This window comes from Talpa occidentalis, unplaced genomic scaffold (assembly GCF_014898055.3).
Source record: "Talpa occidentalis isolate TD23 unplaced genomic scaffold, MPIMG_talOcc4v2.1 talOcc4.6, whole genome shotgun sequence".
NCBI lineage: Eukaryota > Metazoa > Chordata > Mammalia > Eulipotyphla > Talpidae > Talpa > Talpa occidentalis.
In genome coordinates this window covers 96,801,637-96,945,815 of record NW_023604972.1, presented here as the reverse complement: position 1 = coordinate 96,945,815, position 144,179 = coordinate 96,801,637, and the positions used below count along the sequence as shown (strand labels likewise).

The following is a 144,179-nucleotide window of genomic DNA, read 5'->3' as shown; positions in this document are numbered from 1 at the left end:
TTAGCAGAGGCAGAAGAAGAGCTACAATGCAGGCCTAATAAAGAGCCTCAGCTGATGTGGTGGGAATTTTGAAAATTAAAACAACCCTTTGGAGTCTCCTTGTGCTGAAATGACAGAGTCTTTTTACATCAGTCAGTTATTGGATGAGGGTTGCACTGGATATGTGTCCTTGACCAAGGTGGCAACCTCTGTAGCACAGGCAGACCCAAGCCAGCTTCTGCCCACTACCAACAGACTTGCTTAAATGGGCATTGGGTGGTACATTTTCATGACAATCACCTATACCATGTGGTCTTAGGCAAACTGCACTGCTTTTTATACTTGTTGTACTTGGTAGACATAGAATGGACTACTAACTTGCCAGCCCTATAACAGCAGAACACATTCAGAATTCTCTAGTTAAGGGGAGTATTACCTTCTATGCAGTTCTTTTTATTCTTCTAGGCACCAAGTGGGTGAGTATCATCTATACTGTTTATTCTAGTGTGTGCCTTGGCTATATGGCATCAACCTGGAAATGCTCAGTCCTTTTCCACCTGTTACCATTCTAGAAAAAAAGACCATTTCTCTTTATTTAAACATACTGTTGACTTATACAGTATTTTTTTCCCAGTAGGAACTGCAAATTCTTTATTTGGTTACATACATATTGCTATATACACTACTGTGGTCACTTTTAGTTCAAGCATATTCTCATGCTATTTTTTTTTTTATTCCATGCACACTACACCAACATCTTTCTGCCGTAGTTTTTCACATAGATTTTTTTTAAGATTTATTTATTTATGCATACAAGAACTGAGGTTCAGACCAGAGGTGTGGGGGGGTGAGAGGATTCACCAAAGATAGAGTGGGGAATGGAACAGGCAAATTGGCTGAAATACACTGCTGAGAGGAACAGCAGGCAAGTCCGGTAAGGTCTGCCATGCCATGTGGGTATCTCCCTGGCCAGGGATCGAACTCGTGCTGCAGTGGTTGCAGATAGCTTCATAGGTTGCCTCTTAACTTACCCTTGTGCCACCAGGGAGGCCCACATGGATTTTTTTTAATGAATTGAGTCAAATGGACTGTGATAGGAAGGGAGAAACTTGAGTTCACTGGGCAGGGTCAGCTATTTTAGGTAGACTGTTTTTATTTCACTGGAAGGCCTATCAGAAGAATGTTGATAGGTTAAATTCCATTGAGGCCACTACACAAATAGAAGTATATTTCATAAGCTAATCCCAGAGACACAAATTTAATGTATATCAATAATCTAGTGGCAAAACTGGTATTTTAGGATAATTATTTCCCTCAGGAAAAGTTTAATGTTATTTATTATCCAACTTATGAGTCTGTTTATTTTAGCTCTGATTTATCTGGAGAGAGAGACTAGATTCCCTCTAATTCCTTTGATTGCCTCTCCAGGGCAGTGGCTGAGACTGAGATGCTAGGAAGAATCTTCAGCTATTTAGGAAATCAAGCACAGGAGTTCCCATATTTTGGTATTTACAAGACGAGAACATCTTGCCAAAAAATGGAATATCAGAATAAAGCCGCCAAATTTAAATATTGCCAGTAACAACTCTAAGCTTAAAATTTCTACCTATTAAGATAATTTCTTAAAATTAAAGGGCATTTTAATATAGCATAAGCTAAAAACAATTTCAAAGCACCCATGCTTTAAGATAAATATCTTTAGCTACAGAAACACTCACATGTTCTTAAGTTGTTGATTTCACTATAGATACAGGTAACTTTAGTCTTCTCCACTACTTAGCACAGAATAGTAGAGATCACACGTTTATATAAAGAGGAAAAAGTTTATATAGATTTCTAAAGTTTATATAGAGAGGAAAAGGACTCAGGCTAACCAGCGCAATTTTCAGGGGAAGAACAAAACTGGGGGATTGATATTATCCAACTAAGAATCACTAGAAAGAAACAGTAATCAAGACAGCTTGGCATTACGAAAGAATGTACAAATAGAGAAATGAAACAGAATAGAGAGTCTAGAAGTAGACATCCATAAATATAGTCAGCTGATATTTGACATAGGAAATAAGGTAATAGAATGAAGCATAGAAAGTCTTTTCAACCAACGGGGCTGAGACCACAGCATACTCACAAGCAAAAAAATGAATCTGGACACAGAACTAACATTCTTTATAAAAATTAACTCAAAATGGATCACAGACCCAAATATAAATGCAAAACTATGAAACTCCTAGTAAATAAGATAGGATAAAACCTATATAAGCTTGGTATGGTAATGCCTTTTTAGATACTGCATGAAACATATGAACAGTGGAAGAAATAATTGCTAAGCTGGACTTTAGTGTAATTTAAAACTTCTGCTCTGTGAAGGACAATGTTGAGAATAAGAAGACAAATCACACACTGAAGTAGACATAAGTTACACATCTGGTAAGGAACTTTCATTCAAAACAAAGAAATTAACAAAATAAGAAAACAAATTACCTGATTAAAATTGGGCAAAAGAACCTAACAGTCTCTTCCTACCAGGGAAGACACACAGGTGGCAAATAAGCCTATGAAATTAATGTAAGCATACATGCTTGATATTATATGTCATTATGGAAATTCCCATAAAACATCCATGACATATCACTATATATCAATTAGAGTGGCTAACATCTGGAATATGGACATCACTAAATGCTGGGTGTGAAGTATAGAAACTCTCATACAAAGCTGGTGGGAATGGAAAATGGTCCAGTCTATTCGGAAGACAGTTTGTTTGTTTCTTACAAATCTAAATTTACTTTTACCAATGATCAAGCAATCATGCTCCTCAGTGTTTACCCAAAGGAGTTGAAAGCTCATGTTTACACAAAAACCTATATATAAATGTTAATAGCAGTTTTATTCAATTACTGTCAAAACTTAGAAGCAACCAAGATGTCCTTCAATAAGTGAACAGAAAAATAAACTGTGATACATTCAGACAATGGAATATTATTCAGTGCTAAAATGAAATGAACTGTCAAGTCATGGAAAAATTTGGAGAAAACATAAAGCATATTGGTATGCGAAAGCAGTAATTCTTAAAATGCTGTGCACTATATGAATCCAACTGTATGACGTTTTGGAATAGGCAAAACAATGGTGACAAGAGAAAATAAGTGTTTGCCAAGGTGAAGGGAAGAGATGAATAGACTGATCATGAATTATTTTTAAGGGCAGTAAAAATACTCTGTATGATTACCTTACATCATTCAGGCAGCTGTAACAAAATACTACAAACTGGGTAGCTTATAAACAGCAGAAGTTTATTTCTCAGTTCTGGAGACTAGAAGTCACAGATCAGGGTATCAGTATCACAGGGTGAAATCCCCCTTCTGATTAGCTGACTTTTTGTCATATCCTGAGATGAAAAGGAGCTGGGGAACTCAATGGGTCTCTTATGAGAACACTAATCCTATTCATGAGGCTCTGCCTGAAGACCTAGTCACTTCCCACTGACCCCACCTACTAATACAATTGTCTTTGGGGTTAGGATTTCAACTCAATGTATGAATTTGGAAGGGACAGAAACATTCGGACCATAGCAATATCATAATGATAGATGTATTTTTTTTTTAAATAATAAATTTTATTTTTATATTCCCCCATACAATTGCAAAAGCCCCATTCTGACCCCAATCATTCCCTTCCCACCCCCCACCCCCCAAAAAGTGTCTCTGGTTCATAGTTTTTTGTTGATTTTGATTTTCACTTTCTTATATTCATTTTCCTGGTCCCTTATTTAAGTTTTCTAGATTCCTGCTATGAGTGAGACCATCCGGTATTTTTCTTTTTCTTTTTGGCTTATTTCACTGAGCATGATCCCTTCCAGCGCCATCCATGTTGCTGCAAACTGCATGTGTTTATCTTTTTTGAATGCTGAGTAATATTCCATGGTATATATGTACCACATCTTCTTGATCCAGTCATCTATTTTTGGGCATTTGGGTTGTTTCCAAAGCTTAGCTATTGTAAACAGTGCTGCTATAAACATAGGGGTGCAGGTGTTCTTTGGAATTGATGTTTCTGTGTCCTTTGGGTAAATACCTAGGAGTGGAATTGCTGGATCATATGGAAGCTCTATGTTTAGTAGGTCCAGAAATCTCCACACAGCTCTCCATAGTGGTTGGACCAGTTTGCACTCCCACCAACAGTGCAGAAGAGTTCCTTTTTCTCCACACCCTTGCCAACATTTGTTGTTGCTAGTTTTTTTAATATGTGCCATTCTCACTGGTGTGAGATGGTATCTCATGGTAGTTTTGATTTGCATTTCCCTGATGACAAGTGATGTTGAACATTTTTTCATATGTCTGTTGGCCATTTGCATTTCCTCTTCAGAGAAGTTTCTTTTTAGTTCTTCTGCCCATTTTTTGACTGGATTATTTTCTTTGTTGTTGCTGAGTCTCATCAGCTCTTTGCAGATTTTTGTGATCAGTCCTTTATCATTAGTGTTGGGTGCAAAACTGTTCTCCCAGTTGGTGGGGTTTCTCTTTGTTTTTGTTATTGTCTCTTTTGCTGTGCAGAAGCTCTTTAATTTGATGTAGTCCCAGCTGTTGATCTTTGCCTTCACTATCACTGCTTTGGGTGATGTGTCTGTAAAGATGTCTTTGATGTGCAAATCCCGTAGTGTTTCGCCTATATTTCCTTCTATGTATTTTATGGTTTCAGGTCTTATGTCTAGTTCTTTAATCCATTTTGAGTTGATTTTTGTGTATGGTGTGAGGTAGTGGTCAAGCTTCATTCTTTTGCATGTAGCGACCCAGTTTTCCCAGCACCATTGATAGATGTATTTCTTTACACAATCTGTCTAAATCCATACAATCAACACCAACAAAAATGAACCCTAAAATAAAATAGGGACTTTTGTTTTTAATGGTGTGCCAATGTAGGTTCATCCTGGTTTAAAAAAAAGTACCACTCTGGTGAATGATATTGATAATGGGCCGGGCCAACTGTGTGGGATGGCAAGGAGTATATGGGAAAAGCTGTGCCTTCCCCTCTATTTTGTTACAGACCTAAAACTGCTCTCAAAATATTGTTCTTTAAAGTTTTTAAAGTATTGGGCCTCCCCTGGTGGCGCAGGCAGTTGAGTGCAGCACTGTGAAGATGTCCGCAGCCTCTGCAGCACTGGTTCAATCCCGGCCGGCTGGCGAGGGTCCCACATGGCGAGGCAGACCTCTCCAGTCTCACCAGCTGCTCCCCTCAGCAGTGTATTTTGTCAGTCTGCCTGTTCTGTCCCCCGCTCTGTCTCTGGTGAATCCTCTCACTCTCCCGCGCATCTGGCCTGTACCCTGGCTCTTGTATAAATAAATTAATAAATCTTTTTAAAAAAGTTTTTAAAGTATTATAGTACATCACTGTATCCACTACAGGGAGAAACCACAGGGAGCAGGACAGAATCTTCCCCACGTGTGACATCTGGTGGCTCTGCCTCTGAATGACAACCTTTTGTTTAGTCAAAGAAGGAAAATCTGGCAAAGTCAACAGTGGCTCTGCTCTGCCCAGGGATTCACCAACTCTTGCAAAAACACTAACGCACACCTAACTTCCCAGAGGACTTCAATATTGTTCCAGTTTAAGATCGAAGTAGATTAAATGTAAACAGTTTATGCAGAGTATTTATGTAGACTTAGGAAATCACAGAAGCCAAAGTGCACCAAATGTGAAACTGATAACGATAGGGGAGAAATGAAACCTGTTCTCCACCCTCAGACTATTCCTACCTTAGCACAAGGAAGAAAAGGAGCCATTCATTTCTTGTAGCAGCAAATTTCATAGTGGGAAGCTACTTTCAGTCTTAAATAATTTCTGGGACAAGTTGACTTAGCTAGTTCATATGCCCTTGGTACATTGTTAAATGAAGACAAGTGGTTTGGCATATATTATCTTATTAAATTTAACCCCTACAACAATTCTGGAGGGAGATCTTTTAATTCTCCTATTTTGGTGACAGTACAAAGGTTTAAAGAGACTAAATATAATCTACCCTAGTTACAGCTAAAAAATAGCATCATTCTTGTTTCTTTGGTTTCAGTAGTACATCTTACTTCCACATCACACTTATTTGGATAGTAATTTTTTTTTAAAAATTATTTATGCATACAAGAACTGGGGCACAGGCCAGAGGTGTGGGGGCTGTTAGAGGATTCACACAGAGACAGAGCAGGGAGCAGAACAGGCAGATTGACTGAAATACATTGCTGAGGGGAGCAGCAGGCGAGTCAGGAGAGGTCTACTGCGCCATGTGGGTAGCTTCCTGGCCGGGTATCGAACTCGTGCTTCAGATAGCTTCATAGGTTGCATCTCAACCCCTTGTGCCACCAGGGAGGCCCTATTTGGATAGTAATTTTGACAAACTAATATTCTTTGTTTTCCACCAATATTTTCAACTTTTCTTATTCTTGGCCTCTGCAGAAAACCTATACTTGCCTTCACTGTCTCAAGGTAGAGAAATGACAAGACAGAAAGCTGAAAAACCAGAAAATATTTGGGATTTTTTTGTCCCAAAAGTCTAGGTTAGGAAATCAGAGGATTTAGAATGCACATAAAGAGTATGGGGAAAATACCAAGAAATGATACAGGGAGAACAAGATCTACTTGTTTTCAACCACTACAGATGTCAGGTAAAGATGAGAGAAGAGATATAGGTAAATCTTGGGAAAAAGACCTGAGGCTTCCACACCAGACCTAGTATAAAAAAGAAACTGTCAATGGGGGAAATGGTCGTGAGATCACAACTAGTGGACATGAATGTGAACTGCTTCTCTGGGAATCTCTTGCCTGGTTTTAGCCTAGAAGCTGTGCACACTGGCTCGTGACTTCAAGGACTCCCCCATCCTAGAGCTTTGCACTGATTACTCCATCAGCTTTGAAGACTATTTTCTATGACATCATCTAGCTAAGGACCTACTCTCCTTCCCATTTTTGACCAAATCTTGTTTCTTACATGAGACTGACACAGACACCACTGACACTGCATCCAACTTGCCTGCTCTCACGCCACTCTGATTATTTCCTCCAAGTTGCTATCACTTTCCACTTGGAAATATATTCTTTTATTATATCCATTTTGTTGTGATAAAATCACAATTGTGATAAAATCACAAATGCAAAGCTAGTGCAGTTCAGTCCCTACACTGTCAACCACATTTAACAGGATTCTAGGGAAGCAGGAACTGACTTCACAGGCAGTGTCCTCTAAGACACAGGTCTATGAGGACAGAAATTGTGGGAATTTGTTTTTCTGCACTGATGTTTCCAAAATGCCTGCAAGAGTGACTGCAACAGCTTCTGTACATCATATATTACATATTTCTTGAATGACTAAGTATACATGCACATTTTGTTCTAGTGGCCCAGAAATAATTTTAAGACAATTGAGACCTCAACTTCACTGAGAAAATCAACTTTCTTTTTTCATATCACAGTTCTCTCAGAGATTTCTAGTGAATGAGAGCTCCACAAGTCAAGTCTCCTAATGACTCATTAACCAAAATAATTTAACAAAATTTTTAATCCAGGTGAGTACCCACCTAAAAGATATCCTGATGTCATTCCACAAGGGTTAACCTAGTAGTGACGAACAGTAATTTTTTATATTCTTTTTTCATCTAAAACTCAAGTAATGTTATAAAAAATTCACTAGTTCATAATCCCCTTTTGTATTAGAACTGGTTATTCATTCTACATTAGTCCTCCCTTCTCCCAGGGTATCATTATGTTCTTCATGTCTTATTTCTATTAAGTATAATAAAGTATATTCTATTATGTATAATAAAAACACATTGAGTATTTTTACACAAATTCTTGGCTCCAGACCAGCCAAGAATGCAAAAATTGGCACCACATATCAGAATAATTACCAACAGCAAAGTCCTTTTCATAGTTCTTTATGTTTCCCTTTCATAACACAAAGGATTCAATAACAAAAAATTTTCCATGCTATTATAAAATCATCGATATTCAGCCTTTTAACTGATGGAAAGAAATGTTTTGTTCGAATGAAAATAGTATAGTGCTAATAGATGAATTCATATCTAATTTTACACTGCTCAGTTAGTAGGAAGACAATTCCAGTATATTTAATTTGAAATATTCTGCCTAGAAATCAGTGTAATAGAAGCCTGATTTTCTAAAGCAACTATTGCTTATTGTTTTGAACCATATTCTAAATTTCCAAGTATGGATTTGTTGACTGAATTTCCACATCTATTCAATTTTCTTATTTAAATATATTTCTGAAGTGTGGCATTTCAGCAAAACCTTGCATTAACTCTTAGAATAATTAAATTCTTGCAGAGATTAACTTAGTATGTTTCTTTTTCTAACATTCAGATTTCAAATAATCCATCTGGTTTATTGAAAAATAAGCAAAAATTATTCCAAAACACCACCTAGAGTTCAGTAACATCTTGTACTTTAAGTCTCTGGAATTTTCCCTTCAACCAATTAGATCTAATATAATTGAGTTGAGTCCTAAGAAAAGACCAAAGAAATACCATGTAGACCTCTCTAGACTTGTGTTCATATAACTTCTTTTTTGTTTTCAAGATTCATTTATTTATGCATACAAGAGCTGAGGTGTAGGCCAGGCCAGAGATATAGGGGGTGACAGGATTTACCAGAGACAGAGTGAGGAGCAGAACAGGCAGAGCCACTGAAATACACTGCTGAGGGGAGCAGCAGGCAGAACAGGAGAGGTCTGCTGTGCCATGTGGGTCACCTCAACTCATGCTTCAGTGGCTGCAAATAGCTTCATAGTGCTGCATCTTAACCCCTTGAGCCACCAGGGGTGCCCCTTCATATAACTTCTAATATTACCCATGGAATTGCAAGAAGGTAACATATTGGTTTAAGTATTAACGACTTATGAAACAATGAAGAAAGGACTCAATAATCTGTGTGCTTTGCCATTACATGACCCACTCTCCTTTGATAAGAAATCCATACAAAGTAAAAACAGCTGCTGGGAATCATAAAAAACTTACAGTTGGCATTACTTATTTGTACCAAAATAGAGAAATGAGGATAAGATTTATAATTTATTTGGGAAAAAACCCACAAAATATGTAAAACAATGGTTTTCAGATACAGAACAACAGGCAGCAGTTGACAGCAATTCTCCTGAAAGAGGAGAATGAAGATGCCTTTCATTCTCTATGCTGAAAAAGTGGAAATAATTCATAACTTCTAGGCAAGTATCTTCAATTTTTTAGAATATTTAAAAGTGTTCACTTATTCAACAAATATGTATTGAGTCCTACTATGTTATAGTTATAGGCATTCAGAGCTAGAAAGGAAGACAGGATAAATCAAAATAAAACAGTAAATTTTCATAGGAACAGAGGACCTGTTTAGATTTGAAAATCATGAAAACCGCTTTTTTAGAGGGTATTTGAGCAAAGACTGAAAAACATCTTGAGAGAATATTCCAAATATAAAAAACATTACATATAAAATCCATGAGATGAGAATGAGATTGAAACAGAAAAGCATAATGAGTGAATAGAATCTCGAAAATGAATGCAGAGGCTCAGGGGAGGGCCAGATCATAGAAGACTTTAAGAGTCATGGAAAAGTTTGATATTTTTTTTTTTTATAATTTTTTTTTTTTTAATAGAGGCATGTTTTTTATTTATTTATTTATTTATTTAGTTTTTGTTTGTTTGTTTATACAAGCACTGGGTATAGTCAGAAGCGCGGGAGGGTGAGAGAATTCACCAGAGCCAGAGCAGGGAGCAGAGCAGGCAGAAGGACCGAAGTACACTGCTGAGGGGAGCAGCGGGCGGCAGGAGAGGTCTGCGCGCCATGTGGGACCCTCCTCCGGTGGCCGGGGAGCAGCCGGGGATCAAACCGGCGCCGCAGAGGCCGCGGGCAGCTTCGCAACCCAGCACTCAACCGCTGCGCCACCAGGGAGGCCCAAGTTTGATATTTTATTCTAAGTGGATTTGCTTTTAATCTAGGAAGGTTTTGAACAGGTGAGTGACACAATTAAATTTAGTTAAAAATAATTTATTTTGACTTTTGTGTGGAGAATGGATTGCATTGGATTAAGAGTGAATAGAGGGGCCTCCCTGGCAGTGCAAGGGGTTAAGACGCAACCTATGAGGCTGACCGCAGCCACTGCAGCACAAGTTCGATCCCCGGCCAAGGAGCTACCCACTTGGCGCAGCAGACCCCACCTGACTCACCCGCTGCTCCCCTCAGCAGTATATTTCAGTCATTCTGCCTGTTTTGCTCCCCACTCTGTTTCTGGTGAATCCTCTCACCACCCCCACACACCTCTGGCCTGTGCCCCAGCTCTTGTATGCATAAATAAATAAATTAAAAAAAAAAAAAGAGTGAAGAGAGACCAAGTAGAAGGCAGTTTTAGAAGTAGGACATGAAATGATGGAGGGCCAGAATGCCTGCTTTAGACGTGCTGAGAAGTGAGTGGATCCAGAATACATGTTCAAATTTATTTCAAAATATAGATTATATTTCAATATTCACTTCAATGCTGTTCTAAATACTTTCATGCAAAGACTTATTTGATAACACATCCATATGAAGTAGGCACTTAGCTATGCCTATTTTACAGACGAGGCAAGTAAGTCATAAGGTAGTTAAGTAGCTTGCCAACTATTACAAGCCATTAAGAGGTGATGCCTAGGTTTGACCTTGGGAGTCTGGATATAGAGCTCCAAGTTCTTAATCATTACTTGATGCTACAGAACCCACCAAAATTGCTAAAGTCCTATTTTAACATCAACTTTTTTTAAAAAGAATATTTATTTTTTATTTATCCAAGAACTGGATACAACCCTAGGCCTATAGGCCAGAGTTGAGGGGGAGTGAGAGGATTCACCAGAGACAAGTGGGGAGCAGAATAGGTGGATCTGCTGAAATACACTGCTGAGGGGAGCTGTGGGTGAGACAGAAGAGATCTGCTGTGCCATGGGTCAGCTTCCTGGCTGGGGATAAAATTTGTGCTGCAGATAGCTTAATAGTGCTGAGACCCAAGTCCTTGCACCACCAGGGAGGCCCCACGTCAATTTTCTGTTGGTTTATCAAATACACCATGCTTTTTATTCCCTTAAGTCCTGCATATGGGAATTTTCTTCTTTCCCTGAATATCTCACTTCCCACCCCTAGTCTTTACAAATTTTGCTTTATTGATTCCTTCTTACCATTCACACCTCAGCTTCATATCACCTCTGAGGGGTGGCCTGCCTACCTTATCTAAAAGAAATCCCTTCCCCTTACTGTTATTTTTTTCTCCTAGCCCTCTACTTTTCATTCATAATATTTTGTCACAATTTATAATCTTAGATTAATTTGTGTTATTTTTCATCCAATGTCTTTTTCCAACAATCATATTACAAACTCCATGACAACAGACAAACAATGTTTACTTCATTACCACATTATTCATCACCTAGTCCAGGGTTTTTTATATAGCACTGACTAAGTATTTATTGAATGAGAAATAGAAAATTAATCAAAGCTTTTAGAATAGACAGACAGTGAGGAATAGGCAGTTCCAGATGGTTCTACAGCATTAAAAAGCCCACAATTTTGTAATAACACTTCACCCCTTACTCAAACATTAAAAAGTATCATGTAGGGAAAAAGTCATTCCACAAACATCTATAAGATGCCTGCTTATGGCTAGGTGCTCTCATGGCCTCTGGGTAAGGATGCAGTAAATAGTAAACAAATTCAACATAAATACCTCCCCTCATCAGATCAGCAGATAACAAAATCAATGAGCAAACAATATACTAAAAGATGAAAAATAAACTGAAAAAAGAAGGGCAAGAAGTGTTGAATAAGAAAGCTGGAGTTTTGAAGAGTCAGCGAAGGCTTCTCTGGCAGGGTGACATTTTAGTAAAGATCTAAAGCCAGTGAGGGAATAAGCAGGGAAGATATGTGGAGGGTGAGTGATCCACGCAGACAAGAATTCAAGGATGAAACATGGATGTGGGGGTGGGCTTGGCATGCTTACCCTAATGGGAACAAGGTAAGCAAGGGGGAAGCAGTAGAGGAAGGAATTAGTGCGGCTCTAAGGAACAAATTTGTATAGAGACCCGATACCATTGTGGTCTACTTGCATGGCTTTTACTCTGAGAGATTCCAAAAGCCATTGTAAAATATTCAACAGAGAAAGCTCTGATTTAAGGTTTAACAAGATCATTCCCTTTGTTCTGATAAGATTAAACTGAAGTGAACAAAGATGAACCCATGAGTCCTGAGAGTAGGTTGTTGCCCAATTCAAGCAACAGATAATGTTGATGTGGACCAGAGTGATAACAATGTAAGATGCTGAGATAGAGAACACAATGGACAGAGGAAGAAGGAGGGAAGAGAAAGAGTTTGTTTTCAGACAAGTTAAGTTTGAGGCGCCCAGTAACATTCAAATGGAGATGTAGGACAGGCAAATGATGATGAAATCGGGAGTTAAAGAGACATCCAGATGGAAATCTGTGTGTGTGCACATGCATGGCATTCACAGTGAAAAGATTGGATAAAATCAAGGAAGGCAGAGAGAGAGAGAGAATGAATTAGCAGAAATGAGATGGAGGAAAGAGCAAAGGAAATACCAAAGAAAAAAGAAAAAAAAATGGAAAATATGTTTACAGCAGTCAAACAACCTATTTACAGGAGGAGACTAAATGAATGAGCAACTAGGTCAAACTCATAAAACATAGCCATTGTGTCCTTCTTGGCTAGGAGACCTTTGAGAAGCTTCATCATTATCAATGTTTTCTTTAAAGAGTGAATTAGGTAGAGCATATATATATATATATATATAATATATATATATAGGGTTTTGTTTTTTGTTTTTGGTTTTGTGGGACCCCCGCCAGCGGCCAGGGAATAAACCGGCGCCGCAGAGGCTGCGGGCAGCCTCGCAGCCCAGCGTTCAACCACTGCGCCACCAAGGGAGGCCCTAGAGCATTTATATTTTTTATCTAGCCAAGAACTTTGAATGACCAACAATCTTTCAGGAGTTGGGGTCAGAAAAATTTGGAGTTTCTACTGATAATTATAGCTATAAATCTTTCACCTATGATAAGTTGGTCTTTAGTACAAAAACAACAGGCTTTACAGGTTGTTGTTCTTGAAGAAAACTAAATCCTGGGGCCTAGGGTTCTAAACCCCCCCCACAGGAACATGAATGTGCTAGAATTGGATATTCTGCCAATGCTGCAAGTTGTCAATAGGTGGCAGAGGAAGTTAGAGCTGTTATTTTCACTGCAGTATGACATAGCTGTACTGGAGAATTATTGAGACTCTGGAGTCTTTTCTGCAATACATAAAGGTATGTTTACCGGTAACTATTACTGTAACTATATTTTTATAAATATGTACTTTTTCTGCTCTTTTACAAGATGCATTATCATACATGAAGCTACCACATAATCCAAGGTGCCAATTTCAAGAACAAAAAAACAGAAAGTAATTGTAGAAATATAGATAAAAATATATATCATATATATTTAGGATATTTACCATAGTGTATATATATATAAAATCTTGGTGATATAAATCCCATTGTTGTAAAGAGACTTCTTTGCATTTTGAAAAAAATCAACTGTTCAAATTTTTGAAAAATATGATTCCATTTGAAACCAAAATCCAATTTAATATTCCTGTAAAAGAGTCACTATTTCCATTGAGACTTGCATTGACAATCTCAGAATATTAATTCAGTAAAGAAGATTAATACAAATGTGGGATGGCTCCTTTTCTTTCTTTCTTGTAGTTAGGACTTTGTTCTGCTCTTTATCCTAAGTACATGAGGTGAATGTAGATGAGTTAAGTCAAATTAGACATATCAGCATGTCATAATTAATACCAAATGACAAAAAATAAATTTTTCAGGACAACTTGAAATGAGCTTTTTTGAACCCTTGTTAAATATCTGTAGTTTCAATTTTGTTATTAACTATCAACTGCTGGAACTGACTTCAATTGGCTTCATTTGTGTTTTAAATAATTAGTGTTTAATAATGTATTATGCATTACACAGACATTCATAGAGAACCCAAGTTTCAATTACCTGTCACTTCAAATTACAGGCTCCCAATAATTAGCTTCCATAGCAGAACCCATAAAGGAATAGTTAATAGAAAGTGGGAGCAAAACTATATTGCCAGTTTGGCATAAGTAGGCTTCAAAATTAACCAATCTGTATACCTTTTAATATATTTCTCCACTGGAATTAGAAAGTCTTATCTGTTTAACCTTTCTTCGTCTCCCTCGTTTGTAATAAAAGATAATGAAGATAGTAAAAGGATTATTCATTCAGCTATCCAGATAAAAGGATATAGTGCAAGATATTGTCAGGATTTCATCAGTGATCTACTTTAAAACACCTTAATCCAGTCACGAATTACTTCTAAAATCTGGGACAACTAGTAATATCTCTAAAATAAAATTTGAAGTTCGATGTGACCCATAAGACCTTATATCAATAGTTCTCATATAGCACAAGATTCCCCAGGGGCTTTAGATCAAATTCTTAGAGCCAAATTGGGGGGTAGGTGTGGGAAACCAAGGAGATAGCTAGCCTGATTATACTTTACAAGCTTGCCCAGGTTTGCTACATCACCTGTTGATTTATTAGAAATTCAAGACCTATTCCTGAATCAGAAATTGAAAACAGGGCATAACAACCTGTATTTTAATAAGCTCTTTGAGAAATTTTGCTGCTTACCAAAGTGTGAGAATCAGTGCTCCAAAACTCTGCTATCCAAAATGTGTTTCACCTCCAGCCATATCGGCGTCATCTGAGAACTTGTTGGACATGCTGAACCTGACCCCATCCTAGAGATCCTGAAGCAGAATCTGCATTGCAGCTGATTCCCCATGTGATTGGTAATTACATTCAAGCTGGAGAAGCACTGCTCTAAGACACTGGCTGCAAATTGGAGGCACTTGGGGGAGATGTAAAAAATGCAAGTATCTAGTGAGCTGAGCAGGTAGCTCCTGGGGCTCCTCATGTCAAAATGGAAAAATCTATGTTTTTTAATTGAAATAACATTGTGTTATATAAGTTTCTGATGTGCATCATTATAGATCAATATCTGTGTATACTATATTAAGTTTTCCAGTAAAAATCCAGGTCCATCCTTCACTACAAAATTGATCTCTTTTAATTGATTTACCCATCCCACATCCCCTTTTCCTGCTGGTAACTACTAATTTGGTTTTATAATCTAAAAGTTTATTTATTTTTGCGAGCCTCCTTGGTGACACAGGGTTAAGTCTCAGCACTATGAGGCTATTGGCAGCCACTGCAACACTAGTTCTATCCCCTGCCAGGGAGTTAACACACCTGGTGCTGCAGACCTCTCCTATCTCAACCGCTGCTCCCCTCAGCAGTGTATTTCAGTCAATCTGCCTGTTCTGCTCCCCACTCTGTCTCTGGTGAATCCTCTCACTCCACCCCTGCACCTCTGGCCTACACCCCAGCTCTTGTATTCATAAATAAATATATCTTTAAAAAAATAAGTTTTCTTCTTTGTTGTATTTAGTTCATTCATTTGTCTTCTCTGTCTACCACACATAAGTGAAATGAAATGTTTGTCTTTCTCTGTCTGACTTATTTCACTAATAATACCCTCCAGGCCCATCCATGTTGTTGCAAATGGATGAATTTCATCGTTTTTATAGATGAGTAGTATTCCACTGTGTGTTTATGGCATGTTTTCTTTATCTATTCATCTGTCGATGGGCACTTCTGTTTCCAGTGCTTAGCTATTATAATAATGTTGCAATCAATATGGGAATGCATGTATCTCTTTTAATTAATATTCTTACATTTCCTAAATACCCAGATGTGGGTATTTCTGGACAGCTGAAAACTTTACTATTTCAGAAGAAACACTAAAAGTTGGAAGAACTTATTGTCCTATTGCTGTAACAATATAATTAAGTCTAATGATTTTAAGAAATTAAATAGAATAATTCCTGGAGTGTAGCTCCTGCTCAAAAGAATATTTGTTGAATGAATGAAAATATAGGTGCAAAGTGAATAAATTTGTGCTTTACATTTGTCGCTTAATCCTAAATAGATTTCCAAGGATTATGAAAACTTAGAGAACATTACTTCTATATTTTTCTGATACATTTTCCTTGAAAACAAAAATTGACTATTTTATTTAATTTCTATATTCACTTAGAAATTTGATGTATTCAGACACTTAGATAAACATTCTCAAGACGTGATAAATGAATGGTAGTGTCTACTATAAATGCTGTAATGTAAATTATATTTACAAACTGTATCCTATAATTTCTTGATCTCTGGGATCAAGTTAAATGGTTATGTAGATTTTATCCACATCTTGCTGGAAAGCAGTTTACAGTTCTGTTCTAATGGCAAATATTTACTTTTGTTAAATACGCAAGAATGAAATTCTCAAAGTACTAACATCCAACATGAAACAACCCTGACTTTTATTATACTTTGCAGACTTGTAGAGACATAAATTGTACCTATATTTTTCTAAGCATTCATTTGTGGAATGTTCTAGAAATCTCAATAGCCCCTATACAGTCATATGTCACTTAAGGACTTTTTGGTCAAAGACTGCATAGGTGACATTGGTCCCATAGGCTATACCATATACAGCCTAGGTGTGTAGGAGGCTCTACCAGGTTGTATAGTTACACTCTATGATGTTCACACAATGTATGTGTCCCCATGAAGATGCATGACTGTAATTCTTCTCTGCTAAATCATTTAACCACTAATTGAGATGTCAGACAACTGTGAATAAGATATTTTTGGAACAAAAGAGTGGTGAGAGACAAATGGCTTCACCGTTTGTTGTTTTTGTCCTCAGCTTCTGATATTGCCAGTCAATAAAACTACTCAATGAATGTAACATAATGTTTGTGATAGCACCTGCAGTGGAGGAAGTCAGTCTTAGTTTCAGTTTGGTTATTAAGAACAGTATGTTATTAACATCATCCCACTGACCTTCATTTCAACAGGCTCCCCCTCTACCTAAGGAGTAATAACCAGATGTGTTAATGAGCTCCCGAGTGAGACCCTCTGTTTGTATATCCAAGCTCTACCGCTTAGGTACTAAGCCACTTTGGGCTGTCACTGTAATTTCTGTGCTTCTATTTCTCCAATGGTAAATAGGTAGGGCAATAAAATCAATGTGACTACTAAGAGAGATGATTTGCTCATTCATTTAACAAATATTTATTGAGTGCCTGCTGCATGGCAAGCCCTATTGCAGGTGTTAGGAGCATGGTGATGATCAGGACAGAGGAATCGCTGGGCTCATGAAAGTTATGTTCTTGTGAAAAGAAACAGATGGCAATACATTCAGGAGAGTGCTGGCACCCAATAAATAGTACCTTGCACACATAGTTACTGAACCCTCTTGGGGACCAGGTAGGTTAAAATTAGTGATTCCAAGCAAATATTTTCTTGAACATATACTGTCCCATATTTTCCAAAATACTTAACAATGAACAGGTATTTCTTAGATAATAATTATCAACAGCAACAAAAGAACAATGGCATTACTTAATAAATACTAAAAGTGTTTTCATGGTGCCTAGTAAAGAGAGTTATGATTCAGGTCATAATTCAATAAACATTAATTGCCCATGCTGTTTTCAGTCTAGACACATATTTTCCAGAAGTTAGTAGAAAGGTCCATTCATTTTCAATTATTTCAGCATCTCTCATCCTTTGGTCTAGTCTCTATCCTGAACCTCCTCCTCTGTGGGTGGATAGAATCCTTATTTTTATGTTTTCAAACTCCTGTTTAATTAAAAATCATTCCAATATTTTTTCATCTTTATTCAATCAGACTCTCCCAAGCTGACATTTGCCTATTGCTAGTGAGCTTCAAACATTTCTTGGTTTCTGTGTAAACCATTTTTCTTTTTAGTGTGAATGCTTTGTAGTATTTCTGTTTTCCTAAACTCCATATGATAATGTTATAATTATTTTTCTTCTTTCCTCCTTTCAAATCCAAATGCCTGCTTTTAAGTGGCTTGTTTTGGCTCAACATAATTTAGTACAATCTCCAAAGTTCCAACAAGTCTCTTTCCTTCCCTAAACCCTTTTCCAAAACCATCATATTGTCATATGACTCTCATTCTTCTGGAATGACTTGGCTAATTTTCTTCTGTTATTTTTCGGGGTAACTTTTATTTTGCTCATGATACTAATTTTCAGATTCCAAATTACTCTTTATGCCATATAAACCCCTATACAAAATTAAAGCATATATTAATTTGCCTCACTTTTAACAGACTTGAAGTTCAAGTATTGCCACATATTAAACAACGCCAATATGATTATAAGAAAGTCCATATAATACAGATGTTCCCAAATACAGTTTTTAAGAAGTTGATGGGGGTGGCATGATAACATGTATCTAAGAAAGTATGAATTTATTTCCCTAAGTCATGTGCAGTATTCTAAAGCAATATTACCTTGATGAATAAAAAAAGAAATTGCACTCTGTTTTAGTATTAAAAACATTATTTCCAAGGCCACATTACTTGACAAAAAAAAAAATGTTAAAAAGTTTAGCAGACTCCTTTCTGCAGACACTCTTAGATCACTGGTTTGTTTCATAAATTCCACTTGAGTGTCATTCTGACTCCAGGCAGCCTCAGGGCTGTGACTTTAGTCCATATCACATCATTTATACCTGGCTCACGAAGACCGTTGCTGATCTCTGTCTTTCCAATCCTCTCTAATGAGGGAATGGCCCATTCCTGAATTCTAAAAAGTTTGGTTAAGCCTTAACTTAACACAACATACAGAAGATTGAAGAAAGGCAAAGAATTATAGCATGGTAACCCTTAAACCTATGCACTTTAGTGGACAATCTCCAGAGTTTGTGGGCCCTTCTGCTAATCTTACTGGAGGGTTCTCTTAATTTTAGCATATCAACTACCATATTGCTGAACCAGCTTCCCTCTTCAGCACAGAAGGTGTTTCTGCCAATAATTTGCCAGTCCTTGGAATAAGACCCCAGAGAAAATAAACAGAATATTTCCTAATGTAAACATTTACTCTAAATACACAACATTTGTGAGGGAGAACATCTATATTGAATGCAGAGCACCTCTACAGCTTCTTTCATGAATTCATTCCAAAGTCAGAGCTTGGTCTTAAAGTTGTATAACCTAAAATCCCTCTGGAATTGTTCTACCAAAAACAATGGAATAAAAAAAAAAAAAGGAAGAATGGGCTGGAAGCCTTAAAATAAAAAATTCTCTTCTTGTCCCACTTTCCCCAAATATTGTCATAATACTTCAGAAATAATGGGGTTTAGTTTAGAAACTTGTTGTGCACATGTGTACTTGACTCCTATTTGGCCTTTGCTCCTCCTTATAAAACAAGCATTGAAAATGGAACTTGATTGTTATCTCAAACTGAAAAATAATACATTTTATTTTGGAAATTAATGCAAGTGAACATAGCCTTAGGATCAGCCAAGTTGTAGAGTGGCTACATTTATGCATGGCTGAGGCAGAAAAATGATTGACGGTTGCAAAAATCATGTCTAGTTTTTAGGAATTATAAAGAAAGAACTAAAGATATAACCTCATAACAGCACAGAATAAGATGCTATGAAAGAAACCCAAAGGAACCAATGTGGGTGACTTGCAGATAGCAATGCAACACACACTCCCTATAATTGATAACTTGGGTCATTTACAAAATTTTCCTGAAGATTCATATTAATCACCATGTCAGTGAGGAATCCAGAAGGAAGATAACATAATTGGTGGGTGTGGTGACCAACCACCTAAATGGGGTGACCATGTATCTCTAAACTATAAAAAATGTTGTGAAATGATGTAATCTCAATAAAAAAATGCATAAGCTAAAGAGATTTTTAACAAAGGGAAAATTCAAACCAACAACTTAAAATCACAGTTTATAGTGTGACACCCTGGGACCAACAACAGCAGAGAGTTCTTACTAACTCAGATGGGAGGGTCAATGTCAGAGTGCAGGAGTGGAACCAAGAGGTGGAGGGATGTGTGTAAAAGTGGGCTTGCTAGAAGCTAATGACATAGCTGTGAGGATACAGGCAAACTCTGTCAATTCCAGATAGGGGGGAGTCAAGGGAACACACAAACTGACATCACTCTCTTGCTCTGACCTCTGAAGAGTCAGTCTCATGGGGCACAAAGCAGAAGGGTGGGGTCGCATCTAGGGGAGCCATCTATATCCCACTAAGTGAGATAGCATTTCTGGTTTTGACTTCTACCCTGCACACAACTGCTATTAGGGAATTTTGACTTTTGATTCAGAAACTGAACAGGAAGCCAAACTAAAATAACTAAAAAAAAAAAAAAAAACTTAAATTTGATCGTTAATTTATCCAGGATTTCTGAATCAGTTCCTTCATTTTTAAAGCACATAATACTTAGAACAGAATAGGTATTTTCCCCAAAGTTTTTACTACACTTATAAAATGAGATATTATTTTGTAGGTGACAGTTTCTGAAGAATTCTGAACCTGAGAATCTGAGCTCATATTTGCACATTTGAAAGAATACTCTAGTTTAAAATATTATTTTGAAAGTGCAACTGGAGATGTTAATACAATATGAGATATTGAAGACAATTGGGCTAGAGAGAAGACAATGAGTGTAACTAAAGGAGAATCTGGTGACTGATTGAAGATAGGCATTGAATTAGGAACCCAGATTGACTCTTAGGCTCCTATTGATAAAAAGTACAGACGGAAATAGTTCAAAGCTATACCTATAAATGGAATTGGGTAAAGATGGAGAGCAGAACAAAAAGACAGTCAAAATGGGAGGTTTTAGCAACAAAAAAGTTATGTGAAATCAAATATCTCCCTGCTTTAGTGCTGTTGCTAATATTTCTGATCAGACCGTAAGCTCCACTGAGGACAAGGACTTGTCTGCCTTGTTTATAGCAGCATCCTCAATGTGTAGCACAGAGCCTGGTACATGGCAAGCACTCAATATATATCATAGAATAAATGGTTTCTTCAGTCTGGCTAACAAGCATGGGAGAAGGTGATCTGACAGGAACTAGAGTTATTCAGAAGACAATTCACTCTCAAAGATTCTGCCACTATCCTCTTTTAGGGTTCACTATTGAATTTGAAGTTCTTTTTTTTTTTTTTTTGGCTGGTTGTTTCTGGGAATTACAATAAATCTTCTTTGTTTCTACTTCTCAATTTTAAAATTTGTCTTAATTTCTGTATTTCAAACTTTGTTTCAGATCTATCTTTAAGAAATCATTATTGTTGGGCCTCCCTGGTGGCGCAAGGGGTTAAGACATAACCTATGAAGAGCTATTCGCAGCAACTGAAGCACGAGTTCCATCCCCAGCCAGGGAGCTACCCACATGGCGCAGCAGAACTCTCCTGTTTTGCCCGCTGCTCCCCTCAGCAGTGTATTTCAGTCAATCTGCCTGTTCTGCTCCCCACTCTGTCTCTGGTGAATCCTCTCACCCCCCACACTTCTGGCCTGTACCTCAGTTCTTGTATAAATAAATAAATAAATAATTTTTTTAAGTTAAAAAAAAGGAAATCATTATTGTTAATAAAGCTGCTTTATTCAATTTTCCCTGTAGAAAAAAAATTTTCTTGCAAAACCTGAGGGCCATTCAAAGTTTGAAAAGTAATCATCATCAGACTGAGAGAACACAAGCTTGTAAATATGGATAAATACTGTACTAAAAATCTGAAAGTACTCTAAGGACTGTACATCTCCTTAGAGTTACTTACACTGTAAGTACCCCAAGACTCTCCAAGGGGTACATGTGCACACAAATTGAAGCATTTTCCAGAACTTCTTTTATTTGGTCTCTTTCCGGAAAGGTGTCAGTGGTGGAGGCTGCTAGTGCTACATTTGCATCTTTTGCCAGTTAACCTACAGAATGCACCAGAATCATTTGGAGGTGATTGTGAAAATCCAGGTTGCTATTCCCACTCCCCAAATTTTTAACCTAGTTGGGCAAGATCTATTACCAGTTCCTAGGTGATGTTAATGCTATTACTTCTGGGAACAAATTTTGAGAACAAAATACTCTTCCTACTTTACAGAAATAAACACCCCATCGAGCATACCCCTCCACCATCCTCAGGCTTAAAATGGGATGTAACAACTATGAGCAGATAAAAGAATGAATCAAAATGAATGATTTTGATGACAGTGTACAAATGAAATCCTTCTCAAAATTGAGGGAGAGCTTCATTGAGATGCTAGAAGAAAGGTAAGGGAAAGTAATTGATAGATTACTATGCAATTTTTGGCATATAATTCAAAAAGATAAAAAATGAGTAACATTTCATAATGAAACTATCATTTCCACTTATTTATGTGAACAAGTTATTTCAGTGCTTAAATCTATAAAAACTAAGTAAAAATAGAACTGATGCTAAGTCACAATGCATCTATTGAGTTTTAAGTTATATTTATCCAAGGAAATGTAAATTGGGAAAAACACCCCTAGTCATCTCATTGAGGTAGGTGTCTGATAAAATTTTATAATTTGCATAAATTTTTACAATTTGAAAAAGAATTTTTTTGTGTAATATTGTGATCAATTTTATATCAGCAAAATCAGAATGTTAACTAAATACAGAAGATTTCAAACTTTTACACTTCTGTTCACAAGAAAAAATTTCAACATTAAAGTGCAAATTTTGATGGCTTAATCAATAAAAGACCTTCAAACATATAAGTGTAAAATTTTGGATAAAATTCCACAGGGGAAACAGAAATACAAAAATAAATCCAATTTTTTTTAAAAAGTCAATTAAAAGAGTATGTTTTTTTCAAGTATATTTTTAAATGAATGATAGTAGGTATCAAACCATTGTGCTATTTATAGATTCCACAGAATATATTTAGAGTGATGCTATATGTTTATTTTAGAATGGTAATATTTAAAATGTCAAAAATTACATCCTTTACAATCTAACTTCGTGATGGAATTTCTTTTTTGACAATTTAAAATGTGATGGACATCTAGTTAACACTCAATTTTAGAATAAACACTATTGGCATCATTTAAGAGTTACTGCCTTAAAATAGTAAACTTAAGCAGCAATCATTTGACAGACTCAGACAGAAATCTGAATTAAATTCCAATTAAAGCTCAAGCTTTGCTTATTCTGTAAACACTTCAAGTAAAAACCATTCTTGCTCTTGTTTGGCATTTGTTCATTTTTGTCCAGCTGGGATCCAAACATACAGAAATGAGTAATAATGGGAAAAGATAATACAATCTTGAATGACTCAAACTTTCTATTTTGACTTGTTTTAGAAAAGAATCATTTGGGTGAATTCTGATTTGTTTAGCATATGGAAGTCACAGCACACATACAAAAAGATGTACAAATAGTACAAAACCATCACTGCAAGCCTTTTTTCTTCAAAAACAATTTCACTGAATGTACAAATTAGGAAACAGAAAGTAATGCATCAAAAAAATGTTGAGATCATCAATGAGTCTTTAGCCATTTCATCATATCTTCTGCCTATGTCTAAAAAATATTTCTTTTGTAGATTCTTTTCTAGGGGGGGGTCACTCAGGCATGGGTCATGCACAAAATCAATTCTGAATTTTTTTTTTTTACAACCTATTACGTTATTCTATTCATTTCCTAGCTCCATACTTTTAGTTTACATGATAAAATTTCTGGACAAATAACTCAAGGTTAATCCAGTTCCTACTCTTTTTATTGTATTGAAAATTCACTTAAAACACATCAAAGTAATATATTATATAATCTCTTACCTCTTTTCCATCTCAAATACCCTGGCATGACCCTATGGTATGCCACATTCTTTCTCCTGATATGCGACCTGACCTTTGGGGTAGAAAACCACCTCTGGTAGTTCTGAGTAATAGTCTGAGTAGTATAAGTCTCCTTAAACTACTCATTCTTCCCAGTATTCAGGGCACTGAAACATTGGGCAGGCTCCATTATTTACAACTAGACCAATGCAAATTTAGTTGATGGACTTAAAACATTTAATATATGCATAAGTAGTGTAAATTTTTATATACTTCCTTGGCAAATTTCAGGCAATATATTAAAAAGACAAGCTAATCATTTAAATAAAATCTCTTCTGCATCTATTCATGCCCAATTTCTAATAGGTATTTAATTATTTTTTGCATATCTATTTTTGGTTCTTTTTTCATTTTGTAAATTTATTTTTGTTATTGATGTAACATTGGTTTACAATGTTGAATATGACTTAGAGGATCCCCCCTCCCCCCCCCCGCCGGCTTCAGGCACTGTTACTGTGACAGCATATATTTTTGACATTCCAAAAAAGAAACCTCAAAATAATTTTCAACTCACCTTTGTCCTTAGGTATCTTCTATACAATTGCAGAACATGCAATGGGTTGGGTTTGTTCTCCCAAATTATCAATAAAGATTGAAATGAATGGATCATAAAACAATTCTCACGGATATAGTTAGTATAAAAAAATTTATATGGGCAGACTCCTGTCTAGCTCATTACTATACAGTGCCTGAAACATAGTAAGTACTTGGTAGGTAGTGAGTGAGTTAGTGAAAAATAAAGACATGGATGGAATCTGGATAGATGACAACCAACCATTATGATTTACATAGGATCTTCTAGCCAGCAAATTAATCTCCTAACTCTATACAGGTTTGGAATTTAGTATTTTACATTGTCTTTGAAACTATTATGCAGGTAGGTTTTAGAGATTATCTGCATCTACTTCAAATTGATGGTATGATTTTGGTCAAATGACTTAGGTTCGCGATATTTGATCTGTCATTCATCGGTAACAGCGCCCTCTCCTGCTTATTGGGAGATGACACACATGAAACACTCGGTCTGCTACAGAAAGCATTCTCTAAATGTCAATTGTCGCTTGGCCTATTGCAAGTTTATTTCATATTTGAGATTAATGCATAAGGATGTAGATGTAAACATTATCAGAATTACTATCCCAATTTTTACAGGCACTAAATAATTCTCTCTCTGCTAAGCACCAAGTCATTTCATCTAAGTCAGCAGCTGTTCTCTGTAATTGAGCCAGAATGTAAAAATGTAAAAATGTGGTGTACATTAAAGGTGTACATTTAAGGTGTAAATAATCAGACCAGTCACAGCTGAGTAAAAGAAGGATTTTAGGTTTCTTTGGTGAAACAAAAGCAGGTATAAAAAGTTACAAAGGTTTTAGATTTTCATTCACAAAAAAAAAAGTCATTCACATTTTACACTATACACGTTATAATATAAATACAAGAATGTATTACTATGTGCATTGTATTGAAACAGGGAAAAAAACTGTTTTGTGATCTAAAGGTGGATGACATTAAATGCAGCAATCAAGGGAACTCTGTTAAAGACATTGTGTATGATGGTTCCTCCTAATTGGTTCCTCCTAATTCGTTCCTTCTAAACCAAAGGATGTTTCGAGAAAAAGAACCATCAGGTGTGCTTCCTTTTCTATTTGCATTTTATTTATTTGCTACTCTTCTCAAGGTTTTTCGATCTGAAACTGGGGAAGGAGTCCTAAGTGACATCTTTCCATTGCAAGTGACATCTTTCCATTGCAAGTTTAAACATTAAATTAAGTGGATAGTGATTCAAGGTTATCTTCTACAGTCAGTTTATTCAAATAAAGGGGAGAAAACAGAGTGGGAAGAGAGAAATTTCAACACATATAGTCCACCTAACAGGAAGAAATGTTCACACTATTTCTATATATATGCTCCTTGCTTAGAATGGGCAAACACCAGTTGCTGAAAGCTACACACTTTTCCACTTTTTTCATAACAAACACTTTATGCATTCTATCCATCACATTATTTAATCAGGGACAACGTATCTAGATTATATGTTTCCAAATTGTATAAGGGAAGTATAAAGGCTAACACTGGAAAAAAAAAAACTAGTATACTATGTCAATTTTTAGGTTTTGGGGGAAAATAACATCCAATAAATTAAATCAGTATGGCTTACTTCATTTATTTATGTTTGCTTCATGGCTGCAGCATTCATACATGAACATTCAAATTTTATAAAAGATTAAAATGGTTATATATACAAAATTTCTTTGAATGTGTGTTGTTTTAACAATCCCCCACCCACCAGAGCCCTAGGTCTATATTCATTTGAAATATGTTGATCTGTAACCTTGCAAGTTAGTGTTAGGAAAGCATTAAAAAGTAGACCTGGTTGAGTTAATAATTAGCACTTTGACCCCTAAAAAATGTGCCTGGTCATAAAAAAGTCCTCCATTCAGGCCTTTCTTGTAAGTGAAGGAAGAAGGAATGCAGCAAAGAAGAGTTCGTTTTGCAGTCCTTAGTTCCATCGGGATTCCATTCACGAAGCTTCACCATTACAGGCAAGCAAACTGCATGGATGGCTGAGGTGGTGCATGACACACAAGATTCTGTTAGTTGTCCAGAAAAGTTGTCCTCAGTCTTGCTGACAGTCAATGGGCAAATGAACCATTTCCAGTCTAAACAAACTACAAAAAGCAGCGGAACCAATGATTAAAGACCTCTGAAGCTCCATAATCATCATTAAATATGCCTGAACTCAGTGTGACTTTTCATTTTATATACAGGATTAAAATCAACATTAAATCATCTTATTTACATTGCCATTGGTAATGAAATTGAGCTTTTTAAATAGTACAGTAGGCTGGTATACATTATAAAATGGTCTGCACTGGAGGCAAATAGAAAACTAAAGAAATTAGCTAGGCTGGAAATGGTTACATTCTGCCCTTATTTTCTTCCATTTGTTTGCTTTCTGTCTGAATGCCAATACTTTCATTTATAATGTTTTGGGAGCACAGCAACCCAAAATGACTGGACGGTGGTCCAAAAATCCAAACCAACTGATAATACTTTTCAAGGTGATAGGAAAGGCACAGGAAGTTAGGACTTTGGCTGAAATGATGAAAACACATGTTCGCCATTTTAGGGATCAGCGCCTCGACTCCTGCCACCTCCGGCTCCAACGATGATCGTGTTTTGATGTATTTATTGAATTGTCCTTTGCTGATGAGGAATTTTTAAAGTATTTCTTAGAATAAGTCCTTTGGTAGGCAGACGCTACATGGAAGAAAAGAAAGAAAGAAAGAAAACACAACAACATTACTTGCTCCATACCCTATACTGCTGATACCGTAGCCATAAAATGAGGGTGTCTAGTAGTTGTTATAGCACGGTTGTCCATTCTTTCTAAGGTACCACTTACGGTTCATGCAGGTAATTTTAGGCATAGCCCATCTTCCATTTCCTAAGCAACGGATAGTTGGAAGGTGGCGTTGAATGAAACCATCTTTGCAGTGATATCTAATCAGGGAGTTGATTTCATAACGAGGTTTCATCTTTCCAAAGGTCTTGGCATTTTCTACAACAGGGGGCTGGCCGCAAGCAACTAAAGAAAAAAATTGAGTTACTTTCAAATAATCTAAGTATTTCAATTACACTAAGAGTCTCTTTTTGTCTTTTTTCCTCTTTATGGTACCCAATCAAGCACCTTCACCAAATCGAATTTTTTCAAGGAGAAAATGAAACATTGGGGCTCTCTGCCAAGTTTAGATATCAGATTATGTCACCTAGAATTGCGTTTTATTAAAGAAACATAGGGCTAAGTAATCATAATTCATCTAGCCATCTGGTAGGGTAACTCTTCTGAAAATAATTTCAAGGCAGAAAGTACCTGTCTCATTCCAACACATGGCCTGTTGGTATTGTCTTATCACATTCCCAGAATATTTATATATTACCCACCTCCACTTGGAACAATAATGGATTTGTAAAAATTAACTATGACTGTAATTCCCTGAGAAAATAGCATCATAGTTGCAAATATGGACAGACACTCAAATACAAATATAATATCATCTACTGTCATTTACGTTTATTAGTTCTTTCCTACTATGGGTATGGTAGAATGACAACCACAAATTGGATACCTGTGCTTCTTTTATTGTAAAATGGAAAGCCTATACCAAGGTTTGAATACTAGCATCTATCAGACAGAATGATACCGAAGTGATATAGAAGGTGAAAAAATGATCAATGGGATAATTTGCTGTACATGAATCTGAGCTATGCTGACAAACTAGAAGTTGTTTTTGTAATTGTGAGGAAAGCAATGCACAGATTTCTTTCAAAACTATTTATATGTGATGACTTAGTATAAAGCTAAAATAATTTACTGAGTGTGGTATTGGCAAGGACAGACAAGTAGACAAGAAATAAACCCAGACAAGTATGCTTAATATTTGACAGAGCAACATGGCAGAGCAGTAGGGAAAAGGGAGATTTTTCACTTGGACAATTGGGTGTCTGTATGGAAAAAAGTTTTCTTAGTTTCCTATCTCAGAGAATGCATGGGAAATCAACTCTAGATGGTAAGATATAATTTAAAAGGTATAATTATAATTTAATTATATTTAAATTATATTATTATTAAATTATATAATTAAATTATATAATTTAACTCTAGATATAATTTAAAAGGTAAGACTAGAAAACAACATAGAATATCTTGACGACTTTAGAGATGGTAAGGATTTCTTTTTTCTTTTCTTTTCTTTTCTTTTTTTTTTTTTGTGGGACCCTTGCTGGTGGCCGGGGATCGAACAGGCGCTGCAGAGGCTGCGGGCAGCCTCGCAACCCAGCGCTCAACCGCTGCGCCACCAGGGAAGGCCCGAGATGGTAAGGATTTGTTAAGCCACAAAATAATTTCAACATTAAAGGAAAATGAAACAAAATGAAGAAGCCTATTCATCCAAAAAATGCCATTAGGTAGGAGTGAAAAAGTACAAATTGGGAGAAAATATTGAATTGCCAAGGGATTCATAACCAGAATATAAAAAGAACTCCTACAAATCAATATAAGGAAGTGGCCAATTTTTAAAAAATAAACTAAAGACATGAATAGAAACATCACAAAAAAAGAACTATAAGTGACCTGTAAGTACATGAAAAGATATGAAGGAAAAGGATCCATGAAGATGCAAATTAAATAAGAGAAAACATTTTATACCCACCATACTGGCAAAATTTCAAAGTCCAATAACATCAAATGTTGGAGAAGATGTGGAGTAACAGGATCTCTCACACATTGCTGGTGGGAGTGCAAACTGATACAACCACTTTGGTAAATAATTTGGCATTTTCTAGAAAATGTGATGAGAATTATATCCTATGACTCAGCAACTTCACTCCTGAAAAAATAGCCTATGAAAACTCATAAAAGTCTACCAGGAACATGTTCAAGAATGTTCACAGAAACATTGTTTATGACAGTAAAACACTGCCTATAACCCAAAGGTCCACTGACAGGAGAACTGACACATAAAACATTGTGGAGTCATACAACAAAATTGTATACAGCAGCAAAAATTAAGAAATACACTTACATGCATCAACACGGATAGATCTCACAAACATAATGCTGAACAAAAAAAGCAACACATGAAATACAAGCATTATAATCCCACTTACCTAATGTTCAAAAATGTGAAAAACTAAAGCAATCTTTATTTTTATGAATATAAGTATTTATGAAAATACTAAAGAGAATACTGAGTAAATGGATGGAATTGGCAGGAACCTGTTCCCAAATGTGTGTGGATAGTATGCATTGAAAAAAAAAATCCATTGTATATATTGTAATCCTTCTTTACAAGTATTTAATTAAAAGTAGAACTACTTAGGTCTTTGTGTTTACAGATATCTACAATATCTGAAAGGAAAAATGAGTCACTTTTATAAAAGTCTGCAGACATTTATAAAATTCCTAAGTCCCAGAGTACTGATTAACAAAGGGCAAGTCTAAATAAAAATCAGACAGTAGGGAGATGAGGTACAAGAATTAGCTTGTAACTTTTTTTTTCTTCTTTAATGAGGTAGAGTCAAGGTTTATAACTCTCCTTCCCCACTGGGAAATGGAAACACTACAGAGCAGTGGGTCTCAACCTGGGGTACTTTCCTTCTTTCTCTCCCTCTCCAGGGACATTTGGCAATGTCTAGATATATTTATGGTTGTCAAAAAGCAGAGGAGGAGAATGTGGAATGGAGGAGAATATGGAGTGGAGGAGATTGTGGAATGAGGAGAATGTGGGGTGGAGGAGAATGCTCCTGGCTTTAAATAGACAGAGGAGCCAGGTGATACTAAACACTCTGCACCAGGCAGCTCCCCTACAACCAAGAGCGATCTGGCCCCAATGTCAGTGGTGCTGCTGTTGAGAAAACCTGCTTTAGAAAAAAAAAAAATAACAGGAAATAAATGATTGTTTGTATCATAAAATGAAAAACACAACTCCAGGGATTATTTGAAGATCTAAGAAGGCAAACATGACATTTGGATAAAGACAAACAGTTCATTAGACTTCTCACACTAGTGCAGGCAAAACAGCAAATACTTGATTTGTTGTTTTCACGAGTTTCATCACAGAAGTGCTGAAATAAGGCACATAGTCAGGAAAGCTGCTGATACAGAAAGGATATTCAGAGTAAACACTACTTCGGATAAGAGAGTAGTCAGGTAAAGTAGTATAGGGTAACAGTGGAGTTTCATCTGAGCTTTGTGTATCTTACTTTTCTCTTTCTTCTAATAGAATTTCTCATTATTGGTGTTTAAGTCTTTCCTGGAATATCTATAGAGTGTGTATTCTAGCTAGGTTATTTTTATGTTCAAAGACAAATAAATCAGATGGATTTTATATTTTGCATTTGTGCTTTGCAGTCTTGCTTGAGGTGGCTACAAGCCTATGTCTAGAGACTAATTCTTCATGCATTAATACTATTATCAATTGCAAGCCGGTTAGAAAATGTCTATGGAACTTTAGGAAGAAGTCTGTATACAGGGTGTCTTAGAATTTCAAACATATTGGTCAATGATAAACACAACATACTTAAAAGGCAGCTCTCTTAATGTTATCTATTTAAAGTCAACTGAGCAATTTTCATTATAGAAAGAGTTTCATTATAGACAGAGTTTTCTGTCCCATGGTTTATAAGCATGCAATAAGCTTGTAAGGGGGTGATTCACAAACCTCAAACACTTACAGAGGCCAGGTAGTTAAAAACGAGGGAAAAATTCAATGACCACAGTGCCCTGGAGCACAAAGCCCCCACCAAGGAAGGGCATTGGGCTTCGGCTTCAAATCGTGGACAAATCCGAACATGTGTCAAATGCTACCAGGTATTCTTAGAACACCCAGATTATTTTATTATACATCCCAAGTTTTAAACATTGAGCCATCATTGCAAACAAACTTTTCAACTATCTACTGAAAGAGTGAAATATTCCAGAGCAACAGGAGATAACATATGACATATTTCATTTTTGTCTTAAAGAATGAGCTTAGTTTTCTGAAATTCACTTGATAATTGAAATGCAGATAAAGTGTACGTATTAATGGGCTGATCATTACCTGTTCCTTTCTTGCAGGTGTAGGTGAGATGGTAATTGCAGGGAACATCGTTCCACTGGCCATTCTCATGCCAAATGATCACAACACAATCTTCTCCCGCAGAAAAGAAGCTGTCTGGCTGGTTGGGTCTCCAGTTCTCATATTGCTGTAAAGATGGAGGAAGATCACAAATGAATTAGAACGGATTCAACAATTTCTGTTGAACCACCAAGCTAACTTGATTTTGGTGGAGAAAAAGGCTTTTATACTCTGACTGGAAAAATAGGTCTCTCGAAGTTTCTCCTGAACGAATATGTATTCTTTCCTGTAGCAATGAGATATATCTGAGGATTTTTTTTCTAGTTATCTAAGATTTCTAAATATATAATCAATGCTCAATTTAAGAAATATAATTGTGCTGTTAGTATTAATTGTATTGGAAGCGGACTAGAGGGAAAAAAAAACATAATCTTGCGGCCCTTACGGAGCACATACATTTTTGTATAGCTGTGATATATAGTGCAATTGAATTTTTATTGTTTTTCTATCTTTATCAACATAAAATACCTTTCTTTGCATTATTTAAGTGACTGTTTTATCAAATTATTTATTTAGAAATATTGTGGAAACATTTGCTCTATTTATTTTCCATTTTTTGTATAACCCAATATACCTATACCCCATCATTTTATATTCAGCTTTTATGGGTTATTCTTTTTCAAATGTACCCAACTTACAGTTCACTTTTGCTTTATGATCTAATCTGGAATTTATTTTCTATAAATAAAAACATATATATGTATTGATATAAATGATAATTCTTTTAAATAAATAAATAAATAATCCTACAATTTACTCTAATAGCACCACCATGGCTATATTTATATCTCTTAAAAATAGGTAACAAATATGTTAGACAGTGTCTGTAATTTTCTTTCTTCTCAAAAAATGTGGCTTTAAAACTTTTAAGTGTTGGTAAAAACCTAAGTCTCTGATAAAATAATTTATAAGAACCTAAGTTTGAAAACATCAAGATTATGATACCTTCTACTTTTCCTTCAATTTCTTGCTTAGCTTTTCTTTAAAGTCCTCCTCAATCATGTCACAACTAAGATATCAGAGGAGGTCAATGATACGAAAAAAAGTTTGAAGACTGTCAAAACTACAAAGAACCAAGGGAATCTTAATTAAGATATTATTTTATTCCAAGTCACAGAATGAGGGGTGTTTTTATTTCTATGGCAGAAAACCTAATCCAGATATTAGATGAATTTAAATTAAATTCTAGTAACCTGGAGATGGTTAAAATTTTTCACCACTGGGTACCACTTTTACCCAGTGACCCTAGGGAAGATGCTCAGAGGACCATACTCATCAAAGTCTGCTGACTAACTGGTATCCCTGCAGCCAGCCACTGTCATTTGCTATGACCTGGATTTCTACTTAATTCTCTATCTTCCTTTTCTTTGCTTATTTTCCTCCCCTTATCATCTCTCACCACGACCCACCAAGTTTTCCTTCACCTCCGCTCCCCTTTAATAGGTAATAGGTAACAGAACAACAAAACAGAGCTATACAAGTCAAATTCAACCTGTTGTTATATAATTGTCTTTAACAGATGAATTAAAGTTGGATAATAATCCTAAGAATAGAAATTCATTTATTTCAAATGGTGCTGGGAAAACTGGGTCGCTACATGCAAAAGAATGAAGCTTGACCACTACCTCCACACCATACACAAAAATCAACTCAAAATGGATTAAAGAACTAGACATAAGACCTGAAACCATAAAATACATAGAAGGAAATATAGGTGAAACACTACGGGATTTGCACATCAAAGACATCTTTACAGACACATCACCCAAAGCAGTGATAGTGAAGAGAAAGATAAACAGCTGGGACTACATCAAATTAAAGAGCTTCTGCACAGCAAAAGAGACAATAACAAAACAAAGAGAAACCCCACCAACTGGGAGAACATTTTTGCACCCAACACTAATGATAAAGGACTGATCACAAAAATCTGCAAAGAGCTGATGAGACTCAGCAACAACAAAGAAAATAATCCAGTCAAAAAATGGGCAGAAGAGCTAAAAAGAAACTTCTCTGAAGAGGAAATGCAATGGCCAACAGGCATATGAAAAAATGTTCAACATCACTTGTCATCAGGAAATGCAAATCAAAACTACCATGAGATACCATCTCACACCAGTGAGAATGGCACATATTAAAAAACTAGCAACAACAAATGTTGGCGAGGGTGTGGAGAAAAAGGAACTCTTCTGCACTGTTGGTGGGAGTGCAAACTGGTCCAACCACTATGGAGAGCTGTGTGGAGATTTCTGGACCTACTAAACATAGGCTTCCATATGATCCAGCAATTCACTCCTAGGTATTTACCCAAAGGACACAGAAACATCATTCAAAGAGCACCTGCACCCCTATGTTTATAGCAGCACTGTTTACAATAGCTAAGCTTTGGAAACACCCAAATGCCCAAAAATAGATGACTGGATCAAGAAGATGTGGTACATATATACCATGGAATATTACTCAGCATTCAAAAAAGATAAACACATGCAATTTGCAGCAACATGGATGGCGCTGGAAGGGATCATGCTCAGCGAATAAGCCAAAACGAAAAAGAAAAATACCGGATGGTCTCACTCATAGCAGGAATCTAGAAAACTTAAATAAGGGACCAGGAAAATGAATATAAGAAAGTGAAAATCAAAATCAACAAAAAACTATGAACCAGAGACTTTTTGGGGGGGGTGGGGGGCGGGAGGGGAAGGATTGGGGTCAGAATGGGGCGTTTGCAATTGTATGGGGGAATATAAAATAAAATTTAAGATTAAAAAAAAAAAAAAAAAGAAATTCATTTATTTCCTCTGTTTGTTTGTTTTCTCCATACACCACACAGGAGTGAGATCATACAGTGTTTGTCTTTCTCCATCTGGCTTATTTCACTCAGCATAATTAGTGATTACCAGAAAGGAAGGGGGGAGGGGGGTAAATCAGGACAAAGGGGGCAACTGTAGTAATGGATGAAATGGAAATTTTAGTGGGAAACTTGATGTTGTATATACACATACTGGTTCTCAATGAAGCGATTCCAGGGTTCCTCAAATACTTAATTTGGATTTTGTAGCTTAATGCTTTCTAACTAATGTCTTGTAGGAGACCAGTAAATGTTCTCAAAGGGGGAAACTTTCCAACATCCCAATAATACATGTAAACTCTCCAATGTTCCCCCTTCTGAGTCCTACCCATGCAGCCATCTTCCTTCCATGCTTTATTTTTATTTTCATAACACGACTTTCTAATATCTTATATAAGTGACAAATATTTTTTTCTCCCCAGTAGAACATAGCTCAGTAGGACAGGAATGTGGGGTAATTTTGTTTAATGCTATATCCGCAGTGTCAGGAACTATGCTTGGCACACACTGGTATTGTTTTATAAATAATTTGATATTTATAAATTTGATATAAATATTTATAAATATTGTTTGATATATCTATATATCAAATAATGTTATATATCATATATTTAATATATTTGATATATTTATAAATATTATTTGATAAAAATATTTCTAAATTTGATATTTAGAAATAATTCGATATTTAGAAATAATGAACAGGGTGTTTTGCATTCTTTCCTGCCCACACCCACCCCTAATCACAGATGTAACTTGTTTCTAGCAAATGGCAGGTGAGAGAGGCAATCATATAGTCAGTGGAATAAATAACCATTCTGATATACCACTGGCAATACATATCAAGAGTCTCAAAAGTTCCTACCCTTGGACCTCATAACTCTGCTTCTAAAATTATATGCTTAAAAAAATCAGAAAAAGGAAGAAGAGAAACAATCTATAGAGTGGATATAGTCAATGAATGATGGCATAGCCAGCAAATGGAATACCATATAACCATTATATTGCTCATCTTTAAAGAACATGTAAGGAAATGGGAAATAACAGAGATAAAAGCAAAAAGGAAAATACTGAAAATGCACAATGACCCAAATTTAATATATACTCTTAGATGCAACCATAAATCTGTGTGTGTGTGTGTGTGTGTGAAAGACCAAAAGGAAATTCAGGAAAATATTGTAAAAGCTATCTCAGTGATATGAGACCGACAGATATTTCATTCTAAATTCTTAATGCCTTCCAGCTTGCCTAAGTGCGCACAAATTCTTGTTCTAAATAATAGAATGACGTCTGTAAGAGGATGGATGTAAACAGTTATCAGAAAGGATTTAGTGATTTCTTGTCAAACCCTTTTTTGTTTGCTAGTTGTTTTTTTTTTTTTTTTTAATCAAGGTAATGTTGATTTACAACACGGTGTATGATTCAGAGGTCCAGGTTCAACACCTCTTGATATGTTACCGATCACACCCATAATCCTCCACATAGTCCATTGTGTCCCCATCCCACATTGTCCCTCACTCCCACCCTCCTCCTCTGGTATGAGCTAACTTCTTTCCATCTAACCTCAACAAGCAGCACCTCAAATTACCAAAGTCACTTGACAGCTATGTACTTTACAACTGACATTTCCTCCTGATCTGAACAATAGCCATCTCATGTTCACACTGAAAGAGGGGTTGGATTCCACGCCACTGCAGTGATTCTCAAAGGCTTAAAGTGCCCAGACTGAAACCTCTGGTAAAAGATTTAATTGCTTTTTGGTGCGAATTAAATTTGGTTTGCAACAGAAATTTAAAATGTGTGTTCTGTGTTGCTGCTTGGCAGAGTTGTGGCTTAATGGTGCAGGACCGAATTTTAGGTCTGTAGTTTTTACAAGAATGTCTGATACCCACAGGCATGTCACACTATTACCTCATATCTGATAGTTTCATTGTGCAGATTTATTTTGGCTAGAATGCTTTGATTTTGCTCCACTTTATTGCCAGACTGACTTAGCAAAGGAAACCCCAGTTTTCTGAACAACTTTCTTTGTTTCCACTTGAATTCTGCACAGCTTTGCTAATATCACTTGTAGGGAGAAAGCGCACGAAAAATAAATCTTGATTTTAGGTTTAATAATGTACTTTCCCCCTAAAGTTGGATGTTAGGAAGAAAATTCTCCTCGGGAAATGGATGAATGCAAAGGAGCCTTTCTAACATTCATCTCATACCTACAGAATTTCATACCTACAAAAATCAGATGATTGGGATGAACAGAGAAAAACTCTTCACTCTTATTTGGATTCTCTTGTACTCATTTGGGATCATAAGCAAGCATCTGGTGTGACCAAGCCTAGATCAACTGTCTTCCAGAATCAGATGTGCAAACTAAGAATTATTCCAAAACGCCAGCATTGTTTGGGGAAAATTCATTTTAACACAGTTGATAAAAAAATAAATGTTAATGGTGCATCTACATCTTTGTGTTTCAGGAACTCCTTTTTCCCATCCCAAACCCCAAACTCTTGTTGTCCCAGCTCCCCAAGTCAAGAATTGGATCACTCCTACCCTTAAAAGGAAAATTCTAAATTACTTCATATGTTCATCCTCTTGGGATAAGAGGAAAAATAACGACATAGAGTACAAATAGTTTATGTAGAGGAAAGCCAAGTCAGATACAAAATCTGCGAGGCTTTACAACAAACTTGTATTTTATTGAGTAATTATTTTACACCTAATATTAAACTGCTTAATACTGTGCATTAAATGATACTAACTTTATTCTAGAGATTATTCAATGACTGCCTCTCTGTATCTGTTTTTAAAAAAGTGTCCCAGGGCGTCCCTGGTGGCACAAGGGGTTAAGACGCAACCTATGAAGCTGTCACAGATACTGCAGCATGAGTTCGATCCTCGGCCAGGGAGCAACACACACGGAACAGCAGACCACTCCTGTCTCACCGGCTGTTCCCCTCAGCAGTGTATCTGCCTATACTGTTTCCAGTGTATCTGCCTGTACTGCCAATCTGCCTATACTGTTTCCCGCTCTGTCCCTGGTGAATCCTGTCACCCCTCCCCCCCACCTCTGTACTGCACCCCAGTCTTGTATGCATAAATAAATAAATCTTTAAAAAAATTTTTTTAAGTGCCCAAAAACAACTATTTCAATTAAATTGGATTTAGTGACTTTTCAGTTATTGTTTTCTCTTTCTTTTTTCCTCAATTGCATTCAAGCAAGTCAGCTGCCAAAAGTATAAAATGATTTTAAAAATCCTGGCATATATCCAAAAGCTGTGTACATGAAAATTGTCTCCACAAACCAGAAAACTCATTTTGAACCAATTCTAATATTGAGAAAGGAAACTCAGAAAAATAAAGCTATTCATCAAAATCTATCAAACTTTATAAATACTAAGATTTTATTTTGTTCTAAATAATCTATATTTCATTGTAAAGAAAGTATCTCTGTGTCATATTAACATAAAAGGAGAAAATTATCCTGCAGTTCTGCTGGAGATCACAGGATTTCCCTGCTGCCAACATTCTTCACCCTCAGAGAGTGACCACAGTTCCACAGATCTGAGAGGAAATTGACTAATTTTCTTATTTGGGATGGCTGAAGTGCTATTCTTTCCTTCCCAGCTCTTTGTAAATCTCCAACTTGATTCAATCAACATACTGGGGGGCAAGTGTGTGAGTTTGGAGTAGGGAGGTAGGGACTCTGCTTTTGAGAGTTATCAGCAATCTCCTTAACTCAGACAAGGTTTATATCCTTTCAAGGTGAGTCTCTGACTATATAATGTCTAGTCCCAATTGCCATGTTGAAAGAGAAGACAAGCTTTCCTCTTTAAAATACACAACACACAGCCATGATAGATGGTTCGAAAATCTCAGCAGATAACTACCATCAGAAATATGAACAAAACAAACTGATAAAAATGCAATGTAACTAACTGATCTTTCCTTAAGCAAAGATGGATTAACTGGCTTTTCCCCTAAGGTAAGAGAAGCATTATTTCACAAACATCAAATATAGAAATAAACCAGAAGTTTTTGTCTTGCTTTTAAAAAAAGAATTTGGTTGGGTTCAGCTTTGAACATTGCCTTCAGTTAAAAGAAGGAAATAAGATTATCCAGCATTATTCAGTTATAACTGTGACAGTCACATCCCAGCTGGTGCTTCAGAGAATATATATGAGCAAATCAATTTATGAGGAAATACGTGAAAGCTGGGTGGTGAAAATGAAAGACTGGAGCAAGGAATGTCCTTGAACCACAGAATGATTACTCATCCCACCAGGCAACATTCAAAAATAATATTTATTTTTTCACATCAAGGTTTTTCCAAATGTCTTTAAGGAGAATGTCAATTCAAAAATCAAAACCTTGAATGAGGTCATGCTTCAGCCTCTCTTAAAGAAAGAATTTCCACAACATTAAAGATTTTTTAAAATCTGTTTATCATCATCTTAAAACTAAGAAATTTTTAAAGAAACCTGTCTTATCAAAACTTGATCAACAACCAGCCCTTCTCTATAATATTTGTGCTATTTCAAATTCTTTTCATTGACATTTTATGAGTTTTTAACCGGGTTAGCCAGAAAAAATAATCAATAGGTACTAACTAGTTTTCTAAGGAGTTAGATAATCTGTTGAGACTCTTAGTTTCTTTTCTCGTCACTGAAAAGAAAAAAAGAATTTTCACAGGTACTAGATAAAAGTGAAGTTCATCTTTTTTTGACTCATACATTTTAGTTTTACAGAAAGAGAGAGAGAGAAGCAAATACAGCACTTCTTGGCACTAAGGATGCCCCTATTCACACACCATCTCCTACAATACAGAAGCATCAAAATGGTTAAATGGTCAGCAGAGGAGACCACAATAGATGCCTGGAAATGGGAAACTGAGCTGTCCAATACAGCCTTGGTAGTAGATAGAATAATGCTTACACACTAGCCAACCATTGGGCATAGTTCAAATGTGTGCTTGAGCAAAAAGTACAAATTATTTCATATTCTGGCTCTGCAGGGTCTTTCATGTATAATAGAAGCTGCAATTATTGGATCTGCAGCTGCCAAGCACCTACTCAAGCTAGTTACCTTTCTATCTTCTACCAATCCACATATTTAGCTATAATTTCTCATTTAATGGACTCACCTTTTATTCAATTTAATAGGAAATTCTCTATAAATTAGATCATCTTAAATGGCCAACTAAAGGCTCTGTTTTGGAACTATTAAAGATTTTGTCAAACACATTTAAACAATTACACACATTCCATTGATAAAAACCATTTTGACATTTGTCCAGTGAAGCCATTCTATGACATAATATATTATTGTTATTGTTGAGAGAATTTACTAAAGCTTCAAGCTCTAATTGGAAATGTTTTTCCATGAACGGTTCACCGACTACTCTCCACCTACCTCTGCCTCCCCACAAATATTGCTAATTTAATCCTCTGTAAAACATTTTCATAAGAACACCAATAAACTCCTCTGCATTCACATACCATGGGAAGTAGCCAGGAAAACTTTCCACTGGCTTCTATTACTGTGCATAAAGTGAAAGTGAAGCTATAGGGAAACTGGTTTGCCTCAGCTAGGATATTAATAAGCGTATGACTTTTTGAGTCAGCTTCACACATGTGAGGTTGTGAAAAATCATCTTATTTCACATTTACCTTCAGGTTCACAATGTAATGCATTCTACTAGAATTTTTAAACTTAAAGTTAGAGGAAATTAACTCAGAGACTATTAATTTTGCGTAGATGTAAGTGGATTTCTGGGAATGTGAAGTTTTAAAATGCAAAACACAATACAGTCACTAGGTGGTGATATCCATCCATCATTACATTACGATTAACTAAGTTAACAAAACGGAATTAAGGATATAAAAAGAAAATCATGATTACTTATTCCATGTGGCAAAAGAAGATTAAAGGATTATCCGTGCTGTGTATTCTCACTTCTGTGAGGGAAAATATGAGACACTTGGCTAGAAAGTGGACCTCAGCTAACCTCAGCTAACCAGTCCATTCTGCACTGGTATAGGTCATTGTAGCTAAAATGAATTTTCTATCTGACTAAAATATTCATCTACAATAGTTTATTATTTTTCTCCATTTGGTCTTTTAAAATTATCAGATTGTTTACATCAATGGTAAAATTGCATGAAAAGCAAAGCCAGTCTCTACCTAAAATCCTTAGAACAGGGCAGATCATAAACACCTATGCACACACATGAACACCTGCAGTGTGATTCACATTTAGTTTGTTTTTAGGCCAAACTTATCTAGATTAACTATAAAAACATGACACCAGTACCAAAAACTAACTTTTCTGTGTGCAAACTCTTTTATCACCTCGGACTGGTAAGTGACACCGCTGTTCTCCACAGCTACAAATAAAATCCTCCAAATGCAATTGATTCCAAGAGTAAGTAAGATAACCACCAAAGCAAACTCCCAATAGAAAATACTTTCCCCAGAAGACAACTTACCCATTGGAAACACACACTTAAAAGAAAGCACCTTTTCACCAAACGACGGGCTCGGAATAACCTCTCTGGGTTACCCCCCAGTCTGTCATAAACAGGTCAAGCGATTATCTGAAATGCTATAAGGACCACTTATTACAGAAATCAAAACATTTGGTACCTTTAATATGGCTTTTTGCCCCTAGATGGCTGTGGTACACAATAGGCATTTGTTTGCAGTCTGTGGGGGATACATTTTAACTTTTTTTTTTTTTAATTGTTCAGGGCAAAGGACCTCCCAGCAAGGTAGAGATATACTCACTTGTGATCCTTGAGCTTGCTTAAGGTTAATCTGGTCTCGGTCCTCATTTATTTATGTTTTAAGCGGGGGTAGAGTTTGCTGTTGTCTTTTAGTTGAACAGGGTCATTTGTTGACCGACTACCGAAAGGAAAAGAGCAGCTTTGTTTTAAAGGAGAAAGAGACGTTTGTTTTGGTGTCACTACCGAGGCTGGCAGCCTGGAGTCTGGATCCTACAAACATGAATATGCTGAAGGGAAGAAAAACTAACTTGGGGTCTCCTGATAGTTGTGAAAGTGGCAATATGCCCATTATTTTCATAGCTGGCAAATCTCCTTGCAGGACAGACAATCTGCCAGCTTTTGCATACAGCACTAATCTTGTGTAATAGCGTGAGCTCACTGCCCTACAAAGCAGTAATTATCAAGGGCATTTTCCGAAGGATGTGAGTTACTCCCACTGTGAGACCACTTGGAGACTGGGCCCCAGGCAGAGCCCCACAGAACCACTTGCATTTAATCCCTACGGTGAATGGTGCCAGTGGGTTCCTTTACCCGAGCTTGTTTGCACAAGTCTGCAGTCAGGAAGCGCTAAGGATCCAAATGCAAAGTGAAACTGCCAAACCCATTCAACATTTTTTTTTTGGTCTTTCCATGCATTGCCTTAAACTAATTAGCAATTAGTTTTAAATATCTGTATGTTTTAAAGTTTTACAGCACGGTTGGAAAAGCATCTGTGAAAAGGAACTAATGTGTGGGTAAGTTTTCCTTTTTTTTTTAATCTTATCAATTATCAGTTGATTCTCCAGTGATGGGTAAATGCTGTTTATACAGCTGTTTGATCTGTCACTAGTTACCTGCACTCAAGTGAAGCAAGGTAGAGATGAGTATTTGTGCTCTAAAGTTATACCGTGACTCATTATATTTCACATGCAGAATCAGAAGAGCTAGTTCTTGGTTTCAAATCAAACTGAACTGCTACAAAAGTAAAAGTTTTCATTAAGGGCTCAGTGGTCTTTTGCAGGGGAAAAAAAAAAAAAACCTGAGAATTCTTCCACTCATGAGTAATGTGTTCAAAGATGAGGAAATAGCATATGTTTTTCTTGGCTTTTGGGCTCACATAATGAAGCCTGTGAGGTTTAACCTAATTAAATTAATGTTGATATGCAGTGTGACTTGTTCACAGAGGAGTGGCATTCCACATGGAGCTAAAAGCACACCACAGCAGACACACATCCATCTGCAAATACTTCATAGAAGTTTTCTAAGATTTTCAGGTAGAAAAAGTAGAACCTAAGTTTTTAGGTGGAGGCTTTGTTTTGCATTTTGCTTTCTGCCAAATCACGTACAATGCTTTCAACTGAGCAGAAATCTACAAACTAGTTTGGAAAACACAAGGAATTAGTTAATAATCCTGATTCTCTTTTCAATGTCCAAGACATCTGGGAGAAGGAGGAGGATAGGAACCTTTGTGTTTATAAAGGGTAATAGTGACACATTGCTGCAGAAAAAAAGAATAAGGGTTTATGGCCTGCAATTTATTGTTCCTTTTCTCTAACCCTTTTAAGTGTCTCTTCCTGGGTTAAGAGCTATTTCTTTGTTGTTTCTACCTTTTCAAAGCTGCTTTTTCTCACATACTTTGCTTGACAGACTGATGTGTATATTTATGAAAGAAGAAAAGCGGCCTCTGGATTTAAAGTCAAATCCACAACCAATCTGACTCTTCTCATTGAATTAGCTCTAAGGGTGTGTGTGGAGGGGGGGTTGGCTAGTGGTGTCCCAAATTCTAGCTGAGCCAGGTTGCCAATGCTGGACCATGCTCAGCAAAATGAAAAATAAAGCTCAACATTCACTTATCTTCTAGAAATATTTTTTAAGTAAGACTTTTTTTTTTAAGTACACCAGGCTATTATTCTTTTATAATGTGTATCATACTATCAAGGTCAAGATGAGATGATTAGAGCTACAAAATAAGACATTTATGCATATGAGACTTAATAACTTGTTTGAAAACTTTCTGACTAGATTTAGACAAGTGCAGAGGAGACAATGTCTCTCTCTCTTCTCCAAAAAGTAGCCTGGAGTGTGAGAAGAAGGAGGCCATGACCTCTTCCCGGGAAGCTGACAAGCTAGTAGCCTTGCAAGGGTTGACATGAATTGAGAACAAAGTAAGAGACAAGTGAGGTAAAAATGTGAAAGAGAAGTAGAAATGTTATTTAAAATGTATAAGAAAAAAATTGGTTTTTGTGGGTTGTTTTGCTAAACTCATCAAACTTTCTTAAAAACTCCTCAACACATTAAAAATAGAACTAGATTTTCAATTCTGTTTAATCCTCAACCTCTAGACAATATTACTGAAGGTAATACTTTCCTTTGAGGTAACTGTGTTTGATCTACAGGAGCATCTGATTCCCAAAGGTGATGAGCAAATGGGGGAGATAAAAAGGGTATTAAAGTCTGCGGAGAATTCCTCTGATGAGAATTTATTCCTGGGGGGTCAGAGAGAAGAGACCACCTCTCTGGTAACAGCTTTAAATCTCTCTTGTCCACAGATTTATTTTTTTTTAAAGATTGATTAATTTATGCACACAAGAACTGGGGTACAGACTAGAGGTGCAGGAGGATGAGAGGATTCACCAGAGACAGAGGCGAGCACAACAGGCAGACGGAACGAATACACTGCTGAGGGGAGCAGTGGGAGAGACAGGAGAGGTCTGCTGTGTCATGTGGGTCAGCTCCTTGGCTGGGGATCAAGCTCGTGCTGCAGTGGCTGCCAACAGCTTCACAGTGCTGAGACTTAACCCCTTGCTCCACCAGGGAGGTCCCCAGTCCACAGATTGATTTTTAAACCATTGATGGGAAGGATATATTATAAAAGCAGTAAGATTAAAGTACCTACCAGCTTCTAATGTCTTCCTAACTATACGATTCATGGTCACCCACCATAGTATGTAGTTGAAAAGAAAGCTGTGAAAATGATTTTTGCTAGGAAGTATCTAGATAAACAGAAATGATTCCAATGAGTGCCCTCATACCTGGTTTCTTCTGTGTCAGAAAGAACAGACTTGAATACTGGTTGAATAAAGGAAGCTTTGCCAAAACTTAGGCAACCAATTCATCCTTGATCAAGCAATCTATAAAAAACAAGCTAATAACAGGAGCGGGATTTCTTTTGCTTGTTGCTCTAATTTTTGGATTGGGACATTGGTTTTTTTGTTTTGTTTTGTTTTTTGTTTTTTAAGATGTATTTATTTATTTATATAAACACTGGGTACAGTCAGAAGCCCGGAAGGGTGAGAGAATTCACCAGAGCCAGAGCGGGGAGCAGAACAGGCAGACTGATGAAATATAATGCTGAGGGGAGCAGTGGGCGAGACAGGAGAGGTCTGCGCGCCATGTGGGACCCTCACCAGCAGCCGGGGATAGAACCGGTGCTGCAGAGGCTGCAGGCAGGTTCGCATCCCAGAGCTCAACCGCTGCACCACTGGGGAGGCCCTTGAATTTTTTTTAAGTCAATTTTCTTCAAGAAATATATTAATAGGGGCCTTCCCGGTGGCGCAGCGGTTGAGTGCTGGGTTGCGAAGCTGCCCGCAGCCTCTGCAGCGCTGGTTCAATTCCCAGCTGCTCCCCAACCACCGGAGGAGGGTCCCACATGGTGCGCAGACCTCTCCTGCCGCCCGCTGCTCCCCTCAGCAGTGTACTTCGGTCCTTCTGCCTGCTCTGCTACCCGCTCTGGCTCTGGTGAATTCTCTCACCCTCCCACGCTTCTGACTGTACCCAGTGCTTGTATAAGTAAATAAATAAATCTTAAAAAAAAATGAGTATATTTAAAAAAAAAGAAATATATTAATAGAATATGTGTTTATTTTAAAAAATAATCCTCCTTCAGTTTTGAATAATTGTTGGTTTCCTAAATCTTCACGGAAATTCTGTCCTGATAAACTCAAACCTATGGGGGAAGGCAGAGGTTGACATTTGCTTTCCATGTTTTTTCCCTTAGTTTATCACTAATGTATTTTTGGCACAGCTATGGACTAAGTTTCATCATTTCTGGTAAAAGCTTCTGGGTTAATAACTTATAAGATGCATTATGCACAGCTATATACTTCGGCTTCTGAATAACAATTTTATTCTTTTCACCATATTTGAAAATCCACCTATTACTTCTTTAATATTTTTCATTCTGGAACAACTTTAAATAAAATTTGAATGTAGGGCCTCCCCGGTGGTACAGCAGTTGAGCGCTGGGCTGCGAAGCTGCCCACAGCCTCTACAGTGCCGGTTCAATCCCTGGCAGCCGGCGGGGGTCCCACATGGCACGCAAACCTCTCCTGCCATACCCACTGCTCCCCTCAGCAGTGTACTTCCTCGTCTGCCTGTTCTGCTCCCCGCTCTGGCTCTGGTGAATTCTCTCATCCTCCCACGCTTATGACTGTACCCAGTGCTTGTATAAATAAATAAATAAATCTTTAAAAGAAATAATAAAATAAAATTTGAATGTAGATAAATAAAAGATTCAGCCAAAAGACTCAACTGGTCATTTCAGGATTCAAAAGATAAGAAACAAAGGGAGGTGTTTGAGCAACATGTGGATATTGATTACCATTCCAAAAAATGCTTATTATTTCTCAGTGTTTGTCAACCACTCTGAGAGGTGATGAAAAATTAGAGGGAACATTAATCCCTGCCCCAGAAAGTTCAGTGTCAGGAAATGAGCCCCATTAGGGTCTAAGGTAGGATGAGAGGAGGCCACAGAGGACTGTGGGAACTAAGAGGAAGTCCTCTTAGTCACCTCCAGCTAGGAAGACTTTCTGGAAGTAGACTCTTGACTAAGCAAAGTATTTGAACAAATGTTAACTAAATAAAATTAAGGCAAGAAGTAAGAATATTCCAAGTGCTAAGGCAAGTATATACAAAGGTCCACAAGTGAGGTATCATGGCACAAAGAGTTAAGACGCAGCACTATGAAGCAACCCGCAGCCACTGCAACATGAATTCAATTCCTGGGCAGGGAGCTACCCACATGGTGCAGCAGGCCTCTCCTGACTCACCTGCTTCTCCCATAAGCAGTGTATTTCTGTCAATCCACCTGTTCTATTCCCCACTCTGTCTCTGGTGAATCCTCTCACCCCCCACATCTTTGGCCTGTACCCCAGTTCTTGTATGCATAAATAAATAAATCTTAAAAAACAAAAAACACAAGTGAGATATCATGGCTTGTTCCAGAAACTGCGAATTTTGAGATGACATTGTTTGTTTGTTTTAAAGATTTATTTATTTATGCGTACAAGAGCGGGTGCAGGCCAGAGATGCAGGGGGCAGAGACAAAGTGGGAAGAGAACAGGAGACTCACTGAAATACACTGCTGAGGGGAGCAACAGATGAGACAAGAGATGTCTACTTCGCCATGTGTGTTGCTCTCTGGCCAGCCGGGGATTGACCTCATGCTGCCCAGGCTGTGGATTGCTTCATAGTGAGGTGCTTTAACCCCTTGTAATACCAGAGAGGCCCACTGAGATGACATTGTTAAGGAAGAGACAAATGAAACTGCTGGACTTGGCAAACAACACTAGTTATGAGAACTTTATAATAAAGGCAAAATGAAGTCATTGAAGAATGTTAAGAAGGGAGTAACAAGAGTACAAAGCAAAGGAGAGGAGGGTTGTGGGCACTGAAAAACAGACTGGATGGTTGACACTTCAGACTAGTCATTCATTTAACAATAGGTTAAAGAAAGAACTTAAAAGTCAGCTAATAGTAGAGAAGTTAGATAAGAAATGTTTGTTTAAGTTTGCTAGCTTTAGTGTGTGTTTAACTTGGATTGATTGTTTAACTTAGTGTCTTTGAAGACATTACCTGGTGACAAACAAAATAATTCATTATTGAAGTTATTTGTCAGGACTTCTAATAAAACACGTGGGGCATTTCAGTAGTAGAGATCAATAATCCCATTAAAGAATAACTGTTTAGTAGAAAACCAAGTGACAAAAGGAAATGTGACTAGTTAGAAAATCAAATGACAAAGCAAAAACTGAAATATGTTAAGAGAAAATAACCTTAATACAAATTGCGAGGGTAAGGCTAGAACCTTTTTTATTCATGGGTATACGCTTGTGAAATTTTTTAGGTAAGCACTCCATATAAGTAATATAAATATTTTACAATCTAATAGATATTTATTAATGATATCATTTTAGTAATGATATTATATGTATGTAGATCTATATATTTAGATATGTATAAATATATTTAGACATGGTGATATTGCAGAGTTCAATAACATGAAATGAACCAATCAGAATCTGAAGAACAAGAGCAATTTAGATAACTTGACCAAATAACATCATTTATTTAGCATAAGAACATTAATTGCATTAGTCCAGCTATAAAGCAATTGTCAAATATGATATAATTATAAGGCAAGTTTACTGGAAGCCAAGCTTAATCATTTCAATAAAATAAATTATTGAAATTGAGACCTGATATGAACATGTTTGTTTTACCAAATTGTAAGACTGAATAATGAAAGATAATATATGTTAAATATCAAAGGTTCTTTTTGCTTTAATACTGTCCTACCTCCCAAGAAGGATAATCTCTAATAAATCTTCCCAACACAAAATGGGGTGCAGGGGAAGGGCAAAGTCACTCTAAAACATAAACAAAGTCCTTCAAGTTGCAGGCTGTCAAGTTAACACCACTTCCAAGTGTAAGCAGATATCGTTTTCCCGCATGAAAAGTTTACTGTGAGGAATAGTTTCAAAAGCAAGGCACTTGGAGTAAACAGTGAAACAAAGGAGAACTATTTTATTCACAAGCCTGAACACATATGGAACCTGTTAAGGGGATGATGCCTGTAGAAAGAACTACAAAGCCTTTAAGAGACACCTAGGCTGTCTTGGAAAGGAAGGATGGAGGAAAGAGTGGTTAGACAAGCAGGCAAATGGGCCAAAGATCAGTCGGGATTGAGACAGGCTGTTGGGCAGATGGTCTTTTCTGTTCCAAAATGTTCAAAGTTAAAGGCCACTCCTTAGCACACTTTATTTTATACAAAGAGTGAATTAAGAAACCAAGGGTCTGCCAGAGATCTTTTCTGGATTTACTTGTGTCATTTTTTTTTTTTTTTGCTTGTTTATGTAATTCACTTGCCACCTCCTCAAGCTAAGGTCCTCACTTGATGCTCTTTTCCTAACACTAAGGTTCAGTTAAAAGTGTGGATTAATTAAGAGTAAGATTCTTTTTCATTGTGCAGTTAGTTATTTCTATCCCTCTGAGGAAGGTCAAGATTTCTTTTTTGGCCAAAGTGCACTGCTCACTTATTTCTCTTGTTCAGGATAGTCTAGACTATGAAAATGGTGGGCCTCCCTGGTGGCGCAGGAGTTAAACACAGCGCTATCAAGCTATCGCCAGCCACTGCAGCACGAGTTCACAAATTTGATCCCCAGCAGGCCAGGGAGCAACCCACATGGCTCAGCAGACCTCTCCTGCCTCCCCCACTGCTCCCCTCAGCAGTGTATTTCAGTCAGTCTGTGTGTTCTGTTCCCCACTCTGTCTCTGGTGAATCCCCTCACCCCACCCCACCCCCACACACCTCTGGCTTTCACCCCAGTTCTTGTATGCATAAATAAATAAATATTTAAAAATAACAGTAATTAGGTTATTTTTTTTTCATAGTACTTTTCACCCCCATTAAAAATTAATGGACACAAAATAAAAAGCAAAATTGTTGAGATGGCTTCCTTTGCATAGTGGAATAATGACATCTGATGAGTCAAGTTCACCTGAATAGCCCCTGACAGGGAGGATAAATTCCTTAAGATACTTTACAGACCCCACATAGCTACCACAGACAAGCCAATAATCTGTGTTATTAAGCAAGCTCACAGGGAGTATAGGGCTTTATTCTAGCCTCCGTGAGAAACAAAAAGCAGGCAATAGAAACACTCCTTGAAGAGTTGTACTGCTGCTAATGGAAAAACCAGGAGAAAAATCTAGTAACAGAGAAACACTATGAATCAATTCTACAGCAACCAAAGACAGACTGGAAACTGTCTGGGACGTGGTCCTGTCTACAAAAAAATGTCAGACTTTACATAAACCCTGCCCTGGTCAAATGCAGCTATTCCATGCTCGGTCCAGAGCACGCAGGCACCCAGCCAACAGGTATACCTTGAGATAAGCTGTGGTCAGGGTAAGGTACCAGGAAGTACCAACAGAAATAGGCCAACTCCTTAACATTCTAGCTTCTGTAACACAGTCAGGAGCTCACAGGTCTTGTACTTTTCACTTGGCCATTTTTATGGGTAAGTTTGTAGAGGGAAGACTTAATAGGGGCTATCCTAGCAACCCAATTTATCCCAAAGGAAGGAAGTATGCATTGAACAATGGAAAACTCATTAAATGGCTATCTATACTCTATAAAATACAAAATTTTTATAAGAAGCTTTAACTATCTATAATATAAAAAGTACTTTTAATGTTTATGTTCCCTTATAAATTAATAAAAACAAAAATGTCTTTCTTCAGTTACAATTAATATAAAAGGACTCTCAACACACCAGCACCTTTAACCTAACTGACCAAAATTATTCTCCAGAAATAACTGCACATTTCAGCAAAATGAAAACATACAAAGGCATAAATTGCAGATGCACCATCCAGTCAGGACATGTGGACAAAAAGACTAATCATACAATGGGTGCGATATATATATATATATATATATATATATATATATATGCCATAAAGATAATCATTTATGGACAATCCACTTTCCCTATTATCCTGCATCTTGTCAAAGAAACTACTTTGTACACTCAAATGACAAATGATTATATATAAGGTGTAAGTAAAAAGAAAGGACAAACCAGGCTGTATTTTGAGGTTGCAAATGGCAAAATACCTAAGGGATACTCTTCTTAAAATCATGGAGGGGTACCAGCTAGAAGAAAGTCTGTAGTTTTGGAGACAGGTCTCAGTTCAAATACTGATCCACCCCTCACTAGTATTGTGACTCTGGGCAGGTAGCTTGGCCTAACTGACCTTCCCTTCCTGTAAAATATCTAATGTAAAATATCTAATGGTTCTCTAAAAGATTATTATGGGGAATAAGCAAATGCAAACACTTAGTATAAAGACTGACACAGAAAAGGAATTAGGTTGGGAAGAACACAGGAATGTTTCTTGAACACAGCAGAAGTTCGAAAGGCAGAGATTACATTGGCATCAATCTAGGATGAACTTTATATTTTGCCAAATTCATTAAATCTAGATGAGTGGCTGTTAGTTATAAAATTCAAGCACCTTGTAATTCACACTCAAAAAGAGCTTAAAAAAAAGTCCCATTTTTACCCTTGTTTGTCTAGTTTAGAATTTAATTTACACTTAACATCTAGCCCAGTGGATCCCAAATTTGCACTTTAGAATCACCTAAGATACTTGGACATTTAGCTTTAATGACTCTGGCCTGAAGCCTAGGCACCAGTTGTTTAATTACACCCCTAGGAGACCCTAAAACACTGTCAGTGCCTAGAACCAGGAGAACAGCCAATTTCTAAAGAAATAGATGCATATATTTGCTAGTAGTAGTTCCAGTTTGACCTATCCTGACCAAAAAAAAAAAAAGTTTTATCCAACCCACTCAAGTTGTGACCAGTATTCCAAGTCACTCCTTTCTACAGAAAAAGCTGAAAACTAGATAAGTATCAACAGAGTTTGAATGGTAGAAAGGCACAAGACCATAACTCAACAAACTTTTTCAGGTGGATAAAATGATCACTTTTACTTGGATAAAAATGAGCCATGTCTTAGAGTAAATTTCCAGTGCAATTATATAAGGGAGTATGTTTTAAAGCAATTTTCTCTTATATTTCTTTTTTTCTTTGAAGCAATAAAAAACAAACATCATCATCTGAAAGACAAACCTGAGGTAATTCAGTAGATTACGCACTTTTCCATTTGAATGGAAATCTGATATCTTCCTCTTTTAAAGTGAGTCTAAGTTGCAGGAACACTGGTAGCTGGATTAGTTCTCATGGAAGTCTATTCTAATTTCCCTCTATTTCACTGAATGACCCTAACAAGTCACTTTCCTGGTCTCCAGTCTATGTGCCTCTGTAACATGCAGTCAGTACACAGTACCTAGTTCTTAGAATTGGTATCACTTTCCTTAGAAACTTACCAGGGAGCTGCCATCAGTCCAACGGAAGTCATGCTCAAACATCTTGTCATTGAGGCCTATCCACTGGTAATCATGGCCCACACCTAAGGGATGGGAAACAGCAAACATAGTTTTATTACCTTTCCCACTAAAATACAGTGTCAAAGAAAATTATTTTCAGAGTGAATCATACATCCTCTTTCCTGACTGGATTTTTGTTTAGTTGCTCATAAAAATCTCTCAAAGTCTAACTATCTTTGGTTCTTCTGCCCAATGTGCTTTAAATCAAAATGCTTATTTGCAAATATTGTGAAATTTTATCAGACATAGACAAAAATTTCCTAGCAGTTCACCTAATTAAGTATTTTTTTCCATCTTCACTCATGATTGAAACTTTCCATTTGTTCTTTGATTATCTGTGCTCTTGGCAAAAATTCAGTGGCCCAATAGAATGTGACAGATCTTACCCATGCTAGCCTCACATGCTGCTTCTCAAAGCATTTTAAGCAGTAAACACCTAGACCAAACTGTTCTGCAAAATATCACCCTCAAAATAATTACTATTACTATGAGATGAGTCACTGGCAAGGATACTGAGCAAAAAAAGTTAAATGAATATCCAGATTACAAGTTAATCAACAACTTCTAAAATAAAGCAGATATCATGAGAACCTATCTAATAAAGCATCAAGCAACGTTTCATGAGGAAAAATTTTTTACATAAAAGCTTGCTGTGTTCCCCTTTGGGATATAGTTTGAGTAATTACACCAGTTGAGGATTAAGTTTCATTGCTTTCAGTATCCAGTTATTCACGTCCCTAATAAAAATTCCACTTCCTATGGCTTAAAATAATTAGAAATTTGCAAGAGAATAATTCTGCACAGAGGATAAGCTTAGGGTACTCTTAACAATTAAATTTTAATTAGCAGGACAAAAATAATTGAATGCAATTTCTTATTAAACAACACATGTCCATATTTAAAATAAAGATGAAGAAAGTAATCATGAGAACAATTAGATTGAAACATAAGAAGTAGTAACCATTTTGTAATTTGATCCAAGAAAAAAAAGATCAAATAGCAATTTCTTACAATTCAACCTATAGCAAGGTTTCACCTATTACTGCTGGCTTAGGTTCTAGCTGAAAGCTCCCCAAGTTGGGCGGGAACTCACACAGGAGGAATGATTCCAAGTAATGGACAGAAGAGGAATTTATAGCTGGAAAAGTTATTTCTTTGCAGTTAGATAGTGAGAAAATTAAGAAGGTGAGAAGGAATGAAACCTTCAAAAAACCATGTGTATTTGGTACATACGATTCACAAACATTTGTTCTTCATGAGACAGAATGCTGGTGAGATGGGCACCCTGCAGGCGGCATTCCCGTTCAGCTGCGTCCCAAGTACGGCGATGGGCAAAGTATTTGTAGCACTGCCCTTGGAATTTGTGCCAGCCATAGTCACAAGTCTCCGTGTCTGAGAAGAAACAAGAGATTCATTAAATTCATCAACGTTATTCAAATTTGGCTCACCAAATTGGAGTGTTAATAGAGACAATATCAATGCAGTGTCCCTGAAGTAACTGCTTCATAGAATTTGGTCACAATGACCAAGAGATTATGATAAAAAGAGCCCAACTGATTGCTGCAATGTGGGTGGCTATATATCTTTTGGGTTGAAAGGCAGTATCTAACTGTAAATTCCTTGATTAAAGCCAGCTTGAGTAGAAGAGAAAAATGGAAGAGAGGCCAGTCAAACCTCTAAGGTTTCAGTCAATCTCTTGACTTAATGTGGGAAGCCATTCAGGCTAATTCCTCATCATCACAAATTTTCTAAAGAGAATCATTCAAATGATAAGATAAGAATTCTGGCTAATAGGATCATGAATGTTCTGTTTGCACATGGACTTCAAAGGCTCTGGAAGGAGTCCTTTTCAACTTCCTGTGGAGATAGCTGAGTTGCCACAGGCTCTTGTCAGGTAAGATTTAAAAAGAGAGAAAAAATTCTACACTGGTAGACAGTTTCTGGTATACATCTTAGAAAGTGTGCCTTTTTCCCAAAGGAAAAGGAATATAGATAATTCCCAGTGCAAATGCATGAGGATTTTAACTTTATTCATAATGAAATAACCAAAATTCCTTAATTTAGGACACCTCATTTCAGCAAACCATTTGCATATCTGTACATTTGTGTGAGGATACATATATCATGTACATTGCTCTTTCATAACAAGCACACTATAACTAGTATCCTACTAGGATGAAAATATCTTTCAACTCTATCTAAATTTACTCTGCCATCATATTCAGTTGATTCTTGATCTCCAGTTTATTGTACTTTTACAAGAAAGCAGTCTTGCCCCTAACGCTGTATTATAATTGGTCATTTTCTTTCAGACACACACACACACGGGGTGGGGTTAAACTATAGTATTAAATAATGGCCAATAGAAATAATCTTGACATTCATAAAATTAATCTCCCAAATAGATTGAGCTGATCACATCTAAAATCAGCTATTACACATAAAATCACTATTGAATGTTCTTAGAATTCTTTCCAGCTTAGCAAACAACTATTCCTGATTTTATTCCCTCCCATAATTTTATTTATCAGTGAAGAAAACAAAACTGTACTAGAAGAAATAGTACTTATGTACTGGATAAATGCAAATTTTTTTTCAAGATTTATTTATTTATGCAAATAAGAGCTGGGGTACAGGCCAGAGATGGGGGTGGGGTGTGGTGAGAGGATACACCAGAGACAGAGTGGGGAACAGAACAGGTAGACTGACTGAAATGCACTGCTGAAGGGAGCAGCAGGCAAGACAGGAGAGGTCTGCCGCGCCATGTGGGTTTCTCCCTGGCCGGCCAGGGATCGAACTCATGCTGCAGAGGCTGTGGATTGCTTCATAGTGCGGTGCTAAACCCCCTGTGCCACCAGGGAGGCCCTAAATGCAAGTTTTATATTTCTGACATGATGGCTAAGTTGAAAGTCAAATTATCTCTTGACTCTCTCTCTCATCACTCCTTTTTCTATAATTGTGGGACAGCATGCATTCAGAGATTCCATTTTTTCCTGACTTTGGTGATTTAGCCCACAGTCATACAACAGACGCAGCTTATCGCTAGAGCAGTCTTTATTTCAGTTTAGTCTATCAGGCTGTTGTTTAGTTACAGCGAGATGACTAATTGGTTTTACTAATGTGCACTGGAAGTTTAGAGTTTTATTATCGTGTTGTTTGGAGATCACCAAATCTCAAAGGAAAGGACCCAAGACATAGCTAGATGATTTGGTATAAAACTAACACTCAGCACCCAAGAATGAATCATATTTCAGCTACTTGGATGTTGCAATTTTCTATTGGGAAGTTCACATGGCAAAATTTAGAGGTGAATTAGGGAGTCTGGGGAGGAAAAGAGCTTTATATATGAAGGCATTAGGTTATAGAGGGCGAGAATTGCAAAATTTTTTAACACACCCTCACTGTTAAAATCAGCAATGTGATATTATAACAACACAGCCCTCCTTAGCCTTAGAAATTATCATTTACTTTAAGATACTCAGTTTAAAATCCTAGAGGATCTCTAACTTACTGAGTAATACTAGAAAAAATTCTTCCCTATACCTTTTTCTTCTATTATCACAAATGGGGTTTAGTTTGGTTTTCTTTTAAAACAGATTATCATTAAGAATTTTTCTTCTTACACAAAAATCCCAAGTGATCAAAATTTTTAGATGTCATGATCACATCGTGCTACAGTGCCTAAGTCAGTTAGTGAGTGCATAGATTCCTAGCAGAATATGGGTCTAAAAACCTGGGGCAGGGTTTCTGTTAAAACCAAACAATGACAGGGCCTCCCTGGTGGCGCAAGAGGTTAAGCACCACACTATGAAGCCTTCCACAGCCTCTGCAGCATGAGTTCAATCCCTGGCCAGGGACCTATCCACATGGCACAGCAGACCTCTCCTGGCTCGCCCTCTGCTCCCCTCAGCATTGTATTTGGGGCAATCTGCCCGCTCTGTCTCTGGTGAACCCTCTCACTCACCCGCATTTCTGGCCTATACCCCAGCTCTTGCATGCATAAATAAATAAATCTCAAAAAAAAACAATGACAACTTACTATCTGTACAATTTACTATCCTCATTTTCTAAGCCATAGATTCCCAATGACTATTAATACATGTGCAAATAACAGAGTGACTTTAAATTTTAACAAAAAAGCCAAATTTCCATGCAGATTCACTTAATTTTCACTATTCATAAATTCCATAAACATATAATGAAAGATTATGCATCAAACAGCATCTTCTAGGATGTGTTCTGGTAAAAGATAGAAGAAGTAGTCTTTATTTTTCCAATCTTACCTAAAGATAATAACATAGCATTTCATTTATTTAAAGCTAACCTTTGGGATGATATTTTCTTAAAAATCATCTGATGTATGGAAATGTCTTATGTTTTAAAACCATGGTGCCTAGATTACATGACAAAATCCCAGATTTGGTTTTGCTGTTTGTGATGGCAGGCCCAGGCAGCTCTGTGTGTGTGTGTGTGTGTGTGGCTGGGGGGAGGTGGGGGAGGGGAAGAGGGGCAGGAAGGAGGGTACAACTCCTATTCAAGACCAGAAAAGACTGAAACTATTACTCTTAATCTCACAAAAAAATTCTACTCTTTTTATGCTAGATTAGCAATGTTTTCAACACTACTGACATACAATTGTCAAACTTTAGAAATAGTCTACACTCAGACACTTCTTGCTGGCAAGCTGTCTCAGAGACTGGGGGCAATGTGTGCATATAACTGTTTCTTCAGTGTTCTATGCCCCCATCTAGATGTTTTATCTGTTATCATTCCATCAAAATGTGTCCCTTGCTCCCGAGTTACTGGGAGGTGGGAAGTTAGAGAACAGAAAAGGTCAGCTGAAAAAACAATGACGCAGTCATCACTGAAATTTGGAGAGAAGGCTGTTTAGACAACAATGCTGCTGTTAATGAAGAAAACATTTGTTCTTAGGCAACCTGAAGAGAGGAGAAAAAAATCTTGCAATGTGCTGGCAATAAATCACAGGCGCACAGCTGCAACTGGTAAACAGACTGGGATATCCGTTTCTCGACAAATAATGTGGATGGAAGTTAAAAGTGCTTTAAGATAAAAATAAATGTACATGAAATTTTGATGGCACCAGAAATAAAAGAAAAAATTAAAATGTTTTCTTTTTAATAGTTTTTTGAAGAGAGAGAAAATGTAACTGGCCTAAAAGTCCCTTGCGATGATCTTTCACTAGTGAATCCATCAGTTATACATGTAAATAAAATGCCTATCTTTAAGAGTTACTCTAGAACTGATTTTGAAAAAAAACTGGGTTTTAAAAGGTCACATCGGTCCACTACTAGCTGTATCACTCTGAACCATCACTTTTCCTCTTTGAGTCCCAATTTCTTGACATATAGAAATATAATGCCAACCAATCACATGATGTACCTGTAAGCATTTGGTAAACTATAAAATATTCAACAAATATCTTTTTTTTCTTCCATGCCAAGGTTTGTGCTAAGTCACCGAGGCTGGGGGACTTTGTTTTGTTCAGAGTTCTATCTCCAGTGCCCAACTCAGTCCTAGAGGACAGTAGGTACTCAATCAACGGTTGAACAAATGACTTTTGAATTGCATTTTAATGCTTTGCAAAGTTTCAAATGTCTCACCCCCTTGTTTTCTTCAACAAATGATAACTTTCTTACATTTTCCTTTGAGAGGAGGATCTCGGTTGGATAATTTTCAGATTAAACTTTAAAAATTCTAAAACAGACATTTTATATAATAAAGTGAAAAAAGCCATAAAAACTTAGCCATCACCCATCCCTTCACGTAATGGCAATTCAGTACATGCTTCTTTCAGCTTGCCTTAAACTGTGGTGACATCAGGATTAACGCTGCAAAGCAGAATGTACGCCCAGACCAATGTGTCTGAGTGTCTAATACATTTTCAATTTGTCTGGTGGAATGGAAGTTTGGCACTAAGCACTTTTGTCAAAGCCAAACCACTGCAGGACTTTAAGTAGAGGAAATTGATGTTCCAAAGCTTAGTGAGTGTGCTGGGCGTACAATCTGTTTCTGATTGATGGACTAAGCAACGTTACCATTAGCCACCTAAAATACGCTCTCAGGTTGGCCATAAAATGTAAATTACAGGGATCATGAGATTCCAGTCATCATGAACATAAGCCTTTCATTCAGAAAAAGTAGATACTTCTTCAATAGGAAAATTCTCTACTTAGCCGAATCACAGTATCTTTTACATAGTGTTTGCCAAACCAAAGCTCATGTATTCTAACAACTATATTAACGTATTTTCCAGAGACGATTAACTAGGAAAAATAGGCCAATGAATCTCTCAAGTACTTAGAGGGAGTGGAGAAGATAAGGCAACTAACTGAATTCAATATCCCTTGGTGAAAACCACTTATATGGATTATGGTCTAGGCCTAGGTTGACCCTAGGAAAAATAATTACAACAGTGATCCTTTTGATAACTAGATGTCCTTAAATTCAGCTCAGTGTGTCATATTCAATTCTATCCTATCAGCAAAATAACAATATTCTAGTAAACACTATTGCTCAGATGTTGTGAGCTATGGACACATAAGGAAACCTAATGTATTTAGTTAACCTCTGAATTTCCCTCTGTAGGAAGAGGATGCAATAGGGTCAAACTTATTAAAACCATCCAAATCAGTATGACACAGACTATCTAGAAGTAACATTTGAAATGAAGTTTCAATAACGTTTGTTTCAATAGCTCTTACCTTGCTCACAAAGTGCACCAACATAGCTTGGAAGGCAGAGGCATCTGAAGGTATTAAAACCATCAACACAGGTGGCACCATTTCGACAGGGGTTAGAGTGACATTCATCAAAATCTGAAATAAAATCATCAAAGGTCGCAGAAATACTTTCAAAACAAGTCAAAAATGGGATTCTATTTTAGTGAAGTTCAGTTCCATTTGAATTTTAAATTTAAAAAAATTAAATAATATTTTTTTTTGTATGTCCTCTGCTATATATGGGTCATAAGGCAACTAAGAAAAATATTTCTTTTTTTATCTGAAATTCAAATTGAACTGACCTTTCTAATGGTATTTTATTTGAAAGATCTGGCAACCCTAAGAAACTTTCAACAATAATTAGAGGAGGGTCATTTCCTTTTGTGCTTTTAGATGAGTACTGAAACTGATAAGGTCCCCAGCCCTCTCCCAACTGCAACCCTGGCTCAGCTGGGGTTACCTGTCTGTGGAATTCTGAAAACAAATGGACTCACTGCCTCTGAGCCCATCCTTCACACTGATTGTCATGATAAGATTTTTCCTTGGCTTCTAATCATTCCATATATCACAACTGCCCAGTCAGTGGCCCTGTCTCAGTAGCTTGGGCATCACAGGAGAATGTTAGAAATACATGTTCCCAGGCCCAATCCACGCCCACTGAAACAAATCCTGGAAGGATGCAAACAAATGCCCATATTTTACCAAGCCCTCCAAGCAATTCCAACATATGCAAAAATCTCAGAATCACTCCATTAGAGTATAAAGTAAAACTGCTCAGTACACTGGACTTAGGACCTTCTCAGGCCTACACCCATAGTATTCTCTCCTAATGTTTCTCTCCCATAAATCCAGAAGTAGGCATACCTGAAGCCCTGCAGTCACTCAGATGCATTTGTGCAATTGTGGTCTCTGTGCTTTTGTTTTGTCTAAATCTCCCATTCATACCATAATTTTAGGTTTTCAGGTCTACCACAATCTATCAAAATCCTCCCCAACTTTAAGATCTATATCAAATGCAAACTTTTTACAGATTTCCATGATCCCCTCTGATGAAAATTATGAAACACCTATCTTTATTTCCCAGATCCAACTTAAATTAGCCTATTATTTTTAAACTTCATTTAGCATTATAATTCACTTACACATGGCTGTTTCTGAAGCTCTTTTATCGATTTAAGTAATGCAAAATTTTCCTCAATATACATCCTGAAATCTACCTTCTTTCAGCCAAGAAGATCTTACCAAGTTCACATTGATCGCCACTGTATCCTGGCACACAGGTACATACATAGGAAGTCTCAGTTGGATAACAGGTGCCTCCATTAAGGCATGGATTCGTTTTGCAACGATCAGGTCCTACCATGTTCAGGGAAAAAAAAAAAAAGTAATTAGGCTCATTGCTAAGTTTCAACACATTTTAGCATAAAATGCCACTTATTGCTACCATAATGCAAGCTTTACCATAGCAATTTAGAAAAACTACACATAAATTTTAACATTAATTTTGCTTTCTGGAGTGCTTCTTGGCATTATAACTAATTGTTATAATTCATTTCTTGGATTCATTTTTTTAAATGATTTTTTTGGTACAGTATCTGGCAACTAGTATATTCTAATGCAGATTTAGTTGGCATGATAATGGCAATTGATTTTAGTCAAAAATGATTACACATATGTGCACAGTGAATGGAAAATGTATTCTTTTAAACGAGGTTAGTTCATGTGAAATGGCTGGATACACAGAACATGCATTCTTTTTAGCAGATTGGCTTGTTACCATCATTTGAATTATTATTGCCTTTTACCACTTAATGCTCAGAAACTGTGTTTCTTCGAAAGTGTGCACTGAAGTCTCTTCTGCTACATTAATATGCTTTTTCCAAAAACACGTTCCAAATGTACTCCTTTAAACTATACTTGAAGAAAAGCAACACATGGATTAAATGCTACTGTATAAAAACAAATACAAACACCTATTCTAAAATGAAAACCCAATTTTTTATTACAGTTTTCTCATTAAAGCACAAATAGAATTGACACTCCAAGGAGATAAACAGAAAGGCAAGAAACACAGATTTATGAGAAGAAATAGTTTAAGTATTTTCTAAATGCACATACTTTAACATTTGAAGCACATATTTTACTCCATACTATTACTTGCATAATTGTATTTACATTAACAACATATTTATTATTTGAAAACTTTTTCAGAATTACAAAAGTTTTAAAATGTTCAAGAATCCAACAAGAGTTGAAATTTCACAAAATAATTGAATAAATAGGTTAGATATGAAACAAAAATCTTATCTTCAAAAATCTTAAGTCCCCAACCCTGAAATAATTACACACGAAAAAAAAAAGTAAGTTTACTTATGAAGTATGAACTAAAGGAATATTAAGATAAGCAAGGAACTGTTCTAGAAGATAATTGAGCCTATCACACACAGGAAAGTCAAACTCAAACTTTCTGAGTGTTAAGTAAATTCTGGACCACTAGAAAGATTTGACAGATACACATTTGCATGTGTTGGGTTCAACTGCATGAAGTTAATTCAGATGTTTGTATCTACTTCTTAAAAATTAGCCCAATTTTCCTAAGACTCCCATAGAGCTCTAAAAATATTTAGAATCTCCTTAGTAGTTTAGCTTTCTGTCTTTGAAAGTACTGCTTATATCACAAGACTACAGTTAACACATCCACATGCTGCCTTCAGAGCAAAATTGAAATGACCATATGTAAGCATGCTCAGTAAACTATGTGTCACACAAACAGGAAAGTATTACTAGAATTCCCACCACAGACACTAGGCACCACGCAGAGAGGGTATGATAAGTGCTTGGCAAGAACATGGTCTTTCTGTGAACTTAAAGTAGTTTAGATTAGGAGAAAAAGTTTTGTTTTTACGATTTTATTCTACTCTAAATCAGCTCGTTTTAATCTCTGAAAGTTGAATCTGTAAGAGAGAGACCAGGATATCCAATATGAGCTCCTGCTTACCAAATTAACCTAAAATGACAATTTATTTTGCAATGAAGTCGCAAGTTTTAATCTTGGTAAACTTGGTGGAGTGGTAACTGGTACACATTTCGCCTTCATTTGTCAAACCTAATTCTCCTGTATGTATATGATTATTACAATGATTTCCAGACCTTGCTTTTTACCATTCTTAAGTATATTTCAATTACAAAATAATAAATACTGGCCAGATAAATATAGAGTGAAAACAAACAAAAATCCATCAACCACCTTTGATCGATTTTATTCATAAAATACACTGCCTATATAACAATAAACTGTTTATAATATTTGCTCTTAATAACTACTTTCTTTTCACAAGATGCTGCTGCTAAGATCAGAAGAAATAATTCTAAGTATAGCCATGCCATAAAACATATTTATGAAGATAAAACATATTTTCAACTAACATGGCTTTTTGAGTACTACTTTTTTTTCCTAGGAGGCAGCTAGGTGGTGATGAGCACTTGTGGATTCCACTCACATTACATTTAAATAATGTTCCTGGAAAACATCATTAAAGTGGACTTTTCAACATATCAGGCTAGATTAAACAAAAAATGAATTCTACAAAGTAAGTATTCCAAGATTTCTGGTTTACATATCATTAAATATCAATGGTTAATTTTTACAACATGTTAATAGGAAACCAACAAGGGTCAGTAAAAAGATCATCTCCACTTTGTAGTGGAGATGACCAAGGTTCAGATCTCACTTTTGCCACAATACTGTGTCTCTCTGCAACCTTGGGCAAGTTACGGAAGCTCTCTGAATCCTCCAGCCTATCCTTTTAAACAGGGATAATATGTGTTTTATAACCCATTTGTGAAAATCTTATTAAATAGCCTATGTGAAGCATCATCGAATTCCTGCTTTCCGATCATTCAGTAAAGACATAGAAGTCCCTTCGCAACAGGCAGAGCATGAATATATACTGAATGAAACCAACTATAGCTAGGCACTGTTAAATAAAAATGCAGACTATCTCGAGAAAGGAAATTATATGAAAGTGTGAAATGATAACTGATATTGCGCAAACCATGTGAAATATTTATTAGAGCTATTAACTATTCTCGACTATTAAAGGCTTAACATATTTTTATATTGCCACCTTAATAGCACCTATCAATGAGAAATCAGATTTTTGTGTATTTTTAAAACAGAGATGCGTAAATACGAGACAGTTAACAGAGCAACGCTACAGTTGTGAGTGAAACCAAATTGAGTTTTTGCACCATTAATACTTTAATTTTTTGTATGTGGCAACTGTGTGTTGCTTCTAAAACCTAGAAAAATACAAAAAATATCTGTAAAGCCCATAAAAATAAACTGTACTTACTTTCTTTGTATCTCATTTTGGACTGTACTTACTTTCTTTGTATCTCAATACTGTGGCCTGTCCTGCCATTATGTGAACAACATAAAAATCTCCATTGATTTAACATCACAATAAAAGGCACATACTTATATATGTTAGGACCAAGGGACTGTTTCCAAGTTGGGAAACAGATTTATCAATGTTGTGACCTTACCTGGTAAATAAACTGCTGTGCCTTCCACTGACTCTTCATTAATGCCAACCAGGAAACCGGTATCATTAGAAGTTTCCAGAAAGGAAAATGATGGTGTAAGCTCAGTATTTAACTCCACAGTATTTACTGTTGCCTGGTTATTGGAATCAAGAATTCTCACTGATACTTGCTGTTCTGGTGTTGCTACTGTGGAATCCTCCTCTCTACTCAAAACTCGGGTTTCAGGGTTTATGTCTAGAGAAGAAAGAATGGTGGGCTCCTCAGAAGTCTGTGGCCTGGGCTGAGGCACCACACTGGCCTCAACCTGGTAAACTGCAGAAGCAGATGTAGAAGGTGGCCACAGAGTAGCACCTTCTAACTTAATTTCCCTTGTAGCTGTGACAACACCTCCAGCTTTGGGTGTTCCATTATTGGGAAACACCTTGATTGTGTCCCCAGAAAGTTCAATACTGGTTTTGTTTTGGGGATCTGGGGCGATCTCAGTTCCCTCTTCAGCAATTAGTTCTGTGGGAGGAGCTTCCATTTGTTGGAATAACTTTGGTTTACTTTGATCTGAAGGTTCCAATTCTGTATCAGGAGATGAGGATGGAGGTTCAGTTACAGGAAAGTACTTTTTACTTGAAGGGTTGAAAGTTGCTTCAATATTTGCAGGTTTTCCTGGGAACACGTGAGAAGTGCTGGCATCTGTAACTGGCAGAGCGCTTGGCTGCGGACCCTCTGTGTGTTCAGAGGCTTTGCTGCCTAAATGGACAGTGAACGGAGAAGATGGTGTCTGGGAGGGTAACTTTGCAAAACTGGAAACTGCTGATGTTGCCTCAGTGTAATCTGGGGGATTGGATCCTTCCAGTACATTAGGTGCCTCTGTTAAACTCTGAGTCATAAAATGGATAGGACTGATACTTACATAAGGTGTGGGATCTATCAGTGCCTCCTCAGCTCCTGAAGAGAATTCTGGCTGAAAGGAAGGACCGACAGATATCTTTTCTTTATACTCATCTTGAGTCTTTTCTGAATGACCCAATGTTGATATTACTTCACTCTGGTCTGCAATTGCTTGCCCATCAGAAAAAGTGCTTGATTCAAAGATGTCTTCCATAACATTTTCTACAACTTTTGGTTCATGAATCTCGGGATTAACTGTGGCAGACTTATTAGGAACAGGCAGGGATGTTACTGTGGGAAGCAACATATCTAATTCCGTTTCTGTGCTAAGGATAGGGATCCCAGTTGTGAAAACAGAGGCCATGTGATCAAACTGGTTTCTGTCTTCAGAAGTCAGCAACTCGTGACGTGTTGCCTGAGTGTAAGTAGCCAGAAGAATATCACCAGAGCCTTCAAAGTTTTCCTCAATTGAAGAAAGATTAACAACTGCCTCATATTTCTCTTGAACTTGAGGGCTTTCTTCATTACTGTCATGTGGCCCTGACGGCAGCTCTGAATCTATGTCCGTCTGCATTCCAAGTATGTCCTCATACACAGGCTTAGTGTGATCAATATCTATGATAGTGTTTTTATCTGATGTCAGCTCAGGTAGAATTTCAAGGATTGTACTCTCTGTGATTGTCAATATTAAATCCTTGTCCTCTTTGTCCAGATCTATAATAATATTTTCAGTGGCTTTTCTTCTGTCAGGATTTAAAGTGGACTCCTCGAATCCCACGAGATGCTCTTGGAAACCACCTGCAGTGTCTTCTGTGGGCCTCTCATATGACATTGTATTTGACAGTGAGCCAGTTGGATCCGGGGAGCTTTCATTCTGTTCTGAATGAAGAGGCGGCATTGAGACTGTCGGGAATCCGTCAACAGTAACAGCTTTGGCACTTGGAAGCTCAGGAAGTTTTTCCAAGGATCTATCAGAAACAAATGTGGTGCTTCCTTGTCTGGTTGTCTGAGTTGTTCCAATAGTGTGGACTAAATCAACCATATCCAATTCCCCAGATCCTTCCCCAGAATGTTCATAAAATAAGTGAGATGATTTTGGTGCTGATGTAACAGATCCTTTGGCCATCTCCAGACTGTATGTTCTGTCCAGGAAATCAGTGGAAAAGGTTGCTGTTTCTTTAGCTTCTGCCGTTAAAGAATTCTCATTGGAGACTTGTTCAGTCATAGGTTGTAGCCGACCAGATTGAATTTCTCCAGCCCAACTGTGGGTCTGACTTTGAGGCTGTTCAGTGTCTGTGGAGAAAGTAAAAGGTGCCGTTGTGGGTCCTTCTGCTCTGATGTCGCTTAAAATTTCAAGTAAAGTTGTATTGGCCACTGTCACGCTGTTTTTGGAGATGCTGTCTGTTTTGGAAATAAGTGGGCTTACTTCATTTTGTACATTTTTCGTTCCCTCATAGTCTTCATTTATATCACTGGCAATGCTTGTTTCAAAACTTTCCACTGGAGAAGTCTGGGGATCTAAAGTGTGAATGATTTTTTCCATTTCAGTAAAGCTCTCTGATTCAGCAGTAGGCAGAATTTCCCCTGATCCCAGTCCAGAGAATAAAAGATCAGTATCTGACTCTTTAATTATTGGTTTTGTAACTTTGGAGGATTTTATACTTCCTTCCTCTTTGATTGGTAAATCTGTAACTATAATTTCAGCTGGTATAGATTTAGTCACTGAGGTAGCAGCTAAGAAAAGATTAGCTTCAGGGAGAGTAGTGTATGGTTCCAAACCCTTTGGATCCAGATTTGGAGTAGAAATGTCAGCTAAAGAAGTGCCTTCCGCCTCCACTTCCTCATCATTAATGTCAATTTTCTTCATTGTTAGTGTAGAATAATCTGTGGTTCGAAGTCTAGTGTCAGTGAATGTTTGTGAATCAAAATTTGCTTGTTCCATAGTTTGGGGAAAGTCCACTGAAACTGTGCTAAAGACCTTCACTTCTTCCTTATCTGCTGCAGCTTCAGTACCTTCAGCTTCCACTGTTGGTAAAATTGTTGATCTTTTATCAGCATCATTGATAGTACCCATTTCTTCCCATTGCTGGCCAGCAAATGGAGACTGTGTACCAGACATATTTCCCACAGCACTGGGAAACACTTGGTCAACAGAGCTGCCTACTGAGGCCAATTGCTCACCTGAACCCTCAGCTGAGGCTGTGAACTCTTCCCAGGGAAATGCTGACACACTGGCCGTGGGATTACCAGGTCTTTCCAAGTTAGGTATGTGACTGATGGTATCTGAGGTGGGTATTGCAGATGGTGATGTCTGGGGATCCTTAAATGCTGCATCCCCAGAGCCCTCTGGCATTGCTATTTCTTCTTTTGCTATGGGATGAGAGACTGTTGAGTATTCTCTTAAGTCACCACTGAAATCTTCCTCCAAAGGAAAATCTGTAGTGAAATCCTTTACATCTGCCCCATGATGAGGCTCTCCTGAAACCCCTGAAGTCAGGTTGTCCTTGGATGTTTGGCTTATAATTTCAGCAACTTCTCCATCCATTACAGTGCTCAAAAGTCCTGTTGACTCAAAAGGGAATACGGTCTCCATCTGAGGAGACAAAGTGCCAGCTGCTTCCTTTCTGGTTTGAATTTTCGGCTCTAATTTTAACGAAAATGAAGAAACAGTTGTGGTTTCTGGGTCAGCAGCTGCTTCTCCAGAGCCCTGCTCCATAAAGGGGCTACCTGGGACAGTGGCCAGCCCTTGGTGAACCCCAGTTTGAACATTAGAGCTGGGTACAGTGCTCTGTGTCCCCAGATTATCTAAAATATTTGATTCTGTCAAGACAGGAGTAGAGTTTGTCACTTCCTTTTCCACCGGTGTTGGTGTTGCCAAGGACATAAAATTTTTCCTGGCAATAGATGCTAAATCACTAGGTGTAGCTTCATTTGAGCTTTCTAATTCAGAAGGTAATATTAATTGATCTGATCGCTGTGTAGGTGGAAGTATCTCAACTGTAGAAGCCATGACTGTAGTTTCATCCTCCTCATCTTTCTTTACCTTTCCCTCAAGAGATGGGCTGAAAACCCACTCAGAAGTGTCTGTTTCCCTTTCAAATTTGGTAGGCACTACTGTAGGAGGTTGTTCAGAAGCTGAATAAATGGTAGCTGCAGGAACATCAAAAAGGTTTTCTGTGATCATTATATTGCCAGAACCAAAAGTAATGAGTGTATCTGTAGTATTTCTCTGTGACAAATCAGTTACCATGGTGGACATTTTAGCTTTATCATCTGCTGAGTCCCCCGAGCCTTCTGGAATTGAAATTGAAGGACTTCCTGAATGCTCTACAGTTTGCCTAGGTGTTACTTCCACCCAGCCTTCTATGGTGGACAGTGGATCACCAGACTGTGGATTCCTGGTTAAGATAACTGATACTTCCTCTGAAACATTTGCCGACACAGAACTTGGGACTAAACTTGGAGTAATTGTGACAGACATGCTTTTTTCTGCCTTTTTACCAAGTGTTATTTCTGTAGCCCTTGAAAAGAACATTCTCTGAGATTCTTGATTAATGGAAGCATCTCCTGAATACTCTTCAGGAAACAGAGGTACAGACTTGGTATGTTCAGGCACCTGATTATCAAGTTCAAGACCTCCCTCTGTGACTGATTCTGGTCTTTCTGATGCGTCTCTCTCACGGAATGGAACTGTGGGGAAAGGATCAGGTTCACCACTTGAAAAATGTTCTGGAATTTCAGGGTGAATCTCAGGCATCCACGTGATTTCAAGTGATTCAGTTGTTTCTTTAGATTCACTAGGTTGTGAGTCAGTAGAAAATCCAGTTTCAGTTATTACAAATTGATGAGTCTCACTTTCACTGCTATCTGAAAAGTTTTGAGAAGGTGCAACACTTTCAAACTGGCCACGCCTAGCTTCTGCCATTTCTGGGTCCTTGGGCACAGCAGTGACGAGATGCTTGCCATTTATGTACTGTACTGATGGGGTTGTCGTTACGTCAGTAGCATTTTCACATTCGTCACTTTCATCTACATCATCTTCACTGTGATATATATCTATTTCAATGAACTGAGGCAAAATTAGATCGTGTTCTGCATCAGTTTCTTCACTACAAGGTTCCTCTTCTTTAGATTCTGAATCTATTGGATGACCAAGCATACTCAAATCATTCATTCGACCTGAAAAAAACAAAGAGTTTTCACAATACTTAAATGGAAGATTTGGCAGTGTACAAAATCGATAGCAAGGTTGGCTGATCACACGCACACACAAAAAAGAGTCAAATCTTTTCACAGTAAGTACAATCACCTTCTATGCATGGTTCTCAGTCTTCAAATTTGCTGTTTTATATTAACAACAGGAAAAAATAAACCCAAGTTAAGGTTAAAGGAAATAGGTCATGAGACATCAACATATTAACAGGGAAACAAATATATACATTGTTATGACGAAATGTGGGGATTCATCTTTGTGCGAACTGAAAAAAAATTAAAAATTCAGACCATTTCACCAGATCATACAGAAAAAGTAACTGATTATTGTCCTTTACGTATGAGGATGCTTTAACACACTATTCAATAATGCAATGAGACGAGATTCCTTTTGAACTTTTGTCACAATCTGTTTAAGAGAAAGCTGTTTCTAGAAAAATAAAAAGAGAGGTTTCTTTCCAATTCTTTCACACTTTATTTACAACCCCTCCCCATTGCAACAGTGAGATAAGACAGTCATATATACTACAGCTGCATCCCAGATGCAAGAGCAGGAAGTCCTGGAGGAGGGGGTTCTGTGCAGGGATAGTTTACTCAAAGTACCAGAAAGAAGATTCCTCCTTTAACCCCCTTATCCTTTATGAGACATGATCTTTACCCCCTTATCCTTTATGAGACATGATCTGAATCATGTCAATTAAAGTTCTTTTTCTTAACAGTTTCTCCAAAGGCCATTCAGGAATCCTATCTAAACATTTGAAGTATCATATTTTAAATAGCACATATTCTCAGAACATTCCCTAGGTTGTAAGTTGCCAAAGGATACCAACCACTATACCCAACTGACATTTATACCTCCAGCAAAGCTCCTTGTCTGGGCAGAGAACTTCACTCTCATCACAATGAAATTCAGACACCCTGCCAGAAGGTCCTGCTAGGACTGCATGGCAGAGCACAAAGGTGCCCATGGGTGTGCTGACCCATGAAGAAGACAGAGAAGCAGAGAGGATGAACTGTTTTGTGCTCTCACCCCTAGGAATCTGTTGCAAAATTAGTTTTCAGTCTTGCCCCCGATCCATGCCATACCTGCTTATGCTGAACCTGAGAAGTTGTAGGAACAATAATTATGACGGAGCCATCCTGTCCTTGAAAGATTGTTGCTGTTGTAAGAAGTCACTCCCTCCCATGTATGAAAGGATCCCATCTAACATTTACTGGTAAGTCATAAAAGAAAAAACTCTTGTGTTTGCTTATATTCTTTATGTGTTAACATAAATACGGAAGTATATGAACTATCAAAAAAAATGCTATAGGAGCTCTTCCTGATTTTAACCAGTTTAAAAAAGCAAACCAAAGGCCACAAGACTTTCACATAACTAAAAAAGGCCTATTCCACATTTACATTTATCCTTTTTATTCTTACAAAAGCAAAAGGGAAAACTCTTCCATTTCCTATCACATCTTCAATGCACTGTTTCCATAAAATACTATTTGCATATTGCATAGGATTGGGCCTCTCTCTCTCGTCTGACTTTCACACATTACAGTTCATTTCTTACATATCCATCCTGTTACACTCCCTTCATGATATCTTTCAACTATAAATAAAGGTTTGTGGATATTCAAATAAATGAAAGATTTTTATCATAAAGAGAAGTGTGATCAATGGTATCTCTGGTATAATATAAAAATGTGTGAATATATATGATATGATTTCTGCCACAGATGTTGCAACAACTCCTAATTGCTAAACTTAAATACTAAATACCTAACCTTTTTCCAAAATAACATAATTAAAAACTAAGCTCATTCACTAAAGCTGTTACTATGAATTTACAGTCGCTAAAGGTGTATATGTTTTAAAAGACATCGCAATAAAATCTTTGAATAACAACACCTGTTTGTGTGGCTTACATTTAAATATCTTTTGCTATGATAAAAGACTGTGAGAACTATATATAATATATGCAATTGTGTATAGGCTTAATATAGGTTTGAGTGAGGGGTTTGTTAATTGCCTGAGGCTTTGAAGTTAATTTATTCTGCCCACAGATTCTCTAAACCAATCTGCAATTCACTGTCACAGTTTGGCTAGTTTTCCATACATTTAAAATTTCATTGGGGTTATGTGGCATAAGCTCTCTCTAATATGGACAAGTGAATCTTTTCTAGTTACCCATACTCCTATCACTATAATCTAACCTCTCACCCATGTTTCTATTTGCTCATTTTGGTTCAGTCAGTCTCTGAAATTTTTCTTCATCTCCCTCTCCCCATTCACAATACTGGAGAATTGCAAGAGCTATAATTATTGAAAACCAGAAAAGTTTCTTTGCAGGGTGTGTTGGGGACACCTGTGCTCTAGTGAAAACAGGTATCTCATTCCAAAATCATGATCTGTTCTATTTTGTACTAACTGAACTACCTAATAGAGTAATCCATGTTTCTAGCTCTTACATGAACATGTCCTTATAAAAGACTGCTCTATTTTAGAATTTTAGTCTAAGGATAATATAACTTTTATTTGGATTTTTAAGAGTTAAACCACAGAATTCTACAAGGTGTATGCATAATCTTTTCTATGTTTATATGAATCTGTTTTAATAGCTTGACTTGAGTATACTAGTACCATGGTTAATAGATGTTTTAATGGTATTTTACACAAGCTTTATTGCCAGCTGACCTCAAATTATTCACCACATATTTTTAAGTACTTCATGGCAGAGTTTGTAGACACAGCACAAGTCTTCCAGTCATAAGGGAAGCAGACACAAAACATAGTTGCTAAGATGCATAAGCAGCTGGCTTAAGTTCATGTTCTCTTTAGGGAATTTTACAACTTAAGTTTAAGAGCTTTTAATTAAATATAAGTATATACCAATATACTCAGTGGGGATATATTAAGATCACATTTCTTTATTAAAATAGATTTCATTTTAATGTGCAACAAAAAATATCTTGTTTATTTTAAAACTATAATAGACAGCCATATACTTGAGAAATACTTACAGAATTTAAATAAAGTTTGTAGTGCTTTCAATGCTTATTTTCGACACATACTTATAGATCCATTAAATAGACAGAAACAAATGTTTCAATTTCACTTACTTTTAATATGTTCCTAAATAAAATAAAATGCTACCTGACACCTTACAAAGCAAGAAAAACACCTAATATGATCTTCAACCAGATATTCTCAGGTGTCCTAAATCCCCTAACAGCTTCAACATTTGCAACCATAAACATGGTACAACTCAGGATGTTAAAAGATTGACAGTAGTAATCATGATAGAAACACCCTTCTCAAATCTTGTCAGATTTTTTTTAAATTATTATTTATTTTATATATTTTTACATCATTTTTCATTTTGGCACAATATATGCATTTTCATCTTGGTTATAGATTGTCAGATGTTTTTGCATTCTTCATCACCTTAATAATCGAAAATGGTTTAATATTTATATCAATACTCATTCCCTGTAAAGATGAGAAAGATTAAACTAAAGCCTGGGAGATCAATACTGAATTCCACGATCCTCACCCCACATTTGCACTGCTGACTGAAGTTCCTCTGTTTCACTACCCAAGCATGCTCTCACACTGACGGACCCCTCTTGCTGAGCAAGGAGCTCAATTCTTCACAATACATGAATTTTATGCTCAGAAAAGGCAATATATGAGTATAAACATTATAAGCGTTTCTGATGGCCTCACTTTTAAGAGACAAACATGTTATGGTGATGATAAATGGGGATAATCTCTCTTCTCAACTTGAAATAATCCTCTCATAATGCTGTTCCTTCAAGTGGAAAGAATATGTTTAGATTCAGTCATCTGCTCTAAGTACACTGAAGGAATATGGGCTCTTCTTCATTATAGAAAAGGCCCCAGGGACTGCAAAACTCCCAATTCTTAAAGAGTAATGGCTTCCCTGGAGAGCATAGTCAAGTAATTTGGGCACCTTGTAGCATCTCTGAACAATAAGATAAGCTATAGGAGAGAGAAGTAAGCCAGATTGCTTTTATTTTTAAATGTTTCCTTAAAAGTAGAACAAGTAAGGGCCTCCTCTGGTGGCGCAGCGGTTGAGCGCTGGGTTGCGAGGCTAGCCACAGCCTCCGCAGCACCGGTTTGTTCCCCGGCTGCCGGCCAGAGTCCCACAAAAAAAAAAAAAAAAAGGTAGAACAAGTAAGCAAAGCCAATCATAGGACAATACTTTCATTACCCTTTGTTTCATTTTCTCTAACACTGTCAAAGCCATAAACAGACAGACAGAGAGGCAGATAAACAGATAGAAATCAGATATCCTAAATCCTGAAAATGCTTTGGTCACAATCAAAAATATAAACTTCAATAAATAATAAATTTCACTAAAGTAAAATAAATATCTCCCATGTATAGGTATATATATACCTATTCAGAACCCCCAAACTATAGCTACTTAGCTGAACTTTACCAAATACCGCTTTATTTTTAATTATGACTCTCTTTTCTTCCAAAATCAGGAATAACTAGTTTCTGGTCAGCTCCCCCTGATCTCTTCAATGTCTTCAAGTGGCACACATATATCATTGCCTTCACTTCTCTGCCTATAACATTCTCTGCAGCTCCGCACCGAGACCCACCAACTCATGTTTTTATCTCTACATCCTCCTCTTCCCCCACTCAGATGTGTAGTCAAGAAGGACCCTCCAGAGCCTCCCTGGTCGTGCAGGGGTTAAGACACAACCTACCAAGCTATCCGCAGCCTCTGCAGCAAGAGTTCGATCCCCAGCCAAGGAGCTACCCACATGGCGCAGCAGACCTCTCCTGTCTCACCCACTGCTCCCCTCAGTAGTGTATTTCAGTTAATCTGCCTGTTCCGTTCCCCTCCCTGTTCTGGAGAATCCTCTCACCTCCACCTCTGGCCTGTACCCTAGTTCTTGTATGCATAAATAAATAAATATATTTTTTTAAAAAAGGACCTTCCAGCCCTCAACTTGGATTATTTCATTATTTTCCTTCAAACTTTATTCATATTGGAAATACAGTGCCCCAAAATATCTTTCTAGAATTCCTCAATTCAAATTGATGTATCTTTCATTTGTATGTCATAATATATGTCATATTGTTTCCTATTTATAAATTCCCTAGATGTTTTATACTTTGGTCTCCCTCACTAAATTCTGTGTTCCTGAATTAAAATGAAGAGATCCTTTAAACATATAATGCTTTTTTATATACTCTGGTCTTTTAGCCCATATTTGGGGAATTTCACTGGAAAATACCTATGCTGTTACTTATCATCAAAAATGAAAAACCTTACATTCTGCTAGATTGATACCTCCCTTAAAAGATTGGCATTTTGAAATGAATAAATTGTTCTTTGGCTGTTATAACAGGTCAAATTCCGAGATATACTTAAAGAACCAGGTAACTCAAACAATAAATATGTCTATGGTTACAAATACCAGGTAATTTGGATGGGCAGACACAGTCTGAATATTTTTATTATCATTCATTTTCTTTCCAAATCCAGAAGTCCATCTAGGCTAATATCAGGGTAGCAACACTCACTATTTTTCTCAAGTGCAAATATATAATGAACAAATTAACTTTGGCAGTACAGCCAAAAGAATCCTTAAGTCATAGGTACACATATTCCTTTTTAATTTTCATTTCGATAGAGAAAAGGTTGACATGGGCACACAAAGTAAGTTATGCAATTCTGGGTAACTCAAAATCTATTCTCTACCCTTCACTATTACAAAGATTCCTGGAAGTTTTAAAAACCTACACTTCAATGATATTTAATTATTTTCTTCCAACTTTCATTTAATACTTGTGTGACAAAATCTACATTCCCAAATGTGATCAAAGACCACCACTTCACTGAATGGGAGACTGAGTCATGTACATTCCTTTCTCCAAACTAGTAAAGTACAGCTTAAACTGAAAATGCTTAAAGCAGATCTTTCCCCAGGAATGTCTATATTGCAGGCCACTGTCTGAGAGACAGAAATCCTTTAGCTTACCAGTATTGTTCACCACTCACTGTGCATGCAGCAAAATCACACGGGGTGCATTTTTAAAATAGATATTTAGTAATAAAAGAAATCAAGGAAGCAAATCTAAGAACAACAACAAAAAAAATGCAAATGTCTGAAGTCCCACCACTAAAAGGTCATATTCAAGTTTTGTGGGGGATGAGCTAGTGGGTATTTTTTTATCTGGAAGCTCCAGGTAATTCTGATATAAAGCTAGGGTTGAGAAGATGTGTGGGAATATTTATGCACTAGGCTATTTCCTGGTGGTTTTCAACCCCCCACATGGTGTGGCAGTATGATTGGTGTTTGGTTAGTGCTGCTTCAAACCCTCCAGGGGTTTCTCAGTGAGGGATGAGTGAGTACCCAGAGTCCTGGGAGGCCAGTTCTGGGATTTTGCTTGCTAAATATGCTTTCTATATTAACATTTCATATTACCCCAATCTTTTCCCTTTACTAAAGGGAGCAATTAGCCTTTATTATATACTTTCCTGCTTACTAATTATTTCGAGTTGCCTCCCAAATAAGTTATACACTACATTATTTTCTTTTCCACAATCTAAGAGTAGCTTGATTGAATGTCTTTACTTCAATAACCTCCAAAATATTTCCTGGGGGTGAGTGTGAAGAGATGGGCAGAGAAGGTTTTATCTGTAAATAACAAAATGGATCCCCTAGAGAGCAGAGCATGGGTAAGATTGCAAAATAGCAAAAAAAAAAAAAAGTGATAAATATACTTTATCCACTTACACTCTCCAGAAATATATAGAAGTATATTTGTTTTTTACTTTCTCTGTTTAGAACAACCAAAGCCTTTTGAAATCTACTATGTAGAGCATATGGCCAAAGCAACTAAATCACCCAGTGAGAATCCAGGACAATGTGTGCCACAAAGTCAAATGACAAAGTCACTAGAAGCCAGTTAAGGTCATGAACACTGATTATATATGTGTGCAAGCAAGCCCGGATATAGACATAAGTACTGATATATGATTATACTCTCTCCCTCCAGAGAATCTTTCTTTCCAGTTTGAAGTCTCCTATTTCAAACTTTAAACTATTTATGGAGACACACATTATACGTTACCCTAATAAAGCAAGCAAATACTTAGAGGGTTTCCTGTAATTTATTTTTCAGCAAAGAATCAAGTCACTCTTTTTAAGAAAAATTATAACATTTTTGCCAATAAATTGCTGCTTCCTTCCTGATTCATACTCAAAAAGTCTAAATGCTGAGACTATTATACCAAGGAATAACTATTTTTAATGCAATAAAATAAATTCCCAGTACTCTATGTGATGCATTAGAATGAAAGAAACCATGAAAGAAACCTTTAAATTTTCTATTTTCTCAAATATGTTGTAAAAAATTAAAAGTACTTCAATACAGATGAAAAAATGCACCCAATTTTTCACCAAAACACATCACCATTCCCACTGCACCAAGTAGGGCTCAGTTTTTTGAATTGCTCTCAATGAAGCCACTAAATAACTGGGTTTTTTGGTTGTTTTTATTTTTGCTTTTTGCCTATGACAAACTGGCCTCACTGATATGTAATATGAATTTTGTAAAGTGTCAAAACGAGGCAATGCCATCTTAAATACATTAAAATTTTCAGCTTTACCTTATTAAAATAAAATATTGGAGACCATTTCTTTTTCCTTTTACCCCTACTGCTCCTTTCTGGATACATGTCTCTTCCCTTGGCTATGCCCCCAAAAAAGTTCTGAACACTGTCTGGGCCTATGAATACATTTTTTTATTCATTGCAGAAATGAATGATCTAAGAGCCATTTAGAGAGAAGAATGTAATCTCTGTGTGGAGATGGGGTTGGGGGGGCTCCTTGACAACAACAAAAAGACAGCAGGGAATGCCTGTGCATTTATTAATATGCAAGAAGAGGCTGGACCCAGTACCTGGAAAAGTTTATGAAGAATTTACGAAAAGATCTTTTGCTTTGGAAAAATCCTACTAAATTGGCAGCTACCAAATCATAAGCCAAATTTTCATACATGAAAAAGAGCAGAAAGCTAGTGAATCCTATGCTTCAGCACTATAGAATCAACACTGTATTTAAATTTTAAATAAGGGCTACAGCTGCTCCTGATTTGCACCAAAAATGTTTTCCCCCTACACAAACACAACAATGTAAAAAATACATATAAATAAATATTTTTTAAAAAGATTTAATAAGCTCTTACAGTTAAGCAGATGCTGTAATATAGCTATATTTGACTTCCATGGGTGTAAGGCATCTTGAATTTTAAGATAATTCAATTTTACCTTAGTATAAAACAATCTAAATTTTCCTCCATTTAGAAGTTTGGAAAGAAATAATTCCTAAAACTGAGAGGGGGGTTAGTTTGCACTAACTGGATGCCATATACCAAGCATTGTGCTTGGTGCTTTCCAGTCACTTAAGGAATATATTTAACTGACATAGCAAGTATCATTATATATTATTACTTTTAGAACAACAAAGGCCTATAGTGACTGAGCAAGTTACTCAAGACCAAACAGATGACAAATAACAGTCCCGGATAGTGAGCCCAGGTCTGTTTCCAAAGGCTCTTTCCTCTAGTGAACAACTGCCTCTTCAATGAGTCATATGCAGCAAAATGACTAGCCATCTGTGTTCATTTAGAGTATCAGAGTATGCTTCAAAAATCAAGTTGTAGTATAGTGGTACTTAGTGTGATGATTATTTGACTTTTTGAATCATATTATATAATATATATATAAATAATATATATTATATAATATATACACATACACATACACACACATTACATGTCTCCATGTTTCTGTATTTGTGTATTATATGTATATGTGTCTATACATATATCTACATTAATGGATATATGTTCCTTGTTGTATAATCCCTATGATTTGGAGAAAGAATAAGGGTAAAAATTTTGGAAATATTCTTTCTATGCAATAACAATCATTTCTTAATTTTCCCTGTCAAAACCTTCCAACAGGAAAATTAAGAAATTCCTGAGCCCACCTTGCAGATAAGAAGAGATTAACTCTAGGGCCTCCCTGGTAGAGCAGCAGGTTCAGTGCAGTGCTATAAAGCTGTCCGCAGCCTCTGCAGTGTGGGTTCAATTCCCAGCAGGCCAGGGAGCAACACACATCACGCAGCAGACCTCTCCTGATTCGCCCGCTGTTCCCCTCAGCAGTGTATTTCAGTCAGTCTGCCTGTTCTGCTCCCCACTCTGTCTCTGGTGGATCCTCTCTACACCCCGCATTTCTGGCCTGTACCCCAGCTCTTGTATAAAAATAAGTAAATCTTAAAAAAAAAGAAGAGATTAACTCTAGATTCCCCTATTATAGCATCTGCTTCCAGAATACTGATTCAAATTTCACTTGAACTAAGATGCCATGAACTTTTAAATGAACTTTTGGATATGTGGGCACTCTTTAAAAAGTAGTTCTATGCTATTTAACTTTACATGTGTGTAACTCTAAGCCATGCTACTTCATGGGAGTCTATCTTGAAAAGTCAAATGTACTGAACCTACAGAAAATGCTACCTTTATCGAAAAGTGTGAATAGATAAGGAATAGAACGAGAACTCTCCCTCCTGAGGCAGCTGACTAAGTATTTCTGGTTTCCATCAACCTATATGGGTTTCTAGGTGGATCCTAAGAAGTTACCAGTTTCTGGAGGAAGCTGTGCCCTCTCTGTAATCCCAACCACATTTAATAAACAGTGCATTACACTTGGTGTTCCACGGCACCACTGGGGAGACTCAGAGGCAAAACAACAGCCAAGTAACTGACTTCCAGCAATTTATTTTTTTGATCTACTATTCAAAAAGGAATCTCTCCTTCTCATGGAATATTCCCTAATTTCCCTTCCTTCATTGATTCCTTCCTTTTGCTGACCACATATGTCATTTACAATACCACATTACTTAGTGTGTAATTTATCTGTTTTTGTGCTGTAATTATATTTGATTGTGTTAATATTGGTTCTCTAGTATGCATTTAAAGTCCTTGGGAGCAGGGCCAACCCTTCATGTTTATTTTATGTCCCTTTTAGAAGCTGTAAAAGGACGAGACCTACTACATACTTATCTGAAGATAAACTTTGATATACTCTACTCAACTAGAAGACAGTATGTGCCTTTCTCTTGAGAACACCACCAATAATAGCTAAGTGGCATTTGTCTTTGGATAATACCCTATCTCGGTAATAGTTTTAATAATGGTTGCAAATGCCATTTTCAGAAACAGGCATTGGTCAATAATAGGAATGCCATAAAGTTCCCTCTAACTATGGAACATTTGTTTTATCATTAAACCTCAACCTGTGAAAAAACAAATTTAATTTCTTAAATTTTTTCTCAAGGGTAATGAGTTAATAAAACATCCGCAGGACTCTAACAATAGAGTTTCTATACGTGCATATGCATATCTGTATGGGCATGGTATATGTTGCACATACAAAATATTTCACTTAGAAGGACTATTTGAAAAGGTAATATTTGGTCTATAGCACAGTGTTAGCATCATTAATAATCTAGAAACATTAAGGTCAATCTTTTCCTCACACTATAAAAAAGGAAGAAAGGTAAACAGTTTCTTCCCTTTTTTTTAATTGACTAGTAGGAGAGGAACTCAACCCTATTCTAGATTTTGAGCAGTCAAGAAGGGATGGGGAAATGTATCCTAATTCCCTGTAAAAAACTACTCACTTCCAGGCCTCCCTGGTGGTGCAAGGGGTTAAGACGCAACCTATGAAGTTATCCGCAGCCACTGCAGCACGAGTTCGATCCCCAGCCAGGGAGCTACCCACATGGCGCAGCAGACCTCTCCTGACTCGCCCACTGCTGCCCTCAGCAGTGTATTCAGTCAGTCCTCCTGTTCTGTTCCCCACTCTGTCTCTGGTGAATCCTCTGACCCCCCCCATACCTCTGGACTGTACCCCAGTTCTTGTATGCATAAATAAAAAAGTCTTTGAAAAAAAAAAAAAAACTTCCCTGGCAAGTTGTGCACCCAAAGTCCAGCAAAGAGAAACACTCAGGCTTGTAGGCACCAGCCCCTCCACAACCAGGGATGTGCTCCAAAGCCTGCAGGAAAGAAACAGACAGAACCAGGGCTACCTTGCCACAGCAGGTATCTGAATAACAAGCATTGTGCCCAGAGTGAGCAGCAAACTAAACCTAAATTATCCATTCTTAAAAAAACAATAGGTGCCAATGAGAAGTCAGTGTTTCCACAGTCTATGTTCTTTCAGGACTTGATGGATAGGGCAGCCCCTGAGCCAATAGGATGTCATTATTGCTGTAAGTTCATCAGGGGAAACCATCACCTCACTGCAGAAATGCTCCAGGGAGTGCCAAGAATTTTAGACCCAGTGCCAACAAAATTAGAACACGTGTGTCTCTATTTGCCCATTGGCAATACTTTCCTTCATTGTCTCACAAATTATCTTTGAGGTTTAAACCTGATGATATATATAAAAAGTGTCTGAAAGATCAAACTCAAAAGTGTGAGCTTGATGATGATTTAGCTCTGCACATATATATAATTCTCCAAAGTGTAATGCATGTTATCTTGATTACACATTAGCATCAATACGATTAAAACTAGATTAGCTTGATTTGCTTCATTCAACATCCCACAGTTATGGAAAGGAAAATGTTAATAACATGAATTATCAATATGAGATAAGGTATTGATATTCAGACCAATTTTAAAAATATTTATGCCCCCAAAATGTACTCACTCAGGAATGAGTAACTGTCTCTGATTCTTTTTCTAGGAGACAAATGCTACTTTAGAAACTTCCACAGGGAGTAAGGGGGAAGTGCCACAAAAATGGGGCTCCTGATCTCCTCTTTCAAACATTAACCAGAACAAATACTCTCTTATCTGCTCAAAATATGGAAACCTTGAAAAAAGTTTATTTGAAGAAAGGGGTCTGATTCTACAATAAATAATCTTAAAGTATGTTTATATAAATAATTCTATAAAGATGGGAATATGTGATTTTTAAAACTATGTGACTATGTTAAAACTATGTGACATTAGTTTTTAAAAATTGTGACAGTGCCCCCATTTGAATAATAAATATTGTTATTTGCCCAAAACCAACAACCTTTACTCTTTTCCCTGTCTTTAACACAATCATATTCAGAGAACAAACCTTTCACGCTTTCTTGCAATATACAGACAAAAGTGCAGAAGGGGTCATTTATATTGGAGTTATTTCTGAATGAAGTAAACAATAAGGTACCACAATTCTCAATAAGGAGACCAAGCAAAATGAATGCTAAATTAGAGGCCAAAATTAGCTTTTTCAGACTGCTGTTAAAATTCATTATCTTTCTCAAAAATCTACCATAATCTTTAATATTACATTAATCATTTTATCAATATCTTAATATTAATATTAAGATAGGGTTTAATATAGGCTTTATATCTGCCTTTTACTTAGAACACCTGTCAAAATAAGTAACATCAAGCCAGACTGCCAAAAGCATGTAGTTTATATGAACTTGTTTAAAAAAAGATGAATAGGGGCCTCCCTGGTGGCACAAGCGGTTGAGTCTCATTACTATGGGGCTATCAGCAACCACTTCAGCACGAGTTCGATCCCTGGCCAGGGAGCTGACCTACTTGGCACAACAGACCTCTCCTGTCTCACCCGCTGCTCCCCTCAGCAATGTGTTTCAGTAGATCTGCCTGTTCTGCTCCCCACTCTGTCTCTGGTGAATCCTCACCACCCCCAACCACACCTCTGGCCTATACCCCAGCTCTTGTATGCATAAATAAATAAAATAAATCTTCAAAATAATAATAAATAAATTAATAAGCCACCTATTTAAGATTATAATTCAGAGCATTTGCATAGTCATATTTGCGTTTAATATCTGTATTTTGAAATTTTAATTTGATTTAAAAATCCCAATATATACCTTTTAAAACATTCACAATTCTGTCACACTCATTTGTGACATTTCAGATGATTTAGAGTAGTGTATTAAAATAAAAAGTCCAGAATTAAAGAAACTCTTCCTACACCTTTAAACCCAGTAGACTTCATACACATCTACAAAGAAAACCTTTCAATAAATTTTCAAAATGCAGGTGTGCAAATTACTCCTGAAATAGACAGGAGTCATGTTTTCAGTATCCCCTGACCCACTGTTAAGCACACCCTATAGCATTTTTCAGCTCATAAACGTTTTATGAGCTGAAAAGTTCCTTCAGATTTTTTTAAACTACTAACTACAGTTGCCCTCCAGCAATAGCACCCTAAGTTGTTATTAAGACCCATTTGAGCAAATCTAACATAAACATGTCCTGAGTAGCATGTTTTGTTTCACAGTAGTAAAAAAAAAAAAATCAAGATTTACATGACTTGCTGAGTGCTGCCAAAAAAAAAGAAGAATGCTTTGGTTGATTGTAGCATGGGTGGTATTTTTGCTTACTTGAATGTGTAGAGATAGATTCTATGTCTGTAAATAGATTTATACAAGTTCATACATGTACTAAGGATTTTCCAGTCTGGAAAAATGTTCCTTGATACTTAAAAATGTTGGTTTTCCAAGCACATGTGTATTTTTTCCTTATTAATGCGAGCACCTGCTTTAGAACTCATTAATTTAACATCTGCTTTAGAGTTTTCCATTGCCAAAGTTTTAAATGCCTGAAAAATTCAGTTTCTTTTAAAACACATAAAATTAGCATAACTAAACAGCTGGATCTGAGTAAACCTCTCATTGTCTTATCAAGATGATAACCAGTGCTTTATACTGGTTATATAAAGCATATGTAAAGCACAGAATAAGATGATGATCAGAGAAAGAAACGAAAGGAAAACTGGAGAGAGGTTGATATGGATGATGTGGAGGTAACTAGATAGAGATACACGCTCCATGTCTCCCCCCACCACCAACACCCCTCATCCCTCATCACACTGCCACACACCCATAAATACACACTGGAGTCCTGTCCTCATGGAGATATCAAGTATGCTGTTTCCACAGAGTTCTCTGACCTATTGTTCTTAATGCTGAACAAAAACTAGTTAGAAGTTGAGTCATGGTCCCAAGTTTTAAAAGCGGAAGGAAAAGAAGGTAACACCTAGTCATATCTCCCAGACCCAGTTGAATTAAACTGACAACTCAAATGTAAACGTGCACCTTGGTCTCTAGATTAGGTTACTCAGATGCTCCCTTCCAAGTAATCATTTATAAATTTATGATTTTTATTTCTGATGCCTGCCACATCTTTCATGAAGATCAAGTTTCACTATTTCCATTTTGTAATTTGATCACCCTGAACTTGACACACAGTTTCCCATTTAGAAGAGGGTTTTTTTTTTTTTAAATGCAGAACATTTTTTACTGTTTTCTATATTACTCAGTTCAATTTAGTATTCACATTAACAAGAGAATCTAAATTGGGAAAAACTTCTGCACAGTCATTCAAGTAATTTTTAAATTCTCAAGCTACGTATTATTGGTAGTAATTTCTTTTCACTTCTTTTTATTTTTCTTTTCTTTCTCATAGTAATATCTTCTTGGCCCTGTGGAAACTCTAGTAACTGCAATGCTCCTTCCCACTACTTGGCAACTGCCTTCATTCTCCAACTCCAGTTTCAAGAGGTGGAAAGAAATGTAAGTGAGAGGAAATATGTTATGGTTTCCAAGAAACAGCATAATTAGTGAGAAAATAATGCTCTAATCCTGGCTTCTTACGATAATATTGAAAGTGAAGATTAACTTCAATACTTGAAATATATTCTTTTTCTACCATTCACTGTAGAATCCACAGAAACTGTGGAGTTTCCACCTATAGCGCTACAGTCCACTGACTTGACAAAAGACCTGCCTGATTGTTTCCAAGAGGTGCACCCCTGAACGCTGTAACTAGGACACCATCACTCTTAAAAAAAAAATGACAGCCTGGGGGAGCTATCCCACCAGGTAGAGATAATCTGCTTAAAAAACACTCTTCTAGCTTGACTTTCAGAGCCAGAACAAGGAAAAATGCACATTTCTTCATTGACTTCTCATATTAAAACTAAAATATAACAACTTAGCTAAAATCAACAATCCTAACGTCTAAATTTAACAGAGACAAACAAATCTGACTTGATTTTTCTAACTACCCAGGTCCGATATTACCAACTCAGTTTACCAAATTAAAAAAAAAAAAATGGTGTGGTCCCACGTTTAAGAAGAAATGTTATAGTAATGTTTGGTACTGAGGATTATTAAAAAAACAGCTTTTAAGAATTTTGCCAGGGAAATACATAACATATTTGAGCAGAATACACAACATTGCAAATATTCCTAGAGATAAAAGAATTAAATTATAAAATAAATAGCATCACAACCTTGTTTTCAGGAACAGAGATAATGCTGACATTTCCACCTAAAATTATACTGCATAGCATTTCCTGAAACTGAGTTAGACTGTATTTGTTCTAAATATTCAAAGCTTCATCAAAATACACAAGGACAAAAACTTAAAAAAAAATCTCGAACGTGCATTCAGATAACTTAAACTATATAGACCTCTTACCCACCCACAAGTGGTATATAAACCTATTAAAAACCTGCAAGAGAAAAACCAAAGCAAACCTTTAGATGTCTTTCTATTAGCCCTAAGTATATGCAATTCGGTTTTAGCTGTCCACAGTGTAAGTACTGAAGGTTAATAGTTAAAGACCAATGGAATGTTAACACAGTCTAGTACTACACTTGAGTAGTAATGCATGGAAAGACACTGAAATTAAAACACTTTCTCGGCATGTTCAGAAGTGATGTAACAGTGATGATTTGGTTATATTAGATGACAAAGCAGGGCTTCTTATGACTTTTAAAATAACATTGTATCTAATATTCTTCCAAATTGTTTAACAAATTCTTCCAATTCTTGTACAAATATATGAAGCTAAAGCATAGAATTTTTCACACTCCAGTTATCTTCTAATGGCAGCATTTGATATGTTGATTTTTTTTCCAAAAGTAATTTTCAAGATAAAATGCTGATTGCCTTGACTGGTATGTCTAGAAAGCAAAGACTTACCTGTCTTATTTTCTCTGACCTCAATAATATACACATTAATATCAGGACGGAACTTTGTCCCCGTCGGGGGTTCTGTAGTAGAAAGTGTCTGAGGACTGAAGGCCTCTTTGTCTTCTATAATGGGTGGTCTTGTTGACTGTGTAGCAGGAATACTTGATGTTGTGAAATACTCTCTATCAATGTCAGTTTCTGTTTCCTTGGCTACAATATCATCAAGGGTAGTGGGAGGAACAGGGGATGTTGATTCTCCAATGATTACCATGTCACTGGTTGTTTCTTCCCCCGGTTCCCTGTCAATGAGAGGAGGTTTTTCAGTGGGTGCTGAAGATGGCTTGAGTGCCGAAGTTGTGTGAAGTCTTTCTACAGAACTGAAGGCAGCAGTGACATCACTTGGAATGGTGGCTTTAATTGTTGACAATTCTGTGGTTTGGGGCTTTTCAAATAATCCTGAACCGAAATCAATATAATCTAGGGATGTTTTCTCTCTTTTGTCAGAAGTGGTTTCCTCGATAAGCTGGGTAATGCTGGTGCTCAAACGTGATGGAATAGTGCCTTCTGTGTCACGTTCTTGTTCAGGCTCTGGACTTAAAGAGACCACTGGCCCCATACCTGATGTGAGTGTCACCCCTTCATCTATTTCCTCTTTGTGCTCAGTGACAGCACCAGGTGGATAAGATACACTGTGCTCAATTTTTCCAATCGGAGTTGTTTCCAAACCTGGGATTCTCTTAGAACTTGTCACCAATATGTCTTCAGAGATTGTATATGCTGACCCATCACCCTCTTGTTCATCCAAAGGTGACCTTGATTCCTCGGCTGTGCTAACTGTAGAACTGAGAGCAGGAACTGGTTTCTCCGGAGTCTGTTCTTTCTGAGAGAATTCTTCTTGAGTTGTCTCTTGCTTAATCTCTATTGTTGCTCTTATAGTTTCAGGAGTAATAGTTGCTTCAAGCTGAGTCTGGTCAATGACACCTATGTCTTGAGAGGGCTCACCTAGAACTTCACCTTCCGATGGAACAGAAGGTACCAACACTCCCCATTCTGTCTTGGGAATGACAGTGATAGAAATGGTATGAGGCTCCTGAGTGCTACTGTAATTAATAAATGCCAATCCTTCTACATCTGAAGTGTGTGCAAACTGGGAAAGAGTTGGTAAGGGCTTAGAGACATCCACACCTTCTTCATCCCAAGCACTCCCTTCTATGGTTGCAGAAACAACTCTGCCCTCTGTGCTTGTAACAGGTGAAACTCTTTCTTCACTTGTAGTCTCTCTCACAGTTGACTTCTCTGCAACACCAATTGATGTAGTTGGCTGAAATCTAACTGTGAACTTCCGAAGGTCTGTTGTTTCTTCCTCAGTAAATTCCTCCAGTGGTTTTTGTGCACTATCTGGGATAAGAGTAAATTCATCTCCTCCATCTTCAGTAAAACTTGGGATTTCTTCATCTTTTTCACTAACTCCCATAGTTGTGTGTGAGGCAGGGGGCAGTTTCGGAGAAACTGTATGTTCTGTGGGCCCTAAGAGCTTTGATGTCATATTATCTTTGTCCCATGACCATTTTGATACGGTGACCACCTCCACATCTAAAGTACTGTGGGTCAAGTGCACAGTTGTTATGCCTTCCCCAGACTTCGTAATATCTTCATAGCCTTCTGTTTCTGATCCAGCTGGAGCTGTAAAGTCTTCCACCGCCACTCTTGTTTCTGTTTCTGTTCTTTCTTTTTCTTCTGTCATTTCTATTTCTAGAGAGGGATAAACAACTGTGGATAACCCCTCAACTAATTTTTTATCAACAGAAAAAGGCAACAATTCTACTTCTGTATGTAGCTGTGTTGGGAAAGGTGTGACGGACACATACTGGTCAGAGATATTTTCAGTTATCCTACCATTCGTTTGTGTATCTTCCCAGCTCTCCATGGATGACGCTTCACTGTCAGGCAGTGTCACCGGAGAAACAGCAGTGGATACCGAGACTGAGTCTGCATGTTCTAGCGGAGTGGAGGTGATGTCCTCTGATGTCTTTGACACTGTAAGGACTTCTGGAATTTGGCTAAATGTCAGGGTGCTTTGACTAGATCTATCTGTAAATGTTCTATTATTGCCCTCATCTTCTCCCAGAGTGAAACTATAATGATTTGTGGTCACTGATTCAGGAATACTGCTTACTGTTTTCTTTTCAGTTTTGGATTCCAGGACCATAGTTGTAGAAACAAATGGTGTTTCAGTTGCAGAGAACGCCATAGATGTTGTTACCAACGGACCCACTTCTATCTGTTCAATTTGTGTAACTGATTCTCGTGTTTGTACATCTTCTATGACACCATCCCATGACTCAGTATCATGATGGGAGATGACAGCTGTTACTTGGGATACTTCTTCCTCAATTTTAGATATGTCTGGCTTTTCAAGTGGTTCTGAAGTAAAAGGTGAGTAGTAGCTCATATCTAAAGGCTCCTTGGTCCTCCCAGCAGGTGTAGGTGACTCAGTGGCTACTCTATGTGTGAGAGATTGAGTTTGAACTGTGGCTTTCTGTTCAACATTGACTATATTTCCCACAGGCGGGAACTCTGTTGTAATGAGAGGTAACTCAGTGACTAAAGGGATGATTGGTGTAGTTCTGTCAGGTACCAGTTCCTTGGATAAACTGGGTGATGCAGTTTCTGCGAGGATATTCAGTTCGATGGTTGTAGCCTCTGATATATTCTGTTTAGCTAGAAAAATAATTTCAAAGAGTTGATTAGACAAGTCACTAATAAAATTGTTGTACGTCCAGTGTCTGTTAAATGCTGCTGTGTATTTTTTGGTGAGCCAAAGGTGTTTTGTGATGGAAGGGATTCTAAAAAGGATACTTAAATTAATCCAAAGACAGACCATTGAACATTTAATAGACACAAATTGATCACTTGTTTTGAATTGTAAGGGTTATAACTGCTTTTACCCATAGGTATGAATGACTGTCCTAGTGACTGTTAAGAAGATGAACATCATATAGCTTTAAGAAATGAAGTTCAAACAATATGAGTACAAAGTTAGAAAACAGTAGCTAGGTTTTATTTATCAGAAACTATAGCAACAATTTGAAGACTAGAGGAAGAACTTAGTGCAACTTTTCTGGAAGCTCCTGTACCCAACCTCTAGCTTTTTCCTTATTCCTTTGTGTCTCAGGGGAGAGGGAGTGCCTCAGATTGCAGAAAAACAAAAAGCCACATCAAATATAACTGAGTTACATATAAACTGTCACATTGTCCATAATGTGGAGGCTTTAATAAAAACAGGATATTAAACTTTTAATACTGCTCTTCTCTTCATTCCAGGTGTTGGACATTTGTCTTGGTCTCCCTTTCAACTCTGAAACCTTCTTTCCAATAAATTATAAAATGTTTCTGGCAGAGGCTGCTGTGCATTTGTTATACTTCTACATTTTGCTCTATGTTCTACACACTATGTATGCAGCTTTTAAGAATGTGGGCTCCAAACTTACTTTAGCAGGAATCACAAAGTAGAACAGGAAGTTAAGTACCTACATGATATATTTTAGATGTGTAATTCCAAACACTGCAAACAATCCTGAAAGATGGACTCAGGCAATAAAAAGTAACATGTTATCATAAAATGCTACATTATAATGCCTCCAGATTTACAGGAAAGATCTGGCTTGTTCAAAGAAATTTAAATTGTTTGAAAAAGAGACAGCATAGCAGACAAGAGATCTTCTCAACATAGGGAACATGCAGCAATCTAGCACACAAAGATTTTGCTTTTTAAAAAATTGTATTTTCAAAAATTAGAAACGTATTGCCTCTTAACTCAGAAGGAAGTGTTCCAAGAAAAACAGTGATCATTGTTTTGCTATATCCGGTATGATTTAATGCTAGTTGCAAGGGCAATGTCCCATCTCCCTGATAAAACCTGCAATCTATAGTATGTATCCCTTGTGTCTATAAGTCCAAATAATCCTGAAAATAGGAGTCTTTGGAAAACAAAATTAGATACTTTTGAGTTCCATTTACTCCATCAAAACTTAATACTTCAGGCAGTGAATTGTTCTGCCTGATATAATGGTAAATGTAATGGTAAATGCATGTCATTTTCTACATTCGTACAATTCACTGAAGTACAACACAGAGTGAATTCTAGCGTGAACTACAGACTGAGTGACTATGATATGTGATGTGAGTTCTTCAATTGTAACAATATCACTGCCCTGGTCGGGGGAGGGTGACAATGGGGAAGCCTCTTCAGAAGTGGGGGCATGGTAGAAAAAAATTTAAGAAAAAAATTCAATGATAAAATAATGTGATTTTGTTCTAAATCAGATTAGTGGTTTCATAGGCGCCTTAATTTTTGTCTGGTATGAATTGTTAATTAGCCGTGGTCAACCCCGGACTACAATTTAAAGCCCAGAGTCATCCATCTTATAATGAGGACTTGGTGGTCATTTATGTCGTGGTGTATTTAAATATTCTTTCAAATCTGACACTATTTATCCTTTTATATTAAAACAAAACTAAATTTAAAAAAGAATTGGATTCTTACAACATGATGGATAGCCTTTTCTTCCTTTTTAAAAGAAAATCATTTCCCCATTCATTTTCTGTAAAGTTTTGGTCTATTTTGATTGACATGAACAAGTTAAGGAACCAAAGTGTGGCTGGCTATTTTTTCTTTTAATTCAATTCTCTACCCTCTAAAATTCCACAAGTGTTACCTCATTTAACTGCCAAGTATATTTTTCTTATAACTGAATTCTTTGGGGGAAATCGTAGAATGTACATACAGAGAAAGTTCCCATGGAAACATAATATAAACAGAATGCCGTATATTAAAGAAAATTTAATCATATTTTTATTAATCAAAACAAGGAAGCTAAGTTTGCTTTTTCCCCATTAGTATGTCCATGGCTGACAAAATCAATTTAAAAGGAGGTGACACTGTATTAGGGTCAAACAGAGGGCCTGTGAATTGAGTCTTCTTATGTTCCAACTCACGGGCTGAGCTAGCAACTTTCTACAAAATTATGAAAGTATCTTTACATTGTTCTAAAAATGAAGGACTTCAATTTTAAAAACTAAATAACTATATGTCATTGTCAATGACTCCTGCCCTATTTTTTGAGTCTCCCTCTAGTTCCATTGCATAAGAAAGTGATAGCAAGATATCACAGACAATCTCCTTTACAAAGTCAGGATTTATACAACTTGGCTTTTAAAGACAAAAGTTGACAATAATTTTAGAGCCTTGTTCAAAAAATCTGTTTATAATTAAGTTAATTAATCTTACTATTTGAAATGAAAAACCTCAAACTTCCTTTTGGGGTTGGGAGGCATTTTTGTCAACTTAACAACTTAGTTCCACGATAATTCAGTAGATCTAATCATCTGTGACATTTGTTTCAACCATATCAAAAAAATTAAATGACTTTTTCAAACACAAATACATCTACAAAGAGTTAAGAAGAAATATGACTATATTAATGATAACTATTATAAAGGTGAAAACACAACTCTAGATTATTCTACAAGTGTCCTTCCAGAGGGAACATAGAGAAGTTTTTGTTCTGGAAAACTACCAGTGTCCCTTCAACTTCATTATTAAGGAAGTCAACAAGAATCAGCACGCTTCTTTTCCCAAAAAAGCTCCCTCCCAATGTTTGCAGCTGCCTGCCACACAGATGTTTTATATCACTGTACTTATGTATTTTATATCCTGTTGACTATCTTGTCTGTGCTTCTGTTGTGAGACATGAGGCAGATTTTCCTAATAAAATAGAAAAGTCCTATTAGCAGCATGATAGTTGATTTAACTCATACCCATGCTGCTTATATTATGGAGAAATGACTAATTTCAAAATATTTCTTCTATATAAACTTTTTATATGTCAATGACTATGGACATGGGAATTCAAAAAATGGAGTGGATATTCAATAAGTTGATTGCGGGTTCAAAGTTGGGGAAAGAGTAAAGATTAAAACAATGGGATTCAAATTCAAGCTCAAAAACATTTTGCTAACAGTTTCAATAAACAGAAAATAACTTTAAAAAACCAATTAGGAAAGATAAATTTTGGTGCCAGTGGTTAAATTATGACCTAGGGCACAAAAAGATAATAAACAAACTGTCGGGTAGACTGGCAAGACAATTTTAAAAGTGAACAAATATGTCAGAAAGCTGGCATACGAGCTGGTGGGTCCTTATTTTGTTTTCTCTGGAACACTATTTCTAGTTCCAAGTTTAATCAAACAGAAGGATATAAAAAATAATGAGGGTTTAAAAGAAGATCACTCTGATGAGTAGAGATTTAGAAACTGGAATTTCTTCTTTCTCACTTTATTTTTGAGATAATATTTGGATTCCCCCATCAGGTATTGCCACTGTAGGGCATTTACCACCAAATCACCCACAGTCCAGCAAGAAATTGAAATTTCAAAACAAGGACATTGTTTTGGATGAGGAGATGCTGAAGGACAACTGAGCAATTGGGTTCAATAAGAGAAATGACTGTTATTTAGATTTTGATCTTCAACTTAAAAAAAAGGCAGCTTAAACTCTAATGTAATGGATTTGGATAATTAGAAGCTCTCTGGGAACGAAAATAGGATTTGGAGAGGGCTTTTTAGAAAATATGCTCTTTCTCTTGGACATCAATAATAATAAAAGAGGGGTCATCATGATTCTTGAGTGGCTTTAATTCATTTCAATATGGGATGTATGGATGAGCTTCCAAAGCCCAGTACAACTCTCTTTCACAGAAGTTGTTTAACTATGAGGTCAAAATAGAAATAACAATTTACAATTGAGTTTAATCAACAAGGGAGAAACTTTGTTTTACAAAAACATTAATTTACTTGTTTTTCAAACCTATTTGATAGGAATAGATTCCAATTCCATTCATCACCAGTCATTAATGATTTTGTAGGGGAAAGGAAATGAGAGTAAAGGTGATATGTGGTATTGTTAATTCACCATGAAGTGGCTTTAAAAACATTTTCTGCATTTGGTGAAATAAATTCCTCTAATTGGGCCTCCCTGGTGATATAAGGGGTTAAGTCTCAGCACTATCCAGCTATCAGCAGCCACTGCAGCATGAGTTCAATCTCCAGCCAGGGAGCTACCCACATGGTGCAGCAGACCTCGCCTGACTCGCCCGCTGCTCCCCTCAGCAGTGTATTTCAGTCGATCTGCCTGTTCTGTTCCCCAGTCTGTCTCTGGTGAATCCTATCATGCCCTGTACCTCTGGCCTACACCCCAGTTCTTGTATGCATAAATAAATAAAATAAAAATAAATCTTTTAAAAAGTAAAAATAAATTCCTCTAATTAACCAACCTGCTGTACATTGTGAAATCACTTTTAAAACTGTTCACGTGGGGGGGAAAAAACCCAAATTTGAGTTTGTTATATTTGTAAGATATAATATTCCAAGCTATAGAGGTTCAATGAAATAGGGGGAAAAAATGTACCTAAATTTTCAGACTCTTTCAGATTTTATGTACATTTTTTCTAGATGATTTTTCTGTTTGAATCTAGCTGCCTTATTTTTTCATATGTTTATGTAAATTTCTTATTTATATAAATAATTTAAAATACATTAGGAAGAAATTTTTGTGGCTACAGATGGGCTTAAAATATCACCCTCAAGGAGAAAAAAAACTAATTTGTGTAAAACTTATCAAGTGCCAGTTTTATAAAGCACAAGAAAATATTATCAAGCAAATAAGGCAAACTAAAAAATACCAGGATTTCCCTAATTTAACCTCTGTAACCCCTCCTTGCCACCACACACTAAAATCTGATTTTGTTCCTTAGTCATATCAGTCAGAAAACCTAAAACTGATTTTAGAGTTTGAACTTCTTGAAACCAGTTTTATGAGAATGCGACTTTAAAGAATTTATCTTTTTATGGGCAGGGATAATGTTTTTGCTATTTTTGCTGTTATTTGTTGTCCTGAAACCTATTAAGGCAGACTTTTGCTACAGGGCATAGGAACAAAAACTAGTATTTTTATTGGCTTTTTATGGCCAACTTGTATCAAACTAATACACAGCATGTGACTTTAACACTCAGAAAGCTGAGACCGAGAGGAGATGCCCGGCAGTTTGCTTAGCTATGAGATGGCAGAACTTGACGCCACAACTTCCGGTTGCACTAACAACTATTTGCTGACTCTCCAGACAATCCCAGCTCTGTGTCCTTTTGGCTAATGAAGAATGCTTGTGTATTACCCTTCTGAAGCTAATTATATACTAAGTTAGTGTATGTTCTACTTACTTTAGTTACATATTTCTATAACTAGAAATACTAGAAATAGTAAAAAAATTCACTATCTTGAACATATTTCAAGATCATCAAATAGTCTAGGAGATTTTTGTTTAGCTGGCACAATACTGAAATTACAATGAATATCACAATGAGACTCCAGATTTATTTGCTTGTTAAGCATTCTATAAGCATGAGGCTGTATCACGTTACTAGGTTTGCTAAATAACTCAAGAACATCTGAAAAATTAAAATAACTATATCATAAAGATTCAGAAGTGTTACTTAAGACCAATTTTTAAGTAACAAACCTAGCTGAAGAAAACCTATACTGTGTTAAGAAATACATTGTATTTCAATGTGATCTTAGAGAATTAACCCTAAGAAAGCACATATTTTCATTATTTGAAATAAGTGGAAATTTAGTAATTTTTAGCTGTAAATTAAACTTTATGATTCTCCAAGTCAGCTCCAAGTACTCACCTGCAACTCTTGAAATTGAAGTTCTCCACCATTTCAAAGAAAATAATACCAAATGAAGATGAAATAAACAGAATGCAGGAATTTAACTCAGTCACAGCAGCCCTGGTATTATGGCAACACCAATCTAATTACTTTGAAGGACTGCAGTTAATATAATATAGCTACTTGGAACTATGTTCTGTGGTTCTAGGTGCAGCGGGCCTAAAACTTTAACCTGACATTTCCTTACCTCTTCTGAAAAAACCATTTGCCAAACTCCCTGTAATTTGAACCATCTCCCTGTTATTCTGTTAACTTGCTTTTAAAAGTTACTGAACTTTTTCCATTCCGTGCACACACTGCAAGACACAGAATCCATTCCAACAGCTAGTTGAACATCAATGCATGCCTTCGAAGTACTTTTTTTTTAATCTGCAATTTTTAAAAAGGAATCAAACACTTACTTTTAAAGCAGTAGGCATCAAATCTGCTATCAGGGGGAGGGAAGCCTGTCTGGTTCTCAAAACGATACAGGGTTCTCACCCCAAGTAAACCACCTCCACACTGGGCCCTGGCCACAGTCACAGGGTGGCGAACGCTGGCGTCTGACAGCCACCCGTAGTTACACTGGTCATAGCCATTCCTCCAGGCCGCGTGCAGCTCGCCCACCGTCGCCAGCCGGCCATCCTGGTTTTCACACGCCTCTTCAGCCTCCTCAAAGGTGAATTTGTTGGGAGCAGTGATGTGGACTACATCACCTGGAATAAGAGGAAAAACACCCTGTTTTATTACTCCACCTTTCCTGTTCATGGCTGGAGGGAGGAGGCAAGTAATAGTTTTTCACATGATGAGGTAGCAGCTTCTGGTTCTTTGAAGCTGAAAATGTAGTGGTTACTAATTTTATTACTATTAGAAAAAACACACACCAGGAAAGTTCCATTTTCTATACATCTATATGCTTGGTCACAGATGCAGCCTTTTGATCATAGTTACAATAAGTTCTTTAAAATGTAGACTCACTTTTCCAAGTGATTGTTTAGATGACTGTACAGGCAATGGACATACTTAGTAACATTCATTCATTCAACATTCATTCATGTTGGAACAGGAAAGTTGTATTGAATTATCCCGAAGGTTATTTTGCTTTGCTTAACCTAAAATTAAATAGTAATTCTCTGATCCTCTCTCTCAGATATCATTACCTTTAAAATGGATTAACTGCCATCAAGCAAACAAACAAAAAAAAAAAAAGGAAACCTCTGGCCTTGGGGAAAAGAAAGGGTGGAAGCAGAATAGAATATTGTTCCCTGCCTTCCTGTCCATGACACAGGGTGGCCACAACAGCTAAGCAGATCAGGGCTGCAGAAGGTCAGGGCTGAAAGTGGATGGGGCCTGTACCAGCTCCCGCTCCACCAGCCAAAGGGACACCTTCCCCTGAGAAGGGACACCATTTTTTTATTGGCTCTGCCCAGGATGAAGACCTTTTGCAACCTCTCTGCCCAAAGGGGGCATTTTTCTTTCTAATACAAAGACACCAGATGTGCTAATGGGGAATCTTAAGAGTTTCAAAAGAATTTTATATTTGCTTATTCACTAACATAGAAAAGCTGGACAATTACTCTATTCATCAACAGACCCAAGTAGTAGAAAGTATATTCATTATCATTTAATGTTCACAATGAAGCACTCTAGAAATGACAGTGTTTAAGTGGGATTTTACTTGGGTAACTAAATAATAATCTGCTGAAATCAATTCAATTCAAATTAAATAATAGTTTCCCACGTAAGCATAAGTGGCTAAAAGAGGCAGAATTAGAGAATGCCTAAGCAAACATACCAGGCAGGAGGAGGACTATAAAATGAGATAGAGAGAAAGCTGAAATATTGACAGCACACGATTGGAGAGGCTATCCTGTTTCCATGTTTCTGCAGCTGCTCTTTGATTCTGTGACATATAAGACAACTGGGGCTCAAGTGCTTTCTTGGTTCAGATCTTCACCTGAATTCACTCCAGATATAAGAAGCCACTGTTTAAATGAAATAGAGCCATTACTCTCTCGATGTGTGATGGCTTTAGAAATTAGTCATGGGAAAAATGGCTAAATCACACGTATCAACTTTTCTCACTATAAATCTAAAATTGCTATTGACAAAACTAGGCCAAATCTCAAGAGCTATTAGAAGAAGAGACAGGAAAATGAGTTTTAAACTGACTGATAAAAGTGAGGTTGAGGTGCGAATAGGTAGGTTGTTGTCCTTAATTATTCATGCTGGCAAAGGACTGCCAATCCAATATACATTGTAAGAGCAGATATTTCCCTCCAACTCCTGTAACTTCCCTTCCTTGGCAATTTTTAAAACATAAGCATCACAGTACCAGCTGCTTAGTACTTTGCATTTAATAAACAGTGTTAAATAAGTTCTTAAAAACAAGAGACTCTTTTCCTTCTTTTTTTTTCCCCAAGCAGCACATAAACTAAAGCTCACTCTGTGGCAGACCTTGGGGCAGCTGCTCTCCACAGCAGGCCATCACCTCACCTATGCAGTTGGCCCAGAACTACCCGCAAAGGGCAGACAAGAGACTGTTGCCCTGACTAGCCTAACTCACCTCACTATTAAAGTTGAACCAGGCCTGAAGGGAATGCAAGTGTGAAACAGGGCAGCAAGCCAATATTTCTCCCTCCAAGGTGAAACCACAGGTTTGTTATTACAGCTGGAATATCCTTTTTGTTGCCTTCCTTTCCTGCTTTGTGAGGCAAAACTTGAGGCAAAACTACTGTTCCTCTTCAGTAACAAGAGTGATCAGTCAACCAGAACAGGACAAAGAAATATGATTGTTTAAGCAAAACTTCACTTCTCCAAATTGCAAAGCTAGACTAAATGTTGAGGGAAATCAACTTCTCCAAATATGGCCAGACCAAAGGCCTAAAAAAGAAAATTAATGAGAAAATTTCATGGTTAACTGGTTTCCCTGTTGTAAACAGCAAATGTGTTTGGGGTATTACAGAAAAGAAAGCTTTCAGAAAGTGCTGGCAGGTTAAAGAGGATTTCCTTATTGTTATTAAATAAGTAAAGATAAAAAATGATTCTTATGGAAACGTTAAATCTGACATATCAAAAAATCAATTATTTAATTCATTTTTTTAGAGGGCACAACTTTCATCTAACTACTCAATAAGCATGAAATAATTAATGATTTTACTTTTCTGGTTAAATTTTGTTATAACCAAGGTCACCAATTTTCCTTTCCTTTTGCATATGTGATTTATTCTATTATTGAAAAAAAAATTTTAAACATACCTAATGAGACATTACCATTAGATTTCATGTAACTCAAGTGCAAAAGGAGATTTAGTTGGGTTTACTTTAAGATGAGAATTGAAGAAAAAATTCATAAACAATGTGTGATCTGTCTTATATGGCATAACTGATGTTTATCAAGGGAAATGGAAACAACTTAAATGCCTCTTGATAGAGGATTGGATCTTGAAGATGTGGCATATCCACACAATGGAATATTACCCAGGAATAAGGAGAGAAAAAATGTTGCCTTTTACAGCAAAAGGGAGGAAGGTCAAGGGAATTACATGTAGTAAAACAAGTCAGTTATTGGACATTTACACAGTGGATGATTTAACAACGCAAAACACCTATAAAGACTAGAGGACAATAACAAATGACATTTCTCAGGTTAATAGGGAGGGGGTAGGGGGAAAGAAGGTGTAAGGGATGGTGATGAGGAGAAAGATCTAAAATTCAAAAAGAATGAAAATAAACAGAAGTCATCTAACAGGTTTCAATTCTGCAAGACTTCTCAAAGTATAATATTAGTATTATTATTTATTGGGAGACCCCACAAGGGAGTTATGATTTATTTGCTAAACCAATTGACCAGAGAATCCTTTCCATCCTAGAACACAAATGAATGAATCTGTTTCATGGGACAGTTGGCAAAATGCTACTTTAGAGACATGTATGTTTCTATCAAGAAGAGGAATCTCAGTTGATCCATAACAAATACAACTTGGCATTAATTTTCTGGTAGCCTGTGTGTCACCCCACTAACCAGATAGAATCAAAGCAGGAACCAAAGTCTAACAAGGACACAAAGCAAAGGGCATATGAAGTCCATTGTCCCCCATGACAGAGGCAAAAGATTCCAAGTGAGCCAAGGGCGCTAGAACTGAGTAGAAGTACCTGATGAGATGTCTAAGGTGGTATTAAGCCAAACACAGGAGCTCATTTCCTAAAAAGAAGTGCATTGTGCAAGAATAAACCAACTACAGCAGATAAAAGCAGCAGATTTTCTCCTTAATAATAAGCAGCAGGAGCAAGTTGTTCTGTCCTATATGCCACAGAAAATGCAGATTCTAGGTTAAACAATGGCCACTTTTACGCTGAGAAAAGCAGTCAAGAGGTAAAGATTTTCTATTGATCTATTCTATTGATCTACTGATCTATAGAAAGATTTTCTATATTGATCTATTTCAGTTTTTAAGGGCATAGTGAGGAATTATTTACAGGTCAAATTATTTATTCTGAACTATAGCATTAGTCACTAATGACTGTAATGTAATTAGACAGAAATTAAGTCTTGGTCAGTAATATAACTCTAGGGTTGGTCCAAAAATGTATGGTCATAAAAGAATGCATCAAGAGATAAAATCCATAGTCTAGAGGCAAAGCCAAAGAACCAAAGGACCAAGAGAAAGAGAAAGTAAACATGGAGACTCAAACATCTAACTCCATACATTTGCTTAGCTTCTCTCTCTCAGCCTCACTTAGTTGGTCATATTGTGTGCCACTAAGTGTATCTTAAAGGCAACTTTTGGCCTCTATGTCAGTAATACAAGTTCCTTCCAGTTTTTATCACAGTACTAACATCAGAACCAGAACAAGAAAGCAGAGTAGGGGAAAAGAACAAAAATGCCCATTTTATTTGCATAGATCAAGGCTGTGTTCTAGTTCTACCCTGACTATTTGTGGCTGAATATCTATAGATTTACTGGATACTTGTCCTCCTGGAAGGCAAGCATCACTTTTTTAAGCTTACAATGATTCCACTGTTACATTTCAAAGGCAACCTCCTCAAAGCAGTTACTTCCACAGGACACTTATTATTCATGTGACTACAGGAAGATTTGGATTATGTTTCCAAATGTTATCTAGCTATGAGAGAATATTTCATTTTTCTCTAATTAAGGAGAGCAAATGAATTGTCAGAAATGAAATAAGCAAAATCTTATTTATACAAAATGATGCATTTGTTAAGATTAAAATTCAAATTAATTATGCAAGTAAGATTTCATGGAAGTGTAAACACATGCATTCATATTAATATACAAACAAAATATACAGAAGAGAAGCATCCATACATAAGATGCTTTGAATATTCATATGGAAAACATACACACAATATCTTTGAATTTTTTCTATTATTTTAACTTTCCAGGGATGTTCTAAAAGAAATTGAAAGTCATTGCTGGTGATACTAATATCAGGTGACACACCACAAACATCTAATCATGGGAATTAAGAAAAATAATCCTTGGACAACTAATTGCATGAGACTCCCAGAAAATTAAACCTTGCATGTTTATTTTTCACACTTCCGATTGCTAACTGGAACAGATACTTCTTGGAAGACTCAAAAATGACACATTCTGAAATGACAGGCAGTGATGAAAACATTAAAAATGACCCAACAGTGTTCAAAACTCGCCCTTATGCCTAGGAATCATTCAGAAAAATATTCACGAGCCTAGGTCAAGAGCAAAGCTGGGCTAGGCTCTCTCTTTCCTATTGATAATTTGTTGCCACCACTGAGGTGAAAAGAGGAATACTTACCAGCAGATCACAGGTGATTATTTAACTCTTTCCTCAACTGCAGCTGATGGACAGCTCTCTATAGCAGCGAAAGCTGACAATCTCATCAATTCTCCAGTTGGGTATATTTGCTGGGTGGTTTGAATGAATGTTTATGTTTCTTTTAATTATTTATGTTTATAATCATTCTGCCTTAAACTGTCCAACCTGAAAATCAGTTCTTGTAAGCTACTCATGGTTTCCTCTGTTCATTTGTGAACATAAGTCCCCATGTTTTTCACTGTAAGGAAGTTCAAGATTTAGAAATAGTTTGACATTTTCTTATAATTGGGGTCAAATGATATAGAAGTAAAAATATATGCAAAAGTAGATACGATGTGTAAGTTGGAAGTAGTCATATAAAATGTGTTTCCAAATGCCCTCACAATAAAACCACTAGTAATGTAGGTGATAAAAATAATTCAACATAATTATTATTAGCTTTAAAGTTTTGACTTTTCAGATTTCTCAGAAGAGGTTTCACTTCTCCCTCTTCCCCACCCCTGTTTTTCTTTCTCTCTCCTTGTATCTGTGTACACAAGATTAAAACAAAGAACAAAGACCAATTCTCATAATCTTCTGGGTCATGACATTATTCAGCTATATATGTTTGATTATAGTTAAAATATGCTACCTCATAATATTTTAAAGGCCAATATTTGTAGATAATTCGAAAGCATGTCAATTCCCTTAGATTTGATCCTTTACCCTGCACACAGACAAACCTTCTGATAACATTGACCAGAAAACCTCAAGGGCTGCCAAGTTATCTTCGTTTCATTTCAGAATCAGAACTAGTCTTAGTGGAGCAATGTTTCTAATCTGGAAGGCTGATGAGACTGGAACCAGGTCAACACCTTTCAAATTTCTCACTTGTCTTAGGCTAAAGTAGAGGCATATTGTGGCCTAAATAACAGACCTTAGGTTTTGAAAAATTTAACCTATAATTAATTATTAGAGAATTCTCCTCTATCTCTGTGATAGTCAACTAACATTCTTTAAGTTACACAATGCCCATGGGAAAAGGAAGTCACATAATCAACAATGTTCTACCATACAAGATTTCATGTATGTCAATTTGAAGAGTTTAAAGACACAAGAAGGCTCGCTAAAATTTAAACAGATTTTTTTATGGTTTCAGGATGTCAGATCTCATTCTTTCCTATTGACAGAGCAGTGAGATTTTAATTAGAATGAGAAAGCATTCTAAAAAATTTCTGGGTGTCTGAATCTTCAAAATACGCAAGAGATTGAATGTGTTATTTGGTTTGACAGGCACAGTATGACTGCGGGTCTTCACAGGAGGACCAGCCTAGTTTTGTTTTGTCTTTTATTTGCATAGCCAAGAGGTAAGTGGCCACTGTATTTCCAAAGAAGCTCTTTTGATTCAGAACTCTGGAGGCCTGGATATTAAAAACCTTAAAGCAAATAATTGTCACATGTTTCAAAGGGTTTATATCAAGACATTTCTATTTATTATAAGTAAAATTATGATGTGAAGTGATGATATATAGACAATCCTAAGGATTCTGTTTACAATCTGTTTATTCGTTATCAGAACTAAAAACAAGTCTAGCAAAGTTTTAGGATACAGGATACAAGGATAATGTCTAAAAAATCAATTGCATTTCTACACTAATTGGAACAAAGGAGATGACTGGCAAAGGATAAAAGTGAACTTTCAGTAGTGAACTTAATGTAGCATATTTATTTTCAATGATACACGCATGAAACTTTCATAACGTTATAAGCAATATTACTTTAAAAATAGAGAATTATATAAAGAAAATCTCATTTATATTTGCATCAAAAAATAACATATAGTATAAATTTTACAAAAGTTTTATAAAATTTATCATCAGAAAGCTATGAAACATTGTAGAAAGAAATTTTAAAAAAAAAACTTCTGAAAATAACAGCAAAGCCTGCCACATTCATGGGTCAGAAGATTTAATACTGTTAAAATGGCAATACACTTCAAATTGACCTAGAGACTCAGTGCACTTTCTATCATAATTCCTCCTACCCACTTTGTAGACATTGGCAGTGATCATAAACTCGTATGGGAACTCAAGTGACACAGAAGAGCTAAAATAATTTGAAAAAGAATACAGAGGTCTTAACCTTTCCAATTCCAAAATTTGATGAAAAACATTAGAAAACAAGATAATGTGGTACTGACATAAGCAGGGACATACAGATCAATGGAAAAGAGAGTCCAGAAGTAAACCCACATGTCTATGATCAATTGATTTCAAAAAGGTATCAAAACCATAACATGGGGAAAAAAGAATCTTTTCAACAAATGCTGCTAGCACAATGGAATTTCCACATGCAAAAGAATGAACTGGGATGTTTTCATTATATGATAAATAGAAATTAACTCAAAACAGATCAAAACCAAAGTAAAACTTAAAACTAATAAAACTCTTAGAGAAACTCTATGAATGTGAGCAACAAGGGAACATCATCACTAATATCTCACATTATAATTAACATGTAAGAATTTACAGTGGAGAGAAGCCTTAGGTCTGTAGAAATATGGGAAAGATCAGTAAATTCCAGGACTTAGTTGACACATCAGAATTCATACCTGGGGGAAACCCTATGACAGCATCTTATGTGGGGAGACCTGCACTTTCTCTTCTCACCTTAATGTAAGAATACACAGTACAGAGAGGCTGTGTTGACATTAAGAATGTAAGAAAGAGTGTAGTTGATATTCTGTCCTTATTAATCATTTTTAAAATTGAGGTTTAAAGAAACTTTATGCTTAAATAAGTACCCTTTCTTATTCCACAAGCTCTCATATGCATGTGTGAAGTAACATAGGATTTGAATTAAAGATTATGCGGTATGACCTGTATTCTGTCTCTTCAAAACTCATGGTAAAGACCAAGCCTGTAACACCTTGGAATGTGTCCATATTTGAAGATTAGTGATTTAAGGAGAGGATTTGGAGATAAAGGGTTTTAAGGAGATCTTTAGCATGGAACTCTCATTCAATACTAGTGGTGACCTAATTAGTAGTTAAAAGACATGGGGGTATAGGCACACATAGGAAGAAAAAAAAACATGTAAAAACACCATAAGATGATGATCTGTAAGCCAAGGAAAGAGCCCACTAATTCTTCAAGAAAACCAACCCTTTTGGTCATCGATTTTGGACGTCTGACCCTCAGAAATATGAACAAATAAATGTCTGTGGTTTAGGCCACCAAAAAAAAAAACAAAAAACAAAAGCAAGACAAAACAAACCCTGTAAAACTCTTAGAAGAAAACACACAAGTAAGTCTTCCTGACTAGGGATTTGGCAATGTTTTCTTAGCTAGGTCACCAAAAACAAGCAAAGCAGAAGTAGATAAATTATGCTTCAACAAAATTTAAAAAAATTTGTTTCAACAGGTTCGGTCAGGACAGGATAAGCCAACTGACAGAATAGGAGAACATATTTGCAAATAATATATTTAAAAAGGCACTTGAATCTAAAGTATATTACCTTATAACTCAGTAACAAAAAAAAAAACAAATGACTCAATTAAAAGTGTGCAGTTACTGAATAGATGTTGGCAGAAGGCCAAAGAACACAAGAAAAGTTGCTCAACACCATTAGTCATCAGGAAAACACAAATCAAAACCATAATGAGATATCACTGCATATGCATTAGGATGGCTATAATGAAAATGTCAGATAAAAACAAGAGTTGGCAAAAATGCAAAGGATTGGGACTTAAACATATTGCAGGTGAGAATTTGAAATGGAAAAGTTCAGGAGCAACTTAAAAAGTTGAAAATAGTCACCGTTTAATCCAGCAATTCAAATTATTGTAAACCAACCAGTAATGCAACCTTTACTCAAATAAGAATATAAGAATTAGATCATTTTTCATGTGAGAAATCAGAGATTTGGGGATGCTGAGAGAGCATTTTGCATATTCAGGTTCATAACGCTGCCTGTTTCTCTGCTGGGGTTCTTTGGGGGTTCTGAGAGTTTACTGAAGTGGAACAAGAAGGAGGGTATATCCACCCACTTAAGCTCTCTGTGCCTCAGTTACCTTATGTGTGAAAATGAGGGTTTTCAGAAAATACCTGATAAGGTTTTCATGAGGATTGGTCACATAATAATGCAACCATAAAATAAAGGGTGCCTATCCCTACCCCAGCCCTCAAGCTAGCTCACAGCCAACCTATTAAAGTCACTGTATTAAATAGGGGTGTCATTTTCCAGAGGTGCTGCCAGTGGTGCCTTCTTCCGTGACTCAGACCACTCAAATACTTAAACAAAAACAATTCCGAGTTCAGGCTCAAACCTACTACCTAAGTATGTTAATGATATTATATGAGAAGCCAAAAGCTTCTTATATAATGATCAAAGATTCTGTGAGTTCTACAGAGACTAAAAATGTTCCGCATCCTCGAGCACCCTTAGGAGGGTCTATGATCCAGAATCAGTATTTTAATCACATGGTGCACCACAGTCTGCAGGAAGCTTTTGCAGCTGATTTGGGACTTTTTAATGGAATAAGCCCAGTAAAGACACACATTACTAATTCTTTAATAATCCCCACAAGTGAAATATTTTGTACAATTACCTACTGTAATTCTATTAACTTAAATGTCAATCTGAGACTCTCCAGGAAGGAAATCACATAATTTTCATATTTGAGACCTGATTTTGGTGTGAAGTTTCCCAAAAGCTAGAGCTAAGCCTTGCTCAAAGATCTGCTTAATGATTTTCAGATCTTTACCTAAATTTTTAAATTTTCATATGTAAAGGAGCTCAGGAGACAACAAAAAGAAAGGTTAATTTGAGTCTAGTTCAGATACGAAATGACATAGAGGCATTAGACCAATCACAGAGATGACATAGTTATGCAGGGATTTGATGCAAGGAAGCACTTGGAAAAACCTTATAATTTGTGAATAAGTACAAAGAAACCAATCCCAGAGAAGGCCACTGGGTAGAACAGCAAAAAAAGGAAAGTTACTGTGAGATTCTGGGAAGGAGAAAGGAATTATTTGTAACAGGCACCACAGAAAAAGTGAGAGGAGAAACTCAAAGAAGAATAGTAGGCTCACCCTGATAGATTAAAGGCAAAAAACCAAATCCTCAGAAAACTTGATGAGCAAGCAAAGCATTTTTTCCTCTACATATTATAGAAATGGAAGGGTGATAAAGCAATCTGTGGGAGAGACAAAATTTAAAGAAATACTGCATTACCCCTAAGTATTTCTGGAGTAACTATTATGTGTCTATTATTAAATCAGTCCTTCATTGCAATAGGGAGAGCTATCAAAGATGTTTATGGCCTTATCGCGATGACTTTACCGAAGTTTTGCAGAAACAAAACTAGTAGATAACATCTGATATTTGATAACTATGAAGCAACCAAAGAACAAACTAACACCAAATATGTAGAATTAACTCTGCACAAAGTGGAGTTCAGAGTCAGAAAAACTCAAGATAAGCAGGATGAGCAGGGTTAGGAAACCGCAGGATGGGCTCTTGGAAGCAATGAGGTGTCAGGCACAGGGAAGAGCAGATGTTGGAAAGATGAAGGGTGTGGGTTCTCTGAGAAGACAAAAAGAAACTGCAGACAGGAGCGAGCATGGGGACTGTGGAGGCTGGAGCAGGTCACTGCAGACAGTTTTGAGGTGCTTTGAAGCAGAGTGCGCTTGAGGAGAAAGGCAAGAGAAAACCGACGCACAATGTCATGTTGGGTAACAACATGGTCATGGTTAGATTTTAAGTGTTCTGATGGTTATAAAACAGGCTCCTTGAAGATTTGTTAAAGGCATGGAACTCCTTGTGAGAATTAAAACCAGACAGGAGACACAAAAATGACTCACTAAGCTAGAAATCTGGGTATGGGATTCAGAAGAATGTTCATGGCTAGACATACAAAACTAGAAATTATCACTTTCATCTTTCTTTTTTTGTTGTCGTTCTTTCGGTATATTTTGCCTTGGTCATTTGTTTTGTCTTACAATTTGCATAGCAGAAAACAAAAATAAATGAGGTGAACTGATAGGAAATTGGAACAATGAAAAATTGGGAAGCAAGTAGAATAGTGAGGAGGGCTGAGATGTGTGTTCTGCAAGAGACAAGTGTGAAACAAGGGAGCAGACTGGACACCTATAGTTTGAGGTTTAATTCATGAATAACTCATATGTCCAATTCAATTTATGGAGCACTAATCATGTGCCCAAAACCTTGGGGATAGACACACCTCTTCTTTCCCAGAGCCCACATCAAATAGGAGAGAGAGGGGAAAGCAAAAATTTGCAGAAGTCTGATCACAATTGTATATTCAAGATTCAAAGATAGTAAAGGTGAGAAAGATCAATGAGGACTTGGGAAGGAGTTTTGAGAAAAACGAGAGAACCCATTGTATACACCCCCTCAAGGGCTAGGAGGCTGTGTGAAAAGTCAGAGAATTGGAATGGCAGGGTGGTCAGTTATTCCAGGTGAAGAAAAAGCCAAAGATAGTGACATAAAATACAGACCATCAAAGAACAGGATGAGGTCCCCAAGGTTGTCCAGGTAAAAGGGACAAGAAACTCTTGCTCAATTGTCTGCCACTTCTGGAGATAAGACTGCAAGCATTGCCTCATTTGCAAGGAAACAAAGATGGTCAGCCATCAAAGAAAATAATCTGACCTCACCTGCAACACTCTCATTTATCTGCAGAGAGAATTAAACCCTATGACTAGAGACTATTTTCTGAGATGAACCTGCCACTGAAATAAATTGTCTATTCAGTTCACTTAGATTTGCTTCCTTTAAAAGTTTGACTTTTTAAACTAAAATATTTACATTGTATTCTATTTTTTCTGTCACTCTCTTATTTAGGATTTTTTTCTTTGCTATAGATTTATTTGGATACATATACTTCCTACCAAACTGCCTTATTCTAGAGGCATGTCTTATTTATTTATTTATTGTTTGTTTGTTTGTTTGATACATGCACTGGGTACAGTCAGAAGCGCGGGAGGGTGAGAGAATTCACCAGAGCCAGAGCGGGGAGCAGAGCAGGCAGAAGGACCGAAGTACACTGCTGAGGGGAGCAGCGGGCGGCAGGAGAGGTCTGCGCGCCATGTGGGACCCTCCTCTGGTGGCCGGGGAGCAGCCTGGGATCGAACCGGCTGCAGAGGCTGCAGGCAGCTTCGCAACCCAGCGCTCAACCGCTGTGCCACCGGGGAGGCCCGAAACTGCCAGTTTTTAGCACAGAAATATATTGCCCAAAAGCACTTGCAGATATAGTTAAATCCTTCAGAGGTAAAGTGAGCCATGTATGTGTCCATGGCCTTCTATGGGGAGTCAGAGGCCAGATAATTCCTGAACATTGTGTTCAAAAAGGTAATGTAGTCAGAGGATAAATTATTTCAAACAATTTGGAAGGATAATATGGAAATTCTTATTTTGCCACAGTGTTATTTTTAATTATTTGCTAACGTTCAGGCATTAAGTTCCACTCATATTCAAAATGCCACCCTTCTTTGTAAAGTGACCGTTATAGCTATGTTATAATCACCACCTTAGAAAAGATTCAGATGACCCTGCCAGCTGGCTGGATCTAGAACAATTATTTGAATATAATATAGAAACACATATGTCACAATAAATAAAACATTATAAAACAAGAAATGAAAAAAATATATAGAAGGTTAACCTAGTGTCAACTAAATAGCTTTAATGATAAATAACTAAATTAAAACAGAAAATTAATTGTCTCCTTAGCTAGGTTTCATCTTCTACCTATTTCATTTTCTTCAGACCATGTGGATAATATGGCTTTGATCTAAAGTAATTGCAACTTAGTTCATAATTCCTATGAATGTGCTTTGTTATACATATTACATTAATACCTTTAAATTTTCACTGCTCTTCCTCTCTCTCTCTCTCTCTCTCTCATACACACACACACACACACACACACACACACAGAGCTTCCCCATAGGTAATTATTATACCTATGAATATAGCAATGAACATCTATTATGAGGAATTTCAGCTTACCTCCAAAATATCTTTTTATCAATGTGACACTTGAAAAACCAGATGTAATTTTATATAGCCAACTTTCCACAAGAATTTTTATAAATTCATAGTTTAGCCAATGGTGTTTACTTCAAAGGGAGGCCATATACTCCCAAAATGCGGGAGAGACACCTTACAAGAATGGTCTTGTGATCTTCCTTTTATATCAACTCTATAAAAGGTCTCTTTAACCCCTTGGCATCCAATTTCAAGCCCAGAGAGAAAAAATCAGTGTGTTAAGATTTGCTAATTCTTCCCAGGGACAACAAACAAGGAGGAAAAAGTTTTTTGGTTTTTTTTTTTTTTTAATGTCATTGTAAACATAGTAAATATGCTCCAGACTTGCAAAGTTTCTTCTATGAGACAAATAAAGGATTTGTTACTCTATGGACAGAAATGTCAGCCAGTGTTACAGAATATTTATATAGCTTTTTTATCTTTCTCTTTTTAGGTGCTAAAACAAAAAATTTCATATTCTACTGCTTTGATATAAATACCTCAACTAAAATTACACTTTACAAGTTTTTAGTCATCAAATAGGTGGAACATTCATCCCAAATAACTATATAAAACACAGTTGGAGGGCCTGCCTGGTGGCGCAAGGGTTTAAGCTCAGCACTATGAAGCTATTGCCAGGCACTGCAGCACCAGTTTGACCCCCAGCCAGAGCTAACTCACATGGCACAGCAGACCTCTCCTGTCTCTCCAGCTGCTCCCCTCAGCTGTGTATTTCAGTAGATCTGCCTGTTTTGCTCCCCACCCTGTCTCTGATGAATCCTCTCACTCCCCACACCTCTGGCCTTACCCTTACCCCAGTTCTTGTATGCATAGCTAAATAATTAAAAAAAAAACACACACACCTTGGCTTATATTGGGCCAGATACTGGGTTGACAAGGTTGCCGCAGAAGGGATAATGGCATTTATGGAGAAGAGACCTCCTAAAAGACTGGTGTCTCCTTCCTCATGGTGGGCCATGCCCAGAGCTACTCTTCTAACAGGTCAATTCTCCAAACACCAATTTGATGCTCTAAGCTTCTGGGGGAGAGAGGAGGCCCTCCAAGGGAATAGATGACTAAGGATCCCTGTCAGGACTTTCACCCCAAGACATATCAAAAGTGGGTCTAACAGTATTAATAGAGGGCGTGGAGTTTCTGGAACTTCTACAGAATTAAAACATCCTCTGGGCTTGAAAGAATTCTTTTATTTAAAGTTAGAAATTATGTAGCCTTAGAAAGTAAGGTTTTGGTAGTTTCATCACAATCAGACAAGGACAGACACACAGAGCGGTTGCTATACTCTCCTGTGACACTGTGGGTACATACAGCTGTCTTTCCTTCAGTGAGGCTGCCTTGTAATGCTTCTTCAGATTAGAATTTGAATTTGTACCCGAAAGTCACCATTTCCATTAAATTTGGTAAAGATATTTTAGGTAATTAGATCTTTTATATATTTTTTCAAAAACTGTCTGGTTCAGTTCCAAGGTTACCACCATTCCAGAAATGTTTATTGCTATCACTAAGAGATAGTATTCTAAATTAAAACAACAATGTTAAACAAGTCCCATCTTAGTGAATTTGGATACAGGTTTCTATCTCACTAAAATCGTCAAATTTATTTCCTAGAATGAGATCATCCTACCAACCATTTCCTCTTCTGTAAAACAAAAAACCAATTAAATTTAAAGGATGGAATTTAGAGCTATCTATATCTATCTCTCTATATATCTCAAATATAAACCATAGCTTGGAAATTATATGTTCTCCTTTTGTCCATTTACAAAAATTGAAATTGTTAATATTAGTTTCAATTTGGGTTTGGAAAATACATTTACCAGTCTGATACGATAATTATGATAAGAATGTGAAGATGCTAGAGAATGACACTGAAGCAGCCTTTCTATAAGCTGGACTTCCTATTCAAATTTAATCTGAGCATAAGGAAAATATAAACTGCTTACTTTCTAGCTTTCAATCTCAGAGGGTGTGTATTCAAGACATAGAATCACAGAATTTTAATGTTAGAAAAGGACCACGGAATTACCTTGTCTGATCTCCTCACTTTACATGTCAGAAAATTGAGGCCATTCTTTATATGCACATGCTGCCAAAACTAAAATTATAACTCAACTCACTACTTCTGTGAACACATTTAGGTTTTGAAGATGCCTGTTAGTACAAATGAAACCCCTTTTCAAAAGACTCAAAAATTTCTATTCCATGTGTCTTATAATAAATCTGAATTGTGTATCACTTAAGTAATGTCACCACTACTGAACTCAAACTTTTCTTTAAGAACCTATAACTTGAGTGAGAAATGATTATGCCATATGTTTTTTAAATACCTAAAGGACTTTGACAACTATTGCTATATTTAACATACAAATATTGGTTAGGAGAATAATTGCTCAGAATATTAGTGTGTCAAAGTAAACACAAGAAGTAAAACATGAAAATCCTCCTGTGCTAGTTTCCATTATTTAGTTGTACTTTGTGGTGTTTATCAGCACTTAGATTCATAGTGGTTTGTTATCATAGGATATTTACCTGACTTCTCACAAGAATAGGTACCACCCTTACAGCTTTCTATTCTGAAGGCTCTAAAAGCGTATTGGGTACGAGCCAATAGCAGCATAACTGAAAGGAAACCTACCATTAACTAAGACATTTCCAACCTGCATAACCACTTACACACTCCTCCTTCTCTTTCCACTTTAATTTAAGCTTATTTCACCACTGAATCATATGGTCATTTAAACTAAATGTTGCTGCTTGGAATCCACACAAGCATGAACACTTGCTCTCTCCCAGCATGCCCTCAGTCTTTCCCAAAAGTTCTTAGTCCCAGTAAAGCTACAGCTACAGTCTAAACATCTGAACATATAAACATCTGAACAGTCTGAACATCTTACCATCCAGATGGTCCACATAGCAGTACACGTCATAAGTTTCATGAGGAGAACGGTAGCCATAGGTCCTGACTCCTTGCTTCCCCATCATATCTCCATAACAGCCTACTCTGGGAGCCCGGATAGGGTATCTGGGGAAACAAAGGACTAGTAAGAAACACTTTCTTTTCATTCAGCAATTAACAAAGTAAGCCTGTGGTCCCTACAACTCTCACCTAACGCTCCGATCGGATAGCCAGCCTGCATCACACTGCTCAAATCCATCTTCGTAGGCAGCAAAGAGCTGTTCTGGGGTTGCTATGACTGCCCCAACATCCATACAAGCCTTCTGCGCAGTCTCAAAGGTCAGCGTGTACCTGCTGGTGGATGCCCGGTAGTGAAACACAACCCCTGTGAAGACAGCAGCACAGTTACAAGGACGTTTAAGTTCCCACCTCACTATGCAATATTTGTCATTGGAGCAATATATTCAATTAATTGCTAACATGGTAATAACATCATCCAAACATTTTCATCTTCTGTAGCATTGTGAAAAATCATGGTGTTTTGAGGAGCCCCAGAAATGTCATTCACTCAGATGCCCCATGCTGCTCCATGATGGAGTTTCTTAGCCAGGAATTTTCTACAAACAATCTAAGAAAAGACAGAAGCTTCTAATTCCCAGGTGGTGGATAGCTGTCCGGATGAAAGGCAGCTTTCAGGCTACATAGGAACCAAAGGAAATACAAATTGTTAAGGGAGCCAAAAAATTGACTTCTATTACTTCATGATTTGACCGAGGGCCAACTCAATAGAAGTCCATGGAACATTTCTTAATTCCACTTCCTCCAAATGTAAAACACTGAACTATTTACTTTCAGAGACCACATACTAAGATCGAAAAGACAATGTACGTGTGAGAAAGCTGTACCAGTCTCTAAGTTACTCTCTCATCATGTACAAGTCCTTAATCATATACTGAACCTCAATTTCCTCCCCCACAAGTGAACCTAATATTGCTTATGTTAGTCATTTGCTTAATGTGAATGTCAAATTAGTTAAAGGATTTAAAATATTGGGTAGGTTACTCTGTACTATCCAGATGTTATTTTTAAATATTCATGATTTCACCAGCATAACTTAGGGTCTCTGCTGTGGAAGATATATTGATTGACTTTTATACCGAAGAAGGCCTGAAAAACAGTTCTCCAGATTCCCCTGAGTATAAGCCAGGTATCCCAATATTTGCCTCTAATTCCACTTAGTTGTATTTTAGGAATTGCCCGAACTAGTGGTTCCTGAGCTGTGCTCCACGGCACAAGGAATTGTCAAAGGGGTGGATAAGAAGCAGATGAAGGATTGGGTCTTCTTCCACATCAACAAGGGCATCTCTATTTTTAAGTGAAGTAAATATGGTGACTCATTTCTACAAGACTGAAATGTGAGTGAAGCTGATGTGCTTGAGCCAACACTGAAAATAGAAAATAGCACAATGGGTTACTAAGGAGGAAATTTATAGAGTCATATAATTAAGGCCACTTTTCTTGTTAAATAGAATGAATTGTGATTTCTAAGACACCTTTCACTATCATTTTATTCCTAGTAATTTGCTAGGTTGACAACAGTCTATTGCTCAGTCTCACTTCTAAATAAAAGTCTGTCTTCCACAACTCACTCATAGATTGTCTCTCTCTTCAAGACAGTTATATCCCACAATGTCACTACAGGGCAACTGACTAGCATGTCATAGATAAGTAGTTCTGACTAGCATCAACACAAAATGACCTGCGATCTCACCAAGTAGATGTACTGACAACTTACATTCACTTTTCCATTTCTGACACTGCAAAGAAAATTTCATCAAATGCCTTTCAGAAAAATTTTATCCTTATAGTACTATACTAAAATGATCAGAAAGTAAATATGGTGCTATCTGGTATAAGAGGTAGCTCATAAAGGCTTAAGCAAGAATTTGAATGACTTTAAATTAATGTTATGCTGACCAAAGATCCAAACAGACTTCTTGGTAATTAAAAAATTTTCATGAGCACTGAAGATTGGCAGTCAGGAGACACAAAGGAGCCTCCATGACCAAGATATCAAACATAAATCTGTATAAATATCTGCAATCATTGCAATAATTTGAAGATGTCATGTGGCTAAGGAGATTAAGTGGAAGGTTTTCACTGTTTCAGGGGAGCAAAGGGAAAATACATTGCTAATTTCTCAGTGATGAAAACTGTAAGAATTTGTTAAACTTCTTTTAGGATTTAAAATAGATATATTCTATAAGTGTATATATCCTGTGTATTTAGCACCATATATGTAAGGAGAGATATAGAAGGACAGTAGGAGAAAAATATCAACAGGATAAAAAGATCTCAGTTTAATTAAAATAAATGATAAAAGGGTTATAGAAGAGCCAAGAGCCCAAGATATTTAGTGGATGCTTGGACAACATAAAAATAGATTTATATAAGGAAGCAATAGAATCTGAATATAAAAGGATGTTCAGGAAGTTAATTTGTAGCATCTGAAATGCAAAGAATTTCCTTTTGGCTAGACAAGAAAGAGTTTTAATAAAGCCCTTTGTATATATATATGAAAGGTAAATATTTTATAGGGAAATGGAGGGTTGTAAGAAACTCTGTTTCATCATGCCTGGTTATTAGAATTTTGCTTAATAACTTGCCAAAATATCATGCTTCCGAGAGCTATGTCATTAAGTGTGTGCCCAATTAAAGCAATTTTTTGTTGCTTTGTCTCTTAACTTAAATTCAAATGACATGGAAACCACCACTGAAAAGAGGATAAAGCTACAGTGTTTCATTGCAAAACCTAATGGAAAACAATTAATGTATCAAGCTTTAAAAATTTTTCTTGAATTCTTACTTTGAACCAATTCAAGTGTTTACTGAGTCCTGGCTGTTTTAAGGCACTGTGATATATACCATGGTATTTATTAAGTACCAATAAGTACCTATTTCTTCAATGAAAGTTAAAATAGAATTTACATTTCTTAAAAACAACCTCAAAGATTTATTAATTGTTCTAGAAGAATGAAAAAAGTGAAGAAAAGGATTTTGTGCACATGCGTGTATGTTTGTGTGTGTATTCATTCATATGTGAAAATTAAAACAAAAAGCAGATCATACTTTATAGTCTTGAAAAGCAACCAACGATAGGTCTCAATAATTTATAGTGATTCCCTAACTGTAAACCATGTCTTGAGTTATTCGCTATATCCACTATACTCTACTGCATCACCTCAATGAAAACTGCTACATAAAATGGCCCCTTCTTTAACCCCAAACTGTGTTTCATTTTTGGTGAATGAACATGGACTGTAGGGTTGATGGATGTTTTTTCCACCTTTCCAAACCCTGAATAATCATTTCTTTTGAGCACTGTTTTACAGCACTTCTGAATTAGGTATCATGTTATACCACTTTCTTACAGATTCTGAAAACCTTACCTTCCACAGCCAATGATACTGTGTCTTGTGTGTCTTCAATCCCATACATGACGTCACAGCGGTAGAGCCCTGCGTCACTCGCACGCACTTTGACCATAGTGAGTGAGGCGTCCCCCACAGCCTCAGGGTGTGTAGGCACTGACACTCTCCCTTTGAAACCTTGCCCGATCTTGATATTCCCATCTTGGGCCACAAGAACAGTAGTCTCCTTTAAATCTTTTCCATTTTTATCCACTTCCATCTTAGACCACTTGATTCGGAGAGATTCACTGGTGGTGTTATAACCAGGTGGTAAGGTAGGCATGGTTGAAAAATGACAAGGTAGGTTCACTTTTCCAGAGAGGAAACCCTTAACAGGTGGACTTTTTTCCACTTTAACTAGAGGAAAGAGAAAATACCAAATTAGCAGTGCTGTAAAACCCAAACTGAGTGTACTAAATATCTGAATGAATAAGAAACCCTTACAGAAGTTTAGTAACATCTTCAAATATGTCAAATAATTAATTTTATCTATATACAGAGAATAGTATACCATTTCAAAAATGTCTCATAACAGGCATGGATTAATCATGCTAATTTTTATGTACTAGAGTATGGCATTCATTTTAAGCATTTATAACAGTGTTTAACATAAATGAAATAAGGCAAGTATAGGGAAGCAAGCAATAAAAGACAAAAGGAGAAAGGCAGACTAGAATCAACAACGCAGATTGGGCAAACCCTCAGACACCAATGGTGGGCAGGTAAATTGATGCAGCCACTATGAAAAATAATAGGGACATTCCTCAAAATTGAAAATAGAACTACCATATGACCTAGCAATTCTGCTTCTGGGCATTTACCCAAAGAAAACAAAAACATTAATTCAAAAAGATATATGTACACATGTTCATTGAAGTATTATTCAAAAGAGCTATATGTGGAATAACCTATACCTACTTGCAGATGAATGGATAAAGCAGATGTGATATGCACACACACTGGAATACTACTGGGCTATTTAAAAAAAATGATGAAATCTTGTCATTTGTGAAAACATGGATGGATCTTGAAGGTATTATGCTAAGTGAAATAAGTCCTATGGAGAAAGACATCCAGCTTATTATTTAATTCATCTATGGAAGATAAAGAATCAAAAGCAAATGATCAAGCAAAACAAAAACAAACCCTTAGATTCTGACAACAGAATGGTGGTTACCAAAGGGGACGGGGAACAAGAGGGTGTGTGAGACAGTGGAGTGTAATTGAATTGTGGTGAATGGAAACTGTACCGTCAGTGACATGTAGGAGAGATATACACATCGGCATGTGAAGCTGTACATCTGAAACTTTTTTTTTTTAAGATTTATGCATGTATACAAGAACCGGGGTACAGGCCAGAGGTGCGGAGCGTGAGAGGATTCACCAGAGAGAGAGTGGGGAACAGAATAGGCAGATCCACTGAAATACACTGCTGAGGGGAGCAGCGGGCGACACAGGAAAGGTCTGCTGAGCCATGAGGGTTAGCTCCCTGGCTGGAGTGGGGATAGAACTCATGCTGCAGAGGCTGGTGCTAGCTTGATAGCACTGTCTTTAACCCCTGCACCACCAGGGAGGCCCCTACATCTGAAACTTATACAGTGTTGTAAACCAGCATTACTTCAATACAAATTAAGTAGACAGACAAACGAGGCAGATAGATACTGTGACAGGCCGGATGCAGCCTAAATGCATACATTAACAGAATAGTGAAGAAATGTATAGCACAGCCATAAAGTGGTTTATTGTGTAGCCTTTAAAAATGCAATTTATTGGGCCTCCCTGGTGGCACAAGGGGTTAAGATGCAACCTATGAAGCAATCTACAGCACGAGTTCAATCCCCGGCCAGGGATGAACCCACATGGTGCAGCAGACCTCTCCTGCCTCTCCTGCTGCTTCCCTCAGCAGTGTATTTCAGTCGATCTGCCTGTTCTGTTCCCCTCTCTGTTTCTGGTGAGTCCTCTCACTCCCCACACATCTGGCCTATACCTCAGTTCCACACCTCTCGCCTGTACCCCAGTTCTTTTATGCATAAATAAATAAATCTTTTTTTTATAAATGTAATTTATTAAGGGTCTCTGGCATAAATACAAATGATCTTAGTTGTGTGAAGAAAAAATTGACAGAAGGAAATATGGTAAAAGGCTGGAATCATCTCTGAATAGTGAAGTGAAGGACTTTTTAAATGTTTCAGCATATTGTTTCTTTATCTTTTAAATTCTAAACATCACTTTGATAATTAGAAGTTGTGAAGTAGAAAAACATTCTTTAAAAAATAGAAGGGCATATGTTCCCACCTCAGTGTTAAATGGCAGGTCAGACAGCAGAGAAAGCAGGTGGGTAGGTGGTCTCAGAGAGGGTGGGAGCACAAGGGTGGTCTGGTGCTGCCAGGAGGAGTATTTTATCATTGACATTGTTTAGAATGGCTGGTGTCTAGTGCTTATAAAAAACTGACTTCTTATTGAGAAAAAAATGCACGTTTGAAAAATTGCAACAATGTTAGCAAGCAGTTGAAAGGTGAAATTTATGTCTAAGGGTCTGAAAACAAAAATGTTAAGATAATGGCTACATTATATAGGAGGAAATGAAAATAAAATTCAAGGAGGAAGTAAAAGGAGAGAAAGTATTTCAGAAGATTGGATCACTGAGCAAGGAAACACTACCTTTTCCTTATATCTGGGTGGGGAGGGTTAAAAGAAGTTGATTTCTGTTCACCTAACTCTCCTAAAATATTAATCTGCAAAATGTCATTCTGCTTAAGCCCTTAGTTTTAATAATAAATATATTGACTACAATTTAACACTACCACATGAAAAAAAAAACAAAAACTTTCACTCTTAAAGGACTCTGTATCCCTGCCCCACATCTCCCATCTTCCAGTCTCTACTAATTGGCTATTCAATGTGTTGTAAATAACAATAGAACATATTATCAATTCTCAAACAATTCCTACTTTGTGAAAATATGATAAACCAGGTAAGAATAGCCTCTACATGAGAAGAAATAATGAGTCTTAATGAATAAAATGATATGTATCCAACACAGATAGTGTGTTAGCCACACATTAACAGATAGATATTGTTTTTTTTTTTTTTTTAAATATTAAATTTTATTTTTATATTCCCCCATACAATTGCAAACGCCCCATTCTGACCCCAATCCTTCCCTCCCGCCCCCCACACCCCAAAAAGTGTCTCTGGTTCATAGTTTTTTGTTGATTTTGATTTTCACTTTCTTATATTCATTTTCCTGGTCCCTTATTTAAGTTTTCTAGATTCCTGCTATGAGTGAGACCATCCGGTATTTTTCTTTTTCTTTTTGGCTTATTTCGCTGAGCATGATCCCTTCCAGTGCCATCCATGTTGCTGCAAATTGCATGTGTTTATCTTTTTTGAATGCTGAGTAATATTCCATGGTATATATGTACCACATCTTCTTGATCCAGTCATCTATTTTTGGGCATTTGGGTTGTTTCCAAAGCTTAGCTATTGTAAACAGTGCTGCTATAAACATAGGAGTGCAGGTGCTCTTTGGAATTGATGTTTAACAGATAGATATTGTTAACACACATTTCAATATGAATATTCATCTAAATATTCAGAAATGATACAGCTGTCAGTGTAGCCCTGTAGATTCCATTGGGCATAATTTGTTTTGAAAATTACAATAAGAACTTATGAAACTTCTACATATTTTTTAAGGAAAAAAAATACCCTCTATTGCTAAAGATTGGAATTCAATTTCAAAACACTGACATGTACAATATTTCACAGGATACAAATAAATCTAATAACCAACACAGTACAGTGCTTATGATAGAAATAACTAATCTACTTCAAATTTATAATGCCCATTGCTGTCATGTGTTTATCATTACTAATCTATAGAGTTATCCAAAATAGGATTTAAGGCACTTAACAAAATTAAATAAAAATAAAATGAAGTGTGCTATTAGCTGCACTAAACTAATCTTTAAAATGCTAAGATTATTAGTAACTCAAAAATAAGTAGCAAAATGGAATGGAATGCTTGCCTTAAAAAATAAATTCTCTTACTGAAGGTTCACCTTCGGAGTGAGTTTGCTCCAACCTCTTACTAAGGATTCCCACTGACAGAAAGTGGCCGTCAGTTCACCAACTGGATGGTGATAGACTTGGTCCAGAGCCCATATTCCTTAACACCTAAGCAAAGAATCTTTCAGCTTTGGTATTTATTGAATTGATCTCCTGTGCCTATCTTAAATCACATAAGAAGTCTCAGTTTTAGTTCCTTTTTGAGTCTAGACTCCTAATTCTACCCCACACTATTTCCTTAATTTGCTTTTCTTAACTGTTAGTAATTTTGTGAACTTTAAAATAAATCTACACTATGGAGGGTATCCCTGGAAAGCAATCTTCACCTATTTCATAGTCCTCTAATTTGGACCCCACTAGGGAGATGATAACAACACAAAATCACCTTACACATTTCTCCCACCAACAGGGGACCTGGGAATCCTGTGTTCTAAAATCCTCCCAATTTTTACTCATCATATGATCTAAGAAATTTTATTTTCCTTCCTGAAGATGTCTTTAGATGATTAACTAGGCCACAAATAAAACACTGTTTTTTCAAATGGAGAGTAAACAGATTTACTATCAGCCTCAATTATGATATAAATTATGAGACTGTTTATCTTCTCCTTAAAATGAGCTGAAGATACACGACTCTCAAGTCCTTAATATTTATTACAAAATTATATATGTATTAATAGTTCTTTTCACAATTTTAGAAGTGTAGGGACAGATTTGAGATTCAGTCCAATCTATCTGATTGGGAGGTTCCTGAAACATAGGGCATTGTTCAGGAATTGTGTTGTAATAAAAATATGTATTGGAACAAAATGATGTCAAAAGGCAATATTCCCAAGGGTTATTTATTGTTCTGGATGTTTAAAGATATTAAGAAAATTAAAAGCTTCAGTTAGGGATAAATAAATAGTCATGCAGAATTCAGTCTTAACAAGATTAACAAAAAGCTGTGTGGTCAAGTCTTTTGTGTATGAAATCTTGAGTCTTAATGCATTGGGGTCACAAGAACTAAGTTCACTAAATATAAATATTTTAAGAAAGTAATTTAGTAGTTCAGAAGATGTTTATAGACTACACATGTTAAAAAGAAAAAAAAAAAAAGCTACCTGAAAGAATTTGTCTGAAACTCTGACAATGCAAGTAATAAAAATAAATGTCAGCAAAATGTTCATTGTTGCCATTAGATGGTTTATGGTCCAAGTGAGTCGCAATCAGGGAACAATCTCTAAATGTGAACAATCAATTTCACTCCATTCTCAGTCAGTTAATTCTGCAGTGCAAGGATGATATAAATTCTATCTATACAATTTGACCAAATACATATATACAGAGACCTTGACCAAATACATGATAGATAGAGAATACTGGAATTTCTCAAGAAGGAAGTATTACTCTCGTTTTATTTACTCATGACTGTACATGGCTCCATTTATTAATATTAGAGGAATATCCAAGTCACTAGGTCAATGCTAGATAATCAATATAATAGACATTGTTAAAGCAAAGAGCTCCCCATGCATTACAGTAAAGGAAAAAGCAATAGGCAACATTTTCACTAATGTTATTGACCACGGAGTACCTAGGAATAAAGAGAGAAAAACTTAAGAGGAAAGTACTGGTACTGAACTCAGCAACCAGTTACCCCACTGGGAACTCAGTAAATCTGTTTTATCTGCATATTATATTTTTAAATTTTGTCTCATATGACAAAAAATTCTTCTGAAATGACCCCCAACTTGTTACATATCTTGTAGTTACATATCTAGTAGTGATGACCAAACTACAAAGAACTTGATTCTTGGTGTACAAAGTGGTTGAGACCAGGGACTATGGAGCACCTCCTAGCTATGTCACTACATTGTGCCTGATCTTCTATATCAACTATCCCTCCAAACCTTTGGGTAGTTTCATTTCCTCCTCTGCCAAGTGGGGAGAATAAAAGCATCTGTTTTATCGGAGAGGACAGATGAGAGGAAAGGTGAGATTAAATAAACTATGTAAAATACTTAAAGCAAAACCAACCACAAACAATTACTCAATGTTTTTAGCTATTATTACTGTTCTAAAATCCTCTCTGGGAGATCTAACAGAAGTATTTTAGTTTTTCCTCCCTTTCTGTGTGAGTCTTTTTTTTCAAGGGAAAGTCTAAATTTTGTTTGAATGAATGGGTAGCTGCCCTTTCGCTCAAGTTTCTCCACTACTTTCTCTGTAATTCCCCTCCTGTTCCTGCCCACACAAACCAACTTTTTGGTTTTCTGTATCTTTCTTTTTATGTCTCTTTTCAGTGCATGCTGATGTCCTTTCCTGTCTGTGACCTTCACCTTTACTTGCTGAAAATGCTGGAAAAAATCACTCATAGGAAGTTAACAGACTCTGATGGCATTCATAAATGAGTTTACTTGCTCAGTCACTAATTTACGAAATACATGAAATTTAGTTTAATGCTCTCAGTGCATGAGGCCCTCTGCTAGGAAATGAAGGCAACTTCTTGCAGCCTACAGTCTGCTTGGGGAGAAGAAAAAGGAATAACTTGCCACGGCAGTGTTATGGGCTATCATAGCTGTAACAGCACGCATACATGGAGAGGGAGCTGTTAAATGGGCCAGAAAGGAGAATGGAGGCAAGGAAGGTGAGCACCTCAGAAGTCAGCTCATCCTTGATTCCTCTCTTGCCCTCTCCACATCATATCCAACCCTTTATTTAATCTAAATCCTCCATCTCCACATACCCCGAGGACGTCTCTCTGGTCCCACTGCCACCATCTCTCTCTGTATCGTCTCCTTCCCTCTCTAACTATGGCGACCTTTCTATTGCTCAACACACTTCATTTCCTCGGAACTCAGGGCCAGACATTGGCTGGCCAGCTTCCCTTCATCACTCATATCTCAGTTTAAATGAGACTTTCTCAAAGAGGCCTCCCACCTCCCCTAGACCAGAGCATTCTCCACGATCTCACTCTGCTTTATTTTCATGAATTTGAAAGTATCTGGACTGTCTGTTGCCTGTCTCATGTAACTAGGAGATTCATTTACAGGAAATCCATAGTCCACAAATCTGGAATTATAACATCCTCATTGTTATAAAGCCAAAAAATAAACAAAAATAAACAGTACAGGACACTTACCCATTTGAGAGAGAGAAAGAGAGAGAGAGAGAGATGGGGGAAGAGATAGGAGGAAAGGAAAAAGGGGAAGTAAAAGGGGTGGACAAGGCAGAGGCGAGGACACAAAAACTTGGCTACCAGCCTTCTCTGAATCTTCTTGACCCTTCAAACTCTAGTCTCCAGAAGTTTTGTCTTTCTTTTTTTTTTATATGAAAGTCTTTGAGTAGTATAGAAGGTGGAATTTTAAAGTACGCCATATAAAAGCCTTTTTGCACAGTCTGAAAAGAATCTTGGAAGTTACTGAAAACCCCCTTGGCTCCTTCAGCATCCCTTTCATTATTTTGCTTTAATTTGTTTATTTACTATGATAATTTTCAGCCCAATATTTTATTATTTTTTTTTTTTTAAATAGAGGCATGTTTATTTATTTATTTATTTGTTTGTTTGTTCTGTTTACACATGCACTGGGTACAGTCAGAAGCGCGGGAGGGTGAGAGAATTCACCAGAGCCAGAGTGGGGAGCAGTCAGCCCAATATTTTAGTTAGGAGTGTTTAGCACCAAATAGATCAAAAATTAACTCTTTATTCTAGTGATTCTAACCCTAGTACTTACACGTTTATTTCAATTATCACCAAGGAAATTATTTCCACACTCACCATTTTGCAGCGCATGGGTTGCTATTAAGGTAGAACACATCCACAAGATGCTCTTTATATTTATCAACATCTTGTCCTAGAAATGAATAAAAGTACAAAGTAAATAATAAGCATTCAAGTTTGTGGCAGGTCATAAACCACACACTATTTATGCATTGTATGTAATGAGAGTGTAAGACGCAGCACTTCTTGGATCATAAAAACAGGAGGGAACATGCAATAGGAGTTGTCCCAACACTTTAATTATTCATTTGAATTTCACCCAATCTGGTAGTTACCAAAATAATTCCAGAACTCAATTTGGGACATATAACAATGTGGATTTGTGGGGCAACCACAATTGAATAGGCTGTAGGAAGAACAATAAAGACCACAGCCTAAATAACTACTGGCTAAGAGCTGGCACAAATTGGGGAAGGTGACCACAAAGTCTATTTAGAAACAGGAAACTGGTCATGAATGGAGCAAAAGAAGATGGGGAACAACATCGAAAGAAATTGAAAGAAATCTGCTTCAAATGAGAGGTGGGGAAGAATTTGTTGGTGGCTCATACACAAGCTCAAAGCAGAGAATAAGCACCTCGGCAGACTTTTTAAAGAAAAGACTTCAGTTTAGTTTCTAAAAAACTGAATAAACAGGGCCTCCCCGGTGGCGCAGCGGTTGAGCGCTGGGTTGCAAAGCTGCCCGCGGTCTGCGGCGCCGTTCGATCCCCGGCTGCTCCCTGGCACCGAGGAGGATCCCACATGGTGCGCAGACCTCTCCTGCACCTCAGCAGTGTGCTTCAGTCCCTCTGCCTGCTCTGCTCCCCACTCTGGCTCTGGTGAATTCTCTCACCTTCCCGCGCTTCTGACTGTACCCAGTGCATGTATAAACAAAACAAACAAACATAATAAATAAATAAATAAATAAAACATGCCTAAAAAAAAAAAAAAAAACTGAATAAACAAAATAAATGTATTAGAGGGAACTGAGAAAAAGAGTTTGCTATGAATTTTAAAGCAGTTCCAATGGTTTTAAGGTCTGAAGGATAGAGAATGAAAAAGAAAAAAGAAATACCTGCATGAGTCAAGAAACCTTGCCTAATACAGCCAAAAGAGTTTTGCTGTTAATATATTGTGTGACCTTGCAGAAAACATATAACCTGACTCTCAGAATGGTCCCTTACAGATGGAATTTCTCTAAAGTTATAATTATAAAAAGGATGAGTACCAGTGTTGGGGACCCTCTAGAAATCAAAAATCTGACCTCAAAAAAAAAAAAAACCCAAAGAAACAAAAATCCTGCAGAACATTATTTGAGCTCCACAGATGGTCCCTTTTCAGCTACATTTCATACCATTCTGTAACAGCCATTGTTGGTTGGCTAGCCAGTAGACATTCCTCTTTCTTCTTTCTGAAAAAACTTTGATTCGTTCTAGCATATTCCTTCCTTTACAAAGTCACAGGCTTTATAGGAGCAACATTATTAAACCTTAGCCCAGGAGATGATCCTGACCCCAGGGGATGATCATCCCCAGGGGATGATCCTGATTTTCTTAAGTCAATTACACCTGTCCCATTCCTTTTAACAATGATTAGTTTGGGAATAAGTACTGCCATTATGTCCAAAAAAGATGTGAGGGGAACTCTGAAAGGAGTAGGGGAGTATTCCTGGGAAGGATATATTTATCTAAGAAGAGATGCAAAGAGGTGGTTACTTTCCTTCACTGGGCTTTGTTATGATAGGATATTTCTCCTGAAAGTGTTGTAGTACCTTCATCCACCAGGTATAAGATAGTCTCCAGGGAGAAAGTTGACAAAGATTTAGGAGAGATGGGGCTTATATTCTCAATCATTAGACTTACACCTTTCAACTTCTTTTTTATATGAGATAATAAATTCTCTTATTATTTAAACCCGATAAAATCAGGGCTTTCTGTTTCTTATCACTGAAAACATATTAAGTGATACATATGTGAGTTGGTGTCCTAAATGACTTCCTAGAATCTTGCTTAGAAAATATATAAATTCTGTACTATTTAGGAAAAAGTGGATTGAAGAGTAAATGGTATAAAAACAATCCAAGTCCAATTTCGTAATTTATGACAGTCATTCCTTTTGTCTTGATGTTCTCTATTTGGATTCTTTTTTTGTATATCTTGAAATAAATATTAGAAGGGTTCTAAAACAAGTTATAAAATTATACACAATTCTCAATTAGTGTTTTTAATTATAATATAGAGCTCTCATTTTCCACATACATGTCACTTGACATTTATTAAAAGCATAGAGATAATACTAAATTAATCTTATTAACCTGATAATAGTAAATTAACCTTGATAATTAATTTAATTATTTTTCATAGAATTATGGGATATGCTAACACATGTTATTAAACACTAACTGGAAAATTAAGTCTCTAAATTTCTGGGCTACTACAGATACCACAGCAAGCAGGAAGGATACACTCATACTTCAATGTCATTACAATATTTCAGAGAAAAATAAAGATATCAGTTTCATATATTTTATAGTTTAAAGTTCCCAAACAAAATAAAATTTTAGGTTGTATCATAAAGTGGTAATAAAGAAAATGTGTTCATTAATATTAATTGATGCAAGTAAGAAACCTTTTTGTAATTATCCTTAAAACAACAGTTTTTATCAGCCTTCAAGGAAAAAAATGTTCTCAATTTTTTCCATGAAACGTTTATAGGCAGAATATTAAAAATATGAGCTTTAGCTGTCAAATAGTCCAGAATTCAAGCTCTACATACTCTACTTACATGCTGTGATTCTGGGTAAGGTACTAACTTTCTCACTTTCACTTTCTGTCACTATATAATAGTGAAAAATTAGTACTTAATTGCTAGAGTGATGGTGACAACTGATAAAATTATATTTAACTCACTGATATATGGTACATTCAATACTCAATATTGTATTAAAAATACTGATATAATCTTTCTGTAGGTGTTCTCTTCCTGGTTTCAGATCACTAATAGCAAAAAAAAAAAAGAATATGAAGCTCTTAAATTTGAAAATGATAACATAGATTACCATTATAGTAGTAGTGTATAAATTTATGCTTATAATATATTGCCCTATAATCTATTGCTATGTGATTTGATTCATTATGTATAAACATGTTTTCTCTTCTTTGTAGAACAGTAGGCTTCTGGAAATCAGAGCTAGTATCGTATTCAACTTACTAATTCCCACAATATTTCTTGTGAGAAGTGTCAGGGGGCACCATCATTCAAGGAACATTCATACACCAAAGGTGTGACCAATGCCTGTACTTGCTACTCATAAAAATGCTTAGAAGCAAGGGCATCCCTGGCAGCCTAGGGGTTAAGTCTCAGCGTGACCACCACTGCAGCCTGAGTTCGATCCAGCCAGGGAGGTGACACATATGGCACAGCAGACCTCTCCCGTCTCACCTCCTGCTCCCCTTAGCAGTGTATTTCAGCAGATCTGCCTGTTCTGCTCCCCACTCTGGTGAATCCTCTCACCACCCACACCTCTCTCCTACACCCCAAGTCTTGTATGCATAAATAAATAAAAATAAATCTTTTTTTTAAGATTTATTTATTTATTTATACAAGTACTGGGTACAGTCAGAAGCGCAGGAGGGTGAGAGAATTCACCAGAGCCAGAGCAGGGAGAACAGGCAGATTGATGAAGCACAGTGCTGAGGGGAGCAGCGGGCGCGGCAGGAGAGGTCTGCGTGCCATGTGGGACCCTCGCCCGGTGGCCGGGGATCGAACCGGTGCTGCAGAGGCTGCGGGCAGCTTAACAGCCCGGCGCTCAACCGCTGCGCCACTAGGGGAGGCCCTAAAAATAAATCTTTTTTAAAATGCTTAGAAGCAATGTGCCAACAATCTCTTATGAATATGGGCAAGCCGACAAATTAACACCTCAAATACACATAAATTATTTCAGCAAAATATTTACCATAACTCAATAATATCTGATGGTTACTATCTAGAGTTTCAGATCTCATATCACAACCAGAACAAAAGGTGTGATCTTAAGCCATGAGTGGTTGTTCTGAAACCTAATTTCCTATCCAAAACAGATACTCAGTCTAACTCTTTGTGCCATACTTCATCCTTATAAAAGTGTCTTTCTAGGGGCCTCCCTGGTGGCGCAAGGGATTAAGATACAACTTCGAAGTTGTCCACGGACTCTGCAGCACGAGTTCGATACCCAGCCAGGGAGCAATACATATGGTGCAGCAGACCTCTCCAGACTCACCTGTTGCTCCCCTCAGCAGTGTATTTCAGTCAGTCTGCCTGTTGTGCTTCCCACTCTCTCCGGTGACTCCTCTCACCCCCCACACCTCTGGCCTGTACCCCAGCTCTTGTATGCATAAATAAATAAATCTTTTTTTTAAAAAGTGTCTTTTTTTATTGAGGGAAGTATGGAAATGTCTTCATCTATATTACAAGTATACTCATCACTTATCAAGACTGTCCGTAAGAAACGTTAAGGAAAGAAAGTTAATGCATTGAAAATACAAAGACAAGATCAGTAAATTTTTAAATATATTTGCATAAATATCTTCGAAAACACTGCCAGCATTTAAAAATTGTAGTATTCCTCAGGAGGGGAGGAGGGGGAGGAAAGCAGGGGAGAGTAGAGAGGAAGGAGGGAATGCGGGCACTTCCACTTCAATAGTGAGAAAACTATGGCGACTGAGCCCCTGAGCAGAGAAATCCCGTATTGTAAAAAATAAACAAGGATGTTTCAAAACAAAAATAAAAATTATAAACAAGTAAATAAATAAATTGAAGTGTTCAACCTAGGACCCAAGTCTCTGACTTCCTTTGAAAAACCAGATGCAGCAACTCTAGGTCTATATGGTAGTTGGCCAATCAACAGTGAGCCAACAACAGCCTCTACACTCGGCTCTATGTTCAAGGTTATCACTGGCCCACGTGGCCTTTTGTTCATTCCCACTCCATGCCTGCTCCTTGTAGGCACTTGAATTCACAACCCTTGATTTATATTTTTAAAAATTTAATTATTTATGCTTACAAGAGCTGGGGTGCAGACCAAAGATGTGGGGGTGAGAAGATTCACCAGAGACAGAGATGGGAGCAGAACAGGCAGATCTACTGAAATACACTGCTGAGGGAGGCAGCGGGTGAGTCAGGAGAGGTCTGCTGCGCCTTGTGGGTCACTTCCCTGGCCGGGGATCCAACTCCTGCTGCAGTGGCTGTGGATAACTTCATAGTGCTGCGTCTTAACTCCTTGCACCACCAGGGAGGCCCTGAAACCCTTTATTTATTTATTTTTTAATATATTTTTTTTATATTTTATTTTATACAACTCTTATAACATTTTTTATTTTTGCACAATGTATTTTCATTGTATGAAACCTTAATTTCAACTGTAGTCGTTTAATTAGTAAATGTCGCAGTGCTTTTACTGACCTAAGTTGCCTCTGAACTATATTTCCATTATTTCTTTCTCTGTGTTCTTGGGTATTTATTCCATTTCTCTAACATTTTTAAGGTTATGTCCATGTCCTTAGTTGTCAAATCAAGCACCTTCTATGTTCAATCTCACCAAATAAGTAACTTTATAATAATTCTGTCTTTACTACCACTCCAGTCCTTGTCTCCATTCTTCTGTTTTTCCAAGTCTGTTTTGTAAGCATACCCTGTTAATGATAACAAGTCTGTCTGCAGAGAACAATCTGGAAGATAGGAGAAGCAGTATCTATATTTAGCCTTCTCTTCCTGTGAAGTTAATGAGAAGAGAAGAAAGTCATTGAACAATCAAGGCACAGCTGACTGAGGCTGTTTGATTGTCTGAGAGACACAATAGACAAGGTCAACAGGACCCCTATACAGGAGAAATGTCTCCAGTGAGGATAAGGGTCATGTCAAGGATTGCCTTAGAGAAAAGGAGAATCGAGCTTCTAATAAATACATATTTAATATTTCCCTCGAAATGGGGGAAACCTGAACAAAGAGAGCTTAAGGACACAGAGAGATTTTGTCTTCCAGTCTTCAAGTTAGTTACCGTAGACAACTGATTGTCTAAGATGCCTCAGCGATAAAATGGATACAATAGGTATTACCTATCATATTACTCCCGGGTGCTTCCTCACAGGAGAAATTGTTATAATGCAGAAAGAAATCTCATGGCTTAAACATGAAATCTCATGAATTTTCTTCCCATGAAATCTCATGAATTTACTTCCCAGGTGTAATGGCACCCTATGAATTATTCAGTAGTATGCCACTGGATTCCTGAACTTAGACTCTGCTAAACTGTGTCATGTCATTAGCCCTTAGTACTGCTTGGTTCTCTGCCTGGCAACTTTCTTCCTCATTACTCAGTCTAAAACATACTGCACTTCCTTTTCTCATGCCTTGTTTTCATCATATCACCACTTTATATATGTGTTTGGAAATTGCCTTACTCCACCATAATATAAGCTCTAGGAGAGAAGTCTTAGATGATCTGTTCATGGTAGTATTCAATGCCCAGGGCACTTAGTTAATATTTGTTGAATGAATTAATGGAGCCATTAATTATGTAACGCTATGCATATAATATATACTATTCAGTACATTACTTTCTTCACTTAAAATACAAAAATTGTGTTGGAGAACACAATTTTTCTTGACAAATACAGTTTTGCTGTATGATTTTAACTATTGTATAGTTTTTGTGAAATGAATGTAGTGTCTTTTATTTCACCAATTCCTATAATGAGCCTTTAAGGGCACTTTAAAATTTTTGCTAGGGGGCCTCCCTGGTGGCACAAGGGGTAAGAGGCAATCTATGAAGTTATCCACAGCCACTGGAGCATGAGTTCCATCCCTGGCCAGGGAGCTATCCACATGGCGCAGCAGATCTCTCCTGTCTTGCCTGCTGCTTCCCTCAGCAGTATATTTCAGTAGATCTATCTGTTCTGCTCCCCACTCAGTCTCTGGTGAATCCTCTCGCCACCCTCCCCCACGTCTGGCCTGCACCCCAGCTCATGCATGCATGCATAAATAAATAAATAAATAAATCTTTTAAAAAAATAAATAAATAAAATAAATTTTTGGTATTAGAAACAATACTGTCAAGACATTCATGTGCCTATGTCTCAGGTGACATTTGTATCACTATGTATTTGACAATTTAGAAGAAAAATTGCTGAGTCAAATGATATAAGCATTTAAAAAACTTGACAGCTATCACCAAATTCTTTTCTAAAGAAGAAGAACATATTTATACTCCACAATAGCATATGTGTGACTCAGTTTCCCCGCAATCTGGTAGTCAGAAATTTTCTTCAAACATTTGTATCCTTACTGCTCTAATTAATGAAACATGGTGGAGCATACCATTGTTGTTTTAATTGCCATTCTTTAATTTTAAGTAAGGCTGAACAACTTTTATAGGATTAAAAAAAATTCTTTTTGCAACATCTGTCCTTTTTTTATAGACTGTGGTTTTTTATTTACTTGTAAAAATTCTTGGTATATCCAAAGAATTTTTGTCTCATCTATTGCAGATAGTTTCCAAATGTCTTATTTGTTTTTGTGTAAATAAGTTAATTACTATTTAGTCATACTTCCCAATATTTTCTAGTATGGCTTCTGGGTTTTATCCTTTGCTTAAAGCAGGTTTCTCTGCTCCTAAGTTATTATTTTAAAAACCCCATGATCCTCTAGTGATTTTAGCTGTTTTACATATCTGGTGCATATTAAGATAATTTTTAATAAAAAATGAGATATATTTTAACTTGTATTTTGAGTGAATCAAACAGTTGTTATCAAACTATTTATTGAATAACCCTTCTTTTTCCACTGAATTTCCATGTCCATTGGAATTTACTTCTGAACTCTCTTTTGTTCAATGAAACTAAACAAATCTTAAAACAATGTGCCTATCTCCAATTCATTTTACAGGTATAGTGAGAAATGTATGATTTCGATAACACCATTATTACTAAAATATTAAATTAAACCAGAAAGCTCCATAACATTATATTAAACATTATTTCCAATATAAAAATATTAAATATACTAATAACAATTGTTTGTATAGGTATATACATATAGGTATTCACCTATATAATATATATAGGTATATACTATAGGTATTCACTCATTTCATATTTATGACTAATAGACTTTGACGCCAAAGGTCTAGAAATTTTGTCTTAACCTGATTTTCTCAGTTGATAAGTACATCTCAAGCTTTCTCATTCCAAATCTAATGTTCATTCACTATATCACAGATAAAATCAATCCATTTAACAAAAGATTATAATTTACTGCATATTTCATATGTGTTTAATAAGTCTTATAATCTCATTTCTATAGACATAAACACCTCCTAAAATTCTTAGAAGAATGAAGTAAGAAGTATATAAATGCACAAATAAGGTCATTTTAAACAAAGATCTTCATTTATACCCTTGTAGAGATGAGAGATTTGTTCAAAGAATTGTCAGGAAACATCACTGGCAAAGCCATTAAACAAAGATGCTTAGGTTGACCAGTGAAATACAACCACTCCTGGCATGTTTCACGATAAAAAGTAGGCAGTATAAAAAAAATAAATAAAAGCCCTGGAAAAACATATATGATATAAAGGTATATGTGTAATTTACCGAGTCTAGGCTACCAGAGGAAACTGCAAAAAATTCACTTATCAAAGTGGAGCTTTGCCAGGTTATTTATCTTGACTTCTCTCATTCTGATTCAAAATCCAAGAGGGTTGGCCTTGTGTGTTCTAGTTAAGTATGAACCTATGTAACAATCATCAAGTTTTCTCAGACCAGGGCAAATAATCTAACTATGAGTGTTTGTGCGTCCTAATTGGTTTCTCTAGGTGGGTGGTGAAATAATAGCCCATGACAGTGGTTGATCCTTTTCTTGAAAGGAACCATGAGTTTTGGAAAGTTCTGCCATTCACAGGGCAAGATAACACTTGAGATACAGAATCTAGTGATGTTTGTTAATAAATGAAGTCAACAAAAATACTTCAACCTCAAAAGGAAAAGAGGGCTTAAATATGATTGCAGGGTGCTCAATTAGTGACCACTCATTAACTACAAAGTACATAAACATAATAGCAAGAGAAAGAAGTGAACAATGACCCTACCTTTGACATTAATCTTCTTCAACCTCAAGTTAGCTTTTTATGACCTTTCCAAATAAACTTTGCACGTGTACAGGTATGGCTATCTTAAAACATCAAATACCTACATTCTGTAAGCACTAAGCAAAAAGAGCGAGAAGTGTAAACTTATATAAATCTAGGGGGATTCTTTCAAAACATTTTTTTAAAGCATGATCTACATTTTAAGAATTAGTTTTCATTTTTTCTATCTACTAAGAAAAACAGAACAAAACTTAGAATTCTTACATAAATCCTAAGTGATTGTCCTGAATCTCATCTCTCTTCCCACCACCCACAAAAAGATTTAGGATTGTGGACTTCCTGCTGGAGGAAGTAATTGCTCAATCACTTAAGAATCCATTGGAACACTTTTCAGCCTGAGTCTGGACAGGCATATACAATTGTAAAATATCCCTTTCCTCACTTAGAGTTCAGAGCTAGATGTCAGTCTGTGAGACCTTCTGCTTGGTCTGTTCTTTCCAAGTTACATACTGTGAACAGATTTTATCTCAGAAAACTAGTCGTTGCTTCCATTGGTGCCTTCCTATTTTTATCTTAAATAAATAACATCCTATTTTAGTCCTTTGAATGTGTATATTCACCATGAGTTTGGCACAACTGCCACCCAGTACTTAAAAATAGAAGATTTTGGGGTCAAAATGAAAGGGAAAGTGGACCAATTACCAGAAATTGAGACAAGAGATGTCAAGATAAAGCAAAGAAGTAGTAGAGTTTAACATGCAACTATGTTAGTGTCTAGTCAACGGCACGTTCCACCAGGTCATTTGTTCTGTCGCTTCATACTACATACATGCTGAGCTCCCACTACGGGCCAGGTTGTGCTAAGGCTACAGATGCACAGGGACCAGAGTCACCACTTCTCCTTAATCCTTGCAAGTTCACTGAATTCCATCAGTCCTGTCAAATGGCAATCATTTCCCTTTCTAGATGAATGAGCCCTGTCTTTATAACAGTCTAGGGTATGATTTATCCTGTAATTCACTAAAAAAAAAACATGGTCTTTAGACTAACTTGACTATATTCCAACATTCTCATATTTTCTGCTAAAAAAAGTTTGGAGTGAATCTTTACTTCTCCCTTTTTTTAAAAAAAAAGATTTATTTATTTATGCATATTAAGAACTGGGGTACAGGCCAGAGATGCAGGGGGTGAGAGGATCCACCAGAGACAGAGCAGGAAACAGAACAGGCAGACTGACTGAAATACACTGCTGAGGGGAGCAGCGGGTAAGACAGGTGAGGTCTGCCTTGCCATGTGCTGTTCTCCCTGGCTGGCCGGGGATCAAACTCATGCTGCAGCGGCTGTGGATTGTTTCATAGTGTGGTGCTCAACCTCTTGCGCCACCAGGTAGGCCCTTTGCTTTTCCCTTTCTCAAGACAAAAACCTTATATTACTCTTAGGAGTGCAAACTGGTCCAACCACTATGGAGAGCTGTGTGGAGATTTCTTGACCTACTAAACATAGAGCTTCCATATGATCCAGCAATTCCACTCCTAGGTATTTACCCAAAGGACACAGAAGCAGCAATTCCAAAGAGCACCTCCACCCCTATGTTTATAGCAGCACAATTTACAATAGCTAAGCTTTGGAAACAACCCAAATGCCCCAAAATAGATGACTGGATCAAGAAGATGTGGTACATATACACCATGGAATATTACTCAGCATTCAAAAAAGATAAACACATGCAATTTGCAGCAACATGGATGGAGCAACAACCGGATGGTCTCACTCATAGCAGGAATCTAGATAACTTAAATAAGGGACCAGGAAAAAGAATAACTATAAGAAAGAAAATATCAAAATTGACAAACAACTATGAACCAGAAACACTGTATGCGGGGTGGGGGGCGGGGAAAGGAAGGATTGGGGTCAAAATAAGGGGGTTGCAATTGTATGGGGAATATAAAAATAAAATTAAAAAAATAAATAAACAAAAAAAAACCCTTATCACTCTTATCACTCTCAAGAAGCAAGGCGGGGGGAATCTCAAACAGCCTTTTAATAGGCGCATTTGACACCATCGGGATAGAAATCTGGTGGACTCCAGCTGCAGCGGATCTCTGCACCACGAAGTCAGGCCGCCGCTTCACTCTCGCCACTAAAAGGCCACGTCCAACCCACGCCCCCAGCCCCTCCCAGCCGGCGCTGGTTCTAAGTAGGGAGCAAATCTCCGCCCCCATTGGCCTCTGGGCGGGGCCGCAGGCGGCTCCCAGACGGCCGCCCCGCTGAGCTGACTGGGGGTTTAGTCAGTGCATAGTCTCCGAGCCCGAGCAGTCAGTCACACCGGGCTCAGACCCGGACCTGACGCCGCAGCCCACGTGGCGGCAGCTGGAGAACTCCCTCCGCGGTTCCTCCCGCCAAGCTGAGCAAGTAGAAGACGACCCGCCGGCCCTCTACCAAGTCCAGTTCCTCCCCCACCCTCCCGTATCGCCAAGCCGTTTCAGTCGCGTTGGTTAAGGCCCGCGGGATCTCAACAAATTCTTAGAGACACAAAATTCAGTCAAAAAACTGGAAACAAAGCGTTGCGGTACTCCTCCAGCCTTTTGGGTGCATTGCCCCATCTAAGTTCTTTTCATTCACCCTCTTCCCTTCCCTTATCTTCTTTTTCTCCCGGCGCCTGCCATCTCCCAAATTTTCACCTTGAACGTTAAGTTGAGTAATTTAAATTTTGGATTCGGTACCCTTCTGTTGCATTGTCCTGGAACGGGCCCCTAGCATTGGACTCAAGTGCTTATTGGGTCTTAGTAAAACGTGCAAAAGAAAAACAGTATTATCTTTCCTAACAAATTTATCCAAGATTGAGCACTAACACCCCCCCAGCCCCAGCAACCCCCTCCCTCCCCAACACACACACCTGGATACACCCCTAGCCAGGTGTGCTAGTCCACCAAGCTACAGAGAAGACCTGGAGCGCGCGCACATCCCAGTCGGCTCAAGAGGAGGCTTTTCGTTTCTGCACTTGGCACGGACAATGCCTCCTTCCTTCTTGCTGGTTTCTCCACACGCCTCGATGGACGTCGCGGACTCTTCAGTAGAAAACTATCGACCAAATGGAAAGCGAGGGTCCTGCGTCCTTTTATAGAGGTTGTGAAAGCACCTCGCATGGTTTAGGGGGCTCATTTCTCTCCACTCCTGCAGGATTTCTCCATCAGAGGGCGCCCACACCCATCACAAAGCTCCCTATTCCTAGACATCTGGGTTCTGCAAGCCCGAAGCACGCAACCCCGGGGCCGAGCGCAAGAAGCGCACCGCCTCCCTCGCTCCTCCCGCTTCGCCTGCCGGGGCTGACTGGGGAGGCAGGGATTTCACACTAGCCATTCATTTGTCAGCCGTGGGGGAGGGGACGAATAAGCGCAAGAGACACAGCAGAGTCTGGGAGAGAGGCAGGGAGGCCGAGAAGATGGAGACAGAAAGAGAGAGACAAAGATGAGAAGGGGACGCAGATGGCACGACAGTCTTTCCGCCCCTGGGCGCGCGCCGGGCTGGACAGCTCTCCAGGCGCGGCGTGGACTTGCTCTCTCGCGAGCATCTCCCCGGGACAAGCGGGACGTGCCGGGGCTCAAGTGGATCCAGAGCAAATAGTTGTGGCTGTGACACTCTTTTATTTTTTTCTCTTTCTCTACGCTGCCTAACACACTGACCCCTCCACGCCCGGTGACACAGAAAGCTAGTCCAGACACCCCCCATTTTCCAAGCCCCAGGGACGCCTCCCAGCGGCGCCCACGCCGCCCAGCGCTCCGGGACGCTCCAGCGGTGGGCGTCCCCGGGGACTCCGGGCGCACACTCCGCGCCGCTGGAGCCGCCAGTAAAGTTGCTCAACTAGGACTGCGAGATGGGAGGGGGTGGGGAGAGGGAAGAAAAAAGAGGACTGCTGTAACCGGTCGTGTGGGCTGGTCCTGGAGGCCCCAGATTCGGGTCGCTGCACCACCTTTGTCTGGAGAGTGCTCTGAACGCGGCTTTGCTCCCTGAGACCAGAGCGTAAGCCTCCGCTTCGCTCTTCTGGGTGAGATAATATTCTTGCACATCCCTGCTGGTTCAGGACCAGCTTTTCCCGCCCAGGCGCCTCCCAGACCTCCGCCGCACTCCAGCAGCCCCACCCCCATCCCTCGCTCCTTCCCGGCTGGCCCCGGCGCATCGCTCACAGGACAAAAGAACCCAGGGGCGCCGAGAGTGAGCCTTGACAGCCCCTAAGTCACCAAAAAGAAGCAGCCTGGGCACCCTGCATCTTCTCCCGGGCGCACCTCCTTCCAGATTGCCTGCGGGTTGCGGGGGTCAAGTCGACCCCGGTCCCAGGCTGCTGGAGCGCCAGGTCACCTTGTCAGGGGCTGCCCGGGAGCAGCTTTCCAGGAACGCCGGACACTGACCACACACCAGGGGCAGAGAACCAAGTGGCCTGCACAAGGCGGCCTCGGGGACTTGTCTGGGAGCGAGTCTCCAGAGTCCCCATTCAAACTTTTGCCTGGAGCAGGTTAACAAAAAAGACCAAGGTGCCAGGGGTCCCTCCCTCCTCTCTAGCTCTAGAAGCTCTGACTTTTCTAGAGGTTCCCTACAATTCCCTCCACTCCCTCCCCCCCAATTCCGTTAGTCCTTCTACCCTCACCCCACCCCAGCTTTCTTTTGTCTGCAGCTTTTTCAGCACCATGGTCCCTCGGTACTACTCTCTCCAAACGTCCTTCTGAAAGTTACCTGATTTTTTTCAGTGCATATATTTTCTTAACTTCGCCTTACCGCTACTTCTATTTGTCTTAATTAAAGCCTTCTATCTATTGCAATGCACTCCTTTTTATACGTACGCTCGCTTTTTTTTTCTTTAAGTTTTTTTTTTTTTTTTAAAGGGGGAACAAAAGAAACGTGATTACCTTGAAAGGCGGCTTATTGCAGTTTGAGGGCAAGAATTCACCGCAGGGTTGCGCGAAGGGGCTCGGCGTTGCCGGGGCGGGTCGCGTAGAAAGCTCGGTGACCTGGGGGAGAGTGCGGAGGTTGCGGGACAGTGCTGGGGGGTGCGGGAGGATGCGGGGCTAGTCGCAGATCCCGGTCCCAGCGCCTGTCTACAGCACCTAGTAGTCGTAGCTGTTGCTCCCGCCCGCCTGGAGTTCTTCCCCAAAAAGGCTTGGGGCAGCTCGCCTGCAAGTTCAAATGCGGGTTGTGACACCCATTCTCATTCTATCACTGTACCGTCAGCTCGAGGAGGAGACTTAGCGAAGAGGACGGCTCGTTCAGGGGCTCTGGAGCGCTCCGCAGAATCTGCCACTCCTTAGGATCCCAGCCTGGAAAATCAGGCAGAGGGGCGGAAGAGCTCCCTGCGCCTGCTGTAGGGACCGCCTGCCTCCCTCCCCAGGCACTCCCACCTCTCGGCGTTTTTTCTTCCTGACAAGAATTACCAATCGGCTTGGGAACTGCAGCGATTCAGCGACTCCCTAAGTATCATCGCGTAGAGCGCACGGAAACCCCTGCCCTCCCATCCAGTCCCCACCCCCTGTTCCCCGCCCCCAGTGTAGCCAGTTCTGGGTTAGGGGAAGGAGCCCCCGGGCTCTTGGAGGGCAGGCCAGCACTAGACAATTGAGTACCATCGGTTCTTCTTGAGAGCAAAGAAAACTCTGTAAAGTCAGCAAAGAACTTGATTTCTGCATGTTTACGCGACCACAGAGCCTGCCCGTCCCATCTGAGGGAAGTGTCAGGCCCACCGCTTCTGCCAACCTGGGAGACTGAAGAAAGGAAAGCCTCCTAAATCCTAGAGGGAAGGTGTAGGAATTCCCCCATTGCCTTCTCTGGGAACTGCCCGATGGGGAGCCCAACCTCATTGGGCAATCTACAAAGACCCTGGTAATAAAGGGCTGGACAGGAAATTCCCCAAGCAAATCCCTTGTCGGATTCAAACAGATCCTTGTCCTCTACCACAAACCTACGTATGTCTAGATTCTGCTTTTTTTTTTTTTTCCTTCTTTCATCGCTCAATCTTTCAAATTGTCCATCACTGTAGAACAGGCAATCATTTTTCTGAATAACAGAATCGACTGTAATAATCATCTTCCCTGTGGTAAAGAAGTGGGGCCATAATCTTTCTAGATTTTTTTTCAGTCAGGCTCATCCACTATGTAAACAAAATCAACACATGGAAGTGCACCCCCCTCCCATTGTGTTACAAAAGATTTCCAATAGGACCTTAAAGAGCAAAGGGTCAACCAGTTGACACAAAGGATTTCTGCTCCTTAAAAGAGAGACTTTGTATCTTCCTTTCCTTTGAAGTCAAGTATGAGTTTATACCATGGGAACAAAATAAGTCCAAGGTGCACAAAAGTTTGACACTGGGGGGTGGTGGAATGGATAGCAAACTTTTCTTTCTGCACAAATATGGAATTATCCTCATAATTCTTCTCCCTGAAGTTTCCACTTAGAAAATTATACCAAACACAATACATTGAAACAGTGATGACTAAAGGAAAAAGTCTGTTTTCACTCTGAATTTGATTTGGTTGACTTAAAAATATAGAGTAGCCTAAACTCCCGTGCATGCACATTTATTTTGTAAGTTTCTTTGCAAGATGTGTGCATTCTGCGTGATCACAGATTTTAAGTGATGAAAGGTAGAAAAAAAGGTCAGGAAAATTTCAATTCTCAATATGTGCATTTATCATTTCTTTTTTTATTATCAGCTCACTACAGTGAATGACATAACAATTACAAGATTTGGAAATCAATGTTTTCACAATGATTTATTTATTGCTAGTGTAACAGGGTGGTCCCGAGGAAAGGGGGAGGTTCCCTGCCCCACCCAAGGGAGGGTGGAGATGAGCAGGGAGAGGAGAAGCTGCAGAAGAGACCCAGGAAGGAAGCAGGATGGAGCCAGAAGGAGACCTGGAGGAGGCGCATGGAGCCTAGAGACATGATTTTGCTCTTTTCCTTCCGGGCTTTTCCAGTTGTTTGTGACCCTTTTCTGTGGGTCCCCACTGGAAGATGCTTTAGACTTGTGGCAGGCCTTGGGGCCTTGCTCTGGGCCAATCCCATTTGGATGGACTTTTACCCACGAGGGGATGGGTAACTTTGGGTGCTTGATTTAGAAACTAGATTCTTTGCCTTACCTGTATTGTTTCCTAGTTTTATTAAAGTTCCTTTTCATTAAAGTCTCCTATGTTTTGTATTGATGCGGCGGATGACAGAACCCATTTAGAATAGGCAGGTTTGCGGGGTTTTGGGCTGCCCCTCTCCCTGTCCTATAACACTAGTAGTTATTATGCTACCATTCCTTACATTGAAATTTTATTCCATTAAGTATTTAGAATAACAGAGTCATGAACAGAATCAGACTTCAACCTTCACATTTAACAGATAAGCAAAATATTCAGAAAGTGACTTTCCTAATGTCACACAATTAATAGCTAAGCTGTTACTGTTACAGGGCAGGGAGAGGGGCAGCCCAAACCCCCGCAAACCTGCCTACTCTAAATAGGTTCTGCCATCCGCCGCATCAACACAAAACATGAGACTTTCATGGGAAGGAACTTTAACACAACTAGGAAACAATACAGGAAAGGCAAAGAATCTAGTTTCTAAATCAAGCACCCAAAGTTACCCGTCCCCTCCTGGGTAAAACTCCATCCAAATGGGAATGGCCCAGAGCAAGGCCCCAAAGCCTGCCACAAGTCTAAAGCATCCTCCAGTGGGGACCCACAGAAAAGCATCAGAAACAACCAGACAAGTCTGGAGGGAAAAGAGCAAAACCAAAATCAAGACAAAAATCGCCATTGTCACCTCCGCATGGGTCTCACCCACATCTGTGTCACCCAGTCCACCACCAAAATACAAGTGCAGTTTCTTCATGTGTCTTTAGGCTCCATGTGCCTCCTCCAGGTCTCCTTCTGGCTCCATCTTGCTTCCTTCCTTCCTCAGTCTCCTCTTCAGCTTCTTCTCTTCCTGCTCAGCTTCACCCTTCCTTGGGTGGGGCAGGGAACCTCCCCCTTTCCTGGGGACCACCCTGTTACATTACCAGGACACAAGTCTTGACTTCTGGTTCAGTGGCCTTTTCAGATCTCATTTTGGTAACTTTTTTTTTTTTAAAGATTTATTTATTTATTTATTTATTTTTTAATTTATTTATACAAGCATTGGGTACAGTCAGAAGTGCAAGAGGGTGAGAGAATTCACCAGAGCCAAAGTGGGGAGCCATGTGGGACCCTCCCTGGCGGGCGGGGATCGAACCGGCACTGCAGAGGCTGTGGGCAGCTTCGCAGCCCTGCACGCTCAACCGCTGAGCCACTGTGGAGGCCCTCCTTTTGGTAACTTTTTAACCGAGAAACTCTTTACTAGGAGAGATAAATGAAATAAAGAATCTTTATTCAAATGTATATTCCAGAGATTAGGGTAGATGTTTCTCTTAAACACTTCAATAGATGCATTATTACCTTCATTCTTAAGTGAGTAAACCTAATTGAATTCCAAAAAGTTTAAGTGTCTTGCCCAAGGCCACTTGGCCACTTTGTAAGTGGTAGATCTGCCAATCTTTAAAGCTTATTATCTCTCCATTCCCCTGCTCTTCTTTCATGGTACAGTTAAGTAAAACATTTCTACAAAGGAGACCTAAAGCAGAAACAAGTAACTAATAGCAGATTAATATACATTTTCAAGTAAATGTTAATGGTTAGCATTCACTATAAAAATGCCATCTGCACAAGATGGAACATGATGAAAACTAGGGGTCAATACCCCTTATTTGTGAGATGTTTTCCTTTACCTTGCCAAATGTGTTTTTCTAGTCTTCCAGCATGAATAGTTCTGTATAATGTTCATAGACTTTACAATCTTGACTGAGTACTTCTATAGGGCTAGGGCAATTTCTCAGACAGACTTAACTAGTCAGAACCCAGACAAAGCTGAGAAGCTTTATACTGCATGCCTTTTCTGCTTAGGCTGGTAACATTATTATTTAGAAAGTTAAACACTTCTTCAGACTGTCAAATTGCTTAAGTGAACTGACGTTCTCGAATATCTTCCTTCTTTTTCTAAGACAGATTCCCCCTCTAGCTATCTTTTTTTATATATAATTTTTTTCTTTTTTCTTTTTTTAAGATTTATTTATTTATTTATACAAGCACTGGGTACAGTCAGAAGCGCAGGAGGGTAAGAGAATTCACCAGAGCCAGAGCCGGGAGCAGAGCAGGAAGACTGACAAAATACACTGCTGAGGGGAGCAGCGGGCGGCAGGAGAGGTCTGTGCACCATGTGGGACCCTCCTCCTGTGGCCGGGGAGCAACCGGGGATCGAACCGGCACTGCAGAGGCTGCGGTCAGCTTCGCAACCCAGCGCTCAACCGCTGTGCCACCGGGGAGGCCCCCCTCTAGCTATCTTTAATAGAGAAGGAATAAAAAGGAAAGCGTACCAGGTACATTTAGGATGAAGCTTATGGCTATGTCATTTCTATAAAACTGTCCATGAGATCTCTCTCACTCTCTTCTTCTTCTTCTTCTATCTCTATCTCCATCATGCTTGATAAAACTACCAGAAAATTTTTAATGTGAAAATATCTTTTTGTAGCTTTTATAACTAAAACTATATTTGCCCATTACATTCAAGCTTGAATCAAGCAATAATTAAAATATAATTCTTTACATTCCCCTTTAAATCATGTCCTTGGACTGGGGACATTACATATGCAAACTCCAAGGTCCCAGGTATAGATAAAGAAATATCTTCATTCCTAGTGCTAGTGTCAATAAGAAATTAGAGGCCAGAAAGTATGTGCCTTGCTTCCTTGCCTTGATCTTGTCTTTAGGAACTTGGCTGAGCTCAGGGGCAGTCAGCCAATGACTTGGAGAAGGAAGGTGTAGATGACAGTTGGGTCTCAAGGGAATTTCATTATCTTCATCTAACCCTCCTTCTTCATCCTTTAGGATCATGTTACAGTCCTCTCCTTTTTTATTGATCAAGTGAAGTGCTCTTAGACATGGTATTATCTGTTGCTGTACTAGAGATGACAACGTTCCAGTCCTACCCACATTCACAAAAGTTCACATTTCAAGTCCTTGATCTGGCTGAGTCTAGGCACCACAAAGTAAATATTCTCTCTGGATGGTGAAAGAATGGAACAGATTAAAAATGCATCTTTAATGAATTCCAAAGACCCTATAAAGAGGAAACCACCTCTCTAAGATTGCTTCATTGATATAAATATATTTTTAACTCTGTAGATTAGAAATAGACATTCTATTCAATGCTTTAAATCCTCTTTAGTTTACTAGGATATGCAGAAATATTATGAGGTCTCTTGCCCTCCTTAAAAATAAAAGGACCCCTGCAAAAGACAAACTAATGGTGACAATCTTGTTGCAATTTTAAAGCATGAGGCATATAAATTATGCAGAGAAGTTAACCATAGGCAAAGATCTTAGGAAGTCATGAGGCAATTTAATTTCCTTCCCAATCAGATGCTTAGCCTTTGCTCCCCAACCCCAAATGCAAATATTACAGTAAAATGTTTCTTTCAATAAAAGTTATTTTTTCTCTTTTCTTTTCTTTTTCTTTTTCTTTTGGAAATTCCTGTTTGTGGTCAGGCAGATTTCTCTAGAACTTAACTGCAAGACCATCTACCTCATGACGGAGCTATGCAAGTCAAAGCCAAGTTCCAACACAGACGGAGTGATGGGAAAGGCTGGGCTGCCGAGAGGAGATGACTTCATTAGGGAGAAGAGAGGCAAGCTGAGTCGGTGCACCAGGCAGCCAAATGGCTCAGCACATCTGCACTCGCCCCTGGGAGACTGCCTAAAGCAGACTATTTAAAATGCCATCATTTTTATAAAGAAAAAGTATCAGGACATAAATAAAGCAATCCAACTAATTTGACTCAAAGATTTATCAGTCTCACTGCCCACCTTAGTCACTTTCTCAAAATTTTTTCATTCCATTCTTACAGCCTGAGAAATATAGGTCATTTTTTTTTTTTTAATGAAGCATTTGTCTGACTGAACCAAGATAAACTGAAGAGTCTGATGTGTGAACACAAGGAAGCATAGAGATCTTAGGAGTCTATGCAGCAGGGCAGAGAACAATGCAGAGATTTTCTTTTCTTTTTTCTTTTAAAGATTCATTAATTTATTTATACAAACACTGGGTACAGTCAGAAGTGCCGGAGGGTGAGAGAATTCACCAGAGACAGAGCAGGGAACGGAACAGGCAGACCGACGAAATACACTGCTGAGGGGAGCAGTGGGCTAGACAGGAGAGGTCTGCGCACCATGTGGGAACTTTGCTGGCAGCCGAGGATCGAACCAGTGCTGCAGAGTCTGTGGGCAGCTTCACAGCCCAGTGCTCAACCGCTGCGCCACCAGGGGAGGCCCAATGCAGAAATTTTCTTAAGAGAGAAAACTTTTGCAGTTGCTGTTTGTTTTCAGGACTAACAGACTCAGGTTATTTCATGAGAGTACAATGAATCCAAGAAAAGAAGCTTCGAAGGCGACAGAAAGGATGGGACAAATAGCAACATAGCATCATTATGGTCTTTGGCGAAAAAAAGTGGGAAGCAAGACAAGAAACCAAGGATTTTCTACATTGTGAGAAGAATCTCTGGACAAATCCAACAGAAGTATGAGTAAACAGTACAATATTAACAGGCAGGCACCCATTTTTATCCTCTTATTTAAAAAAAAAAAATGCAGCACTAGTTGAATGTCAGGGATTTAGATTCCTGTCACAAAATATGAGCAATCACATTTTAATCCAGTGATTCAAACGAGATCAAATATTTGCTGTAATGGACAAAAAGAAGAGAGGGATAGCCATAAGACCCAGCAGTAATTCTTAAAGATTGTTCTCAGTTTTATTTCTCTGTTCAATTCAACAAACATTTATTTAAGATCTATGTGTACTGTTTTAGATATTAGCCATTCAGGTATTGTTCAAAAGATAAGAATGGCGTCCTATCCTCAAGTTTATAATCTCTACAGAAAATATTCATTTATTAACAAAGTCAGGGTTATGACCTATCTACATAAGTGCCAGTTAACTTTGAGGAAGACAAGTATTTTGTCATTTGTTTGCAGTGGTTGGTCCTATCAGCCATCTTTTAAAAACTTGCTGTTGACCACAGACTGGATTCAGAGAGAATGATAACTCAACTAATCTGTCTCTTTTACTAGAAAATCTCTTCCATGCACTTTTCTACTGACATTGAATCATGAGCATTAATCTTGCTGTACATGAAGAAAGTGTGCTTATTGGTTGGTAAAATGACATACATTTAGGGTTCATTGTAGCTTTCTGAAAGTCTTTTAGAGTTGATAAATATAACATTCTTGTTATTTAAAAAATGTTGATTTGTGGGGTCTTGCTGGTGGTGCAAGGGGTTAAGCACTGCACTATGAAGCAATCCATAGCCCCTGCAGCACAAGTTCAATCCCCAGCCAGCCAGGGAGCTACCCACATGATGAGGCAGACCTCTCTTGTCTCGCCCGCTGCTCCCCTCAGCAGTGTATTTCAGTCAATCCGCCTGTTCTGTTCCCCACTCTGTCTCTGGTGAATCCTCTCACCCCCCACACCTCTGGCCTCTACCCCAGTTCTTATATTCATAAATAAATAAATCTTTTTTAAAAATGCTGATTTATGGAAGGAAAGCATTAAATGTTATCCTAACAAGAAAGATAGGCCAGGAAAATTGATAACCCCAAGGACACTGTTCTCTGACTGCTGGGCATGAATAGCACATGTAGGCATTAGAAAACAGAGAAAAGAACCATGTATTAAATATTAATTTTTTCATCACAAAACTGAAATAAATATAGTGTTAATCTTACAGACTGCCCTCACAAATCCAGTTGGAATGTGCAGCGGTCCTTCCATCTCTCATTTCCACAACTCCTTTGGGGACTTTCTCGTGATAGCTATCAGTGACCCCCCCACATCATCTCACACAAAGTCCACTTTTCCCCAGCTTTATTGAGATAGAGTCAACATATAATATTGGGTCAGTAAGTTATACAATATAATGACTGGATATATATCACAATATATGTATACATAATATTTAAACAATATGTATATACATATACACAGAGAGAACAATATGTTTATCTGAACAAGGTCAACACATCCTTTACCTCACTTAATTATCACTTTGCCATCACTGTTGTTATGATGAGAACACTAAAGCTTTACTCTCAGAGTTACTTTCAAGTACATGATAAAGTATTGTTAACTTAAGGGACCATGCTATCTATATATTAGATCCCTGAAACTTACTTATCTTATTACCAACCAAAAGTATGTACCCTTTGACCAAACATCTGTTCTTTTCTCAAACCCTGGCAACCACCATTCCACTCTTAACACAATAAAAAACGTTATGTATGGCATACCTCAGTTGGCATGGCCCGTTTTCCCTGCTGCTGTGCTCCCCTAGTCCAACAGGTCACCCACGGGACACCATCAAGACTGTTTTAATCCAGCTACTTTCTACTCGTTCACTTAGCCCACAAAAACAAAGAAGAACAAAAACAAGTATTATCATTGTCAGATTAAATAGAGAGAGCAGGGTTACCTGTACCCTCTCCTTATAGTCACTTATTCCCAAATACCTTTGCCCCATCCACATAAGTACAAGGGTGATCAACACATCAAGTCCTGAATAGATATGCTGAACTTCACTCCTTTCAGATATCCCAATTTCTGTGAACTATTCTCTTGGAGCCCTCCCCTCCTTAACATCTCCTTTGAGGAGAATGGGAAAAAATAGATAGCACTATTCAACCCAAGTAGAGAAATACAGTCCAGGTGCAAGGCAATAGGAGAGATGTTGGTGAAGAGATATTTGGTCAGGTTGTCCAAAAGTATATCTTACTGGTGAAAATATTCCCTTAAAGAAAAAAAATTAAGAAATTATTTCCTCCAGTCTCCTCTCTCACAGCCCTTGGTTTTCTGTGTCCTTAGATATTTGGATGAGTGTGTGTACACGTCATACCATAGACATTATGTCTCATTTGAATAGATAAGGCAGTGACAAGGCAATCACATAACAAATTTCAGGATTTCTTCTGATTCATAATATATTTGGCAGCTTCATGAATGTAAAAGAGATGTTCTGTGGTTGAGTAGTGAGGGAAGCAAGAGAAACTTTGCCAAGTCTCTGGAAGTTCAGAAGAGAAAATCCAGGTGTTTGAAAGTTGGTAATAATCCAAGAGTAATGTCAGGCAAGGTGATTAGGTTCCTGGCCTGTCAGGCAGTTCCTGATCTGGTTTCAAGTTAAGGAATTTAATAAGCTTTATTTAAGGTCTTAGAACTTGAATGACAAGAGAATGCAAGAAGAAGGCATAATGGAAAAAACATTAGAAAATAAAGACACAAATCTCAGCGCTACCACTTAAAAAGTTTGTAAGTCAATTGACTAACTTGAATTTTTCCTTACAGGGAAA

General features: G+C 37.5%; 1 protein-coding gene across 3 annotated transcripts; it reads right to left on the bottom strand.

The window, feature by feature from the left end:
- Nucleotides 1-24,623: 24,623 nt before the first annotated feature.
- On the bottom strand, nt 24,624-135,128 carry VCAN (versican). 3 transcript variants are annotated; one of them, XM_037530075.2, is made up of 16 exons: nt 134,962-135,128; nt 134,646-134,747; nt 120,643-120,718; nt 112,794-113,171; nt 109,555-109,729; nt 109,343-109,470; nt 92,992-93,285; nt 83,810-86,521; nt 62,641-67,701; nt 59,335-59,448; nt 58,075-58,188; nt 52,586-52,744; nt 51,293-51,375; nt 31,435-31,579; nt 27,237-27,419; nt 24,624-27,091 (listed from the first exon to the last, which is right to left on the bottom strand). In XM_037530075.2, exons 3-16 carry the CDS (start codon nt 120,710-120,712, stop codon nt 26,964-26,966), a joined length of 9,744 nt encoding a protein of 3,247 aa, XP_037385972.1. In that variant the 5' UTR covers nt 120,713-120,718; nt 134,646-134,747; nt 134,962-135,128; the 3' UTR covers nt 24,624-26,963. The 3 variants fall into 3 exon arrangements, with proteins under 3 accessions (XP_037385972.1, XP_037385973.1, XP_037385974.1); XM_037530076.2 differs by lacking the exons at nt 134,646-134,747; nt 134,962-135,128 and adding an exon at nt 132,641-133,164; XM_037530077.2 differs by lacking the exon at nt 83,810-86,521 and having other exon boundaries at nt 24,627-27,091; nt 134,646-135,128.
- Between the last annotated feature and the right edge of the window lie 9,051 nt (nt 135,129-144,179).

What these genes read in the sequence shown, in the direction of transcription:
- VCAN (XM_037530075.2), bottom strand. Translation starts at nt 120,712, where the DNA reads ATGTTGATAAATATAAAGAGCATCTTGTGGATGTGTTCTACCTTAATA. An exon ending in CTATCCGATCGGAGCGTTAG is followed by an intron (nt 109,471 to 109,554) that starts GTGAGAGTTGTA and finishes TTGTTTCCCCAG; the next exon opens with ATACCCTATCCGGGCTCCCA. An exon ending in TGGCGATCAATGTGAACTTG is followed by an intron (nt 58,189 to 59,334) that starts GTAAGATCTTCT and finishes ATTTTATTTCAG; the next exon opens with ATTTTGATGAATGTCACTCT.